Raw genomic sequence first — 144,179 nt, 5'->3', positions numbered from 1 at the left:
ATCACTAGCACACTACGTAACTAATTTATCTTACCGATAATCTTAACGTGTGAAATTTAGACCTATCAACATGAGCAAGTCCTCAATACTCTACGGTAAGCATTAAGAAACTACTTCCATTGATCCTACATAAACAGATACCAACAATAACTTTTGAGGTTTAAATGTGTTATATAAATTCATTTCAATCTTAATCATCAATTTCTTCGTCTGTTGATACCTTTACGATTTTTTTCTCAGTACGGTGTTTTGATTTTATAAAGGGACGTAACACCACTACTAACCGTATATGAAATAAGTCCCGCCTCCATACTACCTTATATGGATTATAAAGGGACGTAACTCCACTACTTACAGTGTATGAGATAAGCCCCGCCTCCCTACTAACCTTATATCAAATATACACGGTATCCACGAGGGCGCTTTTAACCAATCACATTCCTAGAGTGTATAGGAGGTAAGATAAAACCAGAGATTTCTGAATATCTGGCATAATTCGGAAACAAGAGGAGCGAACATCCTTAACATATAAGTGTTGTTGTCTTTTTTTTTAAAGTATGATAAGATAAATGTTTAAAAATTGATAAATGTTTAGATACCCAGAAGACGTCCGAGGTCATTAGCCAGACACAGTCATCATCATTATAGGAGAACAAAATAATTTAAAGCTCAAATAGATCCAAACATTTCCTTAAAAACACATTTTCGCATGTGACAATATTCTTAATTTTGTATACATACGTCAATTTCTTCTCATTTCCCAAACTAATAATGCTCTGCTGTTTAGTTCAATGACTCGTTTTCTTCGCAATGGAAGGTTCCTTATTTAGCATAAGCAAAGTGGAAAAGGATTAATATAAGTTGCAATAACATGTTTTCCAATCCACTATATAAAATAAGATAGTTTTATACTACTAGTAAACAATAGGCATAATTTTGTGCTAATTGATCCTTCGAAAAAAAATAGTTCAGACTCTGTATTTACATGTTAATATATGCTTGCATATTTTCTTTTTTTAAATATTGCTGATAAACGCATGACTAATAATTAACAATAAAAACATTGGGAGATTTGGTACAATTGCAATAGATACTACTATCCACTACCAGAGTCAAATAAAGTGGATTTAAGCAATTGTACGGGCTTCAACCACGAAAAAAACCCATACCGGCATTGTATACAAAACTGATAATGTTAGGCTTCTTAGTAGGGGTATAATCAGTTTTCATTGGTGGAAGAAACTGAAGTACCGGGTTAGAACCAACGACCTCCCACTGGAAAACTGGAAAAGCGTAGTCAAAATTTAAAAAAAGATCTTGTTATATCTAACATTTTATCATATCTCATCTTATTGACTTACTCAATTTAATTAAAAACATATCTCTCATCGCTCCCGTTGACTGATATGTCGCGTGGGAGATCTAACGAAACCCGCTTTGAGGTCACATGTGAGTGACCTCGTAGGTGTGTCTTTTTCGACCAATGAAATTGAGTCTTCCACGATCTTGGAAACTTATCGTATGGTAAAGGGATGTAACTCATTTTATATACGACGAAATCGTCAGTCAAAATAATTCATAAACTTTTTTGATTGGCTTATTAATGGGTCGTCAAGTCATTTGCATATCATTATAAATTCATAACTTCTAGTCCACTCACATGTGACCTCAAAGCGGGTTAGAACACAGACGAGGTACTGACTTACGTCAACCATGTGAACGTGGGTGGAAATAATCTAGTGTTTTTTCATTATTTTGCAGATGTAATTCCCTTTTTGGAAATTAGCTTATTAAATCGTCATTTTTATTTCGCACATTACGTTTTAATGGTGATAATAACAGCACTACTATATGTGGCTTTTTTACAGGTCTATGCCATTTGCTATAACTATTGACAGTAAATGTTTTAGAAGCTGTCGTTGTTTTAAAGGAAATTGACCACGATGCCATAGTTATGGTGCTGACTCATGCAACACAACTTCTTTAAATTTCACGCATTTCTGCGGACTATTCCCACACAGACAAGTTGCCACATATTTAAAGAATATTTATTTCATTTTCATTTATCCCGATACTCCTCAGTTAATGATGTTTGCTACTCTGTTAAAAATAACAAGCTTTTTATAATTTGTAAAAGAAATAGGAAGTAAAAAAAAGCAGATTAAAAATAAAAGTTGGGGTCCATGTGCTTGTTTTTGATATAATATATATGAGCCATTGAAAATTTAGCGGGAATTGATTCTCTCTAGACTTTTCTTACATTAAACATCGGCACATTTTTCCTTTCTAAGCGTTGAAAAAAACAAGGAATTTAAAAGATTTTCAAGTATGGCTTTTTAAACTCTTATATGCAATAACATTATTAAAACATAAGGACAGATTTTAAATGTATGTTTTCAAAACGTTGTTTTCTTCCAATTTCATTAGAATGGAGATAACAATATTGTATTTTAAGCTCCGACGGCATCAATTGGTTATTTGATGGTCGCAAATACCCGTTTACTGGCTCCGTACAGTTATCTAATTGGTAGTGCTCAACATTACGGACATTTTTGTCCTGATCAGATTTTTTTCTATGTATTGCAATTTTCAAAAATAACAATACAAAACTTGCAGTTTAATCATGTGAGATTTTGTTTAAGTCGGCCACCGTGGTTGGCAGAAGGGGTCGTCGGACATTTCTTTGTTTACCAAGATACCCAAATGGTGACTGTGGCCAAGTTTCCATTCTCAGTTTATTGTTTAAATTTGGTCCAGTAGTTTCAGGAGGGGGGATATTTTTGTAAAAGTAACTGACGACGACGACGGATGTCGGATACCAAGTGATTCAACAACTCTTGGGACAGGTGGGATAAAAAGGAGGAAGGCAATCAAAACCTGACAAAATCAAACGTTACATGTATTAGCCTTTAAAAAAAGGGCTAGCTGTCTCTTAGCTGATGGAAATGGAAAGTGTTTTGTAGATTAATTCATTTAGAATAGCCACGTGCATCAATCAACAAATTTGACCACACACGTGGGGTCACACGTTATGAAGTAGTATACTAGTATATCGTTTAACGTTGTTGTTTACAAAACTCCAGAAGATTCGGCTATTTATAGATAAAAGTTACTTGTGTACCAATATCATGAATATGCATGATTAATGACCAGGCAAAATCTAATTGCTAAAATAGAGAGGACAAATCCGATGCGCTACGGGATTGAAGGACATTTACTAGGTTTGGATTGTCCTAACCAATCAATAAATTTTGATTATTCACGTCTCGTAATATCTTCCAATCAGGTAGTAAGAAGCATTCACGCACTGACTGTCCATTGTTCAATTGTAAATATCGTCTCCGAGGAGACGATAATCAACTAACGGAACCAATGAAAAACAGTTGTCCTGTTTTTGACTTGGGACATACATGGTTACCAGTCATGAGAACCTAATTTACTACATGTTACAGGGTTGGTTACTATTTCCATATTACATTTTCTGTCTTGACCACCACTTACGTGCGTTAATAATGGTCTCTTCTTTTCACAATGGCCGATCATCAAACGATTGTATACCAGTAAATAACGGTACATGTTTCAAACATGGATTAAATCTGTTTCCGTAAAATGCAATCTTGATGTTATTTACACAAATATATCATTTAAGCAGGAAAAATAGTTACAAACTAGACTTCTTTCACAATGGCTGATCATCAAACGATTGTATACCAGTAAATAAGACAGTTTAGAACATGTTTCAAACGCGGATTAAATCTGTTTCCGTAAAATGCAATCTACATGGTATTCATACAAACATATCTGTAAGGCGGAAACATAGTTACGAACTAGACTTCTGGGTAACTTAGTTACATACAAGCGTTTATGAAGTCAATAGCTCTCAAGTTTGATAGGTGCAATATTTTCTTTATAAAAAAAAACGTAATAATATTTACATATTGTTGTAAACTTGTCTATATATCACACCTTTGCTAAGATTTGAGGAATTATTGATATTTAAAAGGCAGGTATTCATGTTATTGAATGTAATTTACAATTGAAATTGACTGGATTCTAAATTTATTCGTATAAGATTTAAAATTTATTCGTTTCGATTTAAAATTTATTCGTTTTGATTTATTGCATCTTTACCCAAATTCAAAAACAGATATTTAAATTATGATTTTAAAGAGCTATCAACAATGAAAATATTTACATCTGTTGAGATGCGAATTGATTTGAAGATATATTTTTAAATTAAATTAAACATAAATAATAAATTCAAATCATCTTGCTGAAAAGGTTTAATGAAAGATCTTTGAATGGACTATAATTCCCTATTGTAAGAGCTTTAGTCATCTAGATGGATCTTAGCTGTTGTACAAAATTAGTTCCTGGTAAATTTCTAGGTACCATTCTCAATCCAGGTCTTTGATTAAAGTTACTATGCTGTATGGGCTTTGTTCATTGTTGAGGCCGTACTGTGACCTATTGTTGATACTTTCTGTGTCATTTTGTCTCTTGTTGAGAGATGTTCCATTGGCATGCAGTCTACCACATCTTCTAATTTTCATTACTATTTCCTAGTAAATAGGACAAGGAGCTGACTAAATTATGACGGATACATAAGTAGGATTTGGGAGAAAGAATGAAATAAAATTATTTTGTGTGTGTGTGTGTGTTTATTTATTCAATGTATCATATGCTACCATAAAATGAATATACTGTTGGCACGTCATATTGTATGTTAAATAGATGTTTTTTTGTTTTTTTTTAGGGAGACGGATTTATAAAACTTTTTCCAAACTTGTTTCCGAATCCCATATTTGTACTTTATGTAACATTGTAATATTTGTCTTGAAATTGTTTATTAATAAATATTGTTTAAACTAAATAAAGCGATGAATAATAAAATTACAATGAATTCGCAATTTGGAAAATGAGCATTCCATTTTCCCCCTTCTCATAGGATGGTAATTTCTATACTTTCGACCTTTCTTGATCCGCTGGTTCCATTCGGCAATTCTCTGTATAATCCGCTACTCTCTCTCCATCAGGGTATACGTACGGAATAGGCCGAGCGGAGACGAATGTGCTGTTCCATTATCAACGCATGCCGTCTGAATTTGAGATAAACCGTGGTCAAGGACTCCACATATTCTTTTTGATGTGTGCATTAAGATATGCATATCATTTATTTTATTGTGTGAACAGTTTGTCAATAAAACATTAATACTGCATGTCATAAGAAAAGAAATAATCGGATTGTAGTTTTGGTTTACAGATATAAGAATTTTAATAGGTTTGAAATGTTAAAACAGTGGGTGATCCATCTATATGTTTACCGTCATTTAAATCGTAGAGGTTATACCAACGCCATACCTGTCAAATATTGGGATATTATCATTTCATAAGTGTTTAATAAAAGAATTTGTGGAGACAATTAAGTATGATGAACGATCTTCTTGTTGTCGAAGTTTGTTGAAATAAAAGCTGAATCTGAAAAACAAACAACTGTTAATCCAGTATTCAACCTTGCCATGTCAAAAACTTTAAAACCGATACTAGTTTTATCATCAGAACCAAAAACACGCAAATAAAAAGAATTATACAGGTGGGTTTTTTTTAGATTTAAATACATTTGATTCGACTTTTCCACTGTTTTGTTTCGAGTGCCACTGTCAGAGTCTCGTGTAGGCAAAAAGCCTGCTTTGCTTTAATACTCTTAATTAAAAACCTGGTATCTTTGGTGAATTTGACAGGACACTATATCAACCGAAATTAGCTATCATGTCCTGGACAAACATGTAAAATTTGCCACTAGACGTTAAGCAATTAAAAATCAACCAAACATTATATCATAATGCGATATAGAGAATTATGTTAACCTTGTACTTTTATTCGACAATATATGAATATACAATATATGTATGTTGTCGGAAAATTCAAAATTTATTTGTATGAGCTTTAGAAACAGGACGAAAAGCGAGGCTCCGCCGAGCTTTACTCCTGTTTCGTAACGAGTACACACAAATTTTATATATTCTGATAGTGGGAGATATTATGGACATAATTGTGCAAATCGTGATACAAGCATGAAACTTGGTATAAAGGTTAACTAAATGATACTTATAAGAAATCCGCTGCTGGCCAGAAAAAAAGCTGAATTTTTCAAAATGGCCACCACACATTTTGGAAATGGCGTCATTACAAATTGGCAATACTTCTTTAATCCTTTGAAAGGTGTGTTCTATGTAAAATTCAATGTTAAATTTGATAAAAAGTAAATGGCAGTTCCTTAATTACAACTAGACAATACATTAATGAAACTAAAGGTGACTTCCGGTTTCAAAATGCCGGCAAAATTGTCAAAAATTTCAATTTTTATACTTTCGAGCAACTTAATTCACATGGGATATAAACATGATAAATCCTTGACAAATGTGTTATAGGTATAATCCAATGTAAGTTATGATAAAACGTTTAAAACAATTCCTAAGTACGACAAAACAACAAATAAATGAAGAAAAATAGTTATTTCCGGTTCCAAAATGGAGGCAGATAGGGAGAAATATTTTTATAATTTGCATCAACTTATTATAACAAGTGATAACACTATTTGTTTAGTTCAATGTCTAGTTTGGTTTGAAAGACAGGTTGATTGGCTAATAATAATCTGACAGTAGCCAATACAAAAAAACGTACAGAACGGTAGCATTCACAGTTAACATCACAGCTTGATTTTTCGCCTCCGTATTTCAAAAGTTCCCGACAGGAGGATGCAACTTTAACGTCAACCGAAGAAGTCCTTTTTGGTTTCCAACTGTCATCGATTGTTTTGATTTTCAGAATTTGGATCTGTAATTTGCAAAATGTTTTAAGTTTATCCATTTGCACCGAGTTTGTATCACTGTTTTTAAAATGAAATCCTTAGACAAAGGAGGAGCAGTTTGTCTTTATGGATTAAGAAGTATTCCAAGTCCATATGTCCACTGCGACAAGAAATAAAAAAACTAGATAAGATATCACAATCACTCTTAAGGTTCTCTAGCTTTGTTTTTGACAAAAACGTTTACAGTTTTATTTTACAGACATAATAGAAAGTTGTTCTTTTTGATCTGGTTATAAGAAAGAGGTTCTCCTTCGTTTTGCATTTGCTTCTAACGATCTTCGTATTGTTTGCCTTTGATCTTTTTCAAGAAATCCTTTTGTGTTCATTAAGTCGTTCATCTGTTAAAGAACGCCTTAAACCACTAGATCTTGCAAGTTCATCTGATAGTCTACTGACTTCTGGTCCAGCTACCATAAATACGTCTAAATGGGGTCTCTTCGGTTAAACATATGACAACAACACCGCCCTTCACAATTGCATTATTCTGGTTTGTTTTGTCTGACCAATTGAGCTATAAGAAAAATATTTGCTGGTCTTACGTTCAGTGAAATTGTCATTTCCAAAATCAATTGCCACCAGTGTGTGATGTAAGAGAAGGGAAGCCATATTTCGGAGAAGGTCGGTAACGATCGAGAATAATTAACACAATCAAGACCTAGAAAAATACGGTATCATGCTTTATATGGACTGTTTGTACAAAATCTGACTCATGAAATGAGCATACTACCAAAATCATTGATTGTTGGTTGCTCAACGTCCAGCGGCAAATATTTCATGCATATACAGGACGATCTACTACAAAAATCACGTGAAGTTCTTATTTTATAATTGAACGCCAGGAATTAAACTATGGTCGAGATGACTATATTTTCTTACACCAGTCTATCAAATCATTGAACGTCACAGAGTCATGACATGATCATAATTTCTGTGTATAGCTATCGTAAGCCGATATATATCATTCAAGCTAAAACACATAGAGTTATCTGATGCGCGTCATAGGTACATTTGAACATACATACAAAGAATATGCCGAACTAGGTGTTGCAATATTCGTTTTAGTGAGAACACGTGTCCATCTTCTATCACGTAATATATCACCCAGAATTTTATAACAAGTCATTTCAATGTGCAATCCACCTCACATGACGATAAACGTATCTTCTCTGTACAAATCAGGCCATTCCCACTGAATAGCCATTACCAAAAGTGGCTGATCTGTCGTTACTATTGATGTTTCTCTAGTTTCCGCCTTATCCATGATCGAATACTTGATCATTGCAACTGAATGGGCTTGTTGTTAAAAAGTGGCATCATAGATTTTGCACTTACTTGAACAGCTCTACAAGAGCCTTGATTTTTAGAGTAATGAAATGAACTACGATTTATACCAGTTTGCCCTGATAGTGCATACAAATCGCTCATTATGTCTATAAATATTTATGCATGCGCAAAATTGTTAAATCACGTGTATCATAACCTTAAAAATGTTATCAAACCAAATCATAATGTAATTGAAAATCCCAAAACACTTATTTTATAGTAAATAGTTAAAATGATTTTTAATGAATTTTGTTACATTTTCGCGCATGCGCAAACCCTGTTCAGGTGAAATATTCATGTCTAGTGATTTCTTCAAATGTAAGGAAGGTATTTACCAAACCTGATAGCTGTTTTTCACTCAAAGAAGGTAAACAAAAAAAATTCCAGAAAAAAATCAGTATTTTCAAACTGAAAAAACTGCCATTTTAGAAAAAGACCGTGGCCATCTTGAAAAAATGATTTTTTTTAATGGCCAGCAGTGGTTTCTTAAAAAGTATATAATAATGATGCTTTGTGGTAATTTTCATGCTTGTATCATCATTTGCACAATTCCCTCGATTTTGCCTGCTAATATCTTCCACTTGTACATCTATTGTGTTTATCCTGAAATTACTCCAAACACTTGCAAATTTAGTTATTATAAACTAAATCATTGTCTATAATTTCTCAAAGAAATCGAAATAGTTGAAACGCGGACCGCAAAGAGGATCCAAAATGAACTGGTTAGTAAATAGAAATATTCATATATATAACCGCTTGTTCAACATGGAAGTGGAGTAATAGTAGATTGTATTTGCTATTTGTACATGTACTTATAAAGCAAAACATTTTTTGTATACTTGTTATTTTTACAATAGATGGTCATTTGAAGGATACAAGTGTGTATACTAATCATATTGAGTTTTTAGACCCTTCTACAACGAAATTTGTTTGACATGCACAAGTATAAAAACTGCGGTTTTTATCCAACGCAGTCATAAATTTGAACGTAGTTTTCAATTTAGACTCGTTTACTAATCATATTCATATATATAGGTTTCTATTCAACATTGTTTGCTTTCATTGTTCATAAACTTTCGTACATCACTTTCAAATGTAGCATCTGAAATTAACTTTAAAATTATTATTCTTTCTTTTGACCATAGAAGCTAAGTTGTACCGTATCTATTATATGTCATGTATATGTTGAAAACCCCACGAAACAAAACCTAGACAGAATAATTTAGGCTATATGGGAAATGACGGGAGTTTCAAAATCCTATACTCAAAGGGGGGGGGGGGGTAATAATTAATGCTTTTTCACATGACTTTTGGAGATTTCATGTTATTCATATGCTTTGTGTGTTTCGTGTGTGAATCCAGCCTTCGAGAAAAGAGAGCATTATTGTCCGTAATTATATTTCACAATATCCAAGATAAGCTAAATTTGTTTTTACTATTTTGTGCTTTAAAGAATATTCCAGTTTGATCTAAAGGGGGGGACGGGACGTTCAACCTGTCCCTAAATTCAGATATTGTTGATGTATTCTTGATTTATAAACCACCTATATTTTTATTTACATTTATATACAGTTTATTTGGGTTTATTAAAAATTGTGTGCCTACACCTACATTTACAATTTATTTCTATTCCGTTATATTTGGGGTTTTCCCTTATCTCTTTCTATCTCTAGTAACTGGTTTGTAGAGCAAGTTGTAAAACAAGTTTGAAGAACTGGTTGAATAGTATCTATATATATAAGTCTTTAGTGAGTAATGCACGAGCATTTCATAGGCGGGAATACGGGTGGGGTATATAAGTCCGATAATCGGATAATTTGTATTGAGGTTCTCATAGTAACATTTTGACCTACCTCTTATTTCGCTATGTAGATAGATTAGAAATGTTTTAAATTCGGACGAATTTATGAGGGAGAATTTAAATTGTAATAATAACTGATGTTGATCCTGCCTTAGCACGTTACGATATCTCTCCTTCTCTCATTTTCAAAATAAAAATGACCTCCACAAATTCTTGTATGTTATATCGCATCAGCTTTAGTTTATCTTCAATATAAGATCACATAATAAAATCAATTAATTAAGTGCAGAATGTTCTGAGTAACAAACATTATCGCATGATGAACATAATCATATATATCAAAAGAAATAATTCGTGTTCGATAATGGAATGGAGAAATCAAAACTGTCCGAATGAAATATGTATCCCGTGCTAATAGTAATTTAACATGAATCTGTACTTTCAAGAAATAGCGAGTACTTTTTAATTAGCATTTTATCAGAAACGCCCTTGAAAAGAAATCTAAATGTTGTGGTTTTTATTTGATATTTGCTCAACGTCCAGTGACAAATATGTCATTCATATTCAGAAACGAGAACAAATTAACAATAGATAATTAAAGGTACTTTAAATAGATTCTGCAAAATCGTTTTTTAGCGATGAGGGGTGAACATTTACAATATAAATCTGCATTAAGGATATGTTAAATAGAGACGGACATTTTCATTACAACAAACCACCTAGTGCATAAAAAATTATATAACTCTCAAATCGTTATTGCTAGGTTGCTTTAACGTACAGAGTGCATTTTACTCTTTCAACATGAGGCAATGTAAGGCTGTATATTACGTCCGGACGTGGCTGCGTAATTATACATCCCGCTCGGCTAAATGGGTACCTGCTTCATAGCATGTGTGTTACTGGCGGATTGGAAAGTCTATGTATGATCAAATTATATACCCCTCTCTTCCCTTACTACTTATAAGGATCGGTTTACTACTTTAGTCTAGTTCTGATATCAAACAGCGATAATGACATAACTTGTTCCTTCATGTGAAAGGCCCAAATGATGATCAACTAGTGTTTGTGGTATATTTTGTTAAAAAATACAATCTTTTTTGTAAACTAATGTCTTGCGCGATGAAATTACATGATAAACTAATGTTGTCAACGTATATTTGTTCCGCCTAACAGAAGTTCCACAGGAAACTTTGTTATAAACAATGTCATATTTGTTTCTTTTGAAACAAATATTTTATACCATGTACTGTTATATTTATTCCAGTGAAAATAATATTCCAGATTCTTTTTCCATTTGGAACTTCTTTTATGAAGGATCCTCTATTTCGTGACAATACAAACAAGGCCTTATTAAAAAGTTAATATCCAAAGTTAATATCTCGAAATCCGCAGGTAAAATTAACTTTTCTTAGTTAATTATTTTGTATACTAGCTTTTTAAGAAGGCTATTACCGTATTAATATACTGGGCTAAATATTAGGTAAATGTTTTGTTTTTGAGAGGTTTTTTTTATAATTTCTATGTCTAAATCAGAACATCATCCGAATCATGATTGATTGATTGTTGTAGCTTAATGTAATCATCAGAATCATGTAACGGCCGCTATTTTCAACAGAGAGCCATAGTTTATGAAACATTCATTTTTATAAATTTCCTGTTTACAAAATTTTTGAATCTTTCGAAAAACTAAGGATATTCTTATCTCAGGCATAGATTACCTTAGCCATATTTGGCACAACTTTTTAGAATTTTGGATCCTCAATGCCCTTCAACTTCGTACTTGTTTGGCTTTATAAATATTTTGATATGAACGTCACTGATGAGTCTAATGTAGACGAAACGCACGTCTGGCGTACTAATTTATTGATTTAACTATTTGTTGATTGACATACAAGCATGCTGTACTTTCTTTGTTGTGTTATTGTTGGTAACTATAACGAACGTATATTTATAACCCTTATTTTCCAGATTTAGTCATTACGTTTTCGTCAAAAAATAATTAACATTTCAAAAAGTAAAAAAAAGATGTAATGGAAACAAGTCACAGAAGAGAGGCGAAAGATATCACACAAAGGAACATATTCGAAACCATAAGTCCAAAATTAACTGACACCGTCATGGCAAAACAGCATACAAAACAGAATACAGAAAACTTACGTGCGGTTTAAAGAGTTTAAGATTATACATGTACTTGGACTCAATTTTTTTGGTAAAATGTACTCTTCATAATACCAAAAGTTATCATAATGAGTAAAAAAAATAGTAACTGGCTATAGATTATGATATAATATTCAATATTATTAATCTGATTATATTTATCTCCCTCAATAGGTTCATTACCTCACGAAATAAGTATGTGCAGTATTCAATAATATTAATCTGATTATATATCTTTTTATAATAATTTATAATGTTTGGTACATATCATCATGAAACTTGTATATATATGCAGTTTTCAATTACACTCTAAAAATTGTGTTTAGAGCCTAAACACTTTCCTAAACACATTTGTGAAACCGATTTTTGACATGTTTTAAATCTAAACATGTTTAATATTTAATGTGCTTACAGCCTAAACGTGCCAAGCTTTAAAGTGCTTAGACTGTAAACATGTTTAGACATAAAAGTTTATGAAGAAACATGTTTATCACTTTAGTGTGGGAAGCTGTTACTTCATTCGGCCTAATTTAACTAATATTCCGGATGTCTATACTGTCAAACTCTTATGATAGATCTCAAGAAAACAGGTTTCCATACCTAGCTTTAAAAACAAAAATACACAACATATAAAACAAAGGAATTTATGTTATCATTTATTTCTAGTTAACCAAAGAACACAATCAAACATGAATTCATAACAAGATACATGTATATAGATTATTGACAATGAACTCTCCTATTTCTAAATCCCTTCCAACAAAACAATTGGAAACTGTCATATTTTCATTTTACTGGACTGAACTTCTCCTTTCGTATTACCCAACTGCTGGTCACTGGCCTGGAATAAAGAAAAAAAATGATGAGCAACTTACTAAGTAGAATAAGTTTTCAAATATAAGTATAAGAACTACATCACCAAAAAGTGAAAGCAGGATTCATGATCCAAATAACTATGTTTAGACCAAAGTATTATAAAAGCATTAATTTATTGAGTGATTTATCAATTGATATATACTCTTCAATATAAAACTTTTTTTCATGCTTAACATTACTATAATTTGTTCATATATATATTGGCATTTTAAAAATCCAATACACTTCTGATTCTTACCTGGCAACAAATTTGTCACTGTTCTTATCTCCTCTTGTAGCTTGTCAAGACAGATGATGATTTTCTCTGCACTTTTCAAACAATCTAAAATTAAATAACACATGAAAATAAAAGTATAAGAAAAGCTCTATTATCTATTGAATTAAACAAGCATAATTCTTGTATTTGGAAGTGCGGATTCACAATCTCGAAAGTGCTCGTGAAAACAACGAACTCGAAATGACGCTGGATAAGCAAATCATGCACCTCATCCTTTTGAGAATTTGTAGATTCCTCCATCTTCCTGTTACATTATCTAATCTGACGAGGAGTACCGAACGAAAATTAGCCTCACCAACCCCATTTTCAAGCACATTAATCAACTATAAGCGAAAACTTGCATGATAGAACATTAAACAACTATTAATATCTTTACAAAATATAGTTTGAACAGCTCCTACAAGCACTTCAAGATTTAGCACAGCAACACGTTTATTGCGAAGTGCTAAGAGCCAAAACATGTTTATTGCGAAGTGCTGAGAGCCGAAACATGTTTAGTTTTTCATGTTTAGAAATTAAACACTTTCCTAAGCACACAAATCTTAGAACACGTTTAAATTCTAAGCACAATTTTTACAGTGTATATTCATATGCTTCTTTTCTTCCAATTATTACTATGTTCAAACCAGTTATTATAAAGCAATTTCATCTCAAGATTATAAATTTTAAAATAATCTTTCAAATAGTTTCGTAATATTAATTGGCAAAACACATACTTTTTATACGACATGCCAAAAAATGGAAAAAAATTACAAATGAAAATATACTCACAAAGATTTACAGCCATATAAAACTCATTCCAAAGATCAGATTGAACGAGCTTTCATCTAATGTATGTGAGATGTTCCATATGTTAATTGTTTACATGAACATCCTTGTCGTTTGGTCTTTGAAGGAAAGTTATCCTGTCGACAACTCAAATAAATTCATCATAGATATCAGAACTAAATTTTTTATATACGACAGACGCGCGTTTCGTCTTAAAAGACTCATCAGTGACGCTCGAATCCAAAAAAATTAAAAAGGTCAAATAAAGTACGAAGTTGCCTTGTCAGTTTTTTTTTAGATTTATGAGTTTGACTGTCCCTTTGGTATCTTTCGTCCCTCTTTGAAGAGCATTAAGGACCAAAATTCTTAAAGTTTTGCCAAATACAGCTAAGGTAATTTATGCATGAGGAAGAAAAGCCTTAGTATTTCAAAAAATCAAAAATTTGTGAACCACACCTTTTTTGGTTCGATTTCATATGGCTCATTTACCTATGAGATAGTTCTATTCTGGAGGTTAAAATCTTTTATAAAAATGTGGTGCTTCATCTTGCACCTAGTGTATGTCAAACTTGTTGCTGGGAGTTGGTCGTTGTCAACTCCTTTAATTAATTACACTGCTGTCCTGTGTTGCCAATAGTTATCAAATGTACCAGGATTATAATTAAGTACGCCAGACTCGCGTTTCGTCTACAGTCTTATTTCGCGGACCAAAATTTATCTTTTCCCCTTTTTTTTATGGGAATGCTACACCATTTGGCAGCGTTTTCTCTACTTGTTTACTGGACATTCCATTTTCTCCTTGCCCTTTTCTGTGACAAGTTGTTATCTTCGTTTTTTCCGCGATTTATATTGTTATTGTAAAGTTTGAAACAGGTAAACTTATAAACTTTTAAATATCTGCATTATATTTCAACATTTAACATTGTCGTTTATAACTATCCTATAATAAATTTTACATAAGTCATAAATTTCACTTTAAAATATTTTGTGAAAAATAAGACTATAAAATGAAGACGTTACAATCATATAGAAATTTTATTGTCCGTCAACAATACTTGAACCCATTGTTAAAAGTCTTAAAATGATTTATGATCTGTAGTTATTCTTGCTTAATTTCCTCAATAACATTTATGTTGCCTGTTTTGATATATGACTGAATAACTGATCTCTTTCCCGTTCCCAGATTGATAAATTATGTATATGAATACTTTTTTCATTGATAAATATAGATGAAATATATTATCAAAACTTCAGTAGTTGGGGAAAAATGACTACAGGAGGAGAAGTTTAACATGATAATTTCAGTTTTCGGACCTAATAACATTCATTCCCAATGGCCTTTCCTTGTCTTTGGAAATCATCTTTCCATGTCTCAGTAATGAGTGTTTCGTTACTGACGTTGTTTATAGAATAACTTCCTTTCAACTTTCTGTTGCTTAATTTATAAAATATTAAGTAACCAAGGTTTTAAACTCACTTGGGAAAACTTTATATTAGATAAATTCGGCAGTTCATTTTAAATTATCTCAGGTATATATTTTATACATTCTTAGAATTTCAATTTTTCAGGTTTTGTTCGTCTTACTGAACTATAACCGCTACAAGCGCTTTTGACAATCATTTTAAAGTTTTATTTTCATTTTTAAAAAGTCATTAGTTGCGATCCTAGTAAAAATACCCAAAGGAGCAGGAAATCAAGATTGCGTATAAAGTCCTCAAAGATACTAATAGGCATATTATTTTGAACACCAGATACGTGTTTCATCTATACAAGACTAATTAGTGAAGCTTAAATCGAAATAGCTGGAACGCCAAATTAAATACGAAGCTATACAGCATTAAAAACCGAAAATCCAAAAAAGTTGCCAAAAAAAGGATAAGGCAATTTATACCTGCGTGTAGAAGAACATCAAGTACTTTATATGACTGAACACTTTAAAACACAGAAAATTTGAAGAACAAAATAACCTTTATCATGTCAGCACAAAACTTACTATTGGGCTGTTGTTGACTTCAGAGGAGACGAAACGTCCACCAGCAGTGGCATCCACCCTGTTGTTGTTAATCCTTATCAAATGTTAACTTAAAGGTAGGAGTACCAACTACACAATCAATGATGCAAAAGAGCAATCAACTACTAGTAACCAGAAAGGAAGACACACCCATTTTAAGGCATATAGCACTAGTACTCTTAAATAGTACTACATAAAAATTGAAGTTCTAGCAAACCGAATAACAGCATAAACAGATGCATAAAGACAAGGCGATATCGGTATAAATACCACATTCAACTAAGAAACAAACTTGGCATTCCAATGGGAATCAATTGTGCCCCTCTTCTTATCGACTTGTTTCTTTATTAATATGAGACTTCATACAGGAACTTCTTAGGATGAAACTAAGAAGTTAGAAATATCCTTTAACTTTACTTTCCGCTATATAGATGATGCTCTCTTACTAAATAATTCAAAATTTGATGACTATGTTGAACGCATCTATCCTATCGAACTAGAGATAAAGGATACCACAGATACGATTAAGTCTGCCTCATGTCTTGACTCACATCTAGAAATTGACAATGAGGGTCGGTTGCAAACAAAACTTTACAACAAACAAGATGATTTGAGCTTCCGAATTGTACACTTTCCACTTTCCAGCGCCTGCATATTGAGTCTTTATCTCCCAATTGATACGATATTCCCAAGCTTGTATTTCCTACCATGATTTCCTTGGTAGAGGGTTGCTGTTCACAAGGAAGCTATTAAACCAAATGTTTAAGCTGAAATCATTCCTTCGTGAATAATACGGATGCCATCACGAGTCGGTTGACCGTTATGAAATAAGCGTTTCACAGATGATATCGTATATGTTTCTTACGTCGTAACTACAATCCCCTTCTCTTTTCATGAATGTGACCTACCGGGTTTGTAATAACATGAACAACACGACAGGTGCCACGTGTAGAGCAAGATCTGCTAACCCTTCGTGAGCACCTAAGATCATCCCCAGTTATTGGTGGGTTTCGTGTTGCTCGGTCTTTAGTTTTCCATGTTGTTTCTTGTGTACTTTTATTTGTCTGTTTGTATTTTTCATTTTAAGCCATGGCGTTGTCAGTCTATTTTCAATTTATGAATTTTACTGTTCCTCTGGTATCTTTCGCCCCCTCTTTTCGAATTCATTATGACTGAAGAATATTTATATCTATAAAAGACAAATACTGCATTCTATCATAGCCATGACCTTCTGGAAATTTTTAATGGTAATTGCACAATGATTAAATACCTATGTGGAATAGATGTATCTTTTTCTCCTAGACAAAAACATAAAAATGAATTTTACGCTTATACGCTAAAGAAATGTAAGAAATTCGGTCGAGGCCATAAATTTACATGCATCTTAAAATACATATAATTTATGGTTAATTGTTTACATAGCTGTTTGATAAACTAGATAATAAACAACATCCTTACACATACTGTGTTTATATCGCAGCAACATAGGACTGTAATCAAGTGGTGGAGTTGTCAGGTTCTAAGGCAAGTAATAAAAGTTACCAAAAAGAAAGAAAAATATATTCTCACAGAGACTTAAACGAAATTATGGTATTGTGGTTTCAGATAACGTTTTTAAACTGTTCCTAAAATTATAATCATGAAATCTCAGATTGCATTGAAAAATGTAAGCCTGAAGACTTGTTTAATACTGATCTTTATAATCATAACAAAGATATGCATATGAAGAGCACACACTAGCTAGCATTCAGTGAAGGCTAGGTACATGGACAAGATTGTAAAAGAAAATTTTCCTGCTATTTACTATGCAACATGCTATTTATTGCTCAATGATGTTACATAAGCCTTTATTTTTGTTGCACTTCATTGTTAATTATTCTCCCATTGAGGTTGATGTGTTTCCTGCGGTTTTAGTTTGTAACCCGAATTTGATTTCTCTCAAACGATTTTTGACTTGTTAACAGCGATATACTACTTGTTAACAGCGATATTTTACTTGTTAACATCGGTATACTACATGTTAACAGCGATATACTACTTGTTAACAGCGGTATACTACTGTTGCTTTTAATAACTACAGCCATGTGCTTTAAAAGAGGTTGTCTTCTAAATAGCTTTTCATGCATCATTGGTGTACTAGTGTTTGTCTGTTTGTCTTTTTTACTTTTAGCCATGGCGTTGTCAGTCTATTTTCGATTTATGAGCTTGCCTGTCTCTCTGGTAACTTTCGTGCCTCTGGTATACTATTCAAAGATAATGTCCGTCAAGTTCAAGTACACTTTCAGAATAAAGCAGTGCCTGCTATTTATTTATCAAACGTCGAGCGATTGGTAATTTATGGCTAGTCAATACCAGGAGGATAACATAATTGAAAATGATTAAAATTGAAACCCGTTATAGATTTATTATATCACAGAAGCATTATCACAATAAATCAAATATTAAGAACAAATAAATATTAATTTCTGTCGTGTTTCTTATAATGTTGCTTTAGTACCTTTGTACTTGATGATTATTTTCAAAATCTCTTTGATGAGAAAATTTCTGAATGACAACTGATATATGTGAACGCCACAAGATCAGAGAAAAAGGAACGGAAGATCCCAAAAACATCTTTAAAGCAACACGACGGGTGCCACATGTAGAGCAGGATCTGCTTATCCTTCCGGAACACATGAACTTACCCCTAGTTTTGGTGGTGTTCGTGTTGCTTATTCTGTAGTTTTCTATGTTGTGTCATGTCTTCTATTATTTTTCTGTTTGTCTTCTTTCTTTTTTAGCAAAGCGTTGTCAGCTTATTTTTCGATTTATGAGTTTGACTTTCCCTCTGGCATCTGTCGTCCTTCTTTTAAACTTATTAGACCAAAACTAACTAACAATGCAATGGTAAAAACTGTAACGCAAGGTTGCGTTTCTTTTCAAGATTTGAATTGAAAACTTCCGTTGTCTATTTATCACAGTCTTTTGTTTTACAATTCATAGGAAAAAAATCAAATGTACATTGGCCGATATTAGAGTCGCAATGTTATACTTTATTTCTCGGACAGTTGAAAATGGGAAATGAAACCGCCAATGGATACAAGCTTTGTCAAAAACCACATTGATTATTAACTTTTAATTCCTGTAGGAAAACATTATAAGCAATAGTTCATGTTTTCAGTACGACATCAGTGTTTCTCAATTAGAAGCAAAAGTAGTTAATCGACGTTCAAAAATCATTTATTTATTCTTCGACTTCAGTATCTTCCACCTCTGTAATAACATAAACGGTACCATTTTTTCTGCACCTTATGCGGAATTCTACAATCAATATATCTTCATATTGTTATACGACGATGACTGCTGTACCCATATTTTGACCTTTTTATTTATTGTGTCTGCTAAGTTAACGCATCAATGAAAATATAACGGAATTTGATGAGACTGTCATCAAAGTGAGAGGGTAAGCACTATAAAACCAGGTTTAATCCAACATTTTCTACATTTGAACATGCCTTCATCAAGTAAGGAATATGATAGGTCTTGTCCATTTGTTTTTGATGCTTTTTTCTCTTTTTTTTTTGCCATGTGATTATCCAAAGCTTATTAAAAGGATGAAGAACTATCAACAAAAAAGGACAAATAAAAGGGAGATACATTCCTTAATTTTTGACCAACTTCGAAAATTTTGTAATAGCTAATTTTGATATTTTTCAGGCCAGTGACTCACGAAGTACTGGCTACTGGGATAGTCATACCCTCAACAACAGAGGCATCGACACAAACCATAAAATATGCTGCCTATGAAAACATCGACTTTTGTTGATAATGTTGACTTTTGAGAATTGAAAATTAATGATTAGTTTGATTTTCGACTAAGAATATTTTCTATCTATTTCTAATGCAAGACTGGAAATTTGTAAACATTATTACTTTTTGTTACAAGAAAAACTGAGAAGTTAAAATGTCAAAACTTATTTTTTTGTAAGAGAGGGAGGATTACAGGGTACAGAAGAAAAAATAAAACTGATTGGATTTTTGTATGGGGTTGGGGTCGGCTTTTTTTTTCAGAATCCTTTCAATTAAAGTCTAGTTGTCTCTTTTCATAAAAGTGAGACAAAAAGTTTCTCTTTTTTTATATTTTTGAGCGGTTTTGACGGGCGGATTTCGTTGAAACGTGGTATGGGAACTTATTTATGCATCAGCTAATCCCACAGTTAGAAACCCAAATCCCTGAAACATTTTCCAGACATGGGAACTTGATTTTTTTTAGCAAGATTTATTAAACTTGACAAAAGGTTTATGTAATCAACTCCGCCTTCTGTTTTCAACCAAGTATCGTAGAACATCAAACGAAGATTTAATATATGCTGTTATAAAATTGTTTAAGGAATCTTTCCCCATTATTATAAACCTTTTTCCTCATAATTTCAAACCTAGATTCCTTGGAACTCTGGGTTTTTTTTAGAAACGTTCATGAAAGATCTCTAAGACCTCACGAAGATTGTACATATGTTGACGTTGTGTACTTGCTATCATGAAAAGGTTTGAGGAATTTTGTTCTAATTTTTCAGCAAAAGTCTTGGACTATAAGAGGAGAACAGTTTTACGTATTTAACTCCTTGTTATCTTACAATGTGAATGCATTCATGACTTCTATATACGGTCTTTGTATGTGATTTGATCAAGTTACCAGGAAGATTTCCTAGTCCCTAGTCAAAATCGGATGAGTGAGAAGTAATTGTTTTTATTTCTAATCAAAACTTCATATTCTCACTGAAAATATGAGTTCCTGATTCTAAAGGAACCTTGTAACATGAACAAAGTGACGGGTATCACATGTGGAGCAGGATCTGCTTACTTTCCGGAGCACCTTATATCACTTCCATTTTTTGGTGGGGTACGTGTTGCTTGTAGTCTTTAGTTTTCTATGTTGTACTGTTATTTGTCTTTTTTAACTATTGTGTTGTCATTTTAATTTAGATCGATCGAGTTTTAATGTTCCTCTGGTATATTTCGCTCCTCTCTTTTTAATTGCCAAATGCAATGGAAAAATACAAAGTTCAAACAAACAAGTCGAAAGTTCTTTACAATATCAAATTATAATCAAATATGTCCTGAAAGAGATTCACTTTCGTCTTTATTATCAAGAAGAATCTAATGAAAAACCGTTGTTACAAATAAAAAGAAGGTACTGTACGTATTTTCATTCATTTATTTCATTTGATGTAATTACACTTCCCAAGTATCTGGTCACAACTGAGTAATCTGGAAAGTAAAGTTTGTATTGACTATCAATGAAAAAAGGCACACACATGAATGATGGTGTTCTTCGAAAAGACCTGTATTTGTCCAATAAAATGACCAAAGTATACAAAATCCTCATAGTAGAACACAAGTTCAAAGTTATTTCTAAAGTTAATTCAGAAATGTCCTTATTCAAATTCCCGTTCGTCCCTATTTTCAAGAAAACTAATTAAAAACTTTTTTCACAAAGGAAAAAAATAGGTATTTTCATTCATCTGTGTGTTGGATTTTTTTCATCTAATGTTATAATACTTCCACAGTCTCTACAGTAAAAAAAAAAGGAAAATCTGTTATTAAAAATTAAGATAAACAGAGGAAAGATGAGGTCTTTCGAAACAAAACTTGTACCTTTCACAATGAAATGATCAAACCGTACAATATTCCTTTATCAAACAAGGCCATAGTTCTTAACAATACTATGAAAATAGTAAATTTAAACATGTCATAAAACATATCACTATTTATTATCAATGTATACCTACTTGTAAACTGTTATTGCTTCTGAAAAGAATGAACAATATCAACTGTCATTTATCTGGGTTGGATTTCTCCATTTAATGTGATAATACTTCCCAAGTCACTGGTCAAATCCAAGTAAAATGGAAGGTAAAGTTTAAATTGACTTTTAAAGAAAATTAAGATACACACAGGAAAGAAATGTCCTCCGAAAAGACTTGTACCTTGCCCATGCAATGATCAAAATGTACAATATTCTTGTATTAAACAAGTACAAAGTTCTTTCTTCAGTAAAGTCAGTATTCACCTCAGAAGCTAACAAAATCTTTAAATAGACTTATTAAGAAGGGATATAGTTACGATACTGTTGTCAGGTCATTAAAGATTGCGTATTTTGACGTTAATATTGATTCACTTATAGGGTCTTTGCATCGGAACTAAACACATTTATTATTAATAAAGCAGTTGTTGGCATGGCACGGGTTATGTTCTTCTCATATATGTTATGATGGTATGATACTAAACCCCTCACGGGGAGGATTGTGCCTGACATTCATATGATGAAGACATGATTTTTCAATCAGTTTAATTGAAGTTTGGAGCTGGCATGTCAGTTAACTGCTAGTAGTTTGATGTTATTTATGTATTATTGTCATTTTGTTCATTTTTTTTGTTACATCTTCTGACATCAGACTCGGACTTCTCTTGAACTGAATTTTAATGTGCGTATTGTTATGCTTTTACATTTCTACATTGGCTAGAGGTATAGGGGAGGGTTGGGATATCACAAACATGTTTAACCCCGCCGCATTTTTGCGCATGTCCCATGCCAGGAGCCTCTGTCCTTTGTTAGTCTTGTATTATTTTAACTTTTAGTTTCTTGTGTACAAATTGGAGTTTAGTATGGCGTTCATTATCACTGAACTAGTATATATTTGTTTAGGGGCCAGCTGAAGGACGCCTCCGGGTGCGAGAATTTCTCGTTGCATTGAAGACCTATTGGTAACCTTCTGCTGTTGTCTGCTCTATGGTCGGGTTGTTGTCTCTTTGGCACATTCCCCATTTCCATTCTCAATTGTATATTCTAAAACAAATTCACTTTCGTCTTTATTATCAAGAAATATCTAATCAAAAGCTGGTGTTTAAAAAAATTATTATCATTCATTTGTGTGTTGAATTTTTTTATTTGATGTTATGATATTTCCCAAGTCTCTGGTCAAAACTGAGTAATCTGGAAAGTAAAGTTTATATTGACTATTTATGAAAAAGGCACACACATGAAAGATGGTGTCCTCCGAAGCGACCTGTATTTTGGTCAATAAATTGACCAAAGTATACAAAGTCCTCATAGAAAACAAGTTCAAAGTCCTTTCGAAGGTTATTTCAAAGAATGTCCTTATGCAAATTTACTTTCGTCCCTATTATCAAGAAAAACTAATTAAAAACTGTTTTCACTAGGGAAAAGAAGTAATTATACTTATTTTCATTCATCTCTGAGTTGGTTTTATATTTCATTTAATGTTATAATACTTCCACATTCTCTACGGTAAAAAAAGGAAAAACGAAAGTAAAGTCTGTTTTTAAAAATTAGGATAAACAGAGGAAAGATGATGCCCTTTCAAACAAACGTGTAACATTCCACATTGAAATGTCCAAGCCGTACAATATCCTTATATAAAACAAATCCATAGTTCTTTAATACAATACTATAAAAACTGTAAATTCAAACATGTCCTAAAACAGATCACTTTCTTCTTTATTATCAATGAAAACGTTATTGAAAACTTTTGTTGCTTATGAAAAGAAGGTACAATACGTTGGATTTTTTCATTTAATGTTATAAAACTTTCCTAATCTGTGGTCAAAAATGGCTAAACTGGAAAGTTAAACTTATATTAGATGTTCATAAACCTTGAGGTACACACGGGCAAGATGGCATCCTTCGAAAAAACAACTTCACAATGATATGACCAAAGTATACAAAATTCTCATATAAAACAAGTCCAAAGTTCTTACAATATTTGAGCAATGTCAAACATATCCTGAAATAGTTTCACTTTCGGCTTTATTCATTATCAATGAAAATCTAATTGAAAAATGTTGTTATTAATTAAAAAAAAGTAAGTACAATACCCGAATCAATTGTTCAGAATGATTTCAAAGACATGATTCTTAAGCAACTTCTTATTAACAATTGATCGCCCTATTCAACACATGCATGTATATAAGTCAGATTTCTTTATGTCAGTTACACCGAATGAAATTTAATCTTTTTGATATCAGTAAAACTTTTGAATATTATCAGCTAGCTAGTTTCAGTCAATGTACATATTGTATATTCGTTTATGATCAAAATTTAATATTATTTTGAATACACCTTTTTTGAATGCATTCAAACGTGCATTTGTTGTATATTCAAAATCAATTTAAAAGAAATAAAGTATGCATTGTTCTCATATCATAACCGCCCTATTGAAAATCATTTCGCGGCGTTTATGAAAATTCAATAGATAGTATTTTCAATCGACAACAGTGTATTGTCAATACACTATACATAGGTAAGGTAGTCTTTGTAGCATATCAACTCTAGCTATCGACGGATATAGGTGGATGATATGCTCTCGTGACCTTTTCAGTATTTTTGGATGACCTCTGATTTGATTGATGTTTTATCTTTTAAATAGGCAGCTCCCTATATCGATTTGAGACGATAAGTAATTTATTTTACATCCGCCGAAGTATACCTTAGATACGGGGTCTGTTTGGACAGACGTGCGTTGTATAATGTTATAAATAACATGCGAAGCTTGACGTTGTCGACTTCAACTGAACGCTTATCAGTGATAATGAAAGTGAATCTGACATAACAACGGAGAGAGATTTGATTATAATTCCGGATTCTTAATTTAAACGTATTGAGAATTTAAAGGGAAAGGATAATACTGCAGTTAGTTTCAGGATATTGTCCTGGTTTTGTGATTTAATTTTGTTCAGATTCATTGCATTTAAGGACTTATAATGAAGAATGGGAACTATGAATCCTCGGATGAGGGGGGAGTAGAGCCTCACTATCAACAAGGATCGACTAGAGGTCTCTATACATATGTATATGTTAATGGGGACGAACATTTTCTACCAAAGAAACTTCTAGTCAATCCTAAACGAGATCGAACATATAATGCATTTTTGGACTACGCTACAAAAGTCTTAAATCCAAGATATGGTGCTGTACGTAACATTTATACCCCTGAAGGACGACATCGTATTCGAGGATTCGAAGACATGACACCTGATGGCAGATATGTGGCCTGTGGCAGAGAGCGATATAAGAGACTAGATAGACCGTACGTATTTTATCTTCTTTATTTTTAATCAATTTGACATGTGATAACAATTCATTTTGTAGCTAATTTCTTCACCCATTTTTGGGGGTTCAATAAACACCTATTTAACACTGATACAGTAATTGGACTTCCTCCAAAGATTTCGTGTATAAGGAATGAATGCCTTTATTGTCTTTTTCGATTAAAGTTAAGATAATTTATAAAAACCACTCAGTGAGATGGACATATCTTCCAAAGGTTCACAAATAAAAATCATTTGCTTTTTTTTCTTTGAATAAGAGGTACAGTTCATGTAAAACTGACGTTTTATCTTAATGTGTTTTTTTAAGTATTTAACTCAAATTTGTCATAGAAAATTCAAAACACATGACGTGTTCTGTCAAACCTTTTTTGCCAACATCCTAGTCGGGGACATAATCATGACACGTTGAGCAAAAATTATATAACCAAAGACGCATCTCTTGCAATGTATTTTGATGCTAACTGGTACCAACCAAAGACACATCTCTTGCAATGTATTTTGATGCTAACTGGTACCAAACATATCAGTCTCCAACATTAAAATAACATGAAAGGGGGTCTTATTATAATATACTGTACACCGCTACGATACAGTTAACTGGGTTCCACTTGTGTAATTCTTCTGCTGCAATGCACATTTTTAAATGAAACCAGATAATAGTAAAATTCATGCACGATAGTTACTTTCATATAGTAACTATATTTAACTAAACATATTTCATTCTAATGTTTGATCTAAAGTAGATCTTTAAAATTATTATCAATAAGATTTTATATGAACGATAAACTACAAAATATACTATGGTACCTTTATCACTCTATTATTCTTTAGAATTGTACACATATATATATATTCATTCTACACATTATGACATTCATTGACTTTATACGTATATATTATTGATATATTGAAGTCAAGTTTAAAACACAAGACAAATCAGTAACAATAAGAACTGTAATGTTATACCTATATAAATCAATGTAATGGATAATATATCGACATATTCTCATCTGAGGAGGGGGTCACACAAGGGTTAATAACTGACCAATGTAGATTGTAATACATGGACATATTCTTATTTGAAGATGGGTTACACAACAGGTTTTTTTTTTATGTCAAAATAGTTTTCAATACATATGCATGTTAACAACTTAACCTTTACAAAACACATCACAGTGTTTGTATAGGGCTCTTGTTTGTGCCTCAAAGAAGGATATTCATATGTTTGTTTTGGTACTGTTGTCAATGAATCATCCATACACCCATATATACTCCAGGTATAAAGTTTCGAAAATCAAAGATTTCTTGAAAAGGAAACCCAAAGCAAACATTTCTGTTTTGAAAAGCACAAGTCATTGTTTTACTAACAAAACAAATATAGAAAAGTGTATTAAACCGTGTCAATATTTGGTACCAGGGAGTGAAAATAAAAAAATATATACAAATAGTCAAAACAGCAAAACGTCTCCAACTCTACGCATATGTGATCAAGACTTATTTGTGTAAAACGTAAATTGTTAAGAAGAAAATAATTGAGTAGATGGAAAATAACAAATGTGTATCTGAAAGACAATGTATAATTTGTGAGAAACCCTAATGTAAATAGACGAATTGGGGTTAAATTTAATATGTATCAGTCCCTTTCAATTTTCCTTTAATCTCAGGATTTGCAGAAATTTTGGATTTGTGCGTTTATATGTTTTATTTATTTGTAATTTTGTTTGAAAAATGATAATTCAAAAAAAATATGCATGAAGCTAATAAACGATAAAAGGACAAGCACAGAGGAAATACCAAAGTGCCATTTGAAAGCCCAATCACTAAGGTAAAGACACGTGTTGCCATAGAACAGTCTATTAAAAACTAAAGATAAGTATCCCTAAAACAAACAACAACCCAGTAGCGATAAAGATAAGCAGTTTCCTGCTTCATCAATAACATCCGTAGTGTTGTTTAGAGCAAGTAAAACATCTGTGACAAGTAGCGTCTAGTGACTTCACAACAATCGTGATGTAGCTACGACAAACGGAATCTATGCAGTGTACGTGGTCAACACGTACTTTTGAAAATAACCCTTCTGATGACATAGTAACAAGGAAATAAGCAAAGAGGCAAAATGAGTTTTTTCTTTCATTTCTAACTAATTCCCTCTTGTTTCAACTTTAAATTGTTTGCTTTTTATTAGTTGACAATTTAATATGCACGTTCTATACAAAACATGTAGTTTTTTCAACATTCTTTTTTTTGTTCTAAAAATCGATGTTTACAGAACACTTTGTTCCTTACATAAAAGGGGTACATTGTTTACAATATGAATAACACGTTTATATAGAAAGTATCATTACATTTGTTAATCTTAACTATCTACAGACTGTTTGATCTATGTCCAATCTTTAAATTATAATCCAGAATGTACACATTCTACAATGCCAATGTTATCTTTCTTAAGTTTGTGTACTCGTTTTTGCAATTTTATTACTTTAAAACGGCATAGTTAAAGAGATTTGTTCGTGTTTGCTTTGCACTTTAATAAACAGGGTTTTTTGTGCTTTAATTTAATATTTTGTATCGATTTTTCATCAAAAAACTAGATTGAAAATGATTTGAAACATAATTTAATCGTTTTTTTGCATGAAAAAAAGTAATAAATGAGGTTTTTACCAAATGAGACTGAAAACCTATTTTACTGCACATTTTCTGTCAAACAACGTATAAAAAGGAAAACATTTTAAAAAAATACAATATATTTATGTGCAATCGTTTAAATCAGAAAACCTCATATTTCAATCGTTTCTATTAAAATGTACCTAGTTGTGTGGCCGAATTTGATTCATTTTTTTCTGTAGTGTCGGGTGGGTATGTAGAGGTTGTTGTTGCACCTTCGTTTGGTGTGTTTGGGCTTTTAGTTGTGTCGTTTGGTTGCGGACTTTTCGTTTTGAACTCTCCTCGGAGTTCGGCATTTTTGTTATTTTACTTGTCAACAGTTTTACCCCTGTCCTTCACCACCACTATTACCAATGTTATTTCGACTGATCGGGCGGAGCTAGGTTTTAATTTGCATAAGGACAGTCTATTTGAGGATGTATGTGATAAGGATGATTGCCGTTATAATTATTACTGATTTCTAATCACCTATCAGTGTCATGAAAAGAATTTACAAAAGAATTACTGGACACTTCATTGATGAGTTTATCCTAATACACCTATCTAAAGATGGACTGATTTATTATGAGCTACCCGGTTAAACTCCGCCCAGTCAAGTGAAATAAATTAAGTAATACCCTTATCAGATGCATCTTCTGCAACTGTTTGTTTACTCTGCTGTATGTCATCCTCTTTTATACAAAGTTTTAACCATGCAGTCTTTACATTCCCGTTTGAATGGTTTTACACTAGTAATTTTGGGGCCCTTTATAGCTTGTTGTTCTGTGTGTGAGCCAAGGCTCCGTGTTGAAGACCGTACTTTAACCTATAATGGTTTACTTTTTGAATTGTTATTTGGATGGAGAGTTGTCTCATTGGCACTCACACCACATCTTCCTATATCTATTTATTATGTTTTCAATAATTCCATTTTTTTTTGTAACGTCTTCGATATGTCGGTTACATTATCTCTGTACGCCTGTTACCTAGATATCATCATGTATCCCCGTCTCACCCAAAACCAAATCTTCTATGGATACACATGGACAACAGACGAACTTGAAATTGCTAAAGAATATGTCTGGTTATGAAGTAAATCCACAAACCTACTGAACTCCGAGATATAGTCAAAACGGAAAGTCCCTAGTCAAACAGCAAAATCAAAAACGCAAACACATCAAACGAATGGATAATAACTGTCATTTTCCTGACTTGGTACAGGCATTTTTTTGTATAAAAAAATGGTTAGTTGGATAGCTAGCTTAACGTCTAAATTGTATGACAGTGGCATCAAATTCGATTATATTGACAACAATGTGTGAACAAAGCAAACAGACATATTATGTAAAAACAGTGTCAAAAAAAGAAAAAAAAACATCAGTCAACATTGTGTCAAAATAGATATTAATAAATTTTCGTACATATAAATTTGAGTTTAGGGAACGTCATATTAATTTTGGGGTTTTCGTCACCCCTCAAAAATTTTGGAATTTATGCTCTGCCATGCCGATCTTTTTTTTTAACCCCGTATTTTATCTGTCCAAGTGAAAAGTTCGTCATCGGTGACACAGTGTGTTTCCACTACAATACACGTCTAAGGCTGATACGAATACATATTTATTGACACTATCAGTCCAAATGGACAGGAATTTGTTTATATAATAGAAAATTACCTCAATTATTTTGACTCATTCAACAGAGTTATCTTCGGATTTTCTTGTTTTATCATTGAAAAGCTCGGACTAAGATAGGAATTAACCTGTAATCATAAAAGGTATCAACTCTACTTTACTTCACCATAAAAACCTCTTTATTTCCGCTGTTTCGTATCTATAGTATGATTCTTCAATTCATCGAATTTATCATGTATAGGAGATAATAATATGTTAAGAGTTGTGACGCTGCATGATCTTGTTATCTGAAAGTCTAATAGTAAAGCTGACTGTGCAACTCTACTTTACTTCACAATAAAAACCTCTTTATTTCTGCTGTTTCATATCTAAAAGTATGATTCATATAGAAGTTATCATATAGGAAATAACACTTGGTGAAGAGTTGTGACGGAAGGACATAGGAAAATCCGCGACAGAATCTGATCATCCGAAAATCAAATGATAAAGCTGATTGTGCTACGTGTTAATCAAAGTATTGACCCAGTCATCACGCTTAACGTCAAGTCCTACGGCTTTCTGGCTTGTAATTTTTTTCTCTACAAACAAACAGAATCAAACTAACATTTTCAAAAAAAATCAGTTTCGGGTTTGTGGACTCAAAAGGTAATCATGAAGGCTGTTGCCCTTGTTAAGGATGTTTGCTCCTTTATTTTTTGAATTTTTGTCAGATTTTCAGAATCCTCTGGTTTTATCCATGTATTATCATTAACAAAAATTGCCCACTAACCCCTACTTTTCTTTTCATATTTTTATTACATATTTTTTAAAAAGCCATATTTCCAAATCTTATGAAATCCTTGTTATCTTTTAATAGTTTTTTAAACTAAAAATTGCCAATGTTAAGTGAAAGAAAAATCTAGAGAGAATTGTTTCCCGCCAAATTTTCAATGGTTCATATCTTGAAAACAAGTTCCTGGACCCTCCATTTTTTTCTGCTTTTTTAGTTTGTTTATTTATATACTATCAATTTATAGCAGTCTTTTAAAAAGCTTGTTATTTTTAAACAGAGTAGCAAACATCCTTAAGTCAGAAAGTTTCTGCAACCTCACACAGTTGTTCTGATGATTATAACCTCATTAGGGTTAAAGTTAATGTATATTTCTAACGACTAGGTGAAAATATTACATGATGGTTTTATGAAAATTTATTTTTGATATTTTTTTTCTTTCTATTCAATATCATCATTAAGCGATTTTTAATGTTTTTGCTTTGTGTAGTGTTCTGAACGTGTTTAAACACAAATATCAAATATTCACCTCCTTCTAAAAACTATAATGTATCAATGAAGATACGTATAAAGGTAGACATAGAAAAAAAATAATGGGATAAAAAATAAAGAGTAAAGAAAAATGGAAATGAAAACTACTGAGTGATAAATAGCACAGAGAGGGATTTTCTCGCTACGTTGAAGACAATTCTTGGCCTTTAGATATGTTCAACACTATGGTTAAGTTGGTGTCTCTTGAACGCATTCCTCGTTGTCTTTCTCTATTACTAACAGTTATGTTATATAATACAGAAATGAAGACACCCATCTAGGCCCCATTTTATACCAAACAGACTTGTTACATGATGTTATGTTCTACTTTATTATTCGTCGTTCAATGAAATATTTACTCATATAGAAAACATTTCTCTGCCTCATCAATCTTCTTATGCACTTTCATTTAAATTGGAAAACATATCAGGGGGTCGCGAGGGGTTTACAAAACGGGGGAATACTGGGCAAAGAGTACAGAAAAATCGGCCACAAAAATGGAAAATAGACAAAAAAAGTGAGAATAGAACGTAATAGGGTGCTGAATTATTACTTATGGAGAAAGAATAGCGAGTAATGGCCCACCGCAGCTCGTCCCTCATATCAATTCAGTTACCTTACTTGAGATTTATGAATTATTTAAATGCATATTTAAATGACTGATGGCTTATGGAATACTTTAATTTAATGTTGACAGTCGATACAATATAGTCACATTAATATTTAACTGCAGTTAATGACTGACGGTTAATCTATGTTTTCTTAACATCCAGCGGCAAAAATTTCATTTGACGAACAAATAATTTAGAGTATATTTTATATTCAAATTAGGAGAGAAGATAGTACAAGTACATATAATACAAAAATGATAATATTTGCTATTAGTGGCAACTTGACAACTACTCATGGCGTAGATATAAGGAACTTTATGTCAGCATCAACAATGAGCAAACCCAATAGAAAGTATGCAATGCCCCTACATGACAAAATGTTAAACAATTAAATCGAGACAATTTTTAATGAATGAATGAATGAATGAATGAATAAATCTTAATTGCAAAGCATAGACATGCTTTGGCAAAATTAACAACATATATTACATAATATAAAACATAATAGACAACAGAGAACAATTATAGTATGATACAATGACATATAAATTAAGTAATGAGACTATAGAAGATCGAATATTCCATGCAGCTTTTACATAATTACATAATTTGATCGTAAGAGACTTACTAGAAGCTTGTAGTAAATTTAATAGTTTAATATTATTAGGCCAATGACAATATTACTTTGGTAAAATTTGTGTTCGTACAGATCTATAAGATGGACAAACAAGAACAAAATGGTATTCATCTTCAATAACACACATTTTACAACATTCACATAAACAATTTTCTCTAGGAATATTATTATAACGGCCAACTTCAATATTTAACTTTAACGTTCCACTACATAACTTTGTTAACAGATTAACATTATTGCTATAAGACAGATATTTTTCAATATAAAAAGTTAATGTAGACTAGAATAAACAAATAACAAAACTGACAGTCAGCAACCCTTGCCAACGAATGTATTACAAAATAAAAAAAGGCGAAAAGCAGTTATAACCCAAAAAATGAATTATGCATCAAGCAATATTAAGAACCAACTTCCGACCAAAAACTGAAGAAAAAGACCAGCTATAGCGAACAACACATAAAAATCCAAAAAGCAAGGGCTGATATGCAAAAACCACTTAAGTTGAGATTTGAGTAGACCGTTTTTTCTTCATGCCCTATGACAAATAAGTACTACGATTTGATATCTTAACTTAAGTGGTTTTATGCGTATTAGCCACGAAATAGAACATTTATAGTTCATAACGGAAGTCAACTTAAGTGCTGCTGCTATTCAATGCAATTCAAATATTTTAAGTCAATATTTGAGAACAGGAAGTCAATTTATTAATGAAGTCAGTCTAGGCAAGATCTCAAAAATATTTTTCAAATATATATTTATTGAGCCCATCGTCTGACAATTTTCGTAAATTTAAACTTTATTATTGCATTTTAACTGTTTCAGTATAAGCTATTGCACGTGCTATAACAAATGTTCTCCAAAGTAATTAAATTTACATTTGTATTTAGACTGTTAGCCCCCCCCCCCCCTCCAACCACCTTTTACAATTACTTTTTTTTCTAGATTGTTGAAATCATCTGTTTTCTTCAAACAAAGCTACAGTTGGCTACGGTAATATAAGCTGACTGGGTTTCGCAACATATTTTGCACGCGTTATAGAAGGCTTTTGGAACAACAATAACAATAATATTTGTGTTCCGAATTGATCTTAAAACAATTTTTTTTTGCAACCGTATACAGCCGATTTTTTTCTACTTTTCCGATTGATTATCATTGCAATATATAATTGATTTTACAATCGTGCACATCCGATTTTGATCAAGGTAGTATTCAACATATCCCCTCCTAAACCCAAACACCTTCCCAACACCCGATAGCAGTTAAAGGGGAGTCTGGAGGAAAAAAGTATATTGATGACTACGTGTTACTATGTTGTCTTCAAGTGAGGTAAGAATGGTTTATGCTGGTTATAATAACTAATACTGTCAGAAAAAAACTCTTGAAAAACAATAGATTGTATCGATGCATCCTACACTTTATCACATCAAAGCGAAAAAATAAGTAAACTCTTACATAATTTTATTGAATGAGATAAAAGTTAATCTTTGTTTAAGCTGAGTGCTCAGTAATTTGAACCCGTAAGCATTTGTTGCTATACTATTTTGTGTGTCGAAAATATTTGTACCCAATTTTGCAATATTCAAGGGTACAAATGCGTTTTATCTTTGTCACAACAAGGCTTTGTGATGTCAACTTTTGACATAGAGAACTATAGTCAGAAATACGTCACGAAGCTTAAAAAATACAAACAAACTTCAGGAGAATAAAATTACATAACAAACTTGTTCATCAGTATTTTCTCGTTTTTTCGTTTTTTTATATAGATTAGACCGTTATATTTCCTGTTTGAATGATTTTACACTTGTCATTGTTTTGGGACCCTTTATAGCTAGCTGTTCGGTGTGAGCCAAGGCTCCATGTTAAAGGCCGTACATTGACTTTTTATGATTGTCATTTTACAAATGGTGACTTGGATAAAAAGTTGTTGTCTCATTGGCACTCATATAACATTTTCTTATATCTATCGATATATATTTTAATGTGTAAAACTACCATTTTCACAAGTCATGGCTGCGTACTTTTACTTTATACGCGCCGTTAAACGATCGCATCACATTTAGTTTAACGCAAGTTTAGCTGTCGTTATGGAGAAGTGCTGGGGATGATATTATTATCAGATGTCAGTTAACCCTTTAGATCTAAATGATTGATAAATTTTTATTTCCTTATTGTTTTTGTCTAAAGAATAGGGTTATTAAAACAGAACGTCAGTGTCGATGGTGATCACGATTAATTTCTATTTATTCTTCCTAAATAATTAATATTTGAGTTTTTTAACAAACGGGCCTCGGTGGCCGAGCGGTGAAAGTAGTTGAACTACTGTATCACTAGCCTCAAGACGAGTTCGATTCGGAAAAGGTGCAATCGACTCCAATCTAAATTGACCAAAATTGTCAGTTTCCCTACCGAAGAGCAGTGGTTCTCTCCGGACACTCCGACTTCCTCCGAAAATTTAAAATTGACCACAACAGTGTTGGAAGGTGGATGAAACACAAACTAATCGATCGAGCAATCATAACAAACGAGAGAATGACGACAGAATTCTGTCTCGTCTTTTATCGTCATAACAAAAATAATAATATTCCTGAGTTATCATGTAAATGAAATACTGACGTAAATTAATGTTCGTGCTTTTTTAGCCTTATTAAATGCTCTGAATATTTCTATCAATGTCAACGGCATATTGCACTTGTTAATAAAATATTGAAAACGAGTATAGCTTTCAGATGTGTTTATGAAGTGTAAATTTCAGATCTTATGTAAACATGAGAAAGCTTTCAGGTCGATTAGTTTGGATTATTTATGACATTTTTTCCCTGATAAAACCTTGGTGAATAAGAATTTCTTTATTGACATGTATAATGCACTATGTATATTACATAGATTTTAAATATCAATGGAAAACGCGAGTTTGAGAATCGGCATATTTTCAATTTCATATGTACATACAAGTGTGGACACAGATCAGTGTGGATAGTAATAGTCTTAAAAGATTAGTGTTGTTTTTTCATATACTGTATGCATTGGCTGAGTTTCCCTCGTAGATCACTGTGTTCCATAGTGACGGCCATCTTCGGGTTTTTTTTTAAATGAGTAGCAAGAGATCAACTTTAATACTTTTTTTTAACATATTGTGTATATTACTTGATCAGCTCGTGATTAGAAAAATCATCACAGAAACTCGCCTCTAATCTTACTTATATATCCTTTCTTAATAAGAAAAATTTAAAACATCTTTTAAAAATATCATTATAAATAAAGTTATCAATCTTATTGACCTGTACAAGAATTGTCATGTTATGTTTACCTGGGAATGTGTTTTTAATTAGTATCAATAAATCGACAAAAATACTTTATAATATATTATCAAATATTTAAAGTACATGTTTTTTAAATAAAAATACCATAAATAGACATAAAAGGTGAGTTTGAATATAGCATTTTGGACAGTATTGTATTCCAAATTACACCCTTAAAGATGAAGGCGCAATGGAGATGTTAAGAGTGAACTGATAGATTAACAAGATGATTTGAATGGACACTATTTCGTTATAGCAGGAATATGATACATTTAGGTATCAATTACTGTTACTGAAATATTCGGTACTATTTTATAAAAGGATAGTTGTACCATGGAAGTATATAAGTCAATGGTTGTACTGATATGGGAGATAATCTTGTATTTATGGTATACTGCACTAGACAATATTCCTCAACTGCTAAGTGTTATAATGTTCGTTTATTTGTGTCTGCAAATAATTATTTCCAGTCTGGTCCATTTTCGGTAATATCTCTTTGACGTGGTTTGGGTCTTATAAATCTCGTCATTATGTTCAATTTTTGCAGTATTTGTTGTCTTTACTTTTTTTGCTTATATGCCAGTTTGTTTTTCTTTCTTGACATATTTGTTTGTTTTTTTAAGTGATTTAGATTATTTCGTAAGGCGGACTACTGTACCTCTACTTTTTAGACATTTTTACCCATCATGTCTGTTCGTTTTGTTCACCAATTGTTGTCAATAGTGGAGTTCAGTATTTTTATTCTGCATTGGACAATATTCCTCAACTTCATTGCAATATCCACTTAGTATACAACTCAAAAGAAATATAAATTAAATTAAAAAAATGACCTTCAAATTGAAATTTCCTCTTACCAAAATAGAAGTTGAATAGTAAACATCGTGTTTTTTTTTCCAAATATGTATATAATGCCTTTAATTGTTATTGAACAAAAGGTTCACGATTTCTGATATTATCATTTAAATTACAATGGTGAAACATTTAAATTAAATTGAATACATAGATGACATGGAGTTAATCAAAAAACTTTTGACCTCAGCAATTAAATCGATAAGTAAAACAACGTTGATAAATAAACTTGATTGCCCTAGATTGATTTAGATTGCTTTAATTAACATACTAACTCCGCTCAGTACTGAATACTGTAGAAATTAGAAAAGGATCATTTCAAATTGGAAAAATAAATGTAAAACTTATGAGCTTTTAACCAAACGAATTAAAGAATCGTAAGAAAAAGTATTGGTCTTCGTTTGTGTAAGGCTATGTACACAAATGTATCAAATTCGTTAAATCAAAATTTCTGATTTATACGTCTAATGAACTGAATATGTACACACATTTGTGGTAATTAAGAAAACAGTTAAATCTTTCGTCAGATGAACATGAAAATTGAGGCCAAAATCGGTCCTTACCGGACCTACTCCTTTAATGAATTGTAACTTGTTAAATTGTATATCAACATCGTTTCAAGTCCCTCAGTCAAAGTTGACTTGATGTGGATTAAGCTATTATGGGTCGATCCATTTTGGTCATAAAGCTCTTCGAGTTTTTCAATGCATATACATCCTTAAGCTTGGATTTCAAATATTTGGCTTTGTGTGTTCGTTATGAAGAAATATTCAGAATAAGCCTTCGACGCATACAATTCATAGAGTATAATTTGCGTTAATGAAAGATTATTATTGTTGTCTGTTAACAGCAAATTGATAAAATCCATTTAACTAAGCACTACACATGATTTCTTCAGGCTTTAACTCAGACTTTTAAACACACTGTTGTTGTGTATTTATTTATAATCGTATTACAAAAATAAATTGCATTGCATCATGTGCACTGCTTGAGGTTAAACTGTTCGTACTATATGTTCCGTCGTTCAAGTGGAAAGATCAGCCTTTATCTTTTTTTCTCTAAATCCCATTGTCATATACTTCTAAAATTGTCAATACTTTGAATACAACAGACCAGAAATTGATATCAGTAAATCAAACCATTCGAGCGCACCGATGATTTTTCTTATTTAAACGTCAGATTAGTCCCAGATTATTGCTGTGAGTAACTTGTTTGTTTGACAGAAAACTTTCCTTTTATTTGAATATTAGCCAAATTTTAGAATCAAATGTGACTCGTAGATCAATATACAAGTTACAAATTTATTTATGCTGTGAGTAACTTGTTTGTTTTGACAGAAAACTTTCCATTTATTTGAATATTAGCCAAATTTATTGAATCAAATGTGAGTCTCAGATCAATGTACAAGTTACAAATAAGCACCAATCACTTTATATTATTTCAAATTAAAAGTACATGTATTCTGAAGTAATGAAGCCCCCTTCATGGAAAAATAGTTAACACTGAAGCTGCAATTAAAAACGTAGATAAGCTTTTATAAACATAATCTATTGATTATGGTTTTATCGTATGGTCAAAATTAGTGCATGGTACAATTTCGCGCAATTTCCCATTTTTAAAGCTCTTATGTAATATGCAGTTTGAGTTTCGATTACTATTTGTACATGAAATTAATTACTTGTCAAGGAAGTTCGTCTAAGTTTGATAATATATTGAAATCAATATAAGAGGGTTTAAAGTGGTATTAATTTCTGTAACCTCAATTTATAAGGCAATGTTCTTTATCTTATTTTTGTCATGCATATTATTTTCTAATTATTTATATTTTAGAACCGCTTACATATTTAATTCCTTATTTGCTTTTACCTAAGTTTGTCTATTCTATATTTGTTGGTTTTTTTATTATCTCCCTTTTGTCCATTATCCATTGGTCTGTAAACCACAATTAGAGCCTCATGTTTCTAATTATCTATATTTTAGAACCGTTTTTTGTGGATAGTTGTCTCATTGGCAATCATACCACATCTTCTTTTTTATATTCATATTTAATTCCTTATTTGCTTTTACCCAAGTTTGTCTATTCTATATTTATTGGTCGTTTATTATCTCCCTTTGGTTCGTTATCCTCTTATCTGTAAACCCCATCGAGAGCCTCATATTACATTTAGTAATTATCTCACAAACTATAATCCCTTACACCTGTTCCTTTAGGTAAATTACACCAGTGTACAAGATTAATTTTCCAGGGAGAAAAATTTACGTATAGACTCGTTTATAAAACGCAATTTGCTTCCATAGCAACAAAAGAAAGAAAAAACATGGATTTCCATCCTAGTTAATTAAGATGATTCTGTAGCAAACAGATCCATTATGGCTGAAGGTGAATCTCTCTGATCAGCAAATTCTAAACGAGGCTTATGAACATCCTAAAGGAAGACCCATAACAAGAGCACACTAGATCATTTAAAAATATCTTATTGGGTCTTCAATGCTATTCAACTTTGTACTTGTTTGGCTTTTTAACGTTTTTGATCTGAGCGTCACTGATGAGTCTAATGTAGACGAAACGCGCGTCTGGTATATTAAATTATAATCTTGGTACCTTTGATAACTATTCCCACCTTCTAGATATTTTTCGTAGTGGATCCAGGATCTATAACATGCAGAACCTGGCAGTCAAAATTATAAAAATAAAAATGTACGAAAAACACAATACGGCGCTCCCTTTGATCTGCTCTTTGATTGTTTGAATCAAAACTACCTTATTCTTAACTTAAAATGATATTATTTAACTTTTCTCTGCCGTGACGGCATATGTCTGCCTGTTACGTGTTAATGTATTACATGAATTGATTTTAAAAACTGCTTGTATTTCCGTAATTGCTTTCATGGAATATTTCCAAACTGAATCTGGAGTTACTCTTGGAGAGAGGACTCCGTGAATGGCATCTTTTTGTCATTATCATTTTGATTTGGAGCAATTTTAGTACCATTGTTCTTCAACATTACCTTTCTTGATTTTGATTATCTTACGTTCGTAGTCTTAATTTGATTTTTTTAGTTCATGTATTCATGTAATTAGTATGGCGTTCATTATCAGTGAACTAGTATATATTTGTTTAGGGGCCAGCTGAAGGACGCCTCCGGGTGCGGGAATGTCTCGCTACATTAAAGACCTGTTGGTGAACTTCTGCTGTTGTTATTTCTATGGTCGGGTTGTTGTATCTTTGACACATTCCCCATTTCCATTCTCATTTTTATTGGTAGGACATGTATTCCTATTCACTGACGTTTTGTGATTATATAATTATTTTTCCTCGAGATGCATATTTACCTTTTTTAAACAAAAGAGATCTATTTCAAATCTTCTTCTGAAATATCAATATTTGTCCTTAGATTTTTTTGTTTGATCTGTTTGATTTGGGCTTCTCTTCTATAAACCCCATCCAAACCCTCATTATTCGATTTAAAAATCCTTTGCGATTCCCATCACAGCCGAATTCAATTTAATTAATATTTAGCTACTTCGAACATTTTCTTCCTTGTGGGTCAAATTCTCCTTAATTAATTAAATATGAGAAGAATTTTATTGAAGCCATGACTTTATTTTTGACGTACTTGACATGTTTTCTTGTAATGAATGCAATCTTTGACGTTGGAGGTAAAATAATTACATGTGAAGTCTTTAAAGTTGGAGGTTAAATAATTACAAGAGAATTATTTGACCTTGGAGGTGAAAAATGCATGTGATTATGAGGATGTGTCAGCCATTTGTTTTTCATCTAACAATATTTAACACAAATTTTACGAGCCTAAATATTTCACTAATTTGTTCAAATTACATAATTTTTAAGCCGTTTAGTTTTAGAATTATTTTTCTGTGAAAGCAAAATATAAATATTAAGGCAAGACTTGTGAGTGTAGGAGCTTTTGATTTTGCAATTTGATTTGGGACTTTCTGTTTTTGAATATTCTTCGGAGTTCAGTATTTTTTGTGATTTTCCTTTTTAAGAGTTATTCCCCTTTGCATCATTTCGTCAATTTTTAAACATGTCTCTATCATACAATTTCAAATAACTTTAAAGAGTTATTCCACTTTATTGATATGCAAAGAGATTTAATTCCTTTTTTTGTCATATCGTTCTTCTGTTCCTTATCATCCCTGGCCTTCGCATATTCAACTGTGTGCGTTCCTAATGGAGGTGAATCCATGAAAGCGCTTCTGACGCAGGAAAGTTTTGACGTGTTACTTCCTTTTTTCACTGATACGTGCAAAACGTAAAAAGTTATGCTATGATAGTAGAAACCACATTATAATTAAAATATTTTCTTGTCACCAGTTGGTTTGTTTTTAATGTTACATAATTTGATATGGATTTATTGTCACTGTTTTGTATATTTCAAATCGTTTAATAGGTTATTCAATAATGTTTATGAATGGTACATTTAATTGTCATTGCATCTATTACGGTGATGGTAAGCCTACTTAAAAAACAAAACAGATATGTTTGTCTAAAAAATCTTAACTAAATACAACACATGTCATTATTGTAGTAGCAATTAAATTTTATTGATATGTTTTGTACAGCTATAGATGGATGAACGGAAAATGATTATGCAACTCAATTGATAATTTCTGTGAAAGTTTAATACCTTAAAAAATAACAGATATTACAAAACAAATACTAGTATTGGATAATAGACAATACCGGTCAATACAAAACCTCGTCCAAGACACAAGACTATTTTTTTTGTATACAGGACGAGCATTTCAGCGCCAAGCAGACTCTTCCTAATTATAGACGTACTAACAAAGATAAATAACAGTAAACAGAACATGTCCTAGGTAGTCGAACTTTGCTTAATCGATCTATGACTATTGAAGAGCGGTTTAACCAGTTTCAATCCACCATTTTCTACATTTGAACATGCCTGTACCAAGTCAGGAATATGACATTTGTTGTCCATTCGTTTGATGTGTTTTATCCTTTGATTTTGCCATTTGATTTCCTTTTTGAATTTTCCTCGCAGTTCAGTATTTTTGTGATTTTACTTTTTACTACTATTGCCTTTATTAAGTACAGACATTGTTTTTGTTCCTTGTGTGAAATATAAGATTCTTAAACGAAGATTATTAGATGACGGCTTTTACATAACACACGGGGTTTTTTATAGCGCTGAGTCTGAATAATTTATAAAGATTTTTAAAAAGTTAAGAAAGTTGAAACATTATTTGGTTTATCAGGTCAAGATGGCATTAACTGAATTGGATCTTGTGATGATTGTCAAACATTAAGCAGTTCGAATAAACAAGCCACTTTCTATGTCGGGAGTCATAATACCATTTGATTTTGATTAACATGTATGTTCTTTCTAAACTACAGTTTATTGTGTTCCAAAGTCTGTAATGAAACAGAATTTCAGTTTTCAAATCAATTTTATTAAACAACAGACACACATAATCAAAAATATGTCAGTTCAAAGCCCTCTTAAGTGTAGTAAATATTTGCATAATTTATCAGAGATTATTTGCCATCAGTACCAATCTAATAATGCAAAAAAGGCTATAAAAATTAAAACATTATATTATAACAAAAACCATATGAACCATATTTTTTTTTCTATTTACCAATCCCTTTCAATCTTGATTTATAGTTGAAAGCAACGGAATATGAACAAGTACAATTCAAACTGGCAATGAATTTTGGAAATTGGTATAAAAGGTAATAAAACCAGTAAAATGTTGATCAATGTTCTTTGAATAATTCGTAGGGTCATATTAGACTTTTTTCAAATGTTCTCTACGCCTGTTCTTTGTTTATTTGAATTCTTTTTATTTTGTATTTTATACATGAGAAATTTCCTGCACGGCATTTGTTTTCCATTCGTTTAATGTGTTTGGCCTTAAGGTTTTGCCACTTGATCAGGGACTTTTCGTTCTGTTTTTACATTGCAGTTCGGTATTTTTTTTTCAACTTATTTTCTTTAAGTAGATGATCAATCTTCAAAATCGAAAAGAAACCATGGAGAAAATTAAAATCAGAAAATTGAAATGGAAAACACATACCGATTTGCAATAACGCAAAACAAAAGTCCATAAAACATAACAATAAATAGTGAGCAACACTTACCTCACCAAATTCCGGAAGTAGACAGTGTTTTCTTACAGATGCATGCATTTCTGTTCCACTGCTGTTACAGTAATTATTTTCATTCGAACGTATCATTTCTACTACTTATTCAGATTTGACATTCGATAATTAATGGTGTTTTCAGGCCCGTTTGATGTCTTTACTAACAAAATTTATATGATTGTTTTTTCTCCATTGTATTTAATGAATATTTTTTTCTGCTCATATCTTTGGTGTTGTATGTTTTGCTTTTCAGTTTAAGACGCGAGCGGTGCTGATGAATTTTATGTTTTAAGACGAATCGTTCGCCTTGCGTAACACATTACATGATCAATATGAGTTTGAATGTTTCTCTGTTATCATTCGCCACGCTCTTGTAAACTTGGTTTCTTTTAGAGTTTTTAGACATTTTGGTTATTGTTTCTCAAAAGTTGTATGTGTTTTATTATCCACTGTTACCATCGAGGTAGTTGAAATATTTATTTGGAAATCACACTAAATGTTCTCTAATACATTGTACCAATGTTCTGGTCCTCCTGCTGGTGGATAATGAATACTGGAGAGAATAACCCGATTAATAAACAGGCCGTCTCTATTGGTGTAATTCAAATTATACATTTTGCTTGTAAATGTTACACTTCATAAAGCGGTGTATGTACAAGTGCGTCGGGTAAATCTGGTAGGTTGGAAACATATCATACGGGTTTTTTTCCCTTCCGGTCTACCTCAGGAATTAATTACATTAATGACCGTTGCTGTATTTGGCAAAAAAAATAGGAAATTTGATCTTCAGTGCTTATACTTCGTACTTTATTTGTCCTTTTTAACTTTTTTTAGATTCGAGCGTCGCTGATAAGTCTTTTGTAGACGAAACGCGCGTCTGGCATAATTACAAAATGTAATCCTTGTATCGATGATAAGTTTATTTATTGAATAGATGAAACATCTGAAAGCGTCACTTTGCTAATGAATATCTTACGAGAATTGAAAAGATATTGACAACATCATTAAAAATACAATAACTTTATAGTATATGCAATGTGTTTAGTAAAATAAAATTTTGATGGTGAACTTGTGGAACAACATTTATTAAAAATAGTTCTTTCTGCACTCAATTCGTTTCTCAAATAACAAATAAAGGGATTCTGAATATTGAAACCAAAACATCAATGGCCAATCAGATTTGTGAAGTAATTTTAGCAAAAATTGAGATAAAAAAACAGCTAAAACGCAATTTCTTTGTTTTCAATCTATTTTTTAGTATTTGATTAGACTGGCGTCTCAGATCAAACTCCATTTTCATTCTTTTCTGTCCAAGGACCTTTAACGTTACTATGTTATGTTACAAATGTTTCTTAGGTTAATATTTGTATTGTATATTGATGAGTAGAAAACTGATTTGATCTTATTGGGGTTTTTTGGTTAAGTAAATAATGTGGTTCAAATAACAGTGTATGGGAACAGCTCCGAAATTATTTTGTAATCAATAAAAAAAAGATTCTGTATTCAAATTTCCATAAAGGTGTCAATGAACAAAACACAAACAATTTGTCAACATTTTAGATTAAATGGTAAAATTCACATTGACTTTATATACTTAGAGTTAACCTTGGTTTTAATGATCAATTTATCTTACATTTTACTGCTGCATATTTGGAAGTGTATTATAAAATTGTTTGAACAGTAAAATTATATATCATTACTGATAATAATAAACCTCTTTGAGCATTGTTGATCACCTAAGTGAGCATAGCTAGGTAAACAAGGACAATTTAAGCCAAATATTTCAACGGACGTTTATTTTGTTTGTGGTCTTTAAAATCCACGTTATAACTAAAAGTGACTTCCTTATAGATAGTAGTATGCCGCTTTTCAATTGTCTTAAGGTCAAGGAACAGTAAATGGGCTTTGTCGCAGATTTTTGCTCAAATTTTGCATACAATCTTGGCTCGGTGAACTACAACTGACAATCGAAAAAATAATGCATTTATCTCTTTTTTTATCTAAAATATTTCAGATTGATTTCTTTTAATATGGGCGAATATTTGTATAGAAAGCACATACAATCGACGAAAAAGCATACAAAATTTGTCTTAAAATCGCCAAATCTTTTATTTTACTCCATAGATTTTTCTTTAAAACCTGTATGTTGTTGACACATAAAATTCCGTTATAATGATGCAAAATAAAGATAGGGTCACCGACTTCGTTTGTTGTCTAATAATCATTTGTTTTACCTTGTTGGTAGTGAAAAACGTCAAAAATCAACGTTTTACGGCCTGCAACACGGCGACGTCACGATAATTTCGACGTTTTATAGGATTTTTTCACAAAGAACACAACATTGAATGATGTGTACCGAAAAAACGAAGTCGGTGACCCTATCTTTATTTTACATCAATATAACGGTAATTTATGTATCAACAACATATAGTTTTTTAAGAAAAATCTATGGAGTAGAATAAGAGAATTGGCGATTGTAAGTCAAATTTTAGAAGGTTTTATGCTGATTTTATGTGCTTTCTATAAAAAGCTCACCAATTTTGTAATAATTCAATCAGTAATATTTTAAATGATAAATGAGATAAATGCATTATTTTTTCGATTTTTAGTTGGAGTTCATCGAGCCAGAGTTGTATGCAAAATTTTAATTTAATCTGTGACATAGCCCATTTACTGTAACTTGACCTTAAGTCGATGATTAAGCAAAAACAAATTCGGATTACAAAATTAAACCGAAGGAAACACATCAGAACAACCGAACAACAGAAACACTGCACTGCAACAAAACCAAATGCCAACTTATTTAGAAACGGCTTGTAGATAGCAACTGTCATATATCTGACTTATATATGTGAAAATGAAATTAAACCGGTGCCTGAATTTTTTAACTTGAAAATAAACTGATGAAAGCTGTGTACACAGTTAATTTATATTATGAAAATATCCATGATAACTCAAGTCAACACAGAAGTGCTGACTACTGGGCTTGTGATACCCTCGGGGAATTACAACTCCACCAGCAGTGGCATCGAACCAATGGTTGTAAATAAACTCATCATAGATACCATGATTGAAATTTTATATTTGCGCCAGACGAGCGTTTTGTTTACAAAAAAAAATGTTAAAAAGGCCAAATAAAGTACGAAGTTGAAGAGCATTGAGGATAAAAAAATTCCTAAAAGTTTTGCCAAATACAGCTAAGGTAATCTATTCATGAGTTGGAAAAGTCTTAGTATTTCTAAAATTCAAAGTTTTGTAAACAGTTAATTTTGTTATAAAAAAATCAATGATAACTCAAGTCAACAAAGAATTGCTTACTACTGGGCTTGTTATAACCTCGGGGAATTAAAACTCCACCAGGATGTCGAATATCCCAACAGGATAATAAACACTAGTAAGTAGTAGAAACAGCAAACAACTTTACATTACCTGACGCCTGTATTTCTTATCAGAGAAGGACCGAAAACAAATTCCATGAAACAAAGGTTGCAAGACCTGAAGTCTATTGTCCAAATCTTTGTTGTCAAATTGGTTTTATTATTGTTAGAGTTAGTTATGACTTAAAACGCCAGAATCGCGTTTCGTCTACATAAGACTTATCAGTGACGTTCATATCAAAATATTTATAAAGCCAAACAAGTAGAAAGTTGAAGGGCATTGAGGATCCAAAATTCGCCAAAGTTGTGCCAAATACGGCTTAGGTAATCTATGACTGGGATAAGAAAATCCGTAGGTTTTCGAAAAATTCAAAGTTCTGTGCACAAGAAATTTATAAAAATGACCATATTATTGATATTCATGTCAACACCGAAATGTTAACTACTGGGCTGGTGATTAGTGGGTTTATTGGTCGTATTGCTCGTAAAATGTATGGTTCCGTTCGTACACATTCCAGGCTTTCAAATCATCGGTTATGGGCGTTCTTGGAGAAGGTAAATCCAGATAGTGTCGAATGTTTAATAGTATTTAGTGTACCATTCAAGTTACTATTCAAATTATATTCATGTAGGAAGAGTAGGGAAACAGTTGTGCATCAACATAGACCATGAAATAGAACACCGAATAAGGTTAAAATTTGATTTGGGATACCTTTTTTAACATCAATACAATTATAGCTACTTCATTTCATTTCTTATTCAATCTTCAAATATGCTTATAAGCTTTGTAATGACATCATTACGACAGAATTAGCATACCTATTTTCCTTTGAAAATGGTTATCAGACATAATTTGTTTCTGTATTATATCGTTACTATGGAAACTTTACTTTCAATTACTGCTAAACCTTAATTATTTCTTTTTGTCCAATTTATATATGTCTACTTTTTCTATTTCTATTTATAATAGTGAATGGAAGCAGGTGTGCGGACAAATTAATATCAATGTTATATTTTTACATAATTATACCTCGCACTCGGGGGGGCCACTTCAAACTTTTTTTGGTAGGGGTGAGCAGCTGAGACATCAAGTACCCCACCCTTTTCATATATTTCGTTTATCAAAAATATAGACCTTACCATATATTAATGAACAAAAAACAGACCTGTAGATATATTTGGATATTTTTCATCTTCTTGTACATTAGAGTTTACAAAAATTTTCTGGTCCCGCTCATTTTGCGTTTTTTGCAACGCAGTCGCAATAATTACACCTTGCTTTCCCAATAAATTCTTCACTCCTCTATTTGCCCCTTTTATTATGAAGAAATATCAATTTGAAAAGACAATAAATATTGTTTTATCAGATAAATGTAGTAACACTTCAGATAGTATCACTTTTACTGAGTTTACATTAATTAAAAACTGATTTGTCGTTCCCTCTTGAAGGACGCTAACACTATGCTGTGGAATTTCTTCAAATGTTTCATGTATGCAAACCTTTCAATGTTAATAAGGTGGAAATGTCAAAATGATTGGATTTATTGCATCTATTTCTAACCTCAGTTGAAATACCACATTGAATAAATAGAGTTTAATTGGTTTGACAAATAGCTGATGCATTTACGACTGAGGTTTTAACCGCATCAAAAATAAATACGGACATTTGATTAGTTTCAGATACTTATAATATATATCCAGCAAGTGATAATATCAACCATCAACCTATTGATATATATAATCTGAATTTCTCACCCTTTTCATATATCATGAAGCATGAAATAGTGACCTATTCCAGCGGCTCATCCCTACCAGTCATTACATAGGAAGTGGCCCCCCCGAGACCTCGCATGTAGACATTTAATTGATATGCTGAGTTATTGAATTTGATCGTGCAAGTTGGATGAACTAATGATGTAACGAAAGAAAGATAACTCTATTTTTAATGAAAGACGTAGTTTGCATATACATTTTGCACAGTTTTGTTAATCACGCTGCAATGGTGAACTTTCGACCCACCATATTTTTCAATATTTGTTATTGATGGTTTTGAACGGTGTTTAATAGCTGTTTACATCTATGTCGTTATGTCTTTGGTTGGTAGTTGTTTCATTCGAATCACATCTGTTTCATTTGTATATTATTTTTCGTATTGTAATCAAATGTATCTGTTACAAAACGAAATACAGTGCGAAATGAATTCTATGAAAAACCTTAAACTTTTTAGGTAATTTGTTAATTCACATAAACATCAAAACTATTAAAGATTAGGCCTTATAAAGAGTCTATGTAAATTCGGCAAATTATCAAACTTTTTGTTTTACTGAATATCTGTATGTTGTTTAAGAAATATTTAAATTTGATGATTCGGTTTGGTTTAGATGTTTATACATGATGTTCCTTTTACTAATTTGAATAGTTAATTAAGAAATAAAGCCAACGCCTCATTTACTACGATACTTCCAATATTTGCGACCTTTTTATAAACTGATTGTCTCCCTTCTATCGTAGCATTGGCTGAAAGAATACTTTAAGTTAAAAAATGTTGACTAGTAGACAGTTCACAATTAAAATGTCAGTATTTCCGAAACAAATATAACGTTGAACCATCTTTCTTTTTTAACTATTAAAATAAAGAGAAAAAAACGTATGTTGTTAGAAGAGCGGCAATTGTGATTTTGCGTGATTTAATGCAATTTTATTCATGAATATATAGAATAGTTTAAGTATACACAGCACGTTATTTTGTAATATCTGTGTCGTATACGACAAAAATGTATCAAACAGAATGATGAGCATTGAAAACCAAAACTTGAAATAGTAAACAATCGAATCGGGCAGTGAGAAGTGTCACGTTTTGCACAAATAATGAGACATCAGTACGTTATCGATGTTCAAGTCTCTTAAGGTGGTATGGGTGTCTTCCTCCATCTTGGATTGTAAAAAACAGAAAACCAAAGGTCCATATTTTCTATCAACTTAGCAAAATTTGATGCAGGAATGCAGATATTTTATATGAATTTTCATTTAAAAGAACCAATTTATAAGAATATAACTTATGAATATTAATATTTCGGCAAACTTTGATTATTTTTGGTTGTTTTTATTTTATTTTTTTTAAATTGGCATTTTAAGGGGAGGTAACTCTAAAACAGTGCATTTTCTGAAGGATTCTACATGGAATTTTCCTATTTTGTATTTTATGAACAAATTCTATTATTTTTATTTTAGACTCCCATACCACCTTAAATCCATCCAAAGATACATATTCAAACAAAAACTGTGAGAATCTCAACAACTCAAAAAAAAAAAGTACCTATCCTTCTCTTTGCTTGATTACTTCAATTTCGGATTGATCGCAATGAAATTGTACGCTGATTTAACCAAAATGGCTTTCTGCTTATATCTTAATTATACGATCATTTGTAAATTAAGGTTCCATCCAATCAGGAAAATTTTATTTAAAATCTATTTTTCCTTTTAGGTCATAAAACTACTCAAAAAATCAAATATACTTACATCATAGGGATTCAATTGTATGTGGTTTGAGGATTTTTGGCTAAGGATAAATCCGGAAAGGCGCTTCAAACGCAATAGTGTATCAAGTGATATTTTTAGTGTTATATATTCATTTGTATATTCAAAGATTTTCATGCAAAATAGAAAAGTGTTTTTTTACGTTTATTAATTATATACCTGCCAAAATGAAAATAAACATCTTATCAGAACGACTATAATAGAAAGAATAAAAATTGATATATTAAAAAAAAGATATTTTTTTTAATCATTATTTGTTCTAACTTCGCTTTATATAAGCTAAAAAAAAAGAGTTTAAACTACGACATAAATAACAAACTTGAATTACTTAGTTATTAGGACAAGTTAACTCTGTTGGTTTGAAAATTTTTGCATAAGTGATTTCAAAACAGGTTTCTGGCAAATACCGATTGAAGAACATGTTTTACAATGAAATGACAGCGTTTATATGTTATGTTTGCATGTCAATTTGTAATTTCAAATATGCTCATAAGGAAATAGCAATTTGTATAAAATGTTTTAAATGTTTCTTTTTAAATTGTCTTATATGACACAAATTTTACTCAATATGACAAAATGCTGATATTTCATATTCTTTTTTACTATTATTGCTTATCTGTTGAACATTTGGTTAAATCATTTTCTGATCCTATACATACAGTTGACTACAATATAATAAAGGGAAGAAGTGAATGATAATGCATATGTTTTTATCCAAAATGTGAAGCAAGATAATATTAAAATGCATTCAGTATAAACCCTTTTTATATATCAAATATGCATGAATGTATTAACTTATAAATATTAGCCAACTTTCAGAAAGAACAGTTTTGAACAAGAAAAAGAATACAAATCATTTGGCAATATATGGGTTCATTGTCATATAGGAAATATATAAGTACGGTTGATAAAATTTGTTTATAATCATTCGATATCTATATACATTGAAGATCAAACGATACTATTTACATTGAGCACTTGGGAGAGCGTCTTAATGAGGTACACGATTGGGACATTTTTATAAAAAAAATCAATTTAAAATCACATTTTTTGGTTTTTAAATCATATTTGTGTAAATCAAGACCTATGTTGATAGTCACACCTGATGTATGTTATACTCCGGTTCATACTTAAAAGTATGAAAATTAATTATCGATAGCAAATATTATCCTTGAAGGAAGATCCTCTATATTTATATCAATAAACTGACAAAAAAGAAAATCCCTTGAATCTCTACAAACATAAACAATTAAGGCAACAAAAATGAAGCAAAAACTAATTTTAAAGCATTATATTAGTTTATAAAAGGCAGGTCTAGTGGCCATTTAATTCCGTTTCATAATTTTTTCTTTGAATTTAGATTGAAAAAGTAAACCAATAATGGATCGTTGCTAAGGTTCTTCGTCACACAAACACAAGTCTTTTTAAATTCCCATAATGCATTGCTTTCGCTTTGTACTGCTAATAGAAAGGGGAGTGAAGTCAGTAAAGAAAGTTGTCACCTCGGGCTGGTAAATATAAGGGTGCCAAAATGATGTCAACAAGAGGATCCAGTCTCCCATCCATCGAAACTAGGGATTTAACTGCTGGGAAAATATTTCAGGTGTATAGAAATGGTGATCCGCATTTTTTTGGAAAAAGATATGTGCTAAATCCTCGTCAAGTTCCTAATTTTGACGCTTTTTTAAACGATTTGAAAAGATATGTGCCGACTGAAACTGCTATACGGAGAGTATATACACCAAGTGGTGGACATCGAATTACGGATTACTCACAATTAGAATCAGAAAAAGTATATGTATGTGCAGGAAAGGAAAGATTTAAAAGATTGAAGTAAGCATACAAATTTCGTTTAAAAATCTTATTTATTAATAATTTAGGAAAAATGTAGTCGAGATTCACACTATTAAACAAATATATATATTGTTAACCTTATCAAATGTTAAAATCACATCACTGGTAATCGATATAACTTGTTTCCCACTAAGGTAATCAACAGAATACAAAAAATAAGAGATTTGCTTACTTTCTGTGTCATCTACGTGATCATTTTTAGCGGCATTTCTTCCCAAGGTTCTTGTAAAAACTGTTTGTTATCGCACTGATTTACTATGGTGCGTGTAATTTAACAACTATTGCTTAATAGACATTGCATTACAAAATTGAAATCTAAATGTATAAAAGTAAATCTTTAGTTATGTTCATTGTATTTCAATAAAGGCAACAGTAGTTTACCGCTGTTCAAGATTGTAAATGTATGAGAATTCTATGAACTTGCTAAAAGATAAAGCAGTGCATGTTTGTGAAAAGGAACATAAATCTATATCAAATGTGAGCCACAGTTGAAACTTGAAGCATAAGTATCAGATTTATTTACATTAAGATTAAAAAAAATATTTCAGTTGTTCGAATGTGTATTTTTGTCGCTATTGGACACATTCGACATAAAAGTAAATTTGATTTGTCAAATTTCGTTTTTGTTCTCTTTCAGTGGGTTATGACGAACTAACAGTAAACTAACATATAATTTTCACGATAAAACGATATGTCTATTATACAATATCTATGAATATCCCAATACACTATGGTAAGGTATTGTTTTTTTGAATTTTAACTTCCTATTGAATTACACATACATATTGACGTCCTCACAACTTAAGACTTTTGTAAATTTGTAATACCCGATTGATATCATGTTTCTGAAAACTTTGAGGTACACATAGTTTTGGAGACAATATATACATACCTATTCGAAATATTTAACTAATTATCATTTTGTTACAAATGATTTAAATCTTGGTATGAGACGAATCTTAAATGCCTTATTTTCGAGAAATGAAAAAAGAAAAAGAGAGTACCAGGCTTACAATGTAATACGGCATCTGTGCATTGTGTCTTCATAAGACTCATTAGTGGTGTTCGGGATTACGGGAAAATCGGTACTGTGTATGTTACTACAGTGGTTACATGTCATTTTTCCTTTATAAATGTCGCAGATAACCTTTTCATATATGTTTTTTAAAAAATCAATCCAATATGTATCTTGAATGGTTTTACACTAGTTATTTTGGGGCCCTTTATAGCTTGTTGTTCGGTGTGAGCCAAGGCTCCGTGTTGAAGGCCGTACTTTAACCTATAATGGTTTAATTTTTGAATTGTTGTTTGGATGGAGAGTTGTCTCATTGGCACTCACACCACATCTTCCTATATCTACTTATACGTACAAAAAAACGTATCAGTAACCAAGAGTTCGTTTACCTTAATGTTATATGATTTGTTCACCCGGATGTTGGTTTGACCTTCGAAAAAGAAGATTCCTGTCTTTATTTACATATTTGTATAAGCATGGTGAGACCTCTGTTTGAATTCACAGTTTTCAAAGCAAAAAAACAAATCTAAAATATAACAATAGAAACTGACCTTTCGTTAGTAATATTTATAATACAGGATAAAATATAGCGTTAAGGGCATACGATACAGTTTTGATCCTGTATTTACAAGTTCGTGAAAATTTGCATATAGGCTATTTTTTACCTGATTAAATCCAATATGTAATAAAAGATATACCTTCATGTGCTACTTTTTGAGTAAAATGAGTTCCAAATTTTGTATATTTGCTCAAAATTCAGATTTGTGGCCGTAAATTTTTTTTTTCGAAAGAAAGACATAACTTTTTTTGTTATAAAAGATAAACACAAATTGTTTTTTTGTTAAATAATCAGTAATTTCTGTATTTTATAAGTATCCTAAAAAATTATGCATTTTTTATTCAGAAATAACTCATATTTATCAAATGTTCATGAATTGAGGAAAAAACGTCATTTTTTACTGCATGTTTATCAAAATTTAAAAAAATCCTCTATTTACAGTTTTATAAAATTTGGGTCACATAATCTCCCTGCAAAATGAAACAAATTGCTGTTTTGAAAAATAGGGGTCCATAACTCGTTTTCAAATTAAATCAGTTTGAATGATAAAAATCAGTCGAAAAATGCATCTTTTCCCGATATGTTACAGATTGACGTCGCGAAGATAACATTTTACGTTAGCAACGTCATTAACTCCCCTGTAACTGTATCGTATGCCCTTAACAAGCTGCAAAAAGCACTGACAATTACAGCGGTGAAGAGAATGGGTTGAAGCAAGAGTCATTTTATGTTGTATTGGTTTGTGGCAACGGGAAATGGTTGTGATGTCCCTTTCTTTATCTTTTTCTTTTAATTTTTGTCTTTTCTTTTCTATTTTATTTTGCTTTTCTTTATTTTCTTTATTTTTTCTTTCCTCCTTCTATTTCACTTTGTTGACAAATTTTCCAAAAGTGTTGCTTATTCTTTAGTTTTCTATGTTGTGTCATGTGCTCTATTGTTTGTCTGTTTGTATTTTTTCATTTTTAGCCAGGCGTTGTCAGTTTATTTTCGATTTATGAGTTTGACTGTCCCTCTGGTATCTTTCGCCCCTCTTTTATTGGTTCTTGCTGTTGCCAACGTCTAAACATAAGAATGCCTCAAGATACTTATTTTCATTTTATCAATTGGAATCTATTAGAATCGATCATGATATTAGAAGTAGATGTATATATCTATAGGACTGCAACCAAAACATAAAAGTTACCAGTAAAAAAAATAATTGAATAAAGGCAACAGTAGTATTCCGCTGTTGAAAAGTCATAAATCGATTTAGAAACAATAGGTCACAAACTAAAATCGAGGGAAACAGCGAAATAACAGAACATTGAAGTTAGTGCAACAAAAAACAAACGACAATGCAACATACATAAAGCTCGCTAAATGCTAATATAAATTTCCTTTTAAAAAACTTTTTCGAAAACCTAAGGATTTTCTTCTCCCATGAATAGATTATAAGTAGCTTAGACGCATTTGACAAACTTTTTTGGAATTTTTGGTTCTCAATGCTCTTCAAACTTTGTACTTGTTTGGCTTTTTACCTATTTTGACCTGAGCGTCACTGATGAGACGTATGTAGACGAAACGCGCGTCTGGTGTGTTAATTAGAATCCTCGTACCTTTGATAACTAGCTCTACTAGCCAAGACAGTGTCTAACTTTAATGTTGTCCTCGCCAATATGCAAATGGTAGTATTATCCAGCACCAAATAATGTTGTGTTTTAGATGACCTATGCTATATAAAATGTTTCCATTCGTCGTTGCTTAGAGATACAAGTTATTTGTTTATTAATTTGCACCAAAAAATGGACAATTTGTGATATATTCGCAGTCAAAATGAACTTTTCTCTAAAAATCTGTAGAGGGAAATCAGTGCAAAAGCATAAGAACCCGAATTCAACTAGAAAACGGCTTTAGTTAATATCACTAAAACTGTTTACATGCAATTGAAAACCTCTTATTCTCGCGATTGTTTGCTAAACAAATGTATGATAATGTAAGAGTACTTCTTTTGTTGATGGTTAACGTGGATTCTAATGAATGTTGATAATGTTTTGCAGTCTGAGTGTAGAAAGGATTAAATGAATAGTCCTTGAAGGCCATTGAAATTGGTGTACAAATGTATTTCGTGCATTGATGTAAACCCCCCAGTGGAGTAAATTGCATTGGATAAACTGTATACATTTTAACGTTGTGACTTCTGCTATGTGCTTAACAAAAGCAAGTGTGACGTAAATCATCGTTTGTCAATATAATGTAATTATATGATTATATGCGACTGTCATACAAGTGAGAGGTTTAGCTAGCTTTAAAACCAGGTTCAATCCACCATTTTCTACATTAGAATATGACAGTTGTTATCCCTTCGTTTGATGTGTTTGGACTTTGGATTTTGCCTTTTGATTTTGGACTTCCCTTTTTGAATTTTCCTCGGAGTTCGTTTTTACTTTTTGCACACTACTTTTCGGATCACTTTGTTTCTCCTTGATTTTTGGTAGGATTCGTGTTGCTCATTATTTGCTTTTCTTTATATTGTGCTTTATAGACTGTTGTGTGATTATTTTATATTTTCCTTTTGTTTTCATGGCACTGTCAGTTTGCTATCGACTTATTGGTTTGACTATCCCTTTGTATCTCTTGAATCTCTTTTACCTACTTAAAAAAGTATGAAATACTAGTACAAGGATATAACAAAAACTCGTTCTCTCCATCTCAAGCTAAGCTATCATTTATGTCATTAGTGTTTTAAATTGTCAACTATGTGTTTCTTCGTTAAATTTGTTCAAGACAATCTTTTCGTGTTACGTCTTAAATATTTTCTCTCTACTCCTTCGTTTAATTGATGCAGGAAAACAAGAAAATATCCATGGGGGACTCAATTATCTATGTACATCCAAAGATTCTTTTATAATGTTGTCTTCATAAATGTATACTCTCAACTTACAGGATGTTTATAATACTTATAACGTTTATTTAAATGAAATTAAGACTACAATGTTGATTCGGTTCAACACCAGCATATCATCGTTTGTGTGCATAAATATAAACCACTTTAAAAGAAGTTTGCATTTCTTCAAGACAAGTGCCACACGTAGAGCAGGATCTGCTTACCCTTCCGAAGCACCTGAGATCACCCCTAGTTTTTGGTGGTGTTCGTGTTGCTTATTCGTTAGTTTTCTATGTTGTGACATGTGTACTATTGTTTGTATGTTTGTCTTTTTCATTTTTATACATGGTTTTGTCAGTTTATTTTCAATTTATGAGTCTGACTGTCCCTCTGGTATCTTTTGTCCCTCTTCAATGTTTTTGTGTATGCATGAGAAATTGCTAATTGTTCCATTGGTAGTGTAAAAACATTGTCATGGATTTTTGGCATGATTGTCGTAATTAAGGTTCAGGAGGCACAAACGACATCTCCATACATGTTTTTATATTCTAATCCATTTATACTTATCCATTTAAACGAGTTCATATATAAAAAAACTTACAGTTTTTTTTTTCAATAGCGGTTTTGTGCGTGCGTAAATCTTTGAAAAACTCTTTTAAATAACTATGATGTTTAAGCTCTTCGTTCACTCATTGTATGTTATTTAATTGAAGATCGAAGTTTTGTTGATGATATGCCATGGCAAACTTGCGTTTGGAATGCTTCGTAAACAATTCGTTGTGAATTATATTAAGGAGGAACGACCGCCATCTCCATGTATATTCGTATCATAATCCATTTATACTTATCCATTTAAAACGAGTTCATCAGAAAACTTTCTATAGGACTCATATTTAAAGAACTTATTATATAGTTGCTTTAATAAAAGTGGTTTTGTGTCTGTATAAACCATCATTAGATGATGTTTAAGCTCTTAGTTAACTCATTGTTAGATATCTAATTCAAGATCGAAGTTTTGTTAAGGATATGCAATGACGTACTTACATCAGTTTTAGGTATATTTATACTATCATACAAACAATGATTTAAATCTGACAAATTCAAACATCATTAAACTGGATTAGTATTCAATCCACTTGATCAATCAGATTTTCGTTTAGGTTTGAAAAGGTTCCGTTATATATATGTAAATTTTGAAATCGATCTTGAAATATTTCATTTGCTTAAGCTGGTTTCTTATAATTGACAATGGCAGAATGTATAGACTGTTTATGAAAGGATGTTTGAAATACACACTACCAACGAGACAGCAGCCCGACTGCAGACATAAGAATAACGTTGAAAGCGCGTTTTTTTTCCAATCGACAAGGGTCTACTCGATTATTTGTCATAACCGTTGTATCTTACTGTGGCCATTATTTGGTCGTTATCAATATTTGTTTAGATTATAAATTTGATTTTATGGAGCATAACTTATATAGCTATGTATTAACAGGACTTATATGTTTTAACAGGTAGAGATAAGTTGGGGTGTATGGGGTAAAAAAAAAAGATTGAAAAAACTTGATAAAAAAATACAGAATAAAGAATAATGGGGTGTTTAACAACAACGAATAAAGAAACGTGGCTAAGAAATAAGAAAAGAGAAAAAAAGAATTCAGAAATTATAGCTTTCCAGCTGGAACCTTATTTATAAATTTCGGTCATAACACGTTATGCAACTACTCCGAGTCTTCTGTTTACATTTTATATAAGTAGAACATCACAGCTATCTACAATATCCCACTGTGACTTTTCATCCTAGCTTCTTCCTAGATGTTAAAAAGAGTTTGTTAGGAAAATGTATATACGAACATAGTGTGACTCAGTTCTACAACCATTAGTCAGATATTTTCAAGTTTATGTTCAATTATATTGAACAAAAACTTTACCATTAAGAAAGAGTCCTTTCTAAATTCAACAATACGTAAGACTCCAAATAATAGAAGAAACATAATCATCATTAAGTCTTATAAATCGCCCAAGCCCCTCACAAATTACGAGCTAAGTCATCCCCCCCCTCTTTTTCTCCTCAAAACCACGTACATAATTGGTATAGAAGGCCTTAATATATCTTTTCAATAGAATCCAGTATACTATATCATAGGAATGGTCTTCTTTGAAGTACCTAGATGTTAGTTTAAACATATTTATTTATAGTGGATTGCGAAACAAGTTTTGCAACTTATATTAATCCCTTTCCACTTTGCGGGTGCGAGTTCTGCCTTGCAGTGGCATTAGCCTACTCTTTTTCCAAATCTACAAGGGTGTCTTTAACGTGCAACAGATATGGCTCTATCTTAGCACGGGTCAGTCATTTATCGTACCCTTCTAAAAGACTATCACCGTTTCCTCAAGATCATACTCACAAATGGTGTTGAGGGAGAGCCGAAAATTGATTTCCTAAAATGTTCATCCCAAACGGGAATCGAACCAGGAACCATTGTGTTCGTAGTCCGAAGCACTAACCACTACACCACGGCTCTACCTAGATGTTAAAAATGTTCTCGTCATCCACATGCATTGTTGTATATGTAGACCTGTATTTTCAGTTGTGATTTTTCTTTTTTTATTATTATAATATGAAAATAAGAAGATTTTTAATTATTGCTCACTTTCTCTTTTAATGTGGTTGTACGCCGTTGTCAAACATACCTAATCAAAGAATGGTTTATATTGTGATTACACAATTTTATTTGCCGATAATAATATAACCCGGTGTAACCTGAAAAAGAGGAAAAAAAAGAGCAACTTGGCCCTGTTTTGTTTAATTTTCTGCTTTGTAACAAAGTTTGTTTATTCAATTTATTGCATAAAGCGTTTGTTATTCTTCGTAAGAGAATTTATACCCGTCTTAAACCTGTTAAGTTTGGTTTTATCTTTGAAAACTTGCAAACATTTAAATAAACCTATTGAAAAACACTTTTCTATTGGAAACATTGCGACACATTTTAGAGTTAACCTTCGTCACTTAATAATAATTAGATCAATTCGTTCAAATTGTATAGTAGAATTCCTAACTGATATCTTAAAATCTGTCGTAGTAATGTAATTTCTTTTATTGTCGAATTGTAGCTAAATGATCATAACCAGGTCCACAGTCAACTAAGTTTAAGTTCTTTAGGTGCTTTTGACAATGAATAATCTCTTAAACTTTAAATCCCATTAATTTTTTTAAGTCAAACACAACTCATTGAATGATCTGTATGCCTATCACCCCTTCCATAGCTAGATCAAACAATTATCCCTCTCCCTCTTAAGTGGAAGACAAAATCCCTCTCCATATGAATCTAAGACCAAGGCTCCGTCTTAAAGACCGTCAATTACCGATAATGATTTACTCTAACAAATTGTGACTTGGATGGAGAGTTGTTTCGTTGGCACTCATACCACATCTTCTTATATGGTGGTATAATTGCAATAATCGTATTCTAGAGTGCAAATGTGCAAAACGTGGATATCCTGCACTAACTGAAAGTTACCAGACGGCCTTCAACAATGCACGAAATCCATAATAAAGTCCGCTTTAATAAAGGCTCCGATATGGAAAAAATGTAAAATGTAACTATTAGAGTTCAAACAAGAAATCAAAGTCTTAACCAAGGATAAAACAATAAACGAAAAACAAATTTGACAGACAAACACTGAATACATGCATATAAAGAATGTGATGTGGCAAGGTTTAGCAATGCATGCAAGCACTAGAGCCTAACCATAACCGGAGACAGTTGCGTAGCAACGAACTTTCTACTTGACATTCATCAAACAATAACAATCAATCATGCAACTAAACAAACCGTGAACCATGCAGAGAAGGATAAAAAATGATTTGTTTTCATTATATATATTTCTTGGGTTATATATGCGTCTTTTATATATTTCACTTCAGACAAATCAAAATTTGAAAATGTTGCTGTTTCCCTATACTGAGCTATCTTTTTTCTGCATAATATAGTTTCCGCTTTTATTGTCCCTTTTTATGTATTGTCGGGTCTTATTTCTCAATTCATATTTTTTTTTTAAACTAAGCAGAATAAAAGGTTTGGCTATTGTTTAATTTGGGCTCTTTTAATAGTATTTCTTCTCCATTTGTAGATCCTAACTTTAATTTAATGCCGAAGACTTAAAGTATAGAATCAGGTTTAGTGGACTTGAAAAAGATAAAAAGTCTATAATTTGTATGATTGATTTTAAAGGAATTTAGTAATTAAAACCTAGAGTTGTATCCCTTTCATTATTTACCACATCAAAATTTTAATTGGAGAAACAGGGGAATCAGAGTATAGTGTGTGTCCATAAGCATAATTCGAAAAATTCAATCATCGACGAACTCGACAAGTACCAAGACATAATGTGGATGCATTTTGGATTTGTGTGTGTGTCGTTGGGTTGTTGTTACAATGACCCTTATTTCTTTATCCTTTTTAATTATTTAAAAATAAAAAATAAAAAAATTCTGTTAACATTGTCATATAATTATATATGTATAATACTAGGAGCAAGGAGGATAACCTCCATTTTAGAAACATATATATGGTATATAATAGTGGCTATCAAAGGTAGAAGATTGCGTACGTGTATGCTGAAAGGGTCCTTGTATAATGTAAAGTTAACTTTATAATATTCTAATAGACAAGTATCCACCACAGACCAGTAATACCAATACCTAGTTTTCTAACATAGGACATTTACTTTTCCTTATTTTCTTTCCACTTATTTTGACAACACTTGGTTTTGTCAGCTTATTTATCTGTTATTTCTATACATCAGTTGTCCTCGGGACCTCCCATTTAGAAAATGAAAATAAAATTTGATTGTGTATATTATGAACTAACTCTTTCCGTTAACAAGTGACTCTGGTGTGTCAAAATGTGAAAATTAAGGAAAGAAAAGAATATAAAATTAGGTTTAGTCCTTAATAAAAAAAACTTTTCAAAAGTCGCCAATACCTGAGACTACTATAACACACACATATACTAGTATATATATATATATGTTATAGTAGACTAGTCTCAGTTTTATAGGAAAATTGAGAGTGACCAATCTCTGTGTTATAGTAGTCTCGGCCAATACCTACGTTTTATTTAGTATTTTGGCCTTGTAAACAAAGCATATGGCCTTAAACAATTGTTTGTTATTTCAGGTGATCTTATCTCATTCTTATAAATTCTAAAACATAACACCCCAACAAAATAAGATAATTCAGTTAATTTTATACAGTATAGTAACGTTTAATTGAACTGAGGTTTGATATTATTTTTGTCTGAAAAACATAATATTACATTAATTAATGTGTCATTATCACTGTAATTCTATTGTTAATTGTTTCATAAATTCCGTACAAATCAAGAATGTATTTTAAATCGATCTCAATTTAAACTAATTACATTTAAGTAGTGCGAGCCTGAAAAGATAAGTGTTTACAATAGCCACGTGGTTGCTAAGGCTGTGAGGTCAAAGGCCGTTGACTATAAACAATCTATCCCATAAACCCTACTTCCGGTGTTTGGCGGTTAACATCACAACATGAGAAGAAGAAAGCAATCTTAAGCAAGAAACGATTGACAGAGAGTTTATTTAAATAAGTGTACAGTAACGCAAAGGATATAACAATGTCACATTTATCACCCCTTCCACCCATTGAGACTAGGGCATTACAAGTGGCCAAGAAATGCAAAATATTTAGAAACGGAGATCCTCATTTCTTTGGGAAAACTGTGACTTTAGATAGTCGGAGAATACGTTCTTTCGATGCTTTTTTAAACGGATTAACTAATGATTTAAAATTAAGAAATGGTGCGGTAAGGAAATTAGTTACACCTACACATGGACATCGTATTCGTGATTTGGCAGATATTGAGGACGGTAAACTTTACGTTGCCGCAGGAGCAGAAACCTTTGATAAATCAGTAGTGTAAGGTTCATTAATTATTTCCAAACTTTAAGTACAACTTGTATAAGTAATATAGTATATGATTAATCAGATATTCAATCTTTTGTTTGTTGACATCATGATCTTCATATTGAAAACCCCTTTTCTAAAGTCAATTTAGTAATTGTTTTGCGTACGTTTTGTTGTTTATTACCCCCCCCCCCCCCTTTTGATAGTTGTATTGCTCCCTCTGTCTTGCTCTAATTCTTATATTTCAAATCTCTAAAATACAGATACACTTACAGTGATTTTTATATAAATATATGTAGAGATTGTGATTTTTGTTATTCATCTTACTAAAAACAATAATTTGAATAAAACCCTCGAGCTCTCTATTTAATTTCTGTTTGGAGGATACTTCCGTTAATATACACCTTATTGCTGTTCTTTGCTGACCAGAGAATCTGTCCCGCTTGAACTATTGAAGCCAACTGAAAATCACTTAGCCATTGTGGCGTCAGATATTTTGTATTATGACGTTAAATTTTTACTGGAACCTGTGCAATGTCCAGTAATGACAGACACTTAGTGATAAGGTGTATTGGCAGTTAGGATTCAAAATTTAGGGAAATCATTAAAAAATTAAAATATGAAAATATATAATTTGCAACGGCACTGACATTATGTACGTACATACATGTACATGTAAGTAGATTGTTAAATTTGAATAAATTCAAAACAAAATTATACTTTTTTTTAAAAAGGGGAATTTATACATTTATATCCTTTCAGCATGATCAGTTTGACTATGAAATAGATACATGTAATTACTGTCAAAGGACAAATACATCTATTTGCACAACATTTTATTTCTTTGATAAACATGTGATAAACCATCATGTTTTCCATCAGACAAGTCTGACAGATTGAATACTGAGTTTACACATTTTTGTACATGTTTCCCTTTTTTTAAACTAAAGCAGGATGCCTTAAATTTAAAAAGTTGTTTGACATTTATTTTCTACCATAGCAATAAGGTGTATTCTGTCTTTTACTGCTAATAATAAATACTTTATTTTTGATATTTAATGACAATATTTTTATAATTTTCAAATGTCATAAAGACACAACAATATTTTGCCTTGGAATCAACTTCATTTTACTGTACATTTAAATTTAAAAAGAATTTTGAATTGAAATTAAAGTTAATTGTGTATCATTATTACTCGAGGATTAGCTCTTACATGTATTGTAATAATGATAATCTAAATCTTGATTTTAATCGTTTTTAAATACTATATTTAACAAAAATGTCCATATATATACTGTACATGTTTAATGGTACGTACATGTATAAATGACTTAAAGTTGAAGAGGGTTACTTGTACAAAAATATACATCATGCAAGTTCAGATTGTACATTTGTACATGTATGATTAATACAATTACATGTACAGGTAAGTGATCCTTTCTGAAATAAACACTTTTTACTAGAGAACAAATATTTTAATTATGCATGAATCAAAGTCCAGTCTTCTTAAAAATATTTTTTGCAATGCAGAAATGAAAACATGTAAGTTTAAACCTTTCAATATACATGTTATATACATACATGTACATGTACTTGTATGAGAAGATAAAGAAATCAGAAATCGCACGAAAGTTTGAATAAGGGTATTAAAAGTTCACCATTGATCAATTAAGATCAATAACATTGGTAATCTACCAACACATACATGTACTCCTTAGCCATGTTAGCTGTGTACACTAAAACACAATGGCTTCATAATTTATCTTAAAAATTCCAATTTCCAATTGCAAGGTGATGACATCCTTTGAAACACCTTACAAATGTATACATATTAAATGGATCTGACACATTATATATGCGTTATGTCACTTTGTTCGGAAATAAATTAATAAGATAAACAGTTATGAAAATTTAATGACTGTTCAATACTGACAAGAATACATTCATTCTTGCTCTGTTTACTTACATGTATTTTTGTTTCACTACATTTATCAATATATGTCCTTGCAGCAAATGTAACATGCTTTAAAATATTAGTTTTCATGCATCTATATGCCAGTTTACAAACCAACATCTCCTTTTTTGGAAACAAACAGAATTTTTACCAACATGTATTCAGGGGTATTTCAGAATAAAAATGGGGAGTGGGTGTTAATATAAAAAAGAAGATGTGGTATGATTGCCAATGAGACAACTATCCACAAAAGACCGAAATGACACAAACATTAACAACTATAGGTCACCATACGGCCTTCAACAATGAGCAAAGCCCATACTCACTGCATAGTCAGCTATAAAAAAGGCCCAGATAAGACAATGTAAAACAATTCAAACGAGAAAACTTACGGCCTTATTTATGTAAAAAAGTTAAGCAAGATTCTAATTCAGTATACGTAATTATAAATTGTCAGAATGATTCAATCTGAAGTCTCTTTTGAGCTTTGAAGTTCATTTGGAGGGGTCAAAATAAAGATATTCATTGACAGATCTATATCATACTACATTGTATGTATTAAATTCTTTTTTATCTTATGTTGTGCATACATTATTTTAATCAGGCCATCAGTTTTCACATCTGAATTGTTTTTCATTTTGTTAATTTAACATTTTTATCGCTAGCAACTCTTGTTTATGATTTGGTCATTGCTGAAGGCTGAACATCAGCGGACCAGACAACTGTAACATCTACGTCATTTGGTCTTTGGTGGATAGTTGTCGTATTGGCAATCATACCACATCTCTTTATTTTATTATAAATACTTTTGGCTGGCTAAATGACAACTTATATACAATTATGTCCATCTGATATTTTTACACCTTCATAATACATTTGTATAATGTAACGTTGATATAAAATACAGGTAGATTTGGACTGCTCAATATGTTTTTTACAATATTAGTTACATGTACATGTAGTTAATTTATATACTCTTGGAGGTTATGTACATATACACATTTGTACATAAAACAACCAATGAAATTGTTAAAATAAGATGTGGCATGATTGAAAATACATTTAAATTGCAAACAGACAACTCTACCAAAAGAATAACATTTTTAGATTTATCATCATGTAAATAAAATTAAGTATGGAAATGGGGAATGTGTCAAAGAAACAACAACCTGACCATAGAAAAACCAACAGCAGAAGGTCACCAACAGGTCTTCAATGTAGCAAGAAATTCCCGCACCTGAAGGAGTCCTTCAGCTGGCCCCTAAACAAATATATACTACATGTAGTTCAGTGATAATGAACGCCATAATAATTTCCAAATTGTACACAAGAAACTAAAATTAGAATAATGCAAGACTAACAAAGGCCAGAAGCTCCTGACTTGGGACAGGCGCAAAAATGTGGTGGGGTTAAACATGTTTTTGAGATCTCAACCCTCCCCCTATACCTCTAACCAATGTAGAAAAGTAAACACATAACTATACGCACATTTAAAATTATGTTCAAGAGAAGTCTGAGTCTGATGTCAGAAGAAAAGTTTTTCACCTTATAATCTATGTTTTCACCAATTGAGAAAAGCTTTTGATCAGTCCTAATCTACATGTATTTATCACAATTAGAATATATATATAAAAAGATACATGTATATTTGTATGCATTGTTTGAGCCAAATTAAAAGTTCAGTAGACGGTCAATATGTAAACACATGTGCACTTATTAAAAAAAATACTGTACAATTGCTACATGTGCATGATGTACACATATTTTAAAGTTTAAATTGCATTTACTAGTTTGTTATTATATATCAACATGTCAGTCCTGTTTTGTTTTGTAAAATAAATCCTATTTTAGATAGGCAATTAAACTTTTTTCAGCATAATGAAAATCATGAATGAATTTACTTTAATTAAAAGCAACTTTTCATAGATTAGCCATACTTGTATGCAAATTATGAAGCCACAATTTAAAATTAACAACAGTGATTTTCCAACAGATTATGAAAATCGTGGAATCCAGAAAATATTTTTTTTAGGCCTTTTGAAAACTGTTTTATAATTACATGTCATTTGTACATGGCAAAGATGCAATTTAATTCACTACATTCAGTTGACATGGGTGCAATAGCATAAATACTATTTTCATATCACCAACTTTTTTCTCCTAAGTTTATATTTTTTCAACTGGTTACCTACACTGTGGTTGGACATCCTGGTACCAAGTCAATTAAGTAAAAACTATAAGATCAGTAGTCAAAAGTTGGAAATATTGAAACAGTCTATTTCACATTACATCGAAATACATTTTTAATTACCGAATGTCAGAAGCTTTAACACACACACATACATGTATGTACATACATATTTATATATTTATATGCTAACAGTTCATTTATCAGAATGGAACTGTATTTACAAGGTTGTTATTTATCTCTCAGACTTGTTTTGTTGTGAAAAACAAATCATTATTTTTACCAATCCTACCTCACCTAATAGTATTAAGTTATTTAATCTGAATTTTCTTTTGTGAAGTATAAATAATTAAGCTTTAAGCACTTGATTTAATGAACATGATTATAGAATCCATTACTTCCCATGAAGAAAGAATTAAATAAAGGAAGTCCAAGAGACCATAGTTTTAATTAAGATATATTTTTTAATATAAAAAAAAGATGTGGTGTAATTGCCAATGAGACAACTCTCCACAAGAGACCAAATGATGCAGAAATTTACAACTATAGGTCACCTTACGGCCGTAAACATATTCTCCTGAGTTCTTCAGAAAGTTACCTGACATCTTCTTTCATTATCAACATCAACACTAGACATTAAGGTGGTACCTAACACTACTATATCGCAAAATTAAATAGCCGCAAAGGAAACAAGAATAATAGAAACATGAAATAAAGTATCTTTGAAATTAAGTTGGTTTACAGTATATGACTAGAAGTCCGACTAGTCCAGCATTTGCCTAAATACTGTAGAATGTATACTCAATTCAGTTCAGAATAAGCACTTGGTTATTTATGTCAATGGGTTGCGGTCTCATTGAAATTAATCCGACATGTCCTTTTATTCAAACTTAAAATGCTGAAGTATTGGAATTCTTTGGTTTTATATTGGGGTCACTAATAGAGATCTCTATAACAGAATATGTGTTGATTCAATTCCAAGAGCTGTTTATAAAACCAACAGGAATGATCAATGCATACAAAAACATATATAGAGTTGTAAATTGAAGTTACAAAATCCAAATATGTTACAGGTTTTTTAATTACTTATTGAAAAAAGTAATTGATTTTCTGATGCCTTCACTATTATTAATTGGTATCACTTTAAGCATTGGTTAGTAAGCAGATCCTGAGTATAGAATGTTTTGTTTAATATCTGCAAAAGGTCACAGAGTTTACAATATTGAAGTCGATAAATTGTTCGTTGATAAAAAATCAAAACAACAAGTGTAGGATATTTGTATCTATAGGCTGTAAATTAAACTCAGGTTGATTCATTATTCATGGATCATGGATAGAAACAAATAAAGCTTTAAACCTGCTAATACTGCTAATTGAATATTTTTTTTAGTGTTTTATTTTTGTCTTTTTCAGTTATACACAAATTGAAGCACCCAGTCCACGTCGGAGAAATCGTCATAGTAATAGATCAGATGAAAGGGTAAGTAATGGTACATGTATATTCCACTTACCTACATGTACTATTTACAGGTATTTTGTGTGATTTTCCATTTCTTTGCAATTTTCAAAAGTGGGGTGGGGTTCCAACTCGAGATAAAGGGGGTTTCAACCATATGTCCCCATTCAAATGCATTGATCGTCTCAAAAAAAGGGGGATTCCAACCTCAAGAAACCCCCCTCTGACTCCGCCACTGTCTTCACAGGAGAAAAACTGTTTTCAGAGATTCAAAGAGGATATTCCTACAATGTGCTGCTGTTTGATATCTGGGCAAATTATATATGGAAATAGTGATATTTAAATTTCATAATTAGGCATCAATCCACATATATTATGCACTTGATGATCAGAAGAGAAAGTTTTGTCTCACAGATTTTAAGATGATATTCCTATGTGCTGCAAATTTTTTAGACAAATATTAATTGTCAATGGAAGTAGTGTAATTTAAAATTCATAATTTGACATCAATATATTCACATATTTTAGAATGCACCTGAAAATCAACCAAAGAAAAAAACTTAAAAAATTGAATTATACAGGATGATTGTACATGTACATGTAGATTCCTTTAAAAAAAATATTATCCTACAATAACAGAATCTAGAATATTCAGACTTTGCACACCCTTCACATGTCATGCCAATGTAAAATTAGTTTGCTTCAAAGTATTAGGTGGTCTACTACAGGGGCAGATCCAGCCATTTTATAAAGGGGGGGTTCTGAACCCAGGACAAAAGGGGGGGGGGGGGGTCCAATTACATGTCCCCATTCAAATGCATTGATCGTCCCCAAAAAAGAGGGGGTTTCAAACCCCCCTCTGGATCCACGCCTGGTCTACTACCAAATTCTGTAGAGCAACAGTACCCTCTTCGTTCTATATACTGTTCTCTGCTTTTTGCAAAATTTTATAAGTGGTCCCCATTAACTGCTTTGATCATTTAAGCTACTACAGATATGAATGATAAGCTTTAATTGCAGGGAACAATGATGTCAGTAACAAGTCCTTGGGAGAACACTTGACATTTATAAAATTATTAATTTATAAGGCATTGAATTGGAATGCTCTGTCAGTCTTGTATGCCCTATTATCATCTGAAGCTTCATGTGCCAATATATCGATGCCTCTCTTTGACACTTTTTATTTATGGATCACAATGTTCATATATTGTTGCATTTCATAAAAGTTATGAATATGTTATCATCAGGATTATCTTTGAAAAATATCCATTTTCATGCAATTAACTATTGATCACTATTGTTCAAAGCTTGTAGAATTGATCTAATTTAAATCATCTGACATCATAATTGCTGGATATATGTATTAACTAAATAGGAATCAGTTCAGGGAAAGGATCAGTACAAACTTGTGTATAATTTGTCTTTTCACAAGCCTAGTAGGCTACTGTAAGCAACCTGAATCTGAGATATATTGTCACCTATGCCCATGCATGCAAGCTTTTTCTTAATAGAAATAGGGAGGTTCTTGGTAAGGGGAAATACATCACAGTTTGTGTACACTTTTCTTTTTCTATGTGTCCTCAATTTCAGACTACTCATGTCAATTAGTGATCTTACCTTTTATAGAATCATGAACAGCATTTAATTTTTTTAATGGATTTCTCATATATCTGTTCAGATAAAATGAAGGTGAAACCATTTGCACTCTAGATTTATTGGACACTTAATTTTGTGGTCTTTATATAAATCCTGCTTATAATTAAGTCGTAAGAAAATTGTTGCTGCACACTTCGTTCTTTGGTCTTTGGTTGTCTCTTACTCAGTCTTAGGCAATCATGTCATATCTTCTTATGGTGATGCTTTAATTCATGGTCGTCTACTTGTATAACCGACAAAAATTAGTATCCCACAAATTATAAATCCACAGTCTTTGGAAAATGTTGTAATATGGTGAAATAATTGTCATATAATTGTTTCTGCTTGTAGTCGATATGATATATTAGTCTGTGTTGACTATTTAGTTTAAGAATTGATTTCGGATTCTACTGTTTTTATAAGGTATAATTAAAAGAATTAAAAACAATTTTGTTTCTACTACTTGTGGGGTCTTTTGATCATGTTATATAAGAACAACTATGACAGAACTAGATCGGTCATAGACCCAACTAAACCTTTTGCAAACATGTATTTTTCAGGGGGTAGGATCTTTATTGGGACTCCAGGATTGGGTGTTTTCAAGCGTGGGATTTCTAGATTGATTCTTTTGGGGTGCGGGAAGTCTTTTTTGAATTTTAGGATGTCAGGATTTAAATTTCTTTATTTCGGAATTCCATGTTTTTGAGCTATAAGTTTCAGGATCAAGACCCCTCCGTTTTGGGACCCTTTATACATGTAGCTCAACTTTCAGTTTGCTTTACAGTGTGAGACAAGGGGCAGGCTCATTGTTGAAGGGCGTACCTTGACCTATAAAGGTTTACTTTTCGAATTGTGACTTGGATGGAGAGTTGTCTCTCATTAGCACTCATACCATACTCTGTTCAATAACTGAACTGGATTATAAAACATATTAGTAACCTTGGTTCACAGAAAACTGAAAAATTCATTCAAGCAATGTAGAGTAGATTGATTTTTACTGTAAATGTAGGTCATTTATTGATTTCATCTATTTTTATAAAAGTTAATTAAGAATCAGTTATATGTTGACTTAAGAAAAAATAAACCAATAACATTTTGAGAAGTATGAAACAATTTGTTTGTCTTTGTCAAAAGAAACCACTGATCTACATTAGGTAATTAATTATTTATCACATCGAAGCAAACAAAAAAATGTCACATTTACCGTTATCATCATAATGATTCAGTGCAAGAAGCTGAGACGATATTTTTATTTTAGTTAATTCTTTCAAATATCTTATCCAGGAATGTTAGGTTAAGACACATTTTATTTTTTTACCATGACAGCCTTTTCCCAATCGTTCAGTTAAAGTAAAATAAGGGCTCAAATACAGGTATAATTCAATGAACTCAAAAAATCCACAGTTGATGAGTTTGGTATACATCCTACGTTTTCACATTTATACATGGCGGACACACCAAATTTTCAAATTGTTGCTTTTAAGCTTGTCTGGCAATGTCTGGTGAAGTTAAATCCAAACTTACATATATATAATAGCTGTTAAAGAAAATAATACTTGATAATTGTGTGCCTCTGACATATGTCAGAGGCACACAATTATCAAGTATTATTTTCTTTAACAGCTATTATATATAACAAGTTTATTTTTTAAACAGAAAATATTTTGAAATTTAAATTTACAAATTGTGTGTCAGGCATAAATATAAAATTTCAATTCTGGTATCTATGATGAGTTTATTTCAAACAATTATTTTCAATAAATTTTGAAAACATCATTCAATAATTAAGATTTAATTTAACCCTGTCTACCGTAAAGTTATACCAGTTGGAATTCTCTAGAAGTAAGATACTTAGACATCAATACTTGATTAGAGCCAGCGGAAGTTCAGAATGATCTTATCGCTAGGTACCTTGTCAACAAGTCTTTTAATACCATTATCAATGAATTCCAATGCTGCTTCGCTAGACCAACTTTTCTATCATTTCTGATTCGCTTGGATTGGTAACCCAGTTGTATAATAAAAAATTGTTCGATTATATTTTTTATTCGTTATACAGTATTGAAGATTAACCATCCGGAATGATGGTCTAAGCTTATTTAATATTTTTAAATGTTTTAATATTGTGGATTGTAATATAAAGAATGTATAAAGGCGGTATTTATTCTTAACACTCTATAAAGTTACGTAATTGAATTTGGGATTATTTTAGTTTGTAAGATACTTATTGTTCAAGGTTGAATGGATTTCTTGGTTTAGTAAAAAATACGAAATTGTATTTGAAATTATTTTCAATTTTAAGTTTTAGTAAACACTAATTAAGGTATAGTGTATTCTACTTCCCTGTATGATATTGAGTAAAAATTTTCAGAATTAATCCCAGTATAATAAATATGCTCGAAAAATAGTTGAATTTCATGCATCAACATTTAGAAAGGTAATGTTTTTGCAGTTAAAAAAAAGGGGGGATTTAGTGTTCAAAAAAACAATTAAACCTTGCCACATGTACATTGCTCTCCTGTAAATGATCAAGATACAAGTAACTCAAATTTTGTTGTCTTTAGGTTATAATAATGTTCTTTTTCCTGACATTTTTCCTGAATTGGATCAAATGAATGTAGGCACTATTTACATTTCCATTCTCAATTTTACTAAAAGTCAAAAGAAAAAAAGAAACTGGCAATATTTTATTTTGCCATTTATTGTGTGGGCACATGTCAGCATTGTAATGGTTTTTTTTTGTTGGACTGCTGTCTCATTACCCTAGGCCAAGCTTCAACTATCGTGAGGTCTAGCGGGACGCCTACAGTGCAGTTGATTTGGTGTAACGATATCTCAGTAGCATGGGTTCGAATCCCGGCGAGGGAAGAACAAAAAATTTGTGAATGCAAATTTACAGATCTAACATTGTTGGGTTGATGTTTAGACGAGTTGTATATATATATATATATTTGGTTCAATACTAATCAAAGTATGAATACCAGTTATTAAAAACTGACATATTTATATCAAAATCATGGATTTATTTAGTTTTAATCATAAATAACTTCTCAAACCAGTTGACATGGCGTACAATAAGCATCAATAATGTGTCCATTTCAATTAAAAATTGATTGAAATTCAAGTTTATTCAGGGTAGTTCTAATGCAATGTTAATATCTGTTTTCTTTCACCTGGCTGTTCATGTGTTAAAGTTTAAATGAAACCTCGTTGTCAACAAGTTATGTTCTCAATATTTCAATGGTGTATATTACGACCACATTGTGTCGATCAATTTTTATTATAATTGCAAGAACTTTTAAAGTATATATATAGTTTGTATTTGATAAAATGATAAGTAATTATTTTGTCACTCTAAAGTTTTGTACAGTGATTGAAATGTATACTTTTTTTTCTAAAGAAAATATAATATTTGACATTATTTAGACATTTTAATAGCGACGTGGGATCAAAACCTTTTTGATACAAAGTCAAAAATTGGGTTGTTCTTCAGTGCAAGATTAAAAAAAAAGATATTTGTAATTTTTTAATTCATTTTATTCAAAAGTTGATTTTAGTTTGTAGTTATCAAAAGATGTAAAGATAAAAATAGTTATAATAGAAAATCAGATTTTAGTCTACTATATGCATGATTATGTAAAAACTTTCACTTACTGTCCTTAATTTAACCATTTTGAATAGGTATGCATTCATAGATAAATGACTGAAATTTCTTGTGTGTTGAATGACCCATTGGTGGCATTAGTTGGTCTGTTTCTGCACTTTGGGTGGGTTGTTTGTCTCCATAACACAATATAAAAAAGAAGATGTGGTATGATTGCCAATGAGACAACTATCCACAACAGACCAAAATGACACAAACTTTAACAACTATAGGTCACCGTACGGCCTTCAACAATGAGCAAAGCCCATACCGCATAGTCAATAACTGTTTCAATTCTCAACTTTATTAGTTATAAAAAAAGAAATGAGTTTACAAAATAAGACCATGTAAAGAAAATCCCTGTCACTAATCAGAACCTTTGTCTATAGTAACTTAGTGATCTTCTTTGTTATTTTGAGAAATACGTTTGAAAAATTGTAGATCTTAGATCATTTCTACTCAATTGGATCACAAACTTTAATAGACTTGGGACAATTTAGAGCATGGCATATTGAATAGAAACATGTAAATGTTAGTACAATCTTTGATCATTTCTATCTAATAAATTTATAAAATCATGACTTTTATAGACTTGGGACGTATTAGAGCTTAGTATATTGTATAGATACATGTAAGTGTACATGTAAGTGCAAATTCTTTCTACCGATATCTGCCATTTCATTTCATTTTATAATTGAAATTCAAAAATTTACCCATTAGCGAAGAAGACATTTCATCACAATAAAAGCTAATCTTTTTTTATATTTATGTACTGTTGAAACCCGTTTCATCACGTACATGGTTGGATATCTCTTTCAAATAAGCGAACTTTAAATATAATTAGAGCCTTAAGGTGACGGTTAAGACAATTTTCCTTGCATACAGTTGACATTTTAAAAGAAATACAAGTGTAATTTATCATTTGATCACATTTTTAATAAAAATAAATTTATATATCTACAAAGCGTGTGCTATTAGGGTGACCCCCTCTAGGTGGCAGTGTTTCTACATAGACCTTGACAACCTTAAAGTGTATAACAGTGTAAGATATATAGTAACGTAAATTATATTTGCAATGTGTTATTCGGTATTAGCCACCGGAGGTAATATTGTCTGCCATAGATTTCGTCAGTGGGTTTTGGCATGTAGAATTTCCATTTTATATAATAGACATGTTTGGCAATCGTTTGTTTGACAAACAGTAAAACAATGAGATTTTCTTAAGTAAAAATTCTTGGTCTAAATATTAATCTCAAACAATGCCATAGAGATTCCTAAAATGCATACTCATAACTCTATAAATTGCACATTATTGTGGATTGTGATCCTTCAAAGTTAAGTCATATTATGTTTTAAAGTTTTGGCTGTAGTCAGATATTTAAACCATGTAACAGTATTTACATAGCAATTTAACTTTTTTTAATTCTCTTTATTTTTTATGACCCATTTATTGATATTATGTTTTCCATTCATTCATTCGTCTTTCTGTCTTTACTGCTTGTGGGCTGTCTGACATTTTTATTCCCTACAAATATAACTGGTTAAAAAAAGTTTGACAATATTCACTTTTGTATACAGTATTATCAGAGCTTTAAAAATGTAAGACTTTGTTGTTAAATTACCCAGTACTTAGACTTTAATTACTGTACATGTAAGTTCAGAAATTATTGTGTGCATTTATTATTGTGTTTGTCATTTTACACTAAAATGTAATTTTAATTTTATGATATTGAGAAAAATCCTGTTTAATTCATCAAAAAAATAATTTCAAAATGCAAGTTTAAATTATTGTGATTATAACCCTGTCACATTTTTCACAATAATAAAAATGTCGCAAATGTTTCCTAATATACAGAAGATCATAGCTTGATCATAAAAACACAGGAATTTCATGTAAATTCTATTTCTTGATTCACTTATCTGACAATTTAACATGAAAATCCTGTTGGATTCACGAAAGTCTTGAGACTAAGCCTTTAAATCTAACTTTCATTACAACTTGAAACCTTGGCTCAACACATATTGACAAAAGTTGGTCAAACCTCCACTTTACAAACAGTGAAACCTGACTCCACCTAACAAACAGTGAAACCTGTAAACACCAAACCACTTTGGACAACATATTTTAATTACATACGGTTCACAGTTTAAACAATTTGAAATTGATATGAAATTCTACTGTCTGTCCTCAAATAAGAGTTCAGTTTTTCATTATTTGTAAGTTTGATTTACATATAGGTATCATTGTTGCGTTAAAAATTCTCTAGCAAAATATTTACATAGATATCCCTGTACCGTTATAAAGTCCTTAGTAAATTGCACAAGGGCACGACCTCAATTTATTTTTGTTCCTATTGTAACCCCCGCCGTCTCAGATTGTTCAAGTACAATCGTACAATGTACACAGTCGTCAACATGTACTTGCAATATTCTTTATTGTAATTGAAGTGCTTTACTTACGAATTAAGTTATTACTGTATATATCAGGAAAGATAATAAATTATCTTTCAATTCTAGCTTGGTGTGCCATACTCGAGTGTAAAGTATATTTACATATAGAAAAGCGGGGTAAATTTGACATTCCATGTTCAAAACAAACAAACTTGAGGGGTTTTGGAGTCTTAACAACCATAAAAGACAAACAAATGGTAAAAAAAATTAAAAGGGATATCATAACTTAATTAACCCTTTTGATCTTGATTTTAAACTGGGAAAAAATTCTAGATGTTTCCAGAGAATATTTAAAATTGTTACATCTTGATCAGCATTTAAAGGGTCAGAATCTAGATCTATATAGGAATAAAACCAAAGCCAGGTGTTGTGAAAATATTTACATCCATCACACAGCAACCGTAGCACACAAAAGACATCTAAAATCTGCATTAAATATTGATCATAGTCTTTAATTAGATATAAGTAGATGTGGTATGAGTGACAATGAGACAACTCTCCATCCAAGTCACACAATTTATAAAAGTAAACCATTATAGTGCCTTGGCTCATACCGAACAGTAGGCTATAGAGAGGAAAACCAACAGTCTAATCTATAAAAAAACAAGGACTGTAAGGAACCACATTACTGAACGACAACTATTGAACATCTCAGGTTCCTGAATCCTGACTTAGGACAGGTGCAAAAAATGGGTTTAAATGTTTAGATAGGTACCAACCTTCTCCCTTATCTGAAACAATAGTGTGACATCACAACATAGAAACCATGAAAACTAATAGTGCATTTTATGGGGAAATAAAATATAATTTTGGAATGCCTCTTCATTGTTGTCTGACAGCCAATTAAAATAGCAGATTCTTATAAAACATTCCTGTAATGAAATTAAAGGTGTTTCTTGAACTGTTGCACTTATTGCCCTGAATGTACCTGCATTAAAGTGCAATCAACAACCAGTTACTATAGGTACAGATATACAAATGATAAGCTTGATGAATTTGGTTTGCTTATTAGAACTTTGGATCATTAGAAAATGGTGTAAGTTAAAGTGATACTGAGAAAATAGTGATGAGATCAGAAGAAATTTGTTTTAAGTATTAATAAACTCACGGAAGCACAAGTGACACACCTCTTTCTAGTAATTTTGATGTCGTTCCACTGGCAGGTTTAATTATAATGATAACTTTAAAAGGTTATGCAATTTGAAAATTTTGTTAATTTTGTTAATTTTACCATAAATTGTGTTACTAATTTTAGTTTTTTTTTTACCATAAATTGTGTTACAAATTTTAGTTGTTTTTTTTTTACCATAAATTGATTCTACAATGAGATTTAAAAGTAAAAAAGATATTTGTCAATGTTACAAATTTTAGTTTTTACCAAGTTTTTATTCTTCAATGTTAGATTTAAAAATTAAATAAAGTATTTTCACATTAAAGTTTATGCTTAAATAACTTCATTTTATCTGTCAACTCACACTAAGAAGTTGAATTTAGATAGTAAAAACAAGGTCTATGATCATTTAAAACTTTTATGGTATTCAATAAAGTTTTAAAATTTGAACAAGTCTAGTTGTTTATTAAATTAAATTGTTTGACGAGGAATACAACTTCACCTTACAAGATTTAAATTAATTCAAGTCCAATGTTGTCAAAGTAAATCATTTTCAAAAGGAAAGGACTTTTTCTAATTGACATGCGATACAATTGCAGTTTTCAATTAAATTTGACCCTGGACATACATTAAGGACCTTATAAGTAGGAAATTTACATACAAAGATTTTAAAGATTTTTATTTTCAAAAGTTAAAAATGTTGGCTTAGCTGTTACTTTGATTTGAAGTATTTGTTAAAGTATTGCTAATACACGTTTATAGAAACCGTTAGACAAATAAGTATTTAAGAATTATTGTTGTGTCATTCCTGTTACCTAAATGTTTTTTATGTCCTATTTTGGGGCATTCCATTTTTGTTGGTCTGTGCGCCTGTTTGTTCTTCCATCCATCGATTCATCTGTCCATCTGTCAGAGTCCTGCTTCAAGTTTTTGGTCAAGTTAGTTTTGATGAAGTTGAAGTCCAATCAACTAGAAACGCAGAACAAATGTTCCCTATGAGATGATCTTTATACTTTTAATGCAAAATGAGAGATTTGACTCAAATTATGGTCCACTGAACATTGAAAAAATGATAGTGGGAGTAATGGACTTCTATATGTATAGACACTATAGATACATTTGGGATTTTAGAAGATTTATATTGGTATTGTTGTCCATGTTTTAGCCCTATAATATAGACAAGACCTAATGACATAGAATTTAACAACAATACTACCTTCAACCATGAGCAAAAGGATATTAAATAAGCCTCAAAATGAGAAAAATTGTCTTTTAAAGAGGTGCAAATGATACCAAAGTGACATTTAAACTCATAGATTGAAAACTGACAAAGCCATCTTTAATAGATGAGGAAATTAATTCTGATTGTACTTTTGGATAGATTCATAAAATCTCCTGGGTTTCTACCATTTTGTTCTTCACTTGGGATCCAGTCAATAATCTCCTGTTTTTTGTCAATTTTGTCCTTCACTATGTAAATCAATGCCCACATCTTTATTTAATTAGTGTCCAGACATATTAGGATTAATGTTTATTGATTATATGTTATTCTAATTGTTTATTACCATCAATGGCCATCTGAGTGAATTATAGAATATTTGTCAGGTATGTCAAATTACCGCTGAACGTGTTAAGCGAAAGCTGCCGATTGTTAATTTGAAGCCAATTTTCTTCGAAGATTAATAGGATCCAGCAGACGATGTTAATAGGTTGTGTAAAGTTACCTGGGTTTTTATTGATTTTTTTTCTCCAAGACACGGTTTAACCATCATGATACCCGTATTTTCTTGGTTAATGGTTCGTTAAGCTTCCTGTTTGTTTTCCAAAACTTCATTAAACGTTTTATTATATTTGTTCGTTGTGCAGAAAAGTTTTATGATTTCATGAAGTTTTAAAGGCGTAAGAGTTTTATTTTTGCACAATTAAGAAATTCTTGGAATTTTATTTGATCCTTAGATGATGTTATTAACTGTTTTCATTGATGAAACTGATATAGAAATGAAACATATCAACTTTAAAAGGAAACAAAGTTCATTGGTTTTTTTTATGAGTATTGACAGGAGACAGTACTACAGCCAGTGATTTGGTTTTATTTGATGTTTAAAAAACCATTAACATTCATTGATGACGATAAAATAAAAAGAAGGGTTGAGATCACTAAAATTAAACTGTTCAACACTGGGAGGTCAGGTTCAATAAGTTTAGAGCTGGGCATATTGTATAATATTTAATTGTCTGTTATTGGAATTTTTTAAGTTTATCTCTATTTTTTTTTGTCTTGGGGCCGATAACTGTCTCATAGGTGAATTATGTTGGACATGGTCACTTTCTTTCATATGTTGCTGAAATGTTGGTGATGTTTGCTATGTTCACCAGTTTTAAGTTATCTTTGTAGTGTTTTGTGGACGGGTGAATGTCTTTTTGATGGTGTTTTTTTCATTTTTTTGTGGTCATGGTATTTCTTTGTTTTTCTATGACTACAATTATATCTTACTCATAAAATTCTGATGTCAACTTAAGTTGTTTCTTGAAAGTCTATAGGTCAACGTTGGAGTCTTCTGAATGGTTTCTTCAATATTCTAACTTAAACCTATATATTACTACCTTTTTACAATACTTGACAATAAGACAGACAAGGCATTCAGCTTGAGTGGAAATCTATATATTTTTTTTAATTTAAATTTAAAACCTCAAGAACTTTTTTAACATTGATCCTGTGTATGTTTCCATTATAAGAACAGCGTGTATGTTCAGATTAGAATTTGTTAGGACATTTATAGGTATTGATCATTTCATAATTCCAACGACTCGACTCATCGATCAATCTTCCTTAATACACTTAATTCTTTGACTGCAATGTTGACATGGATGTATAATCTTACTCACATGTTGAATAGGTCAATTTACATTGTGTAAAAAATCTATTTCCTCAAAACTATATAAAAAAACGATAAAAATGTACTAGATAACATGTGTATACTATACAACCTTGAATATATATATACAAAATCGAAAAATCGCCAAGTTGACGTCTTCTGTGCTAGAATTTAGGATTTGATTAATGTGATTATTTCATGGTTCACAGTTAGCATTCAGTATATCGAGAAGGGTAATCAATAAAGTAGGTTACCGCAACCAAATGTGGAAAAATTTATTTCTGAAATAAAAAAATAATTTTTTTTTTATGTGGGCCATGATTCCAAGCTAATACTACAAAGAAACACACAAAGCACATGCACACCTTTAAGTATAAAAATGTTTTAAATATTTTTTGAATTAGAGTGAAAAAAATAGGATGTTTGACAATAAGCTTTAATAACACTCATTATCAAAGAACTAAATCAATACTAAAAGAGGGTCAAAAGATACCAGAAGGTCACATTCAAACTCATAGATCGAAATAAACTGACAACAATAGGGCTTAAGAAAAGAAAGACAAATAATAGTACACAAGACACAACATAGAAGACTAAGCACCACAAACCCCAGTAAAAACTAAGGGTAATCTCAGCCATTTTCTCAGGTGATCGGTTGATCAGTAAGGATAATCCAGTTTTTTTCTTTCAGTACTTTCATGGTTTTGCTCTTGTTTTATACTCAAAGGATAAATATATGTAAAGTCCATATTGAAAATTGAGTGCAAACCTTTTTTGGAAAATAATAATTAAATGAGGTGGAAAATTCAAACTATTTATTCCATACCAGCAATAACTAGTTTGTTAAAACCTTGTAACCTGTTAGTATTAATCCATCTGAATTGTCACAAACTACCTCCAACATTGGCACACGTTCAATAGAATATTATAATCAGATTAACCGTTACAAATTTGTCTTTAATGTAATACACCTTACATTCATTAAAGTCCATTATAAAAATGTATTTAATTGTTAAACCCTTTAGGGTTTTTGTTAAAGAGATTGTTTGATGAAAATTTGACAACAATCTGATGTGAAAGACATTTACGAATATCCATTACTGTTTGTGAGAAGGGAGCAATGTAATATTTTGAATTATTGAAAATGAATTTAACTTTCTCATTTGAAAGTGTTTGCATATTTTTTCAAGTATATTCTATGATTTTTACATAAAAAATTTATTAATTAGTTGTAGATTCTTAAACCAAACTAGCTGTCTCTAAGAGAAACGAAAACTGTAGACAATAGGATTGTACAGAAATGCAAATAGAGTGTAACTTAGATAACTTTGACCCACCATCCTTCTGTCTTTCTGTCCGTCCTATTTTATTTAAACAGCAAGCTTGAATGGGGGTCTATGTGTCCTCAGTGAATTCACAGCATTCAAACTGTTGAACGCCGTATTTTAACCTATAATGGTTTACTTTTTAAATTGTTATTTGGATGGAGAGTTGTCTCATTGGCACTCACACCACATCTTCCTATATCTATAGCTTTTGTTACTCAATTTTGCTAGAATCATGTAAAAGCACACAGGATTTGTCTTTCATTTCCTTAATGCTTCTTTTTTTTTCATTTTCAGCTTATACCAGCACACCACAATAAACATTTAGAGAATGTTACCGGCAAAATATCCCAAATTCCAACTCAGGGTAAAGCAATCGAGTAAGTATATTTAACTGTGGAAAAATTATTACAGCCAATTGCATTGAGTGTGTACAAATGTAGGTACAGGTAATATCTTTGGTTAGATTTCTTGCTAGCTAAACAGTGAAGTCATTATGAGGTTAGGGAAACTACCCTTCTTTTAGAGTAACTGGTCTCAGAGATAACCAATCTAAATGTCTGTAGGACTAGGCTACTTTGAAAGGACGGTAGTTTGTCTTACCTAATAACGACTGCACAGTTTAGCTAGCAAGCATTAGCTAACCAAAGATAAAACTTTTACCTTCACACTCAACGCAATCAGCTGTAACCAAAGCTGAGGTTTGTATTCAGTTCTATTTCATAGCATGTATTATTGGCTAGCAGTTATTGCCTATTGGTTACAATGTTAATTTATTGTTAAACTTTTAATAGTACATGCATGCAACGTTCAGTAAATTAAAATGTTCTTAATTAATTAATCTATGAATGTTTAATGTAGAACAGAACTTCATCATCAGAATCCATTTCTACGTCATTAAATGATTAGCACTCCATAAATAATTATCCTGTTTAGAAATTATGTTATATCACTATTATTTCTTGTCATTGCATAGAAACAAGAAGTTTGGACAATCTTGTAACCAACCACTTTTAAGATTTATTCAAGAGATTAAAATTTTTGTCCAAAACATCAAATCCTTAACTTTGATTGGTTGAATTTTTGAACCTGATTACAATCAAATTAACTGAATATATAAAATTTTAATGATCCTTAGGCATTTTATTTTTTGGAAAGGGGAAGGGTCAAATCAGTTGTTAATTAGTATTAAGAATACATTAGTTTGATACTTGCCCAAAAAACTACTTTCAAAATGTTGTTTTTAATGAACAGCTTTAGATGTAAGAAATATTTCAGAATTATAACACAATTCCGTTCCAGCTCTTATGGATATATTTGCAGGTCACAAACCTTACTTAGTTTATTGTCCTAACCCAATATTCATTTCTAATGATTTACACAGCAGGGATAAATTTTATCGAAAACAAATTCCTTAAGTCCCACATAAGATTCTCCAGAAATCTTTAAGTATACACACTTGTATGGATTTTTAGATTATACCTCTTGTTTCTGAAGGTATAATGATGGTATTTCAATATGTAATTTATGTTATCGTCTTGACAACAGAGTTTGTAAATAAACCACTCATATTTGTACAAAAGATTATGACATTTTTATATCTTTAAAAAAATATATTGGTTTGGTATTTCAAAAATCAGAGCGACTATAGGTCCTAACATTTATGACTGGTTCTTAAAGAAGTTAAAGTTATATGATTGAGAGATTACGGATCAAAAGTGGATGTTTAGAATTTAAAAATATGATAAGGCAAAAGTTTACTAAACTTTTAAGTTGGATCAAAATATTTGTAACTAGTGCCACTTTAGAGTCATTAAATGTGTTAAATGCTATGATATTTGTCTAAACTTAACCCTTATACGACTGAAAGTTATATTAGAATTGCAACAAACATTTTACTGATAAAATTTATATTTGGTTAAATTCCTCTGCCTATTAAAACTGGATGCCACGAAATAGCCAATATTCAGCTCAAAGTAGCCTGAAACTGATGTTTCAATGTTTTTTTGAAGGGAAACCATGGTAATGGAACATGTTTTCAATAATTAGAAAGAAAGAAAATTTTCAGTCACTAAATAAAATGTCCTGTTCATATTCAAACAAAACAAAAAGGTTTTTTTATTTTTTATTCCTGCAACATTTTATGTTTCCATAATATTGCGAGTGTAAATGGGGAATGTGTTGAAGAGACAACAACCCAACCTAAGAGCAGAAAACAGCTGAAGGCCACCAATGCACTGTTATAGGCTAAGAGGGTAGTTGACATGAAACATATTAAACTTAAATTTCTAATAATCTAATCTATGTTTTAAACTTTTTTAAAAGAATTTTTGAAGTGTTTTCGAAACTTTTCATTGATAAATATACACGTATTTGGAAATTTCAAGTTTTTACATTTGTTTTTCATTAAATTTTGAAGGCCTGTCATCTATATATTTAAAGTTCGCTGTTCTTTATTAGTATTTTGTCGTGTGATGTTTGCTTTCTCAAAAGTTCAATGAAAGTGTCCCTCTACAAAATGATTTATGAATGTTTATGAAAGTAATGTTTTTCATATCTATGTCACTAATGACTTTTCTCTTATACAATTGCTCTTTCTATAGTTAGTGTAAACCAATGATATAAATTATTTGTGTATAATCTTATGTAAAGACATGAAAAATTCAATTATTATTAAAAAGACTGAAAAGTTTCATTATTTTTTTTTCTCTCAAGAATATGCCTTAAACTTTCTCATGATTGGGGTAGATATATCATTAATAAAAGACAAATTAATACAGAATGCAACTAATCTTAAAAATCTATGACGATAAATCATAATTCTGTTACTATGATTACCTTACAAAATAGACAAATGTGTAACCTCAGATTTTCCCTAAAATATTTTTTTGTTATTGTAATTGCTCCATTTCCTTGTAAGTGTCTCTATTTCATAGCAGATTTTTTTTTAGGAAGTTAAAATGCAATTGATTTTCAAATTTTAAATATTATTAATGCATAAATGAAGTTTCATTTTCTAAGTATATTTCATTTGTAGTATATTTTATGTTCGTTCTAATATAAGCTATTATTCAGTTGTTTTGTAATGCTTAACCTCATTTTTCAGCTTTCTGTATATTTTATTTGTTTATTTGCCTAGTTTATCATACATATATGCTTTATTTTATCTAACATATCATTTATTTAGATTTGTTTTCATTTTAGAAGCTAGCTACGCTATATAGCTATAGCATCATTACAGATTTTCAGAGGCAGCATAATGGACCATTATAACATTTGTTCAAAAAGAATATTTCACACTGGGTTAAATCATAGTTTTGGGAAATAAATTAATTCTGTTTATTAAAAGGTTTCAAAATTTAAAAAAATTGTTTGGAATGGGTAGGGATCTTTATTCATCCTTTTGAGTCCTCATGCTTGCATTTGGATATTGTCTTTTCAACACCTACCAATAATTTTACTTTTGTAAATTTCAATTTTACCGTCTAAACCTTCACACACTTAGTCTAGGTCCTTTATGACAAGATTCCTGTTCCTTTCATCCCCTGAATTGGTTGGAATTAGTACAGGGGAGGTGGATATTCTTTGAAATGCTAAAAATATGCAAAGAAAATTCTATGGGTGGTACGCCATGAAATAGCCTAAAGGCGGTGCTTAAAAGTGGCGTTTAAACACCAAGAATCAATCAATCACTGGGTGGTAGTGATTTTTTTGAAATTCTGCCAAAGAATGAGTTCAGATAAATTTATTGAGTGTTTTAATTGTTTTCTTCAAAAAAAGACTCACAAAGAATGAGCATTTACGGTGGTACCCAACACTTTCACTAAAATTAATTTGGCTCGTTTAATTTTCATAAAATTTTGACCAAGTATTAACTTTGACCCTCTAACAAAAATATAAAAAATTCAAAAATTTTGAACCAACTGTTTTGACAGAAAAATTACACTGGTTATATAGCAGTTTGACAAACATCAATTTTGATCATTGAGAAGCTTAATATTTCCTTTACAACACAACGTAATTAAAACGTTTAGCTGTCTTTACAGAGTTATCTCCCTGTAGTGTTAGGTACCACCTTAAGATAAAGTAAATGGGTTCATGGTGGTCGTTTTTTTCAAAAGTCTGCAGAAGAACAAATTAAGCCTCTGGGTGCTGGATTATCTCACTTTGAAGATTCATTGGTGGCTTTCGACTGTTTTCTATATATGGTGGGGTTGTTGTCTCTTTGACACATTCCCCATTTCCATTCTCAATTTTATATAGTAAATAGGTGGTGTTTGTTATTGAAATTCTGCCTTAAGAATGAGAAAAGATAAAGTTCAAGGTTGGTAAATGTTTTCAAAAGTCTGCTGAAGAATGAGTAAAAGTACGTAATTGTTTATTTAAAATTGTATGCAATGTTTGAAAAATAAAAGTGTTTTTAAAGTCTTTCCCTCTTTTGACCTACCCATGATACACGAAAAACATATCTATAGTCATATTATAATGGTAGAATGTTGGAGAATTCAAAGCATTAGCTAATTTGAGGATTTGAAATAAAGTGCAAATCATTAAAAGAAGCTCAATCATTAAACTATTTACTAGATTTGGTAATATAACTAAAGCTTGACCTCTATTAAATATCTTTCTATAAAATTGGCACAGATTTAATGAAAGAGTCAAGCGGGGGTTATGTATACAAAAGTAGAACAAATATTCAGTGTGAAATATTCTTTGAAATATTTAATAATAGTTGATCAATACCAAGCAAAACATATGGTTATAGTATTATTAATTAGTTATGTTTTTAAATCATTTTAGATTTTTCATCATTAAAATTCCAAATTAGGATTTTAATATAAATAGCAAAAATTTCAATTAAATTTTTAATCATTAATTTAACTACCATATTGTTTCAAGGTCATGAATATATGTTTACTAATCCTTCTTTTTCCATGTCATGATTTTGGTTCCTAAGTTTGACCTTGTAATGTCAAATATTTCTTGTTGCTGTTGGACAGTTATACAAATATAAAGTTGTCTTTTCTGAGGCTATGTCCAAGATAAACCCTGTTCCTGAAATCCCAATGGACCTTCCAAGAAGCTACATCATGTTACTTTAAGGGAACATGGTTAGACTATGATTTTGGTGTGATTACCGGTAAATGCCCAGTGGCATCAGACCTACAGCAAGAAATTTTACTGTGAGGGGGAAATGCCCAGTGGCATCAGGCCCATAGCAAGGAATTTTACTGTGAGAAGGGAAATTCCCAGTGGCATCAGACCTACAGCAAGAAATTTTACTGTGAGGGGGAAATGCCCAGTGGCATCAGACCTACAGCAAGAAATTTTACTGTGACGGGGAAATGCCCAGTGGCTTCAGACCTACAGCAAGGAATCTTACTGTGAGGGGGGAAATGCCCAGTGGCATCAGACTTACAGCAAAGAATTGTCTGTGAGGGGGAAATGCCTATTGCCCAGTGGCATCAGACCTACAGCAAGGAATTTCACTGTGAGGAAATACCCAGTGGCATCAGACTCATAGCAAGGAATTTTACTGTGAGGGGGGAAATGCTCAGTGGCATCAGACTCATAGCAAGGAATTTCACAGTTAGGGGGGAAATGCCCAGTGGCATCAGACCTACAGCAAGGAATTGTCTCAGTGGGGAAATGCCCAGTGGCATCAGACCCATAGCAAGGAATTTTACTGTGAGGGGGGAAATGCTCAGTGGCATCAGACTCATAGCAAGGAATTTCACAGTTAGGGGGGAAATGCCCAGTGGCATCAGACCTACAGCAAGGAATTGTCTCAGTGGGGAAATGCCCAGTGGCATCAGACCCATAGCAAGGAATTTTACTTTGGGGGGGGGGGGGATTCCCAATGGTATCAGACCCATAGCAATTGAAGTATATGTGAGGGGAGAAAATGCTCAAACTTCAATCTGAATCTAGGCTTCATGATGTGTGTGCGTGTAAGTGGAGGTGGGATTATTTGAACACTCTATGTATTTGGCATATCTCAGGAACTCTTTATTTCCACTTGGAAAACCTTAGACCCAAGAACAGAATCATGTTTTTCCATCCAAAAGGTCAAAAAAGACTTTTTTTGAATTTTCATATTTTTCATTTATTTTTTAATTGAAATATCACCACTTTAGGGAAAACATATATTAGATTTCATTTGTTTCATTAGTTAGTAAATTATATGATTTTATCTTTTGCTGGCAATTATATAGAAGTTTTAAGGGGAAGGAATAAATCAATTTGACAATTCTTCTTGCCCCCTTTACTTCTAAGAATCACCAAAATAATACTACTTTTTCAAGTTGTTTGATATAAGATTCGATTCATTTAACTGTGTTAACCATAAGCATTTAATAAATAGTGTAACTTAACATTTTTTGGTCAGGAAAATAACAAATATAACAAACGTTACAAAAGCTTGTTGTGCAAGAACTCATTTATTAATTCAGCTAAATATCATGTGTTATCATTGCTATAGGAAATAGAATAGATCGTTATAGTAGGAATTAATTTACAGAAAATGGTTTCAGAAATCCAGAATTTTAGGCTATTAATTATAGCTTGATAGGAGTTATTTCCCTTGTTGACAAGTGATACTGGTTCCCTGCAATAAAGAGCAATGCCAAGTAGTATATTTATTGAAATTAGTATTCAAGTATTTTAAAGTTTTTAATCAAATCCATTGAGAAGTACATTGTTGTTACTAAAAAGAAGAAGAAATTTGAATAATTTATCACCTATTTAATGAAAATGAACAATGATATCTTGTTTTTACAATTGTTCTTCATTGAAGCCAGTGCTACTTTTCATCAAGGGGAATAACTTATATCAATTTATGAGCAAATGTCAGGCTCTGAAATTTTTTTCTGTAGAAATCTAATATAGAAATTAAAGCTTATAATAAATTGATATTTTTATTAACTTATTAAATACAAATAATGGTATGATACATAGTTATGCATAACATTCATACAAGAACATTTAAATTTATTTTATTTGGCATTTTGCATGTTGCATGAAAACATTTCTTTGGATTGTTACATATGCCATTAATTGCATGTTATTCAATATTATTGCATGTTATTTGCATGTCTTATTAAATACAGAAATATAGAGTGAATTTATTTAGAAATTTTTTAAGAAATTTATTAATACAAAAAAATAAGTTAGTTAATCAGACAATTGAATTTATAAATAATGATATATCGATGAAAATAAAGATAAAAATATATACAAATTAAAAAAAAAAGAAAATAATACTTTTAATAATTTTAAACATTTAAAAACAACTGTAAAGTAACTTATTATTTTGACACTTCTATAAACAGTGGCTATTTTAGGTAAATCCTGAGATTAAAAGGAAGACAGGGTGAAGGGTATGGTCCATCTAGTTTGACCCCATACTTTCTTAGGATTTTGGAATCATTCGAATATTATATAGATCTACAAAAATGTTCTTTTACAATGTGAAGCCTCTGAGAGAACTCTCCTTTCTATAAATTTTGGGCTATTTCTTGTCACACAACAAGCTAATATTCCTTTGGTGGGTCTAAAACTTTAAAACCTTGGTGAAATATTCTGACTTATTGTCCTTGAGTTCACCCACTAACAAATGCGATTAATTTCTTTTCTTTCAGTATCGTAGTAAATGGGCGCTTTACAGAAAGTGCAATAAAGGTTTGCCTTTTACCACACCAGCAGCATTCCTTTCACGAGACAGCTAAAGCCATAGCGGAAAAAGTCGCAGATAGTTTAAACTACCGGTGTGACGAGTGAGTAATTATCATTCATAAACTTGTTAATTTCAGAGTTTTTGTTAACGGGCAGGATATCGATAAGCCAACTACGGTTGGTTTGTCTTATCGACAGTTGGAAAGTATGACTGAGGCAATAAAGGTTGTTCACGAGGCCATAAGAGAGAAGCATCAGTATCGGGTCGATCAGTAAGTAGAACACAGGGCTTTCCATGTTGTTATATCACCCTAGGTTTGTGGGCTTTATAAACTGTTTTCAGATCAGAACCAAATTTGACTCTTCAAAATTAGTTTTTATATTTTTTTTATCAAACCATCAAATATTTGGTGAGAAAACAGTTTATTATCTAGATGTGACTTTCAATTTCTACTGAGCTTTTCTTGTGTACACATTTTCCTGCTTTGATCAATATGTGGAATATTCACTGAATAATTTTATATTGTTGCACAGAAGTACCGTGTAAAAGTTAAAATCTATACTGTTGTGAGATAAAAAAAAACTGTGTGGTTAAAGAATAGTCAGATTTTTTTTTACACATGATGAGATTTTCTAGGATTAAAGCCTTATGGGTCAAAATGTCATTTGGATTTTAGAATCAGTTGGATCAAAATTTAACAGGCTTGTGAGAATAAATTCATTCAGACACCTCCGGATGCTGGTGGTATCTTGCTACATACATGTAGAAGACTCATTGGTGGCCTTCGGCTGTTGTCTGCTCTATGGTCGGGTTGTTGTCGCTTTGACACATACCCCATTTGCATTCTCAATTTTATTAGTGTTTTAGAAAAAAATTCTATATCAAGTTTCCAATTCTTAGAATTCCATGTCTGAAATATCAGGTTTTAAAGGAAAAAACAGGTGACACAAGTTAGTATTCAAAGAATCAAGGTCAGATGGACATTACAGAAGTGCTGACTTTATAAAGATGAGATTTCTTACATCAGAGAGTGCTAGATGTAAGTTGTGATAGAATTAAAGAGTGAAATTTGACCAACCCATGCTGCATTATGCAGGGATCATACTTTCTTTTCTACATCCACAAAATTGCTTTATATATTCACTATTATCTATTATATGTGCACATCAGATTTCAGAGAACGCAAGTTGTATCATTGAATTTTTAAGTTGCAGTTTTAATGCATGAGGGGCCTGATGAGGGGGGGGGGGGGGGGGTCTCATCACGATTCACAAGTTGATTTTTTTGTCAATCACGATTCACAGAAAATCCATTTCCATTATCACGGATCACGAAAATATAAAAAAGTAATAAATCTGTAGAAAAACGGATCACAATAGCGAAAATGCACCGATCACAAAGAACGAAAATAACCCATCAGACCCCTCATGCATATGTTAAGCTGATTCATAACCACACCTCTTTTTGGGAGATACTTTATATTCTTAATTTGATATTTTTGTTTACCAACTGGTTCCAAATATGTTTTTTTGGACTCAGCTTTCATATTTTCTTGTAATATGCTAAGGAGCACTATGGATGCCTCTTGGAGCAAACACTGCTCACCATTCTGTAGAACCTGCACTTATAGAGATGCAAAGTTTATGTCAATTTTAAGAAGGCAACCACATCATTATAAACACCATCTGATTAAAATGGAGTAAATTCAGTCTAAACTGGTGAGGACAAAGATGCATCAACCTGTAAAATGTTGTATCAACTGGGCCAAGATATTGATCTTTTTATGGCAAAAGTCAAAAACTAATCTAACTTTGATGTTATTTCCTTGCTCAATTTTGTAATGGAGACCACAAAGGTTCTTATTGAAAACCCACACATGTTCATTATGATGTTTACTTTATAAAACATATGCCACACAAGTGTTCACATCAACATTTCGTTGTTCACATACTGAAATGTGAAAGCAAGACCGGGACTTGGTTCACATTATATTGAAAAGTGAAGCGAGATGAGGACATGGTTCATTTTATATTTTATTTCTTTTTAGGATCTGTGATTTAGAGGGCCATGTTGTAACAGATGTTAACCAATTAGAAACTGGAGGACTTTACGTAGCCAAAAATTCCTATCACACATTCAAACCGGGTAGATATGAACCTCACGGGCGTAAAAATATTATTGTTCCATTATCACCTAGAGACAAACAGTAAGTCTATTTTTCTGTTTATATTACAAGAAAGCTGGTAAATTTATACTAGTTTTAAGTATATAAGTCTGTGAAATTAGAATCTAAAAACAGAGCCGAAGATCAAACTGATTGATTTTTTTTTAGTATTATAATTTACTTATACATTAAAATAACCCATAATGCTAAAAGATGGGTCTGAGACCAATATGTAAAGCAAATCTAAAATAGAATAAATTTAACAGTTTGAAGAAATTCAGTGTTGACTTGTGAGTAAAGATAGGCAATTATAATACTACAAGATATTAAATATTAAATCTTTCTTTTTCAGACAAACTAAATACTTATGGAAAGAAAGGTAAGATATGATTAATATTATCTTTATTTTTTTTCTTGCTTTTTTTAAAATTAGAACTAGTGACCTTCGCTGTAGCCTTGCTAACTGAAGCAGGAGAATATTGTTATGACTGGTTTGTCTGTCCAAACTTACCTTAAATAGTTAAACAACTAACTTGATTTCAGTGATACTGTATAGTGCTGTTGTTATTCTAATAATCATAGCTAACTAATTCTGCTGAGAAACATACCATCCAAATAGTCAAAAGTTTCAATCTTAAATACTGTAAATTCAGAAATTATTGCGTGCATTTATTATTGCAATTTTGTCATTTTAGACTTAAATGCGATTTTAATTTTTTTACAATTTTGAGAAAAATCCTGTTTAATTCATATAAAATATTTCAAAATGCGAGTTTAAACTATTGCGTTTACAAAGCTGTCGCATTTTTCGCAATAATAAAAACCTCGCAATCATTTCTGAATTTACAGTAGTCGATCATAAATAGCACATAGCAAGACAACAACATTTTGCTGTTTGGTAACATTTTACATGGTGTTTAGTCAACTGCATAGTTTTAAACTGTACAGTTATTTGCATGGTTTTAAACATCAGCTATGTATTAATAATTTAGTTAGAAGTTTGGAATTAACCTTAAATTGCTTCTTTTCAAGTTGGGAAGAAATTTACAAATTGTTTTACCTTAATTGCTATAAACTCAGAAATTATAACATTAAATGAATAATTTGCAAATGCTGAATACCAAACAATGGTTTATAAAATTGAAATATGAGTTTGAATTATTGCTGTATGTCTTTTTGCATTATCTGCAATTATAAGTCATTGCAAAAATTTCTGAACCTGATCTATCCAAATCACAGCAAAGAAAAATCATTCTTTCTCCAAAATTCAATTAAAAAGAATTTCAAAGAAAATCATATTTCATATTCATATATACAGTGAAATCTTATTGCAGTGCAACTATTTTACTTATTGCCAAACTCAGCCAATTTTCTTTTCATGCAATACATCTATTGCCAAACATAACTGATTGCAGTGTTGCCACAAATTACATTATACATGTACCATTATGTTATACCAAATTGTGGTTTTGAAAATGTGTTGCATTGTAATAATCTTACATACTGTGTATATTCGTTTTCATTAGTTGCATAATTTTAAAATGTATAGCCATGCCATATTTTTGTCAAACACAGACAGACCAAACAACTTTATATGAAATTTTATCTTTCAACAAAAACACTTTGGGAATCAGATTGTATTTTGATTTATCAACTATTTGTGTTAGACATCAATCTCACTGTCCAAATTAATATGTCTGTGTTTGCTCAAATGAGATTCATGTTTTGTTAAGAATAGTAGTATTGTTTTGTAGATCTAAAATTAGAAAGACTAATTCTGTTTTAAATTTTTACTTCAGCTAAAGTTGCTAGAACTTAATTTTAACATACAATGCATCTAGATTTATTTTTACCAGGTTAATGTTCTTTTTTACACAAAGTGGTACTTTTACTGCAGACTTGATTTTCATACTTTTTCTATGACATACTACACAAAAGATTGCAACAGAATTTTGCAAACTTCTCTCAAGGAAGTATTCTTTTTATATAAATTGCCTAGTCATCCTTCGAAAAGTAATTCTTAATAAAAGTTGGTATTATTGACTTTAGATGCATCATTAGAACTGTGTTGATATCTTGTTACAAATAATCATTTTCTACTAACTTTCACGTATGATATGACAATGATGAAATGTTTAGAAATCATACTTGGTAGCATCTTCGCTAGCCAAGGGTTACGATCCACTCCCGCTCTCTTCACCCTTGGCGGATTGAGATAATATTTCGGAGACACAAGGTAAGGATTTTTATTGGTTGCAGTAGAAACTCACTGCTTCCAATCAAAAAGCGCCTATAACATGATCACGTGTAAATGTAGAAAGTGTTTGTAAACAATTGCCATGTGTTTATTGTGCAACAAGTCTTTACATCACTAAACATACGACTATATTTAGTGACAACTTGAATGTTTTTAATCAACTAATAGAAGTTCCTGTGTATGTTTCATGCACAAATGCATGAATGTTGACGTATATTTTCGTTTCCGGCTTTACCAAGTGAGTAGAATCTAGACGCTACCGTGTTTTTACCTCCAAATTGAAGAGTTCAAGTGCTACCATTGGTCAAGAATAATGTATTGGGAATAGGCGTGACTTTAATCTTCCGATAGATGGCGCAACATTGATATCACAAATGTTGGCTCAATCTGCTAAGGGTGAAGAGAGTGGGAGTGGATCGTAACCCTTGGCTAGCGAAGATGACTTGGTAGAAAATTTATCATATTTGTAACTAGATAACATTGTTAAAGATAATCTGTTCTGCAATGTATCTTTTATATCCGTCTTTGATAAATTGTACACTGGAATTTAAGTAAGAAAAAAAGGTAAATGTTGAAATTTTCATGCTGCATTTAATTAATTTAATTTATTATTACAATTTCCCATTGAAATAAGAATCAAAATTTATTTTTATGAATTGCAAAAATTGGCAAATTTGAAACTGTCATTTAAATTTCCTTAACTTCAATACAAAAAGCTTATGAATAATATGTCATACTTTATTTTTAAATATTTTACTGAATTTCTTGTAGTGAATAAGTATAAATTGCAGAACAGAACAGAATAGTCTATTTGTCTAACTCATGATGTTTTTTGTTATAAAGCTGTTGCCTAATTATTGTATACCATTTTGTTGGCTGTGCTTCCATCTACTGTCATAATTATCTCCCCTTAGGATGAAAATGGGAGATAATTAATTAGTTGTTATGAAGAAGCTACAGAATTGTCTCCCCTAGATATACTCATTTAACAGGAGTAAATCTTTTCATAATAATAAGTGATTCTTTTACTTAATTTGAAAGATTTTTTTCAAAGCCACAGATATTTGAATAATTTTAATGAAAAAGTAGGCAATTCTTAGCTTTGTCCAAAGAAAATAATTCTCTGAAAATTCCTAATAGTTTTTATGTCAACAAAATGGTATACCGTACATACATCAGTAGATTTCATTCACATTCTATCGTCATTTTCTTCTGTGATACAGATCTACTTTTGGCCGACCATCGGATTACAGAAGACCTAGGTAATTCATGCATGTCTTTCTTATTTGCAACAGTTGCCATGGTAACATTTCCATAATGATAAAAAAAATAATGTCTGCTAAAACAAACACTTTATGCAAACTTTTGTACAAGTTACAATTTTATGTGTTTATTTAACTTAAGTTTTCAACAAAAGTGCATATTTTTTTAACTGTTGTGACTGTTGCAGATAAATTGAAATTTTAATGGTGCACATTTTGTTGTTTGTGTTGGTTTATAACCATGGCAACTAGCATAAGATTCAAACAGCCACTATTTTGTCGTGTAGAGCAGCAGGCAGGTATGAAACATCACATCCCTTCCTTGAACCTTGCAAATTCAAAACACAACCTATTTTCTGTTTATAATTATATATTTGAAAGCTAAAGTTTACAATTCATTTAAGCTAAAGTTCATAGTTCATTAAAGCTGAAGTTCATAGTTCATTAAAGCTTAAGTTCACATATCATTAAAGCTAAAGCTAAAATTCACATATCATTAAAACTAAAGCTAAAATTCACAATTCATTAAAATAGTTATGTTATTTTATTATTTTTAAATTCTATAATGTAATTGGTTTATGCACTATTTCAACTTTATCTTATTTGGGAAGGCTATAGTTTATTTTAAGTATTGGCAAAAGTTTTCTTAAAAAATAAGAGATTTAATGAATATCAGCAGTGGCTGGACTTGTGGTTTTAGTCAAACATATCAAGTATCAAATGAGAAAAAAAATGAGAATTTTGACTAGGATTAGCTTATTTTTACTAGATTGTAACAGGATTTTGACTAGCATCAATTAATTTTTTACTTGATTTTAGCACGGGCTTATCATGCTTGAACGATACACACTCATCACTATGTTGATTAGTCAATAGTTATCTCCCCACTTATAAGAATAATGTCTTCATAGATTCTGGGGCTTTTTTTTTGTGCGTGGCTTTTGCCTAATTCTAGGCATGCTGAAAAAAAAGTTTTAAGGATTGTCTTATTGTTTGTGAAATGAGGGATTGGAAAACTCATTATTTGGTTCTAATTCACATCACACATTATTTACAAATGTATCATTTCACATATCATGGTTTATTTCCATCATGTTGTAACTATATATGATAATTTACCTCCCATTATAATTATCAAACTAAATAACCCTGATAAGAGATCTGTTTTTGGATTTAATTGCATTGTCAGTAGAGTTTATATTTCTAACTTGAAATGTATCAATATGAAAAGTTTCTAACATTTTGGCATCTCTTAGTTATTCTGTTATGCCTTATAGGGCTAATCTTTTAAAGGGAGATAATTTATGCATGACTTATTCATACATGTCCAATTAAATAATCTGCACAGTGAAGCATGTATCACTACTAGGATAATAATATTGTTTTGTGATTTAATTGATAATAAGGAGACTAAAATTACTTTTGCATGACAAGTTTAGCATGTTATTTTTTCCAGCGTTATAATATGCATATTTATCATAATATTGTATAATACAGTATACCCCAGGTCTATAACATGCTAATTTTCCTGTTTAGAAACTTTATTAAACGCTGAGAAAAAGTTTGGAATTACTGAAGTATTATTGCATAAAAGGAGGAAGTTTGGTAGTCTCAACAAGACAAATATTGTTTTCTAAGATACTGTTATATAAAAAACTCTCAACTTATCTGTACCATTATATAAATTAAGGAGAGAAAAATGAATTTCTAATGCAATTATTTTGTAACCATTGTTCTGATTGGATGACAGCAAGCGTAAAATTCTCTATCTCCTTGTCTGTAACTAGGGAAGCCGACATTTTGAATTTCGGAATGTATTGACATGCTATTTCTACAATAATAAACAAAAAAACTCACTTGTTGCGCCTAAAAATCTCCTTTTTATCAAATTTTATTACATTTTGAAGCGGCACAGAAGCCATAAAACGCCCGGTGTTTATGTTTGACGCCGGAAGCATAACTATGACGTCACCTAGTGTAGGGACCAAAGAAGATAACATTTTTTCGCGGAATTTTCTTTAATGAAGATTTTACACTGAAATAATGATTGAAATTTAATAATGAACTTGTTTTGCATTAGAATAGAGATAACTGTATTGTATTTGAAGCTTTGCGGACGTCCATCGGTAGTTTTACTGTCGCAAATACCCGTTTACCTGTCTCCGCTCCGCGTCGCCAGGTAAACTTAATTTGCGACAGTAAAACTACCGATGGACGTCCTTAAAGCTTCAAATACAATACAGTTATCTCTTAAATATTGGACAGATGAACACAAACAAAAATCTCATAAAAGAACATTTTTGTTTGTTTTTTGGTGTTTCTATCCAATTTCAGCTACCTTTGACAATATTATGTAGGCCAGTTATTGATGAAGGAAGCTTAAGTACCTGACAAGAAGCACCAACCTTTTTATATTAAAATCTGAGCCCAACAGACACCTTAGTTACCAGGTGCATTGTTGAAACTCACACCCTTAGAGATGACAAGCTAATGACCATTGTGGAAGAAATACTTAGTACACTTAGGACACTTGGCCTTGCCTTCTCCAATAAAATACATGGACATGGCTAAGAATTCAAAAATAAGTGTTTTTATAATCTTTGTTTATCTAATTAAAAGCTGGAAGTCCTCAAAAATGAACTAAGAAATCTCAAATCTTACACCACAGCTAGTTGGGTTACAACTTTAATGGAAACTCTGGGATTTATAATCTTTGTACATCTAATTAGAAGCCCGGAGTCCTCAAAGATGGACTAGAAAATCTCACATCTTACACCAAAGCTAGTTGGGTGTCGTCTTTAATGGAGACTCAGATATTTATTGAATAAAGCTAACCTACGCATGTTATTTTAGAAATATAAACCTGTATGCAGAAATCGGTACACTGCAGTAATATGAGAAAGATTTTACTGACAGTTACGTAAACTTGTATGTATTTTTATCTGATTGACTTTTACAAAAGTGAGTTTTGATCTTTTAAACTTATTTGATGCAGGTTTTATCTCATTGAATTTAAAATGTAGGTAAAATACAAGACAAGATCAACTCTTGTATAAAGTTTATTTAGTTAAAGGGTCCTTTCAAAGTTATCACTAGCATACCAAACACTTATTATTCAATTGACATGTCGTTATTAAATGAAATATGAAATTCACTTTTTAGAATTAAGAATTTCTGTGCTTTTTGTGATAAAATACAACAGGTTTAAATTACCGTGAAAAGATAAATGTTAATTCTTAATTTATTTACATAAAAGACTTAAAACAGTTTTTCGGACTACTATATCGTCATGTTACTGTACAAACAAAACTCTATTGAAAAGTGAAATATATTACACCTACATTTGAAGGTCTGACAGCAAAATTAAAGAGTGATAAATAAACTTTTTGTATGTATTTTCTCCCGAACAAGGTCTTTTTTAATTCTCAAGCGACAAAATTTTTGTTTTCTTTAAATGGTTTATAACTTTGACATTGATCCTTATAACTTTGTACGAAGGAAATAATGAAGATGATGTCGTTGCTATGATGAATTTTTCATTGTAAACAAATGAAGGATGCATAAAAAAGGCCGACATTCCAAGGAATAATGTTTCGTTCTTTCTTCATTGCAATTCTATGGTTTCTGCTTGCATGCTTTAAGTATCGATTGAGTAAGAATTGAAATTAATTATGAAATTTAAAGATCTGATTGAAATGACTTAAAAAAAATTGCCATCTATTGATTGAAAGAAATCTGTAATGGAAAGTAATCATTAAGACATTATCCCTGCTGTTTAAAGAGTATGATAACTTTTGATTTCAATACTTCTGTCGCAGTTAAAGGACCATATAATATGGTTTATGACACTCAAATATAATAATGTCAATCCAATTTAATTACTTCCCTTGTTTAAGTAACCAACTTGTTACTAAGGACATGTGATGGTAAAATGAAGTTCTAATTATCTCCCCTTTTTAGACTGTTAAATAAGTGAGCAGTTACCGTCACACCCAAATTATAGGCTTTGCCAATAAATTGAAATTAAGTTACATTGACAGCTCAAAGAAGTTTGAAACTGTAACTATAAGAAAAAATAACAATTCCAAATAGGAAAGAACTCTATTGACAACCATTGTTAGAGTAAATACTTGGTAAAGATAATTATCAGAAGATTATAATCTTTTCGTGTTTTGTCTGCAGCAGAGGAAATGTGAATTTTAAGATTTTTTTCTTAATCATACTGTTTAGTCCTGCCTAAATGTAAAATATGAAACGAAAAATATAAAAGTTATAATTGACAAGTTCTTAACAATTGTAATGCTGTTTTCCATGATTAATGTTTTAAAATTGTCAGATTGTGAAATGTAGTTTTCATTGGTACAATAGGGCGTTTTTCCTTAAATTAATTCCAATATATGAAAGGACCTAACTTTGTTGTTATTTAATTATTTAATTACACAATAATTAAATTTTTTCTTTTCTTTTTAAAATTTTGCCTGCTTTCCAGATTTTTCCCACACCTTGATTCAATGAATTAACTTTTTGATCACAGACCATTGTTTTATGACAAGTCATTAAACTAGAAAATAAATAATGTTACAAATTACTAAGGAATTCAAAGTTAATTGGTCTGTAGCAGTCGTAAAAAGGATGTTATTTTTTCACAAATCTCAACTTTAGTCAGTATATGGTTAATTCAATAATTGGACTATTGCAGTCATATAAAGGATGTTGTTTTTTAACTTTGAAAACATATTTACAGGAAAATGTATCGATTTGGAATAACCAAAGTACCGCTTGTGCTAAGGGCCAGTTGATACAAATCGTAAAACTGCAATTGAAAATGTCACTTTTAATCCTTGTACATAATTGTTAAATACTATTTTTCAGTTTTGTCTGGAATAAATCCAAATCGAAAACATCACTTTATGACGCAGCTACTGGTTAAAAAGAAACAAAGTCTAGCATTTTTTAAGGAATAACATAAAATGAATATGAAAGTGTCATTTTTAATCCTTTTACGTAACTGTTAAATACTTTTTCAGTTTTGTCTGGATATCCAAATAGAAAACAATTGTTTTTATTTTACTTTATGACGCAGCTTCTGTTTAAAAAAAAAAAAGCTTTTTTTTTTAAGGGAATAAAGAAAACTGAAAATGAAAGAGTCGCTTTTAATCCTTTTACGTAATTGTAAAATACTTTTTAAGTTAAGTCTAGAATTAATCCAAATGGAAAATAATTGTTTTTATTTTACTTTATGACGCAGCTAATAATGTAAAAAAAAAATAAAGTCTTAAAATTTATTTCAAGAAATAGCGAAAACTGAAAATGAAAGTGAGAATTACTTTGTTTTCAGTTTTGTCTTTGGAAATAGTTCAAATGGAAAACAATTGTTCTTATTTTACTATTTGATGACACTATTTGACACAACTTTTCTATCTAAAGGGAAATAAAATCTTAAGTTTATTTCTTTTTCAAAAGAATTCCATTTGTTTATTTCTTCCATTCCAATGGTTTCGTGTCACCATTAAACATAAGACATTTAAATATAATTAATGGTATAAAAACAATGGGTTATAAATATATATGTTGAGGCACTGTAAGGATATTTTTATCTGAGTTCAATATTATCTTTCACTTTAAAAATTATTTTACATGCAATAATTAACAAATTAGAACATTGGCAAATGAAGTTTTTCCACCACTGTCTCCGGTTAGAAGGAGGTTTAGGCACCCACAAATGTATGTTTAAACCCACCACATTCTGTATGTACCTGTCTCAAGTCAGAATCCTGTTATTCAGTAGATGTCATTTTGTTACTGTATATCATATTTTTTTTTATGCCCCACCTAAGATAGTAGTAGGGCATTATGTTTTCTGGTATGTGCGTTTTTTCCTCCATCTGTCTGTCAGTTCGTTTGTTCGTCTGTCCAGTTTCAGGTTAAAGTTTTTGGTCGAGGTAGTTAAATTTGATGAAGTTGAAGTCCAATCAACCTGAAACTTAGTATATATGTTCCTTATGATATGAGCGTTCTAATTTTAATGTCAAATTAGAGTTCTGACCCCAATTTCATTGTACATAGAAAATGAAAGTGAGAGTGGGGCATCCTTGTACTGGGGACACATTCTTGTTTGCTTATTTTTTTGTACATAATTCATGCTGTTTGTTTGAATTATTTTCTTCTTTTTCTTTCGGGGACTTTTAAAACTAGATTGGCAGTTTTAATTTTGCTCATTTGTTGAAGGCCTAAAGTCACTGATGAGACTTTTGTTGATGAAACATGTGTCAGGGTTTCAAATTTTAATCCTAGTATCTATGATGAGTAAAAAATTATTTATTATTAAATCGTCAACAACCATTTTCCTCAGTGTACCTTTAAAAATGATCAACATGTATACATTTCGTTTTTTTTTCTCAATTTATTTCAAAAGACAATTCTATTATCCTGACAATAATCTAAGTACAATAAGAAAGAGTAAATCTTTGTATCAATATTTGGTTTAAATTGTCCCGAGTGATCATTATAAATTATTGAAAGAATTGAAATGTTAAAGTATCTAACGTATTACTATTGTAATCGTTCCTCACAAACAATTTAACTTTAAATCTTTGTATATGGTATATCATGTTCCTAACAAAAGATGTAACTTTAAATCTTTCTATGTAGTATATCAATGCATGGGACCTGTAAATTGGTCATATGTATTGTTATAGGAATTACTTAAGTTAAAAATTGATTAATTCAGCAACATGAATGGTGAATGATTGTAAATTATGTTGAGACGAGTGGTTCTCATTGTAAAAACCTTGGTATGAGTTTGTAAAAATAGGGTATTAAGTGTCATTTTGTCTGAAGTTTGGATATCATTGTAATGTATGTAAACATTGCGTTGATACGGTCCACCCTTTTTATATGGCCTAGACCTGTTCATCATAATTATATATGTGGCACCCAATTTTATAGCCTAGCCCATGGTAATCATATCTTTATACAGTCAACCCCTTTTATATGGCCTAGACCTGTTTATCATAATTATAAATGTAGCACCCAATTTTATAGCCTAGCCCCTGGTAATCATATCTTTATACAGTCAACCCCTTTTATATGGCCTAGACCTGTTTAACATAATTATATATGTGGCACCCATATTTTATATCCTAGCCCTGTTAATCATAACTTTATATAGTCCAACTATTTATATGGCCTAGACGTGTTCATCATAATCATATATATATGTGGCACCCATATTTATAGCCTAGCCCCTGGTAATCATAACTTTATATGGTCCAACCATTTTATATGGCCTAGACCTGTTCATCATAATCATATATGTGGCACCCATATTTATAGCCTAGCCCCTGGTAATCATAACTTTATATGGTCCACCCATTTTATATGGCCTAGACCTGTTCATCATAATCATATATGAGGCACCCAATTTATAGCTTAGCCCCTGGTAATCATAACTTTATATGGTCCACCCATTTTATATGGCCTAGACCTGTTCATCATAATTATATATGTGGCACCCAATTTTATAGCCTAGCCCCTGGTAATCATATCTTTATACAGTCAACCCCTTTTATATGGCCTAGACCTGTTTAACATAATTATATATGTGGCACCCATATTTTATATCCTAGCCCTGTTAATCATAACTTTATATAGTCCAACTATTTATATGGCCTAGACGTGTTCATCATAATCATATATATATGTGGCACCCATATTTATAGCCTAGCCCCTGGTAATCATAACTTTATATGGTCCAACCCCTTTTATATGGCCTAGACCTGTTTAACATAATTATATATGTGGCACCCATATTTTATATCCTAGCCCTGTTAATCATAACTTTATATAGTCCAACTATTTATATGGCCTAGACGTGTTCATCATAATCATATATATATGTGGCACCCATATTTATAGCCTAGCCCCTGGTAATCATAACTTTATATGGTCCAACCATTTTATATGGCCTAGACCTGTTCATCATAATCATATATGTGGCACCCATATTTATAGCCTAGCCCCTGGTAATCATAACTTTATATGGTCCACCCATTTTATATGGCCTAGACCTGTTCATCATAATCATATATGAGGCACCCAATTTATAGCTTAGCCCCTGGTAATCATAACTTTATATGGTCCACCCATTTTATATGGCCTAGACCTGTTCATCATAATCATATATGTGGCACCCATATTTATAGCCTAGCCCCTGGTAATCATAACTTTATATGGTCCACCCATTTTATATGGCCTAGACCTGTTCATCATAATCATATATGAGGCACCCAATTTATAGCTTAGCCCCTGGTAATCATAACTTTATATGGTCCACCCATTTTATATTGCCTAGACCTGTTCACCATAATCATATATGTCAGGCACCCAATTTATAGCTTAGCCCCTGGTAATCATAACTTTATATGGTCCACCCATTTTATATGGCCTAGACCTGTTCACCATAATCATATATGTGGTACCCATATTTATAGCCTAGCCCTGGTAATCATATAACTTTCATTGTCAAGTTCATCATAATTTTCCTTTTTAAGATTTTCTGAAAGGATTTTTAAAGTGATTTATGATTGTCCCTATGATACATATATAGTCCTTACAATATTTATGTCAATATTGTCTGGCAATTAATGACAGTAATTTTGAATAATTTGCTGTCTTTAATGAAACAGCTGTAAAAAGCAATTTGATATTTGAAAAAAAGGGGTATATTAGTAGTAATGGACCTTTTTTCATAGTGAAACCTTATTATTAAAGTCAAAAAACATAATGCTAAAAAATAGTAGGATTGAAAGATAGGCAAATAGCTTTTAAACCATTTTTAGCTAGTTTAAACTGGAGAAATTCTTTTTTCACACTGTAAATTTAAAATGGTTTAGGTATAACACTTCACTTGGATATTTACCAAAATGTAAAACAACAACCTAAGTCCTTACCATCCATCTCCCATCATAACAAACAAACAAACAAACAAACAAGGTCCACTGAACATAGAAAATGATAGTGCAAGTTTCAGGTTAAAGTTTTTGGTCAAAGTAGTTTTTGATGAAGTTGAAGTCCAATCAACTTGAAACTTAGTACACATGTGCCCTATGATATGATATGATCTTTCTAATTTTAATGCCAAATTAGAGTTTTGACCCCAATTTCACCTTCCACTAAGCAAAGAAAATGATTATGAGTGCGAGTGGGGCATCCGTGTACTATGAACACATTCTTGTTTTCAATGACATCGGTAGAATTCAAAGAGATCACTTCACTGTTGAGTAATCCCATGTTTGAAGTACTAAATAGTTGATAGATAAATTATCTTGTTATTATTTTGTAATTTCAGAACGCTGCCACCAATAAACAGTCAAAAGAAACACTCACCAGACCATTCTGTTAGTTCATATCCAGAAACTAGGTCAGTATGCTTAGATTAGTGTCAGCGGATACTTTAACAAACATAACAATAGATTCGCTTAATTTCGTTGGTACCAATTTTGTTACATGGCAGAAAAAATGTATTTTAATGAATATTGGATTTTGTGGTTTTGCCAAAGTCTGCATAGAAGCCATAAATATTTTGTGTTTAGTGTAATATTTATATTTGTTGCTCATGAATAACCATGGCATCCTTGAAAATTTGTATCCCACATGTGATAGGGATTCACAGTTATAATGGCTTTCTTTTTGTTGTTGGATTTTTTTTAAAATTTTTTTGGTACAAATTGATGATCATTGTTGATGAGTCATTCAAAGGAAATTTAAAAAAAAAAAATCTTTTAAAAGATATTGATTCTTTCAGAGAACAAAAAATTAACACAGATAGAATTTAGGATTCATATTAGTTTGGAAAAAACATGTTTATGATTTTTCATCAGAGAAGCCCTTCTCATCCATTTGAAATTTTAGAATGGAGTAATTGGAGTGAAAAATTAATATCACAAAAACAATTGAAGACTAATTAGATATAAAAAGATTTGGTATGATTGCCAATGAGACAACTCTCCATCCAAGTCATAATTTGTAAAAGTAAACCATTATAGGTTAAAAGTACAGTGTTTTACACAGAGCCTTGGCTTACACCAAACAGCAAGCTATAAAGGGCAAAAATATTGACTTGTGTGAAACCATTCAAACTGGGAAAACCAACAGTCTAATCTATAAATAAAACAAGAAACGATGGAATACTCATGAACCACATCATCAAACTATAAAGCAATAAAATTGAGAATGGAAATGGGGAATGTATCAAAGAGACAACAACCCGACCAAAGAAAAAAAAACAACAGCAGAAGGTCACCAACAGGTCTTCAATGTAGCGAGAAATTCCCACACCCAGAGGAGTCCTTCAGCTGGCCCCTAAACAAATATATACTAGTTCAGTGATAATGAACACCATACTAAACTCCAAATTGTACACAAGAAACTAAAATTAAAATAATACAAGACTAAAAAAGGCCAGAGGCTCCTGATACCATAAACATGAGTTGGATATCATACAGATCTCCAATTCTTTTAACTTAGAAAGGATATGTTTTTTATTACTTCCTTGTGTCAGGATGATTCATTGATTTAATAATTTTTTTATAGAAAAAGAAATCAGGTGAATGGTGTTCCAGTGAAAGCAGCAAAACACACGAAAAGAACTCCAAAACAAGCAGATTACGATAAAGGTATGCTATATCTCTGTTCTCGTAATAATAAACACAAAACAGCAAAACACACGAAACAAACTTCAAAACAAGCAGATTACAATAAAGGTACGCTATATCTCTCTTCTCGTAATAATAAACACAAAACAGCAAAACACACGAAACAAACTTCAAAACAAGCAGATTACAATAAAGGTATGCTATATCTCTCTTCTCGTAATAATAAACACAAAACAGCAAAACACACGAAAACAAACTCCAAAACAAGCAGATTATGATAAAGGTACGCTATAACTCTGTTCTTGTAATAATAAACACAAAACAGCAAAACACGAAACAAACTTCAAAACAAGCAGATTACGATAAAGGTACGCTATATCTCTGTTCTCGTAATAATAAACACAAAACAGCAAAACACATGAAGCGAACTCCTAAACAAGCACATAACGATAAAGGTACGCTATATCTCTGTTCTCGTAATAATAAACACACACGAAACGAACTCCAAAACAAGCAGATTACGATAAAAGTATGATACGTTATTGTTCTCATAAAAAAACACATAAATAAACAAATGAACCACAAAACACAACAAAACCACACAAGTTAAATACAAAAACAAACTGATTATGAGAAAGGTAGACTATATTATCATCTACCGTGCTATCAATAGAATAAGAAATCTGCATGACATTCTACAAATCCTTTTATGCAAAATGAAATTTAGTAAAATACATTTTTACTGATCTGTTTGAATACGCTTGAAGCATTCATAAAAATATTTGTGGTAGAGTTTATTATTTCTTCCATGTATATTGTTAAATATGTGCTTCAAAAAATTGTTTGAAAAATAAAAAAATATTATATTATTTCATATAATAGAAAAGGTAAGTAAATGAGATATAAAAAAATAAAAACTCATTGGTCCAAGGGAGATAATCACTTGTTTCACAACTTCATGTAAATTTGTAGCTTGACATGTCAGTGTGCACGAAATTGACACCTGTTAAAAAAGTGATGGTGAAATGTCTCAATGGCATTGAGAAATAGATTCTATTGATTTCAAATTGAATTTATATTTAATTCAATTGTAAACAACTATGTAATCCTTTGATAAGGTTTTATTGGCGAATTTATCCCGACAGGAATGATTTAAATACAGACATACAATGTTTTGTACCATATATATTGTCATTATTTCAATGACTGGCAAATTTTTTGAATAATGTTTTGCCGCTTGAAACGCCTGATATAATACATCTTCAAATCTGTACCCTATTACTTGCGTGGGCTTGTGTAGAAAATTGTGCAAAAACTGCATACAAAAATGTTAATAAATAAAGCTTTATTGTCCTTGTTTTGAATGGTATTAACCATAGATTCGAGAATTCTTAAAGATATATTTTATTGCTTGCTTTATTTACCATTGCCTTGACAAACTATTTTGAGGATACAAATTACATAAAAAAATATGTTATGACTACAGTTGAGATTTTTGTTTTACCAGAGAAATTGGAGTAAACCAAATTTTAAAATGATTTCTATTTTATTTTCTACTTCTGTTCTCTCCTCCTACTTTAAAAACTCCTTCAACTAAGAAAACATTAATTTGGAGGTCTAACCTACGAACTATTATATTAATTGACTCCTAATTTTCCATTGTTGTTTTAGGGGTTATTGTGGTTAATAAAATAATGAATTTACCAGGGTTGCGTTCAATATCGTAGTGTCTACGTAGATTTATGACTATTGAACGTGTAGCTAGCCTAGTTTCTACAAAGATATTGATAGCAGCTACTATATTAAACATTACCCTGTTATATATCAAATTATGACCTCAATAAACCGAAAAACAAAACTAAACAACATTTAAATTCGAAATCTCAAATAGAATGTGTTTCCATAGCAACTGGTGACCTAGATATATATTTGTGTCATGCACTTATTGGTGAAATGTGCACATTTTTTTAATTGCAGATGATGGTGGTGTTTTTAAGGCCAAAGGTCAAAGCAGGGACACGAGGGGAGCAAAAGAGGTGCGTGATAATGGGGACACGAAAGTAGATCTTCCAATTGACCAAGTTCGTGCAGAGGAAGTTAAAGTAATTCATCCATTAATTCAAAATGGGTGGCATCATCTGACATGAAAAATGTCAGTTTGGCAGGAAAATAACAACCATTTTGTGGAAATAGAAATAACTTTTTTCTAAAATTTATAATTCAACAGCTCATTCTGGTTTGTCAGATCTATTTTAAATTATGTTGCATTATGGGAAAATCAATGGTTATATATATATAGACATTTTTGATTGGTCAGAGTATATCTTTTGTTAGAACAGTGTTTTTGCACAGGACCTTATTTTTTTTATTGACTTTTACTAGAAACCTGATGGTCTGGTTAAATATAGTCACTCATATTTTTCATATTTATAGACAATCTTTTGGTCTTGACCTTAATATGAGACTGTGATACATTCAATAGACATCATTGCATTGTGGGTGTGTGAAGTTGCAATTCATATAAATTTTCATTGCCCTAATAATATCTAAAATGAATTATGAATATTTTAGAAGATAAATAATAGCTTAAAAATTAAAAAAATTGTACTGTATTGTAAAAAGTGAAGTATGATGCATGATCATGCATCCCACATACTTAATTAATGATAACTATCTCTTCAATAGTGTTTACTTTGTTTAATGACTTTAGCAATTCAAATTTATTGATAGAAATCAAAATGGATTAGGTAAACAGTTTGTATAACTATTAAATTTGATTTCATATTTCTAAGGTTTCTGTCAATATCACTTTTTAAACTTTTGTTTGTTAGGAAGTGCAGTAATAAAATTGCAAACTGCAGTAATCACATGAGGGATGGGTCTTATGTGGGCTTTAATGTTGTCTTATATCCACTCTTTTTTCATGACTTATTAAATTGAAACTTTGACATAGGCTGGACATTGTTTTCTTTCTGGAATTTGTGCTATAAAAAGACATATTTCTTTTTTTTACCAATATGCATCCCAACATGTAAGCCTGACATCAAAAATTCTAATACAAGAAGACTCATTGGCAATCATACCACTTCTTCTTTTTATATACATGTGCTCTTAGTTCCCATTGGATGATTGTCCAATCAAAAGTCTTCATGCATTTGTAGATTTAATCTAGCTCCTTAATGGTAAAGTTTAAATCCTAATTCTAATTGTACAGACCACCCCCTGACATTTAGAAGATCTAGCAAACCAGAGTGAATGTTGCAATTATTATGAAATGTCGCAAAATATGATTTTATACTTCTGCTTGATAACTCAGAGGTAATTGTCATTTGGAAGATGGAGTGTTCCTGAACAGAATGCTTATAAAAGAGAACTTTGATTAGAAGTGTGAATTAGCTAGTTATTAGTAAATTTCTTCCAATGGTTGATTAGCTTTCAGCAATTTGCCACCCTTTTATAAAACATTTATATTTTAGTATTTATCTTACTTTATAATTGTTTCAGTTCTTTTAATTTTTATTGCTAAATTTACTTATTTATTAGTATTTTCGTTTTTATCTTTTAATTTTAATAGCCAAATTTACTAATTTATTAGTAGTACATACAGGAAAATTAAAAGTGGGGAAATATTTTGGAACAGGAAGTTAATTGAAAGATCTCTTGGTCGTTGTCATGAGGAATGGCAAGCACAGTGTTTTTGATAATTAAATTATCTTGCACCATAACTGTTTTGATAGAAATTTTCCTGTGTGTCAGATCACTTTATCATGATATGTCAATTGTATTTCTTTTGATTTTTGTATGCTTCTACTTTTGTCAAACTATTCAAATCAGTAAATTATGTGAATTTTGTTTTTGAACACCTCGAAAAATGAAAATTTAGTTTTCAATGTAGTATTCTTAAGAGGGAAAATTTAATTTTTGGTTCTTTTGTCATACTTGACAAGTTAATTATGCAATTTTTCTTCTTTATTATTGAAATTTAAGGTATTTTACTACTTTTGCGTGAATTGGTATTCCTAAGGAATATAACATAAATTTAACAATGAAAATGTTCATGTTATTATTAGATTTGCATAGTTTGACAGAGGTAAAAGATAACATTCGTACCATTTTTCATCCTTCATTAATTAATCAAACACAAAAAATATATCATGCACTGTAGTCTGTAATATTTTGTTATATTTTCATTTTATTTATTCATCACAAACATGACGGAACATCTATAAATGTTGCAAAACTGCTTTGCACAGTAAAACTCAATAACCTTTACTAAATTAAGGGAGAAGGTCAAAAGGGGATTTTATGTCTGATTTGTATAAAATTGGTTAGCAGTTATTACCAAGACAGACAATGCCAATTTATGAGTAGGGGTGTGAAAATCTGCTATCATTTGCAAAAAGGGCTAGGAGCTTAATTTAGTTTGGCAACAACCTTTCTTGATCAAACTTCATAGGGGAGATAACTACCCAAGGGAGATAATGGGTCAAATAAAAGTTGTCTCACCTTAGGAACCTGTAAAAGGAGATACAGGGTTTTTTTTTTTTCTTTAGAAAATAAGAAACATTTCATAAGTCATTTATCATTATCATATACAGTGTAGTCTGTTTGAAGTTTGGAGTCATGAATAAGAAATTGTAATCTAGACAGTGTTGTTTTTTAAATTCAATTTGATTGGACATCATTAAAATTAAAAAAAAAAAAAACTCTTTTGATAATTTTTTTTACAGAATGATTAAATGTAACATTTCCTATACAGTGGATATATTTGAAAAACAGGAATCTTTTTGAATTTCAAAACTAGTAGGGAATTTAATAAAATAGACTTTTAAACAAAAGATAATTTCCAAACTTCAATCAGTTTTTTTTTTTTTATTTATGCACACATTCACACTTGTCTTCTTATCTAAAAACTTTGTCAGGAAGAGGAGAACTTTAACGATGAAACTGAAGCGAAAGTTCCCAGTGGCGTGGAACTAAGTCGTCAGCCCTCTGAGTCGTCAGAGCAACAGGTTAGAATGCATGATGGAATGCCATGTAGATGACCCTTGACCTATATCTAAAATGAATGTGATATTTGCTAGTCAGTGAAGTTTTAAAATGTGTAAAAAAAAAAATAGTTTAAAGAAATAAAGGAGATTTATATATATATATGGAATATCATTATAATTTTGATCCTTAGAGAGTAGAATTGAATGGCTCATTTTGAAGTAAAAAAAAATTCCAAAGCTGATAGGAAATAAAAAGCAGTTACATTGAAATTTCTTTATTTCAATTTAGAGAGAAATATATTAAGCTCTGCTAGCATGGATTTTGCTACAATGTGTATTTGTCTGCTTACTGCTTTTCTACAACTTTGATGGATTCTGCTTCCAAATGATTTTGAAACAAAGTGCTTAAATTTTGTCAGTGCAAAATTGATTGACCGAACAGTTGTAAAAAAAAGCAGGAAATATTAAAGGGCAAAAAGTGTATTTGAATTTTACATTTGTTTATAAAGTATGCACATGCATGTGAGATTTTTTTTTCTTTTCTTATTTTAATTTCATGAATTAAAAATAACAATGCACCATTCAATTTACAAGTACTAGAATGACGTATATATAAAGAGAAATTGTCATTTATACAAAATGAATTATTTCCCCTTTAATCATTAATTCCCTTTTGTCATTTATACAAAATGAGTTATTCCCCTTTATGTTTTATACAAAATGAGTTATTCCCCTTTATATTTTATACAAAATGAGTTATTTCCCTTCATCATATATTCTACACCTACTTATGCTTGGCAGAACCCATTGTCATAATAACCAGCATTTTACACCACTAACACTATATTTATTTATATCTATATCTATCATGAATAATTACATGCACCATTGGTTATCAATTACATAATTACATAAAGTTATTAAACGGTGTCCATAATTCATGAAGGCTCTTCAGATCACATTAATACCAGCAGAATATTTAAAATTCTTCACAGAAATTCTCAACTACATCATTTATTTCTCTTTGTATGAATTTAGTCTGATGAAATACTATTTCGAAAAATGTACAACCTCAATTTTTTTGTTTTAAATCTTTTGTTTTTAATTTCATTTTTGTTTAAATGATAATTGTTGATAAGACATGTAGGCCAATGAATATTTTTTTCATTTTTTGTCTATTCTTATATTACAGGATGAAAGGATAAAGAAAGAGAAACAGGGCAAGGTAAGTGATATATAATGACCCGTTTTGTTTAACTTGCCAAAATCATTACTGCTTTAAAACAGGCTTGGTGGAAAATAATAACCCGTTTAGATTCATTACTGCTTAAAAACAGGCTTGGTGGAAAATAATGACCCGTTTGGATTAAACTTGCCAAAATCATTACTGCTTAGAAAGAGTTAGGCTTGGTGGGAAATAATAACCCATTTGAATTTAACTTGCCATATCATTACTGCTTAAAGAGAGTTGGGGTTGGTGGAAAATAGGAAAATAATGACCTGCTTGGGTTTAACTTGTTAAAATCATTACATGTTCTGCTTAAAGAGAGTTAGGCTTGGTGGAAAAAAATGACTTGTTTGACTTTAAATTGCCAAAAATCATTACTGCTTAAAGACAGTTAGACTTGGTCACAATAAGTTTGTCCAACAAAATTTTCATAATTCTTCAAATTTATAAAAAACACAGTTGTATGTAAGCTTTGTAAGATATTGGGATGGGGTGTAAATATATTTCTAAAAAGATTTTGGCAAGTGATTATTGATTTGTTCTTTTTTTCAATTTTTGATTTGATTTATTAGAGTAGTAAAATAATAACTTGCACCATTGTATTTGCACATTTGTCTGAGTTTTGAATTCTAAGATTTTTACACAGGAAATGGGGGCAAGGGAGACAATCATTATAAAGATTCAGTCTTCAACACCAAGCACACAAGATTCCACTAATATTTCCAACCTCTAGTTAGTTTTCTTACCCTTTACCCTTTAGTCAGGAAAATTATGCAAATATTGAAGACTGCAAATTTTTTTTTGAAATAACATTTTCTCACTTTTTACTGTATTTTTTAATTGAGAAAATCAGTAATTTTGATATTGTATACACTTTATATTGTTACTAACTGTTTTTTATCTCTTCTTTTTTAAATATTGTAAATACTTTGTGCATTCAGCTTATGTTTCATTTTGGGAACCCTTTGATTTTTTAGTCAAAACATTTATTTTAGTGCATGCATGTATTTATGTTAAATTTGTTTTAATTTTATGATATTTTCAATGCTTTAATAGTTGAAATTGTTTATTGATAGTCTTGTTTTATAAGATATTTGAATATTTGAAGACATTGAGCTGAATGTGTTTATATATTTCTACTTATGTGGGTTTTATGCTTATATTGAATATTTTGCATGGTAGAGTTACTCAGATTGTTATCTTGAAACAAAGATTACAGATTTGCTAAAAATGGGAAATTTAAGGATTTGAGATAAACTTCAAACCAAAAAATAGAACTTTTGTGAAAATGTCTAGGAGTATTATATGACCAATAAACTTTTTTCTCTCATTTCTTGGACCACAAAGGGGGTGCGCACTATACACAAATGCACACTATACATACCAAAAGACGGTAATCAGTAATTAAGTCCTTTAATATATCAGTGGGGTAATCATGATAAAAAGAGCTTTATCTTTCAAATGCTTCATTCATAAGAATAAGGTTTTTTTACATGATAAAAGATAAATTAAGGTAAAAAATTCTCTTATTTTGATGAACGCTGTGTTGATCTAAGGTGGGTTATTAGTCTGTCATCTTTGTTTTAAGAAGTGTATCTACAGCTATTGTACAAGCATGCATGATAAAATCTTCAATAAATGCTTTTCACTAAAGAAAACTGCGTTGTTATCAACAGAAATTTGAGGAGAGAAGAAAGAACCGTATCATATATTTATAATGTCGGCCATTTTGAAGTGTTTTGACGGTACCGTGCACTTTGTTACCTTGACTCCACACCTCTTTACTCCACTGTGTGAAAGCATGCAGAACTAGTTATTGACGTCTTTTTCCTTTCATATCCTGTTTTCATCTGAAAATACTAATTCAACGTAATTTCATATTTCATCCTAGTCAATCAACATAGCCAAGATGAAAGTTTTTTTTGGGGTTATTCTTCAACAATACAAAATAAAAAAGCTGAATGTTTTTACAAAAAAATGATTTGAAAAATTGGAATCATAAACCTGATTTATCTAACTTTAAAGACATTATGGCAGGCCCGTAGCCAGGAATTTCCAAGGGGGGTCAATACAATAATACTCAACTTTAACAGTTACAATTCAAACAGAGTGTCAACTTTAACAGTGCTAATTTGTTTTCATGGGCGGGAGAGTTTGACGACGCTTACAATCCCCATGGCTGTGGGTGTGTATGGACTTTTTAAGTATAAAAAAGTAATTAATTGGAAATTATCAGTTATTAACACCAAGCATATGAAAAATCTTAATATTAAAAGTTACACTTTGTGGCTCAAGAAAAATATAATTTCATACGTGTATAGAAGCTTTTCCCTCATGGGTTTCAGCTTTGTGCTGCTCTTTTCTTAGTGTGCTTTTGTAACTTTGATATGTGTAGTACATGTTCATAATTGTTGTGTGTTTGGCAGACGGTCAAGTTTTTGAAAATTAATATTTATCATCAACTTATTGCAATCATGCAAAATTTGGATCAGTTTTTCGTAAATTTTGCGTTTGCTAATTATCGGTAACAATTGTTGACTTTAAAATAAAACTTGCTGTTTTTAGTCTGATTTGCATTATTTTCCTGAACTGTTATGTAAAGCTTGCTACTTCTAACGGCATTCTAATACTATTCACTTTAACCATATATCTTTGTGTGTGCTTTTGTGTGTTTATTTAACTGGAGCTTTGTATTTTTACATCCAAGAGATTTTTTTATTGATGAAAATAATTTTGTTATAAAGGTTCGGTTTTGATAAGTATTTAATGTATTTATTTTCATTAAATGAATGAATAATTGTTTAACAAAATTATTTATTCGTTATCTAAAAATTAACATCCTAGTGTAAACATTTATACTTTATAAAGAAATGCATTTTTTAATTATTTTTTTTAATTTTTCGCCTACTTTCTCTTTTAAATATTTAAGTTTGCTTATGGTATAGATCTGCGTTCTCTTAAGATGAAAATTGAAATGACTCGAATTACTGCATATAGAATGTACAATCTAAAATTTGATAATAATTATGAATTTTCAGTACTTTTTGATGATTTTGTGAAGTCAGCATATAAGGGAGATAACTCTTGGTTATTTCTATGCTGCTGCTAGTAATATTGTGATTTTATTTTGAATTGATTAACAAAGAGGTTGCCTACAATCAAATCTCCTTTGCTGCATAATTGTGTAAAAGTTTCCATGAAAAAATATATATATAAATAAACAGAAGTATAGGTAAATTAAAAAAAAAAAAATCCTTAAAAAAAAAGGCAATTACTGGATTGCAATGATGGAAATTCCCAATTTTTGTACAGATATTTTCATAGAAAGTGAAAATGGTGGATTAAACTCCATGTTTTATATCTAACTTAACCTCCCACTTATATGACAGTACTGGAAACTTAATTCAGACTTATTGTAAAGGAGATTTGACTGTGCTTTTTTAGTATGAAACATATCATTGGACAAGCTTCCTTTTTCATGGAAAGGGTTGAACAATAGTTAAATAAAGTCAAAAAGTCTTGCATGGAAAGCTGATCCATTACAAGTTGTGATTTCAATTTAGATTTTTATCAAAATCCATATTTTGTTAAAAAAAAGAAAACAACAAACAATTTTTACAGAGTTGAAAATAGATAATGATGTGAAAGACCAATTCTGAATTTGATGCACATTTCAGGTTGATGGTAACATGTTTCCAAATTCTCAGTGCATATCTACAGCTTGTATCATCAAAAAAAAAATCACATTTAATCCTACCTTTTGGGAACCATCTTGATAATCACATCTCTAAAAGATTAATATCGATGGTATATTTCAAATTCTATTTTAGATAACAGATTTTAACCAGTTTAAGTATAGTGAAAATTTATAAATTATTGCATGATTTTTGTGATATTGAGAAAAAATCCTGTTTAATTCATATAAAAAATTTCAAAATGCAAGTTTACATTATTGCGATTATAACCCTGTATATTTTGGCAATAATAAAAATACCTCCATTATTTCTGAATTTACATTAATGAAATTATTTTCCATGGCAGATCCAGATCCCTTTGAGAGACCTGTTAAAGGGAAGCAACTCAATGATATGTCTCATTTCTATGCTTTTCATTCAGACTATTATTTTCAAGCTGGATTTTTGTATATTTGGTATTTTCATACATGTTGATGATTTTTGCTTGATTTTATTTTTATATTTTGCCTTTTGCTTTTATAACTTGTAAAGATGCATTGCACATAGAGCATTTATAATAGATTTGAAAACAAAAATGGATCTTAAAAAGGCATTTGCAGGAATTTCCTGTAACATATTATTTTTATTGAATACTTCTTTCAGTTAATTTTCTTTGGAAAATATTTATTGCTTTTGCTGTATTTCGAGAAAACAAAATTATCCTTTGCTTTTTTTCTCTAATATAACTGTAAATATGAAAAAATGGAATGAATATTATAAATGAAAACCAAAAGGCAAATTGAGTGTTGTTATGTGAAACTTTGTCTCGGTTAAACAGACATCTTTTTTCCAATGTTATTATATCATTCGTTTCATAACTTATTTGCAGCATTCTTATGGTTAAAATTTAGATATTTCAAATGTGTAAAATTAGACATAAGCCCTCATTAATGTACGGAATCACATGGTTTGAAGATACTGTGTCCGTTTTACAACACTAAACAAAAAACACGAGCTCAGGCACCATTGTATAACACAGTGAAACTTGTCCCTAAGAAATCCATTAAAATCTGTTACAATGAGTTTAAATATCCCATCAATAATTATATATCCAAAGTATGTTGAACTTCCTACCATTTCTGACAGTATTTATGTTAAGAATTCATTTTTGCAGAAGTAAAACAAAATCCAGATCATTTGAAATTGCTTATTTCTTCTTGCTATCATTTGAATAGAATTTTTCTATAGAAATGACTGCTGAAAAGGGGCAGACAACTCAAAAATGGAGAAAGCAAATAGATTGTAAAAGCAAAGAGAAATATCTTTGTAGAATTCAAGCATAAAATGTCCTGTAGATTCAGAAATTTTTGCAATGTTTAAAAATTTTCAGTATCATGCATTTTAGATTTTGATAGAATAATTTAATGTATGCTATTTTTCAAAAACAGCAATTGTAGATACACAAAAAAAAATTCTGAATTTACAAAAACTATAGCCTTGTATTATTTACTACCAAGAAAACCATTTGAATGCTGCAATTAGTAGTTTCCTTGCTTTCCCTTCATTCTCCCTATCGTCCATACTAACTAAATACATGCTTGGTGTTGAAGTGGAAAAAAAATGCATTGCACATGATTTTTGTGTCTCACATATATTTTGATTTGCTCACATGTTTGTTGGGTGTGTTCTAACTATTGCTATGATACACTGATAGGAAATAAACAACAAGGCACCCACGAAGCAGCCAGATCACTCACACAGCAGGACGATTCAAAATGGTGACAGGTCACAAGCAGATCAATCGCACAGCAGGACGATTCAAAACGGTGATAGGTCACAGGCTAAAGGGGATCAGAATAAACCAGTCGTCAACAATTCTCAAAACAAAACAGTGCAACAAAATACCAAACAAAGCACCTACAAGTCAAACAGTAAAGCACCCCCACCTAATACCACAAAGAATGATGTAAAAAAACAGGAACCCCCTAAGGATAATAAAAATTATAGTAATCATGATTCTGTGCGTTCATCTACACCAAAAGATAACAAAGCTCCGTCAAAGTCGCCAACAGACAAAAGGTCTGTTACTCCAGCCAAGTCACCAGTTAACAACAAGGCTGCCTCACCAGCCAAGTCACCGTCACCAACGAAGGACAAGAAGGATCCATCACCTCACGAGGAACACCAGGTAGACATTACTAAGGACAAATTCTGTTGCTAACATCAAACTAGTGTAATTTTAAAACAAGTGTTGCTAACATCAAACTTTCTGTAATTTTCAAATTTTGAAAATTATTGCTATTATCCAACTTAGTGTAATCATCTCATTTTCATACATTTTGTTGCTATCGTTGAACTTTGTGTACTTTCTTATTACTTCATCCATACCTTGTCATTGTTCTGTATTTTCACCTTTAGCCAATGAGATTGTTTGAACTTGAGTCTAGAAATGAAAGATAGGTGTTTAACAACTCAAGCTATATTTGAATTAGAATAAAATAAAAACAAAAAATCTTTATGGCAGACTATAGCTATAATTATTAGGGGGGGAGGGGGGCTTTGAAAAGTAATTATTTTTTTCATGATACGAAATTAAAAGTAAAATCTCAGAGGTCATGTTAAAAATATGTCATTATATTTGTGTGTATTTCTTTTCATTAATGTTCTTTTCCCATTGTAAATCTTCCAATTCTATCAAAATATTTTATGTTTATTTCTTTATAGACAAGACCCTCAATTACCTTTGAATTTAGATAGCGTTAAACAAAAATATGTTAAAATATCAAAATTTTTGTATGGCCTAGAAAACTAGAAATTTTTATACATCCATCTACCCATTGGGACTTTTTTTATGGGGAAATTTGGATGAAAAAGTTCTGATTATTTTTATTGAGAGTAAAAAAAGGGAATTTTTAGAATAATAAAAACAAAACAAACGATTCAGGAATAATTTAAATTGGTTTGTTTTTTTAGCTCACCTGGCCCTCAGCGCCAAGTGAGCTTTTCTCAACACTTGGCATCCGTCGTCTGTCGTTGTCCGTAGTCTTTAACTTTAAAAAAAATCTTCTCTACAAACAAGTTGAGCGACAGAGGCTCTCTAGAGCCTCTAGGTTTAAAAGTAAATTAGTATGCCTTTTAAAAATAAATCATGTATATAACATGTTTCAAATCCCAAGCTTCTGAAATTTTGGCAAAAGGCATAACTCTATATTTTCTTTCTGGTATATGAATTATATTTCTTACTACCCAGAGTCCATCAAAATTGAAAAAAAAGGGAATTTTGACACATTTTTGTTCTTTTATATTTTATCATTTCTTCGTTCTATTTTAACTTTTCACCTTCATTCTTTTATTAATGCATTTCATCTAATAAATCATTTCATCTTCTCTTCTGTCTTTCTTATCTTTTCTTGTCGACTTTGAAACAACCTTATATAGGTTACGCTGATTGGATTTTGTCTTCCATTCTTCTGACAAAAACTTCCTCCATTTCAATGACACAGCACATCTTCTAAAGTTAACCCTGACAGGCATTTCAGTGTACATAATATGTGTTAGGTCATTTGTAGACCACAAGTTGAATTAGTAATCTAAACATAATTTCGTGCTGCGTTGAAGACCTATTGGTGGCCTTCAACTGTTATCTGCTCTTTGGTCAGGTTGTTTGTCTCTTTGACACATTCCCCATTTCAAGTTCTCCGTTTTATTGTACATAAGTTACACCGTTAGTTTTCATGTCGGAATTATTGATTTGTTTTACATTTGTCTTTTCCTGGCCTTTTATAGCTGACTATGTGGTATGAGTTTTACTCCTTTGTTGAATGGAGTAGAGTGACCTATAGTTGTTAATTTTCAGTTGTCTCATAATGACATTGGCAATCTTCTTATTTTTATAATACATGTATCAGGAATAAAAGAATTATTTAACAGAACAACACAATATGCAAACACTCAACTCCACCAAAAAGTAGACATACAAAGATAGGACAAGCAACAACAACAACAAACAACTTGCAGTTCAAATAGCCTGATTTGGAGTAGGCACGACATTATAGTTTTGTTGAACTAGTTTTGTGTACACACTAACCTTTGTATGTTAAAAGGTTTGTCAGGTACCTAAGAAAAATGTGTCAAAGTAACTTTGACATTTTCTAGTTTATCAACAATGATTGATGGTTTACCCAGGATAATCTGGTTTATGGTAAGCAATGGTATTATACTAGTGTTTAGAAAGTAACCACAGGGACAACCAAACATCTTGTTTAACAAAAACCAACAATACCACTGCAAAATAGGAAATAAAAAATCAGACGAAGAACATCAATATTATACAAAACACAACTTTCCAAAATCTTCATTTATGGATACCATGAAATGAAACAAATATATGGTTCTAATAACAGAGGGGGATTTAGGGGGCAGGGGCCCCCCCTTTTTGGGTAAAAATTTGGTTGCTTACATAGGGAATCATTAAAGTGTGACTGGAGCGGGCCCCCTCTTAGGTCAGTCAGTGGGCCCCCACTTATGAAAATTTCTGGATCCGCCACTGAATATCCTTTTTCACTGCTTCTTTTGGGGCCTCTTTGGCCAAGTGGTGTAATAAGGTTATCTATAGCTTGACATGGATCTCAATTGATTAATCATCTACGGTACTTCTTAAAAATTACATAAACCTGTATTTCATTACTCTTGGTCTTTCCACTTTTTGCTTAGCATTACACATTATTTTATTCATTTGAATGTTCTTGTTGTGAGTTTTTTTACTAGCCTTACACATGATGTTCATTTATTTGTATCATCCATAGCCATCACATCAATTCTTAATTTCTTTTTCTTCTTCCGGTAAGCGTCCATCGTCAACTGGTTGACTATTCTGCCACATTTAGCTTATACATGTTAATTTTATCTTTCTTTCTTCCTTAAATTCCGCTGATTTCTATCATTATCTCTGTTCCTGTAACCATGACTACTATTTGCATGAATGATCCAGTTTCTGCTTTCATCATCTTTGTTTGACATCTTTACAAATGCTGACTTCTGCTGGAATTCATCTTTTCAGAATCTAATGCATTCTGGGTAATATTTTCAAAAGTATACACCAAAACTTTTTGATTGGTCAAATAGGTCATAAACAATAGAGATTCAACCAATGACATGAATTTCTGATATGATCAATGAAATTACCCATAATCCTTTTAGATTCTGAAAGAGTGAAATATGTTCAATAATGATATATTTTCAACAACGGTGAGTAGACTTATCATTATCAACAAAACATGGATCATAGAACCGTGAAAAATTAAACAAGATATTAAAAATTTCATGTTAAAAAACAGGACATACATTGCCATGACCAAAAGAGAAAAATAACTTGACATATGAAAAGACAAACTTAAGTCCACAAAACATTTAAAACTTAAGACTTAAGATACACATATGACATGCCTCAACTTAACAGAAACACTTGCTCTGATATCAAATTAAAATAACCTCTGAAAATATATTTTTTGGAAGTAATTTCACAGATATGGTAAAAAAAACTGAATGAATGTATAAAAAAAATACAATTTCATAAAAAAGCGAAAACACACTCACATTGACAATGTGATATTATGAGAATTGTTATAACTGTTTTTTTTCACTGAAGACAGATATTGTATATCAGGTCATTTTCTTGTAGGCTTCATATTGTTCTCTCTATAAAACAGGCAAGTTAACTCTGCTTATATCTAATTAATAATTATCCAAAGTTCTTGTATAATTTTCTTTGACTTTGAAATGTTAAAATCAAAATATCTTGTCCAATTTGTATTGATTTAAAATACTCAGGAAAATAACTGATATACTGTATTTACTACATGTGCTTTTGGATATGGAATTACACATTTGAACATACATGTGCAATTATTGCAAATCACATTCAGATATGGCTTCAGCATACACTGTTTACTGCAAGTGGTTTTTATTTAAAATCTATAATTTTATCAATTACATCTATGTATAGGTAAGTGTCTGTTTTTGACATTGCTGTTAAATATACATTCTTTTTCCAAAGGCTGCAACAAAAATACAGGCCAACTACAGAGGTCACCAGGCCAGGAAAGAGGTCAACGACTTAAAGACGAAGAAGGAAACAGATGAAAAAAAGAAGAAAGAAGATGAGCTGAGAGCCAAAGCAGCCAAGGAGGAAAATCAAGCTGCAACAAAGATTCAGGCAGGTTTCCGCGGCCATCAGGCTCGCAAGGAAATCAACCAGAAAAAACAGGTACGTGATGTGAAAAATACAAAAGAAGACGCAGCTGCAATTAAAATTCAATCGAGTTATCGAGGTCACAAAGCTCGAAAAGAAATTGCAGATAAAAAGGTAAAGAGAACAGAGAAGAATACAGAAGAAGAAGTTGCCGCTACGAAAATCCAGGCAGGATTCCGGGGACACAAAGCTCGGCAGGAAATAAATCAAAAGAAACAGCAAAGGACAGAAACGAAAAATGAAGAGGAGAAAGCTGCGACTAAAATACAAGCAGGATTCCGTGGAAATCAAGCGAGGAAGGAAATAGATCTAAAGAAGAAAGAAAAAGCTCAAAATGAGCAAGAAGAAAAAGCTGCAACAAAAATACAAGCTGGATTCAGAGGACATCAAGCAAGAAAAGAAGTGAAAAAGAAAAAGGTATTTTGTGATAATCATGATAAACAGTTGTCTAACAGTTTACTTAATGTAGATGATCTTGCTGAAAATGGGAAATTTAATGAACAAAGTGAAAGTACAAAATCTGTTACAATTTCATCTGAAAGAGAAAGTACAAAATCTCCTTTAATTTTAGCTAAAAGTGAAAGTACAAAATCTCCCTCTAGTCTATCAAAAAGTGAAAGAACAAAATCTCATTTAAGTTTTTCAAAAAGCAATATTTCAAGTCACAATGTTAATGATGAAGAAGTTCCTTTAGATTCAAGTATGTCAAAAACTGTGTCTAACATATCCCAGAAAAGTAAACGTAGTAGGGGTGGTACACATGTTGATTTAAGGGAGAGTGAAGGGATTGGAACCAGTGTAGATTCATTTAGTCCAAAGGGGTCCCAGTCTGATAGGGAAAATATAAACAAAGATGAGACTGAAATTAGTGTTGATATTAACCTTATAGAAAATCAAACTGAAGCTCAAAATGAGAGTTGCGATAAGACACTTAAAAAGGAAAATAGTCAAGGTAGCAATACTATAGGATGTAGTAAACAATCATCTGAAAGCACAATGGATTCTCATTGTAATGAAGTTAAACTTGATGGTAAGAATTCAATGGGAAATTTAACATTGTCCAAGGAAAATAGTCAGAATTTAACATTGCCTATGGAATCAAGACAAAATTTAACATTGTCCAAGGAAAATAGTAAAAATTTATCATTGTCCAAGGAAAATAGTCAAAATTTAACATTGTCCAAGGAAAACAGTCAAAATTTTAAATTGCCCAGGGAAAATAGTCAAACTTTAACCATGTCCAAAGAAAAAAGTAAAATTTTAACAATGTCTAAGGAAAAGAGTCAAGATATAACATTGTCCAGAGAAAATAGCCAACATTTAGCAAAGTCTAAGGGAGAGAGTGTACCATTGATGTTACCCAAGCAAAATAGCCAAAATGTAATATCTCATAAGGGAACCAATCCAGACTTAAAACTACCTAAACTTCTATCATGTAAAGCTGTCACTTTTGTTGATGATAAAAAAATGCACATCAAAAGGTCTTCATTCAGTTTAGACCCTTTAATGCCAGCAAATATAGAGGATATTAAGCTTGCTCTTAGACGTTCAAAAACTTTTGGTAAAATGAGCGACTTAAGAATACAGAATTTTGAAGTTTTGAATAATTCAAGATTGCCTATAGTTATTTTACCCAAATCTTTGTCTTTTGCTGAGGAAAGTTTAAAATGTGACAAGCTTGGTATTAAAGAGAAAGCAGAACAAAGCAACTTAGACTCAAGTCGTTCTAAGAGTGCAGAGGTAATCCCAGCTTTCCTTGGATCTATGATCAGGCATCATACTTTTCCAGAAATGTTGGAATCAGATATGGAAAAGATGTTTCCCATTTTCGTTGCTAGGTCTAAACGTCATAAAAGTTTTCCATATTTTGAAGTAAGAAAATCTGACAATTCAAACATTGACGGTCTAAGGTCTGCCACTGACAGCCAGGCTAGTGATCCTATTGACGGGGAGGACTTTATTGATACTGACTTACATACACGATCCCCAGGGGATGGGGAGAGTCTGACTGTCAATTTTGAATACGATAATAGTGGTAGGATGGAGGTTGATAGTCGGTGTGGAAAATTATCTAATTTGGGCCACTTGGGTAGTTTTGGGGATTCTGATACTCTTGATAATGAATCTCTCTTGAAAACAAGCAGAACTGGTACCTTTGATGAAAGTCTTGAAATTGATTGGAAAAAGAAAGATACCAGTCTATTGAGAGAAATTGAAGATGAAAGCATTGAGTTAGAATTGATTAAAATAAAACATTCGGCCACTACATATCTTCAGGCAGGGGTCAAAGGTTATTTGTCTAGGTCTTATGCTGTTCAGAAAATGAAATTTCAGCATAATTCTGAGAAAGTGACTGTTCTACAAGCAGCGGTTAGGGGTATGATTTTACGTAAGCATCTTGAATATCATACTTTTGACGATGACACAGAGGTTGAAGCAATTTGTCAGAATGATGCTGCAGTCAAAATTCAAGCAGTGTTTAGAGGTTATAGGGTTAGGAAAATGGATAAGGTCAGAATTCAGGACAAAAAGCTCCATGTGAAAAAACAGGTTACTTTTGGTTCAGTTTCAAGAATTGAAATAATAAATGGGGAATGTAAAAGAGATCTGACAGTTATAGGAAAAGAAATTGAAGATGAAGATACAAATTCTGTGATAAACAAAATTAATGAAGACTTTGAAGGCATGAAAAAAGACCAAAATGATATAGAAAAACAAACACCAAGTTCAATTGAAAATGCAGCAGCAACAAAAATTCAAATTGCATACAAAAGGTATAAGCAGAACAGAACAGAACCAAAACCAAGTTTAATTGAAAATGCAGCAGCAACAAAAATTCAAAATGCATACAAAAAGTATAAAGTGAACAAAACTGAACACAAACTTACTTTAAATAAAAATGCAGCAGCAGCAAAAATTCAGAAAGCATACAAAAAGCACAAACAAAACAAAACTGAACCAAAACCAAGTTTGATTGAAAATGCAGCTGCTATAAAAATTCAAAATGCATACAAAAAGCATAGGCATAACAAAACTGAACAAAAACTTGCAGCTTGTACCATTTTACAAGCTTCTTCCCATGCCTACTTAAGTAGAAAGAAGGGATTTGAATGGCTCAAACAAAATGAAAATTCAGATGAAGCTTTAGCAATTATTAGGAAAAGCTTTAAAACAAAACATCTTTATAAACAAGAAAATGACAATATGGCCAAAGAAGATATTGACTGTAAACAACTAAAGACAGATGATCAGACATTTAACCAAACCAATGCAGCAGTTATTATTCAGAAACACCACAGGGGCTATCATGCCAGGAAGGGATATGTTAAACATAGGGAAAAGATGGATGGGGCTTCAAGGGTTATTCAGAAAGCATTCAAGCAGTTGATTCTTAAAAAAGAACTAGACAGAAAGGAGAAATCAGCAGCTGTTATCCAATCAAATTATAAGGGTTTTATTGCGAGAAAGGAATACAGAAAACAAAAACAAAAGAAAGAAAAAGCAGCAATTGTGATTCAATCAAAGTATAAGGGTTTTATTGCAAGAAAGGAACACAGAAAACAAAAACAAAAGAGAGAAAAGGCAAAAGTTTTGATTCAAAAATCTTTGAAATCTTGGTTAGTGTTTAAGAAACATGTGAAAAAAACTGAAGCAGTTACTGCCCTTTCTGCAAGTGTAAGAGGTAAAATTTCACGTTTAAATCTCAAGGTCAAAATGGGTGAGCAAAAGGCTGCCAAAGTCATTCAAACAGCATTTAGAAAATATAGGTCCACCTTAGATATAATGAAACATGATTTAAATGAAGAGGCTATTGGTGTAATGGGGTTGATTATTGATTCTTCATACAGTTGTTATGAAAGGCAGGTTGACCTTGACATTGAGGTAAGAGATTCTGCTGCTGTTGTAATTCAGTCCTATTTTAAAGGTTATAGGTCAAGGGTCAAACATCAACATATGAAAAGAGAAGCTTCAGCTACTGTTATTCAGTCACAGTATAGAGGTCATAGGTCAAGGGTGAATTACAAAAATATTAAAAGTGAAGCTGCTGCCATGGTAATTCAGTCAAAGATTGAATGTGAAACCAAACAGAAGGCTGCAATTGTAATTCAGTCCCAATTCAGAGGGTTCAGGTCAAGGGTCGAGGTCACAAAAAAGAAGCTTGAAAATTCTGTTACAGTTCTCCAAGCTGCATTTAGAGGAAAGCTATGTAGAAAACAAATAAGTAAGGATGAAAAATTCCTTGCAAAAGCATGTAAAGTCTCTAAAGACCTGCATCATTCTGCAGTCAAGGATAATTTTACAAAGTCAAACAAAAAAACACAAATTACAGAAAAAAGGTTAAATGCAGCAATAACAACACTTCAGGCTGCATACACAGCACATCAGACTCGTGTACAATACAAAAAACAATTCAGAGAGATCAATCCAGACAGCGCTCGTTACTTGATCTCAGCACTCAAAGGTATCTTGACACAACAGAATGATACATGTAACATTTCAATCGATTTAGAGGATAAAAAAGGGGAGGGTTGTGTCAGTGTTTCAAGTTCATTAGAATCTGGTTTTGTGACTGGTCGAAGTGAATCTAAAGAGGATGAAGGTTTGTCAAATTTAAAAATTGTGCCATATCCCTTTGAGGACAAGGCTGAGATTGATAAGCTACATGATAATCCAGATCCCGAACTGTCGTCTGCTAAATTACCAATATCTGATTCAGCAAGTGTGACCTTCAGTTCTGAATCCAAATCAAAGTTAAAAAGTCCTAAGAGTAATGATAGGTCCAATCACATGTCCAATAAACCTGTCTATAAAGTGGCGAAGTCATTTACTAAGAGTACTGATAGGTTAACTGTTATTAAAGAAGAAAACCCACCTCCCAAAAGAGAAATAGTGAATGAGAGTAGTTTACATGACCTTGAAAATGATAGTACATTGTCTAAAGACAACACTGACAAGCAAATTAGTAAAGTAAATAAACAAGAACGTGAAATTCAAACCACAAATTTTGATCAAAAATCAGTTTCTGTAGATTTGGAGCAGCTAAATATTGGACAAGATATTACTTCTGTAACAGATATAGTTCTCAATAAACAAAATCAAAGGGAAGTAAGTAAGAGTGAAGTTAGACCAATTAAAAGTGCATATGAAGCTGCAATTGTCATACAAGCTGCATATAAAACTCATAGGGCAAATGTTAAAAGGGGAAAATTAGAATGTCCAAATATTATTTTGAAAAGTCAGCAAAATATAAATTTAACTTTTGGTGTAGATTCAATTGAGTATTATATACACAGTCATTTACAAGCAACTGTTCGAGGATATTTAAGTAGGACAGGTCTTGTTAATTATGGAAAATTTTTATCTTGTCAGCCTTCTTTAAAGTCTAAGCAAAAAGAAACTATATGGTATGTTTCCAAACTAAACTCAATTCAAAATGGTGGTGGTAGAATTCATAAGGTTAAGGATAGGGATAGAAATAACAAATACTTCAATGAATTTCAGACAAAACGATTGGACGGGAAAACAGAAGCTATTACTGCCATACAGGCTGCAGCTCGGGGTTTCTTAGTTCGTAGACGAATAGAGAAGCGTGAAAACACTAGACAGTTACTGACTCTCAGATCTGTTGCTCAAGAGGAAGTCATGGACATTTTGGGACTTATTCATGAGCGAGACAAAGCGGCCACCACGATACAATCCCGATATCGTGGTTACAAGGACCGCAAAGAATATAAGCGTATTAAGGTAAATGAAAAGAAAGACGATTCTCTGACATTCCTTCAAGCTAATTTCCGTGCTTTTTTAGCGCGTAAAGACATTAATAAACGTTTACTAATGGAAATGCGAAAACTTGATACTCCTGTAAATAGGCAAGGTTACTCTGATTCTGTTGATAAGGTGCAGGCTAGTTTCCATGGATTCCTATTAAGAAAATTAGCTTTTCCTAAACTTCATCAAATACTGAAAAGAGATGATGCAGCAACTGATGTGCAGGCAGCCTTTAAAGCATACGTTGAAAGGTGGCATATCAGGCGAAGAAGAGTTGCTGCCCTTGCTAGGTATCATAAAGCAGCTTCTGAGCTTCAAATTAATTTCTCAAGCTATTTGACAAGAAGAAGCATTTCTGCAAACATGAGTCGCAGAAACAGCTCAGCTTCAAAAATCCAAGCTGGTGTTAGAGGTTATTTTGGTAGAAAAGGGTATTTACAACAGAAACAGGCTGTTACAAGAATTCAGTCTGGTTACCGTGGTTACAGAGCAAGACAACAATATGAAAGCCTTGCACAAGAAAGGAGAAGTTCTGCTGCTGCTACAATTCAGTCAAATTTCAGAGGTTTCAAAGTCAGAAAAGACATTCAATTAAAAACAAGAAATTTGGCTGTGGAGCAACTACAAGCAAGTTTTCATGGTTACTTGGTCCGTAGAGATATCCATAATAGAATTGAGCAGATAAAAGCTGAAGAAATGCAAAAAGCAGCTGTAAAAATTCAGTCAAAGTTCCGTGGATATTCAGAAAGACACAGATATGATGTAATGAAAAGAAATCATGTAAATGAAAATCGAAGGATAAATGCTGCTACTGAAATTCAGGCTAATTTCCGTGGGTATCTGACTCGTAAAAGAGCACACAGGAAACCAAGGCTATATTCTTCTTATTCACAAAGAAGCAATATTGGTGACAATTCTCCTCTGTTTGTAGAGGGAAATGCAGTTAGGTTTGATCTGCAAACAACTGGAAGTATAAGTTCTGCCAGACCTCGAACTGGCAGACTTCAAGCCTCATTGTCAAATATAAGTCGTGAACAAACTTTTGATATTAAAAATGAACCTTTTGTTCCCCCTAACGATGATTATGAGTTTAGATCTATGGCACGTTCCACCACAGCACATGTAGACTCCTTTTCACACTTACAAGAAAGTTTTCGTAGTTTATTATCTAGACGTAGAAAATCCACTAAACCATCCCAGCAAGTTTTTCATGAAAGAACACAGTTAAATGCATTATCACAATTGCAAGCTTGCTTTAAAGGTTTTCTCACTCGCAGGTTAATATCTAGAATGTGCCAGTATGACAGAGAACGAAGCCCACTCACTAGCTCCCCAAAACATCCCTCACCTGTTCCCATGTTAAGAAATCCTGATGAAATAAGGGTAAGTGGTTCATATGAAAACCAAAAACAGGAAGTACAAAGTCCCATAATGCCTTACAATTTTAATGGAGAAATGGTCAGTTTTGTGGAAGATGATATTCCTGTCAGGTCCTCTTACCATCGTCAGCACAGTGATGTTGGCAGAGAACAGGAACCAGTTGATGTTAGTAAGGACGAGGTACCAGTGCAGTATGTTATGAGAAGTAGGTCAAAAGTAAGCGCAACTGACTCAAATCGTTCAACCGTGAAGCAAGACGACAAACCTGTCCAGTATCTTTATCGCAGTCGTGAATCAACACAACATCAGACTCCTCATTCCACTTACGGAAAAAGTGCTGGTCGAAATCGATACGAAGAACCATCCCCAGTTCAGTCACATGATGAGGAACCCGTAAACACTGTAGTTTCAGAAAGGAGAAGATTTGAGGAACCTTCTCCTATTCAAAGCACTGCTAGCCCAGTTTTAAGTAAAAAGAGGTATGATGAAATTTCTCAGATGAATAATAATACAAATACTCACAGATATGAAGAACCTTCTCCTATGAACAACCATACAAATACACACAGGTTTGAAGAACCTTCCCCACTTGTTCATGACCAAGAAAATGTTGATACACCATTACCAACCAGAGATGACACCAGATATGAGGAACCATCACCATTTACCCAAGATGACAAAGTTATAAATGACACAGCAAGTCATAATAGAAGATATGAGGAGCCGTCTCCATTTTTGGAAAATAACCAAATTCCTGTCTCTGAAATTGGAAGTTCTGGTAAATTTGACGTCCACACTTCAGAAGACTATGAGAATCCTAATGATATTATCACACATCGTAGCAGATTTGAAGATCCATCTCCCAGCGACACAGTTAATCCGGACATCGAGTACCCCACCAGCCCGAGGGACACACTTCATGACCTGCCGAGTGTAGATAAATTCCGAAATCCATCGAGAATCACACACAATTCTAGTGAAAGTGAATTATCTATAGAAACATTTTCTCGTAAACTAGTCAATGAGATTCAGTCCAGTGCTTTACTAAAGGACGAGGCTGTGCTCATTCTACAAGCAGCTTTCAAAGGATTCATCTTACGTAACATGTCACATTCTCGACGTCTTAAAAAACTCTCAAAGATGGATTCAGGTGACAAAACCATTTTCGATGAAACGGCTCTACCCTTTTTACAAGCTGGGTTTAAGGGATATCTTACCCAAAATAGGAATGTACAAAGCCCTCCGGAAATGTAAAATGTTGCTTCACTCTAAAAAGTATTTTGGGTGGGATTTTCAATTAAACATTTTTTACTTTTCAAAATATCAATCCATGGAAACTATCCCTTATCCTAAAATCAAAGTAATTTTGTCCGCACTGAACCTTACTTTTGATATTGTACAGTCTAACCATCTGAATTAGCATTAGTGGCATGAACATTTTAATGTTTATAGTAGTCAAATGTCATGCTGGCACATTCATAAGATCTTGTATATATCCAGTTCTTCTCTCATTTCATATAGTGGCATCAAATGGCATAAAATTGACTCATTGCATTGGCATATACCTGTATATAATCCTTTCTACCATATCTTCTGGCTGTCGGGTGCTTTGAATACGTCTTCTCTACATATATTTTTCACACAAAAGGTGGTTGGAAGATTCCATTATTATATATTATGGAAACATTTTCTGCACAGTGGTTTCACTTCTTATCTGATATGAACAAGCAATTAATTTTCCATCAAATCAAAATTGTTTTAGTAAAAAAACAATTTATTTTCACTTGAATAAAATAAAACAAATTTTAAGAATATGGAAGATTTCTGTTATTTCTATTTCCGTTATTGGTCCATAATCAAACATGATTAAGTTGACATATGCAGCTTTGTATTACTTAAACAAATGTGAAATGTATTTAGTTTGGGAATATAGGAATAAAATTGAGAATGGATTTAACATTATTTGATTCATTATTTCAACTAATATTGTGTTAGATATTGAGAGTAATGAAATTGTTAAATCATTGGCGTTGACCAATGACGTAGATTATGTTAGTTATATGTCCTTGAGTTGACGTATAAGGATAATCCAAATACATCCAAACCCCTTATTTGCCTTCAATTAAAAATCTGATTCATTTCTATAGAAATGGTGACTAAAAATTCCATTTTCAAAAAAAAAACTTTGTATTTTTTAGTTCATTTTCCATAAGTATCCCCCCTTTTTTTAATTCATGCCCAACTGAAACTTGTTTGAGTCATTTAGTCTTATTTGATATGCCCACTTTATGAGTTCACGATACCAAAGAAATAAATGATAGGTAACAAAAAAATAAAACTTTAGAAAGAAAAATAAAAACTTGAGAAGCTTGTTCATAGACTAACATGGGTAGTGGATATTGTATTTTATGAAGCTGCAGTTCGTTATATCTCAGGGTTTTCAGCAAGATCACGCTATCACTGCTAATATTGTTGCTAATCATTTTAGACACATGTTGTACACATTTCTGTTCAGACGTGAAAACTGGTTCAATAATTTTATATATCATTCCAAAACAATTTTAAAGTCATAATTTCTTCATTTAGAATTAACTTTGTACATGTATATTTGATTTTGTTTTGTTAAGCTTTGATGAGACATATAATAGAAATCAAAACTTTTTGTTTGCCTTGACCAACAAAAGATGGGAATTTTGTTTGTAAGGGGAGATAACTCAGATAATTTTTCCTTTAAGAAAAATATCACTTACAAAGCTATTATTGAAAAAAATATTTTATCTTTAATAGTTTTTTCATAGTTCAACTTTTCATGACAAATTACTACTATTTTTCATGGTCCATAATCCATTTCAATGTAAAAATACCATTTTATTTTTCAAGGTCATATCATGATTTTTTGTAAATTATAATTGAACCAGTTTCACAATACAATATTCTGTGGCACACTAATTTACCCATTTACCTCACATTGTTCACAATGTATGTGTGTTCATTTTATTAAAAATAGATGTGTTTCAACCATACCCAAGAATATTAATTGTGTGTATTATTTATATATGTGCCATAGAAACATGAATGTGTATTTTATTTGTGTATATATTAGTTGGATGACCTTGTCATTTTATTGCATTGTAAAATGGCGGCTTTCAGTGGTTGAGATTCAAAACTTTTTAATTGTAAAAAAATAATTTTGCACTATAAAATGTGAGATACATGTACAGAAATTTTAAATGAAATTCATTATTTTGTCATTGTACATATTTGATCTTTTTGCCACTTTAAAACTTGAGATATATGCACAGTAATTTTAAATGCCTGTAAATATTTCTTGAATCTCTACCACTGTGCCACCTGCTGCAGCATAGAATCAAAGCATGTACCTTGTGTTTTTCTAGGAGAACATCTTTACCCTATACAATGTAAATAGAAATCATTGCATGGAATGTGTTATAGATTTGAATCGCATGTAAATTAGCTTTGAAGATTTTTGAATTGTATATTTTATCAAGAACCTTTTACATATGCTTGCCAAAATGGCTGCCGTTGTCTCAAAAATGATTAAATGTGCTATCTGTTAGGTCAACATCACGTGTCATGGTAAAACTTGTATTCAAAATAAGCAAGGGGTTGTTTAAAACGTTTGAACAACCCTTTGAGTTCTACCAGAGCAATTTATAATTACCTGTTTCAGAATCTAATGCATTCTGGATAAGATTTTCAAAAGTGTACATACAGGTTGATTAAAAATGTCATAAACAAAGGAAAATCAACCAATGACATGATGTTATTTTCATTTTGGTGTACAAACTATGAGATTACCCATAGTCCTTTAGGTTCTGAAAAGGTGAATAGTAAATAGTTTAAATATTATGTTGACCTCATTTTGATAGACTTCAGTCACTTTTGAGATAATGGCAGCAGTGATAGCTAGTGAAGTACCTTGCAGTTGCCTTTTTTCAATAGAATGCATATTTTATAGCTTGTTTTAGTGTTTGGTGATATAATTGTATATTGATATATATAAATATAAAACAATTCTTGAAAATGGTTATAATACATTTTTATTATGCTTTTTAGTCATCAGTAATAGCTAACGGAAAACCTAACGGGGTTGCTCATATAGTAAGTATAAGAGCATGTCAATATCACACGTACATGTACACGTGTAAATGTGTACAATCATGTTAGCATCTAAAAATACATATTGTTTATGTTGTGTCAAATTTAGACAAAGGCACTTAGATGCATCAATTCTGAAATACCAAGGAAAAAGAAATAATTTGGACAGGTTAAATGATGGTCATTTTTTATCCAATTAAAGAGATGACTTTTTCTTCAATATGGGTCAAAATGTCATCATTTCTAATTTGCATGAGTTGATTATTTTCAGAATTGGTGCATCCTTAGTAGCCGACAGTATTTAGATGTAATCACCAAACAATTGATATATTATTTACCCAAATGTAAAAAAAATCAGTCAGTTGTATGATACATTCATTGAATTATGTATGAAACATTTTATATTTCATTATTCCATAATAAATATTACACTGCATCAAAATATACCATTGAAACATCATCTGATTCAAGTTCATCATGACTATCAATTTCAATGGTATATTTTGATGCAGTGTAGTGTAAAAAGTATACTGAAATTTCAAAAATTGAATACATTTTGGCAGAGGAAACATGATGTTTTTCATGCTACGTACGCTGCTAAAAAAAACATCAATGAGGCAATAATTTCAAAACTTTTTTTATATTTTTTGGTTCTAGAGATAATGCTATAAATTTATTGATGTTTCTTGAAAATTGTGTCCATTGTATGCATGTATATATATTTTGTTTTTTTATGTTATTGAATTTCATATGAAAATAGCATGGTTACATGATTGTAAATTGTACTATTTAGTGAGAATTTGATATTATAATGTAGATAGGAAATATTGAAGGGTTACTTGTATATCAAAGTATCCTGATTTGAATTGTAAATTAGCCTTTTTGCATATTTTTGTATAATATTATGGCCATTAGATATAAATATGTGTGTTTCCTGTTGCAGAAGAATGAAATGTTTGGCCACAATTTTCAAGAAATATTTCTACAAAGGAAATTATGTTCTCAAAAATGTATACATATCTGAAATTTGTTTAAGGCTGACCTTAAAAAAATAAGGGATATATAGGCAACATGAAACACATATATTTTCTTTGGCCTATTAAATTTATTTATTTTAAGGGGTAAGTAAATGTGTTGTTGATAATTATTTACCATAATTTGATATTGAAAGAAAGTTATTGAAATAATTGAAATATTTGAAAAATTGAAATATTTAACTATTAATACTTGGAGAATTTATAAATTATTTGCATCATTGATTTATTTGTGAAAATATGAATTGTTCTCAAATTGCAAAGTTGTCAACAAATTTTATCAAGTTTAAATTCAAAGATAATGTTTTTTTCTGGCACTCTTGTAAAACAAAAAGTTAAATATGTAAATTTTATTATATTCTGTTATTCCATTTTAAAAATTGTGGTTTTAATTCCATTTTACAGAATTCGTGATCTGTATAAGGTAATATTTGTGTATATATTTATAAAGAAGGGTAGTTTAGCACACAAGGCCAGGCTTTTTTTAGACGTGAAAGGTTTCACTAGAGTGCCATTTTCTCATGTATCACTCTTAACATTTCAATAGCTAATAGTTGAACAAAGAAAATTATTTAGAATGGCTACGTTAGAGATTAGTTTGAAATTAAAGGGAGATAACTCATATTTGCTCGATTTGTAGAAAGCTTGTTTTACACTGAGATGAAATTCACTGTAGAAAACCAATCAGTATTGCTTGCAAATTAGTACAGTGGACTTTTTTGTGTTCAGTAATATTGGTAGATTTTCTAATATGAATATATATGGTGAATTTAAACTCTAGTGTATTGCAGATATTATAGGCAGAAAAAATAATTTTTGCTTGGCATAAATTATACTTTATATTATTTGTTGGATTTGTTAGAATTGTTATGCATATTGTAGAAAAAGTTTAAAAGTAGCAATATTTGTTATATATTGTATCAAATTATGTATATATTGTATATTATATTGTGTATTATGTATTTATTATTATTAGATAACACTATTTGTTATTGTGAAGAAATAAGTGGTCAGTCTTAATATCCCATAAGTAGTATGTTCTATAAAAACTTTTGTTTTTAAGAAATTGAATTTTTATATATTTAACGCTGCTTTGATTGATGAATATCTTTTAATAGGTAAAATACTTTGAAACACTAAATTATGTTTCATTATTTTTTCATTTTCAGCTCATATGTCTAAAAAACCTAAATTTATGTACTTTTTTTTCCGTCAAGATAGCTAAAATGTATTTGAAAAATGCATAATTTTCCTGACTCAGAATTCAAATTTATGACAGAGTTATTTCCCTTCCTTAAAAAAAAATATGCTAAAAATGATTTGATAGATATTGCTAGGATGCTGTTTGTATACTAACATTGTGCACACATGGGGAAACAGGTTATACAGCACTGTGTAAAGGTTTTGGTCATTGGAATTTACAACAAGTCACACTTCAGTTTCTATATTGACCATGAAATTTCCATAATTATTTAGACTGAATAGAAAAAAAAATGTGGTATGATTGCCAATGACACAAGAAACCAAATGACACAGAAAATTAAAACACTATGGATCACATAATGCCCCTTAAAAAAAACTAAGGTTCCAAATCCCTTAGGTAAAGTTGACCTTAAAGATAATGGCAATTCTTTGTTAGGTCCCTTTTAGTCATATACCGTAGCTTCAAATGTTTTACACATTTATACATCCCTCTTGTTAAATGTTTGAGTTGCATCTATAGGATGAAGATAATACTGAAAATAGTTTCAGATGCAAGAAAATAAGAAGTTGTGGTATGATTGTCAATGAGACTACTCTCCACTGTCAGTGACTAAATGCTCTTATGCACAGTATGGCCCTCAACAATGAGCAAAACCCGTTTTGCGTAATCAGCTATTAAAGCCCCCCAAACCAGTTATTATTCTAATTTAGATATAGATGCTGGTGTTGCCTAGAATATAATATTGATTGTTGGTTGCTTGTCCAGTGGCAAATATTTCATGCATATTCAGGAAGAGAACAATTTCACAATAAATACAAAAGGTAGGTCTTGTCGTTTTACTGCTGATCGGGAGAAGACCAAGTGACCATATTTCGATTCCCCAGTCACCCTTGGGGGTCTAGCATATAAAAAATATATATACTATTTATAGGAAAATTTAGATGACAATGTCATAGTGTCCTTAAAGAATCTGTAATAATTTGAACTGTATACCTGTTTCCCTCTAAAAAGGTGTTTGTTTGTCAACAATGTTATAGTTCACACATTGGAATGATTGTTGTATTCATGTTTTGTTTACTTGTTTACAATGCATGTTGCACATTTATCTGCATTTTGATTGTTGAATATATGTGAACGAGTTAAAATGCATTCTATGCTTAATTTAAAAAGGTTTAAAAATGGCAATCTTTAGTATGAGAATTTATGTTCACATGTGTTTAGTCAAAATGTAGATGTTGTCTTGTTTTTCATGCATTTTTCTTTTTCAGAATTCGGTTTTTCAGTATTTGATGAAGTTATACAATTTCAATCTGATTATCAGAGAGATGAAATATATTCTAAATGTTTTAAATGACCAAATATGTTATATATCGAGAAAATAAATGAAGAATTAAGTTTTCATTAAAACATATGTATATTTGCATTAAAAATTCTTTGAAAAATAAAATAATGAAAAATAATAATTTAATAATTTTAGCAGTTAAATGGAATGAAATTCTCTTTTCCATACACAGCATAATAATTTCATGAGCAGTCATTTATTTGGATGCATTTACATTTTCAAAAAATACATTCATTTCACCTAGAACTAAAGGGGAGGTAATTCATCATTTATCTCCCTTTGATTCTGTGATATTAATTATCTCTTAACTTTAACAAAACTATTTTCTCCAATTATTAGAGAGCACGAACACATTTACTTTAAGTCTGGATTTCGTTGTGCATCTACCTGCTAATAGTTGGAGAATTTATTTTCTGAAAATTTAGATAATAAATATGGAATAACTAAGGGAGATAACTTAAGAATTATCTTTCCTATATTACTTGGTTTTGTGAATTGATAATGTTTCATTCTATTTTTTTTAAATATTGGTAATTTTACATCTTTTTATAATCATAGGACTCAGATGCCAGTGGACAGAACAATTCTGGAACTGTTCCCCCACCTATGCACAATGCACGTCCTGCACCTAATGGAGCAAAGCCAGGGTCAACAGATTCTAAACCTGATACCAAACCCACCCCAGGCACTGATGCCAAAAATACGCCAAATGTAAAAGACACTAAAGGATCTGATCCCAATAAAAAGACTGATGTGATGGCAGGAGGTGCTGTGAAAACTTCTGGACCAGACACCAAACCAGCAGACCCTAATGCTAAACCGTTAGCGGGTCCAGATGTCAAACCTTCTGGTCCAGACAGTAAACCTCCTGCTAGTGATAGTAAAAAGCCTCCTGTTGGTGACAGCAATCCAGCAACAGGGGATAATAAACCCCCAGTTGGAGATAAAAAGCCACCTCCTGGGGACAGCAAGCCCCCTGTTGGGGATAACAAGCCCCCTGCTGGTGATAACAAGCCCCCTGCTGGGGATAACAAACCCCCAACTGGAGATAACAAACCCCCTGCTGGAGATAACAAACCCCCTGCTGGAGATAACAAACCCCCTGCTGGGAATAACAAACCCCCTGCTGGAGATAACAAACCCCCTGCTGGAGATAACAAACCCCCTGCTGGGGATAACAAGCCCCCTGCTGACCCTAATCAACAGCCTACTGATAATAAGCCCCCTGCTGGCCCAGATTCTGGGCCTGATAATAACGCTAATACTTAACACATCAAATAAAAAGTATGTTTTGAAATTAACCATAATGTGTATGCAAAGAATGCATGACTGCTAATGCTAAATTATATGCTGCTGTAAAAATGTCTAATTTATTTATAAATAGCTATTGCCATGGTAACAGTTGATATGGTAACAGTCAGGGTAAAGGGTATGTTTGAAGTGATTAGCACTGACCTGTTACTATGGCTACTGCTTGTGTTTGCTGTGTTGGTGTGTGTTGACGCATTTTTATTTTCTGTTTTTCTCTAGGAAGTGAAATGAGAAGGACAGCGCAATTTGGGCTTTGGAACAGGACTCCATTGTTTCACTCATCACTGTGTGTTGAAGAAGGAGATGGTACTAATCCCAGACTATTATTATTCTGTATATAGCTATCATATCATAATTTATAATGTACATGGGACAATAATACATTTTGTTACTTTGTTGAAACTCTGTCATGTATGTGCTCAGTTAGATAAAAAAAGGCCAGACACATCTATGTCTTTCATTGAAAAAAATTAAAACGAAAAAATTTCAACTTTTATTTAAATTAAATTCGATTTCTTTTTAAAAAAATACACAAAAAACACACTAAAGTTCAAATAATTATTCAATACTTATAATAACCGAATTTTTATCAAATTTTAAGAAGTTGAAGTAGTATATTTTAATATGCGACCAGAAAACAGCATTGTGTAAAAAACCTCCATAAATGTATATAAGCTGCCTTAAAGATTCAGTTTTAGAATCGCCTTAATCATTTAGGTATTCCATGGCCATTAGTGTTTTATTGTAGTTAGGACACAGAGCACTAAACAATCATTGTTATATTTTTCTGTTATTTAATACATTCCCCTTTTTGACTTCTTCACATTAGAGGTAAATTAATCTGGATTGAAATGATCTAAATCAAGTAACCATCCTTGTGGATTTTATTTAGAAATTCATTTTATTTTGGCGATACAACATTGGTTTTTTAAAAAGCCAAAATTAAAGTAGCTTAATTTTTTTATATCTAATTTGCAACTGCATTGTGGTGTAACCCTCAGTTGTCATAGAAACAAGATTTCAATGAGATTATCTACCTTGATGTGAATCGGCCATTGTTTATATATAAATGTTTTCATATTATAAATATTATATTTACATATATATATAAAAAAAATATATTGAATACACATTTCCCCTGTTATCTGTGATATGTATATAGATATATAGTTTTTTTTCTCTTTTTTGTTTTTATTTTCTTTCATACCCACTTTACCTATAAGAGTATACAGAATGTCCGTCCTGTTTCGTAATAAACACTAGGTATAACCTATAGAAATTCAAAAGTAGAAAATAATAATTTTAGGGGATAGTTAACAAGTTATTTTTATTAATTGTGATATAGTCTATATTTAGAAATAATCCGTCCTTATTTTTTAGTTTTTATTATTTTGTTTCTGTGCAATTTAAATACGTTGACATATTATTGATGTTCAAAACCTAACCCAATATCAATTTATTCTTAAAATGTGATATTTTACAAATTTTGAAGATTTTACTTCCTTGTTGAAGGAGCTTGATTATGTTAATTTATTCAGTAACCAGTAAAGAGATATATTTAATATTTAATCTATTAATAGCTTGCTTTGAAGCATGGACATTAATTCCTAAAATTAGCTCTTGCTTAGAATGAAGTAACATTGCTTAACATTTTATAGGAAAACAGTTTTGCTCAAAATGATTTAAAAGGTACTAATGCCATGCACTATAGGTCTATATCAGGATATTTTCGAGTGGATTTTTTTTATGAAATAGACTAAATGGCTTTACTACTTGAAGTATGTTACGATTAAAAGATTGTGAAATTGTTATAAGTTCAATACAAAATGGGGATTTTTTAATGTATAAATTTTACCAATTAAGATTATTTATGGTAGATCTCGAGTCTCACTTAACAAAAGTATTACTTCAGCATTGAATGTGAATGAATTTTAAAAATAACAGCCCCTTTCTAAACACAAAGACCATATCTTTCCAAATTGGTAATATTTTTGCACAGACTTTTATTACAGATTTTTTTTATATTAAGTGGGGGCTCACATACAAAACTGTTGCAGAAAGAAGCATACAGGCTTGTTACATATCATCAAAGCCTTAAGAAAACCAGGACAATCTGTGAAAACTGTGATTAGATTTGTTTGTTTATATTTGTACCGTTTCCATGATATTTTTTTGTTAGAATTAAGGAGGATATATTCCAGAAACTGCAACTTTTTAACAGTGATATTAAATTTTGCCAAAAAACATATTTTTGAATTCTAATCTTGTATATGTGTTATGTGTATGAATAAAAGGGGATTTAAATGTGAATATTTATATCAAAATGGCTTTTGATTTTGAGGTTGCTTTAGCGATTTTAAAACTTATAGGTTATTACCATAAAACAGCAGACAAGCCTAATCAGGTTAAATGAATTAATTTCCCTACACTTGATCTCGTTTTCGTGTTTTTTAAGCTGTTGAAAAAAACATTTGAAAATTCAATTAGAAAACATCTTTTAGCAGTGATGCAGTTTAAACTCTTGCCTTTCACGTTTTTTGACATGGTTAAGAAAAGTTTTGGAACCACCACCTCAAGTGTAAAAATTATACAATGATTTTATTAATCTGCTACTAATTAGTACCCCCTTTTTCCAGCAAAACATCTTAATTAATTTCTACAAGTTAGCCTCTGTTAAGAAATTATAATATTCACATTTTGTTCCTTGTTGTAGAAAGGTTGATATCTGCCTTTTATTCTTTGTTATTATTTTAAATCTTTATTTGTAATTTTAAATAAAAATGTATGTTTAGTTACTCTTATCTGCAAAATGTTTATAACTCTTATCTCAGATATTTTTACAAACTTTTCTTTTTGTTCAGTATTCTTTTGTAGTATTGTCTGTTCAGAAATTCTGGAAACGAAATAAATTGGTATGCAAGAAATTATGTGTTTCTTATTCCTACAAAAGTAAATATTGTTACAGTATTTAAATTCCAAGAAATCGGTATACTAGGGTCTTGATGGGGTTTACAGCATAGAGAATAATGGACAAAACATGCAGATTAAAGGGCAATAACTCTAAAGAAAAGACAAAAATATACCAACAAACTATAGAGAAAAGACAAAAAAGGCCAACAAACTTTAGAGAAAAAACAAAAATAGGCCAACAAGATTAAGAAAAAAGACAAAAATAGGCCAACAAACTAGAGAGAAAAGACAAAAATAGGCCAACAAACTATAGAGAAAAGGCAAGAATAGGCCAACAAAATTAAGAAAAAAGAAAAAAAAAAGGCCAACAAACTATAGAGAAAAGATAAAAATAGACCAACAATCTATAGAATAGAGAAATACAAGCAAATTGTATGAAGAATAGAGAAATACAAGCAAAATGTATGAAGAATAGAGAAATACAGGCAAAATGAATGAAGAATAGAGGAAAATGGCTTAAAAGTAAATGAAATGCAGAACTGAAGGACACCCATTCAGAGCCTTGTATTTTAGATTAAATTCAACAACATAACAATATTTTCTTCTTTTTTTCTGGTATTTGAGTGAAGGATACATATGGTAATATGTAATGAGAGGAATATGTCTGTTGATTTTGAGGCCACCATGGCAAAGGTGTTAGGAAGACCGAAATTTGTATGAAAAAGGTGTTTTCACAATGCCATAGTAAATACTTGAACTGGGAAATCAATACAACTTCGAGATATACTGTCAATTGCATGGAGGGGAAGATCTATATTCTTCTTAAGTGAAGGTTATAGTTACTGAAAAAGATCACAATTTGTGCTGAAAAGGGGTTTTGGGAAGTTAAATCACCAATAATGAGCGTGCTTTCTATATTGATTTCAAGGTCACTATGTCTACGGAATGTTAAGGTGAAGGTCCCTAAAATATTCCAAAATCGACAGACAAGCTTTTTCAGCATGCTAAATCAAATGCTTAACATGGTATTGAAACTTACTTAGTTATATATAAATAGGGTAACATATATAATGAGAAGAAGATGATGTGGGTTTTTTTTTCATTTTGAGTTTACTAGTACTCAGTCTAAGGTCAACGTTATTAAAGATTAAAAAAAAAAAGACCACAATGTGTGCATTAAAATTTTCGAATGCTTAATCAAATACTGCACGAGGTCAAATATACTATCAACATTAAGAAAGAGATCCCTATTGATTTTGAATTCACTTGGTATAGGGTCAAGGTTATAGTTACTAAAACCGATATGTTTGAGTATTGATTTCGAAGTAACTTGGTCTAAGGTTAAGGTTATAGTTACTAAAACAGATCTGTCTGAGTATTGATTTTTAATGCACTTGGTCTGAGGTCAAGGTTATAGTTACTAAAACAGATCTGTCTGAGTGTTGATTTCGAAGTAACTTGGTCTAAGGTCAACATTATATTTACTAAAACAGATCTGTCTGAGTATTGATTTTTAATGCACTTGGTCAAAGGTCAAGGTTATACACATGTAATTACTACAACCGATTTGTCTGAGACAAAATTACTGTCTTTTTAAAAGTAATAATTTATATAGGGTGTACATGTGAAACTGCTCAATAAAGGTTCGTTTTAATTGGAATAGAAAGTCAGAAGTTGACCATGAACTATCTATCCTTCAGAATCACTTTCGTTTACAACAGCTTTGATGGCATTCCTCAATCTAGGAGTAAGCTAAAGAAACCCAACAGCCCGAGTTAAGCTAAAACGGAAAAACAAGATAAATAAGTAAAAACAACAAAGCAATATATTAAAGACAGCAACGTTGTTGAACCACTGAATTATAAGGCTCCCTGCGTGTGTCGTTTGGTGGCCGTCATCAGTTTTGATTAGTATGCCCTACTTGGAAAAGTCGCATACAAAATGAAGCAGAAAATGCTTTGAGCGCAGTGTTCTGGCACAACATAAAACACAACTATAAAAATCAGTTGCAAAAAGGCCTTACCAATTTGACTAAACAGACAAATGTAAAGGTACCGTTTTGAAAGGACTCAAAGTCTGTTTAATAAAAGTACGACACATTACCGGGTAACCATTCTCGATGGGTTGGTTTAACAAAATTGTGAATGGAAATGGAGAATGGGTCAAAGAGACAACAACCCGTACAGAGAGCATGCACATAACAGCCGAAGGCCACCAATGGGTCTTCAGCACAGCGAGATAATCCCGCATCCGGAGGCGTACTTAAGATGGCCCCCCGATACAAAAATGTGTAGTAATTCCGAGAAATAAATTACATATTACATGCATACATTTGCTTCTTTTGACATCTATTGGACATCTGTCTCTTTTGGCATTTTATTTACATTTAGTAGAAAAGCAACAAACACTAGAGTTAAAAGTACGTTTTTGATAAGACTAAAAACAACAATTCACAACTGACTAGAGGCTAGTACTTGACCAAACGGCTAAGGAGCTTGCATTATAAGGCAGTGCAATACTATACTAGTACCGATGCAACCACATTGTAATCAGAATATAAGAACAGAAGTCAAACTACACTTGTGACAATTAAGTTTGGGCTATGCACTATGTATAGTGTGTTTGTTCACTCTACATTTGCCAGAGGTTTATCATCGAGGAGGGTTGAGATATCACAAAACATGTTTAACCCAGACGCATTAATGCGCCTGTCCCAAGTCAGGAGACTCTTGCATGCCTCAGTTTGTCGTGGTTTGTTCTTCGATTTTGGTTCATTTATATGTTTTGGAGTTTATTGTTACGTCCAGCCCATTTTCGGTGAACTAGTACATATTTTTGTTAAGGGACCATGTTAGTGTATGTGATTTTTTTATCCATATTGAAGACCCTTTGATGCATGGCCTTTCTAGTTACTAGTTCCTGTTTTCTATTTTATATTGTTGTAGACACTTGTTTGAAGGTATATATTATGGAAAGCCAACGGGGTCAAAATTCTTAATGCATTAATTGTCATTGTGTAAGATGTCAATGTGTAAATTGTGAATTTGTAAATTATAACTTGTAACTGTAATTTTAAAATTATTAAGCGTAAATTGTTAATTTGTCATTTGTATCTTTGTCATTTCAAACTTCTTAATTCGTAAAATTGTCAATTTGTAACTTTAAGGCCGTACGGTGACCTATAGTTGTTAATGTCTGTGTCATTTTGGTCTCTTGTGGACAGTTGTCTCATTGGCAATCATACCACATCTTCTTTTTATATTGTATCGTATCTTGACCTCTAGTATTTGAATATTTTGGGTCATTGTGTTGCTGCCCTATTGATACAAACACGGCATGTTTTAAGATAGTTAACAAAAAAAGTAAATTGAACAGAAAACTGAGAAATAAATGAAAATAAGGCAGAATAAGAAAACGAAGCAAGATCTACCAATTAAGGTGGTGAGGTTGTACTCGTAATATATATACTAATGAAGAAAAAAACATGTGGATACCAAGGATAAATAGAAGCTTTTTAGTATAGTGTGTAAGCTATTACAGGCAGTTTGCTGTTTTGGAAAATTTATAAGCAAGAGAATGGAACGTCAATATTGTTGTATTTCTAATCAGTGGTAATTTTATTGCTTTTACCTGTGCCCATTCAATGAACACCTTTGACAAAAGGAGATGCGGAGTTAAATACCAATGAGACAGCAATCCAGCCAAAAAAGTTAATCAAAAACGGAATCCTAAAATTGCAATACAACTTTCAAAACAAAGAAACCCAATAAAACAATACTAAAACAATATTAGTTATAAAGTGACAATGACATAAAGCCATTTATCTGACATTTTTATTCAACACAACAGTTAAAACAAGGAAATATCTTTGAAAATTGTCCTTTCATTCCGAAAAGAATGCGTTGAATTCTTTTCAAAATGCCTTTCTTTTTCTTCTTTTCTTCTTTTTTGGAATCTCTTGAAGTGCATTTTTCCAAATTAAGATTTGCCCACTGAGGGCTACGTAGATAGTCAGCCAATTGACCTTCTCCGTAAAGTTCAGATAGAAGATCTATCAGATATTCTGTATTATCGAATGTCCAGTCTTTTTTTACAGCATTTTCATTGGTATCTTTAAGTGGGCATTCGTCATATGTCCTGCGTATAACTCTGCAATATTTATCCACTTTTTTCTTCTTTCCTTTTCTCAATACGTCGATGTTGGTAATCTTCATTGCCGCACAAACTTCTTTGTCTTGTTTCATTGCTAATAGAATCGTAATGTAAGCTATCTTGAAGTGTTTGTCCTGTATGCTTCGTTTTGTGTTAATTTGCACAGTTGAACCAACAATTCCATTATCTTCTACCGTGTTAATATCGAACTTCCACTCGACTTTTTCGTTAATGTTGTAGACAACATTCTGACCGTTTGTTTCTACTTCCATTTTTATACGTTGTTAAGAAAACTGACGCAACGTCATAGATTGTTGTCAGGATGTGCCACCGTTCTTAAAGTGGTAACGCCATCAACGCATGTGAACTATTTTGTCCACTTACAATTGTATTCAGTATGTAAAAACTATTGTTCTCTTCAAGTTATCAATTTTGGTTTTAGTAGTGGTCAATAATTATATGGAAAGTGTTGAACAAGCATCAAGCTTAATTAAATCATTTCCGAAACTTAGATACAAAATTACGTTTCCGAAAGAGGAAAGTTTGCAGAATAGAATAAAATGAGCCCCCCCCCCCACCCCCCCAAAAAAAAAAAAGAATAGAAAAATGGACACCAAAAATTAAGAATAGAAAATAATTGGGTGCTAAAATATCAATGATTGACATAAAATATAAAGAATAAGGAAAAAAAGGCCTAAAAGATGAGGGAAACAGAAACG

At 31.4% G+C, this 144,179-nt stretch overlaps 1 protein-coding gene across 23 annotated transcripts; it reads left to right on the top strand.

The window, feature by feature from the left end:
- Positions 1-24,406: 24,406 nt before the first annotated feature.
- LOC134690895 (doublecortin domain-containing protein 2-like) lies at positions 24,407-138,234 on the top strand. 23 transcript variants are annotated; one of them, XM_063551037.1, is made up of 18 exons: positions 24,413-25,171; positions 67,000-67,066; positions 80,381-80,463; positions 87,724-87,858; positions 89,806-89,964; positions 90,275-90,301; positions 93,403-93,441; positions 102,791-102,862; positions 104,035-104,117; positions 106,074-106,198; positions 109,019-109,108; positions 110,280-110,312; positions 115,704-116,177; positions 120,045-120,656; positions 125,742-125,984; positions 131,466-131,510; positions 132,947-132,965; positions 136,618-138,234. In XM_063551037.1, exons 1-17 carry the CDS (start codon positions 24,846-24,848, stop codon positions 132,953-132,955), a joined length of 2,622 nt encoding a protein of 873 aa, XP_063407107.1. In that variant the 5' UTR covers positions 24,413-24,845; the 3' UTR covers positions 132,956-132,965; positions 136,618-138,234. The 23 variants fall into 23 exon arrangements, with proteins under 23 accessions (XP_063407129.1, XP_063407125.1, XP_063407124.1 ...); XM_063551044.1 differs by lacking the exon at positions 87,724-87,858 and adding an exon at positions 87,895-88,029 and having other exon boundaries at positions 24,414-25,171; positions 106,074-106,132; XM_063551036.1 differs by lacking the exon at positions 87,724-87,858 and adding an exon at positions 87,895-88,029 and having other exon boundaries at positions 24,415-25,171.
- The last annotated feature ends 5,945 nt before the right edge of the window (positions 138,235-144,179 follow it).

This window comes from Mytilus trossulus, chromosome 11 (genome assembly GCF_036588685.1).
Source record: "Mytilus trossulus isolate FHL-02 chromosome 11, PNRI_Mtr1.1.1.hap1, whole genome shotgun sequence".
Classification (NCBI taxonomy): domain Eukaryota; kingdom Metazoa; phylum Mollusca; class Bivalvia; order Mytilida; family Mytilidae; genus Mytilus; species Mytilus trossulus.
Note: the sequence above shows the minus strand (reverse complement) of the source record. Positions and strands in the feature narration are given on the sequence as shown.

Coding starts and splice junctions, on each gene's coding strand:
- LOC134690895 (XM_063551037.1), top strand. CDS start 24,846: ATGAAGAATGGGAACTATGAATCCTCGGATGAGGGGGGAGTAGAGCCT. Junction 104,118..106,073: donor ACAAGCAGATTACGATAAAG/GTATGCTATATC, acceptor TTTTAATTGCAG/ATGATGGTGGTGTTTTTAAG. Junction 120,657..125,741: donor AAGAAGTGAAAAAGAAAAAG/GTATTTTGTGAT, acceptor AATGAATTTCAG/ACAAAACGATTGGACGGGAA.